The sequence below is a fragment of the Tyto alba genome, unplaced genomic scaffold (assembly GCF_018691265.1).
Source record: "Tyto alba isolate M040663 unplaced genomic scaffold, T.alba_DEE_v4.0 Super-Scaffold_7, whole genome shotgun sequence".
In the NCBI taxonomy this organism is placed as follows: Eukaryota; Metazoa; Chordata; class Aves; order Strigiformes; family Tytonidae; genus Tyto; species Tyto alba.
The window spans coordinates 17,420,788-17,564,966 of NW_024881328.1; positions in this window are offsets into that span (position 1 = coordinate 17,420,788).

The window sequence follows — 144,179 nt, forward strand, 5'->3', positions numbered from 1 at the left end:
ATTCCTGTGCCCTTGTCAAGTCTTATGCTGAAGTATTTGGCATTACACTTCCTACTGATTGCCTGAGTGCAAAGGAAGAAACACAAATTAATTAAAAATAAGGAGATGTCCCAGCTCACTCTCTTCCGCAGCAACTAGCTGCCCTGCTGCACCTGTAACCTGCAAAGTACCTCTGATTAGCTCCCAGAAATGCTTCCTAGATGAAAGTTTATCTAATAAAAAAACATGGAGAGAGAGAAATCTCAAAATTCTTCTTATTTTTTTTTGGGGGGTGGCAAGAGAAGAAAACTCAAAATGTTTCATTTTATAATCAGGCACTTTGTCATTTTCTCATTTGTTTGTTTGTTTGAAATAACTTTCTGGCTCCATATTTTCTTTTGAAAACATTCAGAAGATAAAAAAATCCCCAAGCCTTTTATAGGAGCTAAAAATGAAAACTGTTGGTATTTCTGGAGAAGCAAATTGGCTTCAAAAAGGACAGAAAATGGTTTAAAGTTGAAAAAAACTTTGTATTTTAAGAAATTAAATTCCCTTGAAAATGTAATTTCCTTCAGATTCTTACAGTGCCAGAGTTGCTCCTTTTTATTTTTTTAACTCTTTCTTTGAAATTGCCAATAGGTCCAATCACACATTTTCCCCTTGAACTGTAATTACGACATTGGAAGTGCTGTGTAGCACAGCCAAAAGCAAGAGTTCTCCTGATTGCCCCCTGAGGCTGCCCCGCAGCACTTAGGGTAGCCAGGAAGGTGGCTTTCAAGTCTTTTTTATTTGGTTAACAACGGTCACTTCACATCTGGGCAATCAACATATTCCCATATTTAATACTGAGCTGTGAATGTTGACAATTGGTGGGTTAATCATTATGGAAATACTGACTGATTCTTGAGTCAAATGTCAGGTGCTGCCAAAAAACAGAACCCCGGGACAAAAGACAGAGAAATTGAGCTTTGACTAATGCTGCAGATAAAATGGCTGTTATACAAAAACATGTCTTCCAACACAACACTTGGGTCACAGTAACATCTGAACCACAAAGTCCACTCTCCGTCCCCATGAAAAACAGCAAATGCCATTAGTTTTGATCCAATTTGAGACAAAGTCTGGGGTTCTCAAAGCCTTCAGTGGGGGACAACTTTTAGACCTGCTAACAAACTGTCCAGGCTGCTGGGATTTATTTATATAGAGATTAGAGAGAGGAAAAAAAAAAAAAAAAAAAAGGCTTTAGAATTATCTATGATTAAACTTAGAAATTAGAAATTAAAATAGGATTTCTAAGCAGCAGAGGGTAGGAAGTCTGGAGCATGTCCACCATGGGTATAACACTGGTAAAAATTGGTATCAGGTTTTAAGATGATTTGCATCAGTCAATGAATGACACAAATGGCTGTGAAGGCAAGGGCCAGGCCTCCTGATTTAGCTCTGCCTTTCTATAGTTCTGTTTATTGAGGGCTGAAGAACCAAAAATAGAGGCAATGGTCATAGCAGCCAATGCTTGCAGTCCCCATCTGAAGTATTTAAAATAAAGACTGCCATCTTCAAAGAATATTCAGCATTTGAAAGTTTCCAGTTTTGGCTGCCCAATGTAACAGAGAGTAAAAAGAGCATGGTTTCACACAGGATGGTCCTCTCAGTTTCAGTGAGCTGCATACACCACCAGGCCCTTTGGGATATCTTGGTTCACCCATCAACTAATGCCCACAGATGTTTGCCATTAATCAGCCCTTTCAGCCTGGCACAGGGCAGCAGCGGGTGGAACACACTCAGCAGCATTTTTTGGAGGGTGGGAAAGACAATTTGCAGGGCAAAGAAGTTCCAAATATTATTTTTCTGAGCTTAATGTTGGTTGTGAATATATGAATCTTAAAGGGTAGGGAGAACAATATGCGACAGGCAATCAGGAGTGTGTTTCTGATCCTGTGGGACTCTGTGTATCTATTGTTTACCAGAGTTAACAATGGGATTCCCATGATCTAATTTTGACTTGGCTTCTAACTCCAGGGCAATTCAAGTTATTTTTTTTCAAATCCCTGGCCACAGCAGGAGAGAGTGACCGTTGCTTAAGGGACGATTACAAGGTACAGCTGGGATGGAGCTTGGATGTGCTGCTACAGTGCATGGAAAGAGGCTGACAGCTCTGGATGGCAGTGCATCCTTTCTGTCATAGAGAGCATTCTTGGAGAGAGACTGATCTCCTGCCCTTCAGCAGAGGGGGATCCTAAGTGGCCAGCTAAGACTAGATGCTAAATTTTTAAATAGAGAAAGGCCAGTGTGATGAATCCCATCTGAATAGAATATGGTCATTAACACATCGTTAAAAATGCCTAGCGTCTTACAAATGCAAACAATAAAATCCTTCTGGGAGCATCAGTCTCCCCTTTCTCTTTAAATGCAGCTATAGTTTTTTTAGTACATAGTGACGTTTCAACACTCAGATTGCTTCCCTTCTTTTCCTTTGCAGCCACTGCTCTTCCCCAGCTGGGTAGGAGCAAGATGTTTGCTCTCTGTACTCTACAAGCAGTTGCGCATCCTTATCTTGTCCTCCATAAGGTTTTACCACTTAAGACTGAATACAAAGCAAATCCTTCTTCATACTCTGACTTTGGTGTCTCAGAGAGGACCAAAGCTTATGGCCTCACAAGGGGTAATGTCATCTGAGAGAAAGGTGGGTGCCTCACCAGTTTGTGCCACTAGCCAGGAGACACCTAAAGAGGAAGTTGGGAAACTAGGATTTGACCTCAGAATAGGTCACTGGGGAGTATGTGGAGCCTAATGGTAGCAGGTTAATACTGGCTGCAATGTTTGCAGGACAACTGATCTGTATTGGTAGTGTAGGATGCTGTTACCCAATTTGAAGCCAGGTGTCTGGGCAAACTGTGGTGAGAAATGCCAAGCCAAGAATAAAGAAATTATTTCGCTAGTGGCCTTGACTATTTATTCAAATTATTGAACCACAATGCAAAACACAGGACTGTGACAGCAATAACATCCCTTTTATATATAGCCAGTTCTGTCACTAGAAAAAGCTGTTATAGTGGTGTTCTTCTTCCCACCAATTCCCATTTATCTTTGCATCTAACTTCAACTGGATAACTTTCCCTTAAACAATATTTTCTGGGCAGCAAATCCCAGCAGAACTACCATCATCTCACCAATGTTAAAGAAAGAGGAGGTGCAGAGAAGGGGTTCTGCAACAGCCTAGGAAGAGCGCACTCATGTTGCAGACAATGACTGGAAGAGCTCAGCTTGTTGAATTTAGTGGAATGAAGGCTGAAAAGGGTAGGACTAGATGTCACAGATACATCAGGGGCCTAAACACTGGGGAGGAAAGAGAGCTATTTAACTCAAGTACAATGTTGGCACAAGAACAGCTGGGTACAGGCTGCCCATGAATGCATCTAGACAATGGGAATAGATGGAAAATGGCAATACAAAAGTGAAAAAAAAAAAAAGAAACCAAGTCATTTTCAGATTATAAAGTCATAGAAATGGAGTTGAGGAAAGCCTCCAGAGACCTGCTCATTTTGGGCTTTTTAACCTTTGGTAACATGACAGCCACTCCTAAAAGAGAAAAACCAGAAACCATTTTGTCACTGTGGCCACAATACTTTTAATTCACATTTTACTAAAAAGAAGACTGTCCCCTGCATGTTCCTCTTATTATTTCCCCCATTTTGGCTGTATGTTTGCATATGAGAACATTAAATATTAAAATTAATAATTTGCAGTGATTTCACAGCCCTTCAGTCTGACAATGCTTCACACATAATTGGGTAAGAAACATTGTTCTACTGCAATACTCTGCTCCAAAGCCCCGTCACAAGCAGCTAAAGCATCCCTTATTCTTGATACACTCACAAGAGAAGTTGTGGTGATGTGGTTGCTGCTAACAGTAGGACTCAGAATTTATGATTTCTTTTATCATCAGGCAAGGAGGGAGGCTTGAAGGAATGTGAGACATATGAGTGCTCAAGAGCTTTCAGCCAGCCCCTCCAATAAGCAAAAAAGATGTGAGATGATGGACGGGGAGGCCAGGGAGGTTTCCCTGGAACAGTCTCAGCTGGCTGCTAGGGGCTGCATGGAAGCCCCACATCAGACACCCGGGAAGGTGGCAGTTGACCTCGAGGGGTCCTCAGGGTCTGTGGGGTAGTGGGTAAAGCTGAGGGAACCGTGACCACTACCTCCTCTGACCCCTAGGCAACAAGAGAAGCTAAGCTTGCCCCTGGATCCCAGTCCCAGCTCTGTTGTTCCCTGTCCCCCGGCTCCTGCCTCAGGACTGCAGCAGCAACAGCCAATTTCCTCAGGCTGCTGAGAATCCTTGAGCCCCTGCTGGGGTTCTCTGGCTCTGTATGACCTTCCCTGTACCTCTTTCCTCCTTCCACTTACTTGTCTTATCTGTTTAGTGGTCATCCTCTTCCAGAGCTGGGAATGGTTTTGACAGTGGGTAAAAGGAATGCCTAATAACAGCCAAGTCATCCATCCACTTGGAGACTAGAGGTGCTACTTTCCTACAAATAAATATTGGAAGGAACTTTTTCTGGTTTCATGTCTCTGCCTCTGCACAGGAACCTGTGTCACCAGTGGCTGTCCAGACTGGGGTGAGCTGAAGTGTCAAGTCTTTATATTTCAAACATCCATATATGCATTCTTTCCACAGGCTGTGAAAATACCCCCAAAAAGTTCTTCTGGGGCTTAAAACATTACTGTTCCAGTCTGCACTGTCATTTAGTTCCCTGGGTAGTAGAGAAATTGGGAGTGGGGAATGCCAGATCTGGCTTTACTTTGGCCATACAAATGTATTACTGAGTAGTGAAAAGTCGGGGAAAAGCATAAATCTCACTGCTGCACTCCAGTGCTCTGGGAGTTTTTCAAGTCCCTCTGGAATCCAGAGGCAGTTTTCAGTTTGGAAGTCTAAATGTACTTTACTGACGGGGCCAAATCCAGTCTTAACACAAGGCCATGGAAGTCAGGGGAATTTCATTAGGAATATATTAGGAATTGCATCTCTGCTTTAGGGGCTATATATTAAGGGACTTGCTGAGCCAGTCTGCCTTTATAAAATGTCAGAAGTAATAAAGAACAAGCCTTGTACCAGTGTGTTTTCACTTCTCATGCTCAGATTATCAGATCACTGCAGACACCAAATCACTCCTGCAAGACAACAGTAAAAATATATTGCTCTGCTGTCTGCTACAACGTGTTGCAAAACTCCTGTAGATGGTTCCTGTAACTTTATCACTTTCACCTCCTAATTAACAATGTGATATTTTCTCCATTTCACTAAATAGCAGAGTGTAGCACTGAAATATATGCATTCACAATGGTGCATGCCCAGAGCCTGCTCACTTCTGCATGATGTGAGGGTCCAAATATCCCACAGAAAACCCTCAGCAGGCAAGTCAAAACTGTATATGGAGAAATGCACTGGGGATTTATACTGCTGTACCCTGTCAACTTCTGCATGTGCCAACTGGGAGTGTGTACTTGAAAATCTATGCAGACATGATTTTCTCATTCAAGGACATACCGACAACTCTTGCAAAGCCTGAAAGGGGTAAAATGAAAGTGTCCCAACACATTATCCACCACTAAGAAAGCAGAAAACCAGGATGAGCAGCCTCCAGGATTTGTGAGCATTTTTCCGTTCAAGCAGAGCTGTGTTGTGGGTGGACAGGTAGCAGCTGTCCCTGTTTCACTCTTCTTCCTTGCACCAATTGTGACAAACTCCTGGCCCTGCAGAGGTCAGGACCCTGGTGAACTGCAGAAGAGATATCAAATGTTATTCAAGGCTCCTGCAATGTTGCTGCATCTCAGACATCCCAACTATTTTAAATTTAAAATGCAGCTTTAGAAGGCATGTCTCTCCTGCAACATTCTTCCCATTGCACCTGTGTGCACGGACTTGGCTTTCCAAACAGCTCTGCTGTGGAGCTAGCTTTGTTTCTAATAAAATAGCTGTGTTCATGTAGTTTAAGTGATACTGAAATTAAAGTCAAGTTGTGATTCAGCTGACTTCAAGTTTTCTCAACTCCCTTCCTTTGCACACACAGTTTGCCCTGCACTTGTTTGCCTTGGCAGGGCCTGGGCTTAATAGCAACAATTTCATCTTCCATTTATAGACATCTGCACGCCATGTTATTCTTTTAAAGCAGAACACTTCTCAGAGATGAGTGGGACATGTAAAGCTATGCATGCAAAGGCAAAAATCTTTTCAGAATCTCAGATTCTTCACATAAGGAATAGTTTTGTCTTTGCCCTTTGGGAAATATAAGTAGAAAAGGAAAAAGTCCTGTCTCTGACTTTGGATCTTGAAAAAGAAAGGAAAACAGTGACAAGCCTGCAATATTTTACATTCAGTATACACTGCTTGGCAAACTTCCAGGGCAAATGTAGGAATGCTGTAAACTGGTTGACCTGGATATATCAGCAGAGATATTTTTTGTATGGAGAGATGTATTCATCTTTTTTCTTAGATATTTAGACTTCAAGCAACCACTGTACCAGCAGCTATTCCTTCCAAGAGACGGGGCTTGTGTTCTCACACAGACTTCCCAGTACCTGCAGCCCACAGAGAATTACCTTCTTCCTGTTAATCACTAGCCAGTCCTTCTTGAAGGTTTAGCCTTTGAATCAGTGCTCATGCTGGAGCTTCTGAATGATTTTTTTTTTTTTTTTTTTTTTTAATTTAAAGGAGGGTTTTAGCAAGGATTTGACATTTTGGAAGTCAAGACCACAGGGAAATCTTTCAGATTTGACTTAAAGGTCCATAGGAAAGGAAAGATACATGAATGACATCCTGGCTGCAGCAAGGCCAAGGAGAACTGCAGCCACAGCAGCACCTGGTGAGAGCAGCCTGATGTTCATAAAAATGAGATTTGTCCTCCCTCAGTGCCACTGAGTTCCCTCTGTTTCACCTCAGCACAAGTGGAAACTTGAGCCAAATGTGATAAGCCTGGAGCTTACCATCAAACTGAAAAATGAGGTGGATGGGGAGTGATGGAGTCCTTAGTGTGGGGGAGAAATAGTTTCGATTCAGCTAAAACCTAATTGCCTTGGCATGGTGAGCATCCCTTCCTTTTGGCAAGCAACCTTCATCACCACCCTGTCCCCTACCCACAGGGCCCCAGACGTTGCCAGCTCCTTGGCTTAGCACTTGTTGAGATGGGGCTCCTGGCTTTGCAGCATGACTTTGCTGAGAGGGCCTTGTCTTCAGGAGCCCGTAGGCAAGGCCTGCTCAGACAGCACCCCTCTTGCAGGATCTCAGCCTGCATGGGGACTGTGTGTGACAACAAGGCTCCTCATGGGCAGTTTTCATCATGAAGGACAACCAGAGCAGCCACCACCTGACTGATGCAGCAGGACCTCCAACTTCTGATGTCCCTCTGGCCAATTCTGAACTCCAAACTCACGCTAACAGCACATCTGATTTGCCAAAACTCTGGATTCTCAGCAAAGAAAATGTGAGCTTGTTCTTTCTCTTTTCACTCGAGAACATGGGCCAATGCTACTCCTCTCAGCTCTTGGGGTACACAGGAAAAGCCACAGCAGCAAGCTGGGATATGATAGAGAAATGACCATGGTGAGGACAGAGAAAGTGTAATATTCTGGGTAGCAGCACGCAACTGGATGGGATCCAGATGTGCAGGCAGAACTCATGGTAGAGAACTCCTTCCCCCTGCTATCTGTTCCCAGCAACGTGTCCAGCCTTAGCGTGCCTTTCTTGCTAGATGCTGTTTGACTCCTGTGCCTGTATGTGTGTCTGTTGCGTGACTCCATGTGTGTGTCATGTCTCTGTCCCAAATCTGCTTCCCATTTGCCAGGAACCAGATTCCCTGCTGTTTCTGGGGGACTTTCTCTGGGCTGTTCAGCCATGACCTGAGCCTCAGGCATATTGGATGGCTGCTCGTGAATCTCACACTGCAGCAACTGACCACAGTCTGAAAACCTCCCAGTGGAAGACTGCTCTTTAGGAGTGTGTAATGCTCTCTTCCCAAAATTACTAGTTACTCAGTCACTTCTGCATAAACAGGAACTTTGTCCTCAGCTCCTTTCCAAGTGCTGCAAGGCCAGAAGCTGGCATGCTATCCTATCATCTTTAAAACAGCATCATCCTCCAAAACATCAGAACTGTGTATTGTGTCCTGGCTTTCCAGTAACCATATTCACTTGCACTTTCGCTGATATTACAGTCCCTGGAGTAAAACTGCTTATATTTTGCACAAAATTGGCAAGCTGGGAGCGCAGCTCTCCTCTGCTTACCCCCAGCAGATGATCTGCCTGACTCCAACTAGAAGCTCTGTGGGGCAGAGGCAGTAAGAATTGTGCAGTGATGAGGTCACATAAGGCCTGTTTTAATTAAAGATATTGTTTTTCCTCACAGATTTTGGCTCCTCCTTAGAGCTGTTTACTGAAGGACTGTCTGGGAGACAGACTGTGTCACTGCTTCCTGGACCCTCAGCAGTAGGTGCCCAGAGGCTCCCCAGAGCTGCAATAGTGCTGGAGACGGGGGGGTCCCTAATCTGGTTCCATGGAGCTGCTGCTTGCTGTGAGTCCTGAACGCACAGTGCTCTTCTGTTTACCTAGAAGCTGGGCGTGAATGTTGAAGATTGATCTCTACATACAGAGTGGGCCCAGGGGACTCCTCGCCATGGCGTGTCAGCAGCCCTGCCTGACCCAAGCACATCTTGCAAAACATAGACCATTCCCCCAACAACTGCCTCCTGCTTTCACCATGAGGCTGTTACATTTTAGACATTTAGGGGACTGGAAAAACACGCGATGAAGTCTGGAAGTTACCTCCTGGGGATATTTGGGCCTTTCTGAACAACTGTCAAGTTCTGTGTGAGTGGTGAAAGAATTTTTCTCTGCTGTTTCTATGGGTCTGGAATAGGGATACTCTCAGTATCTTGTTCATTTTGTCCGAGGCAAGGGCGTGAGGCAGGCAGGTGGGTGACCTTATAATTCTTAATCTGGGGGCAGCTAGTAGGAGGATAGTACTTGTACCCTCCTATGGTCCCTTCACCTTTTTTCTTTCTCTTCAACCATCACTCTTCCCCTCCTTCCACCATCTCTAAGCTCATCTGCCCTCACCCTCTCCTTTAAATCTCCTGATCCTCTCTTCTTCCACCCCCTCAAATCCTTTCTGCCTTCTAGTTTTGCCTCTGTGTGCTCTCTGGGTGTGCCAAGCCACTGTCTCCTTGTTCAGCAGCAGTCCCTGCAGCTGCTTTGGCTTTCTTGGTTTTCTTGACTTTCTTTTCTTTTGACCTCCCCCCGAGCACCCAGAGGAGGCAAACCTCAGAAAGTCACCCCCAGCAGAAATGTTTCTGACCCACTGTTCCCTCAAAGGGAGGAGTTCAGGTTCTCTTAGGGAAGTTTTGGAGATGCTCTGTCATCAGGGGGGATGCAGAGGTCCACAGCACTGCCCTGGGAAATCATTAACTCCCCATCTGAACTGAGCAAGATGCTGTGAAGGAAGCATGTGAGCACAATGCTCTTCATGAAATGTCTTGCAGGGGATGATGGGAATTGCAGGGGGGAGAGAAAAATGGACTAGAAAGGACAGACAAACTCAGAAAGGGCTGAACATCAGGGAGGGGGATAAATAAACTTGGTCAAAGAGGGCCTGATGACACCTGTCATGGAAGGGTTTTGGGGTCCAAATGAGAAGCAAAGAACTCTGTAGTGCTGGCTAAAATATATCTGCAGTGGGTGGTAAGGGAGAGTTTGAATGAACAGAAGAACAGATGGATGGCCCCCCTTCATCCCCAAATTGTGACAGGCTGCTCTATTTAGAAGGCATTAACAGAAGCAACCAAAAGTATGGGGTTTTTTTGGGGTGTGTGTGTGTTTGTGCGTTGTTTTGGTGAGGAGCTCGGCTGGGTTTGAATTACATACTTTAACTTCACTGTAAATTAGAAAAAAAGGATTGCTCTTGTCCTTTGACAATTGGAACCTGAGGCACCAGAGATGGACTTTATTTGCCCAAGGCCTGACAATGAGTCTGTGGGAGACCAGGGAACTGAGCAACATGGAGCTCAGAAATCCTAAACAGCAGCTTCTGTCCTTGGCAGAGAAGACCTCTTTCTAGCTGGTGTGTTGTTATGAAAAAGTGGTAAGAAGACAGCTTGGTTTCAGGTCACTGCCAGGAAGAGAGACGAAATGGAGGCAGACCAAAATGACCAGAGGTGGTTGAGCTAGTTTGGTTTCTGAGCTGCCATTGAGAAAGTGAAATCTGCCCAGCTTGTCCAAATGACAGTGAGGAGCTCAGACTCACAATCAAGTTGCCACAGCTTCATGAATAACTGTAAATCGTTTGAGAGAGTCAGTGGCGAAGTCTTGATAAACCTCCAGATTGCTGAAGGGCATAAATACCAAGGCTAGAGAGGAAATGGTCTTGGCTCTGGACCAGGTCCTGGCTCAGACTTATGGTTCTCTTTTGACTTTACCACTGTAGACAGCCATACTGAAAATGAGTCCCCTGCACGCCTGTAGCTGTAGCACAGGCTGGTCTTTACCCCATCACCATTGGAGCCACACGAAACATGAGAGCTCTTCTTCAGTGTTGTTTCCTCTTTGGGTTCAGAACTGTAATCAGTGTGTGTTGGCATTGCCTGTGGATCAGAAGCTTGAATGCAAATCCTTGAAGGGAACAGCAAAATGATGTTTTTGCAAAATGGAATAGCAGCACTGGGGTTGAATATTGACCAGGGAATGGATGGTCTTGGTACCCCATAGGACAGAGGAACAGGCTTACCCATGTTGAGTAGGCTTTTCCTCCTGATATACCCTAGTGGGTCAGCTGAGGGGATAAACTAAATCTTTATGATTTTGAATAAAAGCGTCTGATCCTATGCAAGTTCTCCATGAGTGATGCTGGAGGACCCTTGTAAGTGAGCCTTGGAGTTAACATTGTCTTGATAAACTTGGAACAGATTGCTCTACATAAAATTTTTGTTTCCGGATGTGTGGAGGCTCAGGCAGACGTGACAGCATTTGTTATGCTTAAAACACATTTTCAAGATCTCTTTCCAAACCACAAGGGCAAGAAAAGTTAAAAGCAACCAAATCAAGCTTCTAACTTAATCACCTGACTCCGGGAGATGGGGCTCTAGACCTCATCTGATAACAAAAGGATTTGTAAATAACAAATGTTTCAAGTTTTACATCTGACCTAAATAATAGGTAAGAGAATTGTTTCTGTTCTACAGGGAATATTTAATTCCTTCAACCTGAAATGAAACAAGCCATTTTGATTTGGTATTATCTAATAGTTTTTTTTTAAAAAAGTGACCTTACAAAAAGACATGTGAATTTCAAAATTAAAGGAATCATTTGGGAACACATAGTCAAAGTCATGTGGGAACACATTTTGTACATACTTTGTTTCCAAAATGTAAAAGCAGAATCTTGAGTGTGGGGGAGCAATTTTTTTTCCCTGCTTGTTAAATTGAACTTCACAAATTGCTTCAGTGATTCCTACTATTACATCTCTAGCAAATTCCTCTCTGTGGGCTCATCAGTGTGAAATTCCCAAAGGGAAGTCTAGATCCAGTCCCTTCTGTTGAATTGTCCCTGAGAAGGGAAAGATGATGTATGTTATCTGCCACTACCTCCTCTCCCACTCAGAAACTTGCCGGGCAGACTTTTCTTTTACAGAGAGATCTCTCTTTCTTCCTGGAATCTGTCACTTCTTTCCCAGCTCAGATGCCTTCCATCAGTGCAGGAGTGTGGGGCAGAACAGGCCTTGTAAACAAGGTGGTGATGCACTACAGAAGGAGAAGGCTGACCTCAGAAACATTCGGATTTCCAGAGTGTCTAGTCTGATGAGCTGAGCTAGCTGAAGCTATAAGGCAGACAGTAGTATCACCATATTCAGCTGTCTTGCAAGCATCTTGTAGCCTGCCTTCTCAGGGGGGAGAGAAATCAGAAAACAGCCACCACTACTGAGAGAAAAAATGTGTCCTGTCTTTCATCAGTGAAACTTGTGGGAATAGGTAGAATGATGCTGCTCCGCAGATGGTCGGTCAATAGACCGGGCCCTACCTGGCCTCAAATCTTCAGTATTTTAATGTATTTCCTGATTCCATAAATTATAGCTGCCCTGCTGCATGTATATGCACATAGCATTTAATGATGCAAAGGAGAGACAGAACAGTATTTATCCCCACATTGCCAATGCCCCCTTTATCTTTGTTTTAAATGCTTTATTCAGCCCTGAGAAATCTCCTGCTTCTGATCTTGATACAAGTCAAACTAAAAGCATCCCCTGAAAGAGGAAGCCATTCATATTTATTTTAGTTAATTGCTTCTTTGCATAATTACTCATTCCTAAATCCAATTCACAATAAAATCTTCCTTCCCATCAATACAGCTATTGTTACAGCTTCCAGCATGTCTGTCTCAACAGTCATTTGCTGGAGCTGGAAAGGCTGCTTTGTAAAGGTGAGCTTTACAATCTAGCTTTGAAGGTCAGTATGTCTGGCTTACAGAAACCAGGTCAGCTAGCTTCCCAGTTGGATCCAAGACCTACTTGTCTTCCAAGTCCTTCACTGCAATTCACTACAATAAAGAAAGGGGTAGGGGGATGATGGGGAGGATTTGAGGTTAGTGAGTGTAAAACAAGGATGACTTTTAGAGGTAAGCATCAGTTTTCTGACTTTGCTGTCTTTAGTATAGGTGTATGACAATGTGTGTCCCTGCATATTAAAAATGAACCAAAGCAGAACATCGAGTGGGGGAAAACAGGTACATGAAATATATTCTTTACCGTACAGTAGAAAGAACTCAGATGAGACTGTGACTGGGGCAGATGATGTGTCTTTATAAATCAGAGTTTTTAAAAAAGATGAAAGAAAAAAAATCCTTTGCACAGCTTCCTTAAATAAGAAAGAGTTTATATTCCCAAGCTAATTTATTTTCCATCACTTTTTTTTTTTTTTTTTTTTTTTTTTTTTTATGTGCAAACAGGAGAAGAACATTGTAAAAATCTGCTTGAATCTGTGGGGCTTTGGAAGCCCTTGGCAACACTTACAGTGAACCTCAGTGCTTCAAGACTGAGAGATTTTTCCCTAACACTGAAGACACACATGAGTCTGTGTGGAATTTCCACTCCAAGACAAGGATGAAATGGTGTGTCCTGTTAGACTAAGACAACAGCAGAGGTCAGGGAGTGAAACCTATAAAAGTTAAAATGAAAGTGAACAAAAGGTTTGCTAAGCTGCCTTGAACATTGTGTTAGTCTTTCACCTATTCCCAACTATTACCTGTGACCCTGCCTGAATTGGCAGGGTCTGCCAAAGGATTGGGTTCTGACTGCATTTATTTTGGCTTTGACTAGCGTAAAACCAGGGGCAAAGCGGAAAGTCTGCCCTCACCCCAAGTGCCCTTTGGGATACACCCTCCCTGAGCCAAGATGAGCCAGACTGGCAGGAGACAGCAACTATGGATGCATGCACATCTGAAGACTTAGTTCAGGAACAGCCCAAGCTCTTCTTGTTTTCTGAATGTCACCAGAGGGTGTCTTAGAAAACCAGCAAGTTCCCGAACCTTGATGAGGTGAGGGTCAGTGCAATGAAGACACAGTCATGTCACTGACCTGCTGGAGCTCACCTTCAGATGAGGAAGTGGAACTTTTTGAAGGATCAGAGACTTAAAATTGTTGATAGCTGTAGCTGCTCTGGTTTTGTTGTCAACTCCATTTTGTACTGGAGCCCGTGCCTTTCCTTGTTGGCAATATGCAACATCCTGGTGGTCTCCAGCTTCCCTTCTGTCAAAGACATCTGTCTGAGAGAAAACCTGGATGAAATGATAGGACAGTTTGCTTTGGGATGAGCTCCAGTGTGTGCCTCGACTGGAAATTTGACATGGCAAATGCATTATCCAAACAGAAGAGGGGAGGACACTGTCTAGGTGACTGGTTGGATGTCTCTCAGCATGATGTCCTTGGAGTTTTACAGGATAAGCCCAGTGGTTGTCTCCTAACTGTCAGAAATGGCTGGTAACTCCTAGGTGGTTTCTTCCCCACGTTTCTTGACATCTCTTCCAAACGTGTGGATATCCCATGGAGGAGCCAGCTCCTGTGGTAGTGTGGGAGGGGGAGGAGGGAGAGGGGAACAAGCCTTGTGTCCTTGTAAGAGTAACTGTTTAGTCTTTGCTCTCAGGGACACAAGCTGGCAGTTGGCTTTGCAGTAATCCACATGACAACAGGAATAACATCAGGCATAATTAGACAAAATGATGGTATAAGTTCAACTCTTTCCCTCCAAAGCACCCATCCCCCCTCAACCCATTTTGAAACAATGCACCTTTTGTGGGCTCCAAGTAGCTTTAAAAAGACAATCAATTTATTTCTTCCCCATCATAGAAAAGAGCTTTCTGCTTGGATAATGAATGTTGAAATGTCTCAGGGAGGATGAAGGCTGGGGCAGGGAGGGGACGAGACACCTTTCCCCCCTCAGCTTCTTCTGATGTCCTCTGTCAGACTGCCCCCACCTCTCACCACCCCCCAGATAATAATTTCTCCTTGTTACTACAACTTGAAATGTTGTTCCTTTCCACCCCTGCAGCCCACAACAGTATCCCCTATTATCCTGGCATTGGAGGTGTACATGATGTAGTCATGATTCTGCCTTTTCCAAGGCCTTGTCAAGTTATGGTTGATTGGTCATGCTTCATCCACCCGATGAAGCCCATCAAAGAATAGCACAAAATTTTCCCCTGCTGTCTCTTTCCCCTAAGTGTGACTTGGCTGAGAGGACTACTGTGCTGGATTTGAATGGGAATTATCTAAGTGTGTGGCTCCAGCTCCCCCCGCTAGCTCCCCTCTCTAAAAAAACGAGACTGAAATGTAATCAGATTTACTTTAATGAGGGGGGAATGAGAAAATGCATCCCGTGAAAAAGAACTTTGTGGGCAATCCAGGTCCCACATCATAAACAAAATCAAGTCACTCTATATTAGTGCAAGGAAAGCTTCAACACAGGAGAAACCCTGTTTATACCCCCTCCTTATCACAGCTTTCTAGCCAGCCCGTTAAACTGCTCTGTACCCACTCCTGTGTCACATCCCCACATAAATTCACGTGTATGTGGCTTTATCAGGCAAGAGAGTTGGATGTGGAAAAGTAGCACCAGCTCAAAAGTGGACCAGATTCTGAGTGCTATGATTTCAGTTTGAGGTGGTTTTGTGTCCTTTGCTGAAATATGAGTCATTTTAAAACTATTAAGCTAGGAACTGTGGGGTTTTTATTGGTTTGGTTGTTTGGTTTTGTGCATCCTTAAGGCATTTAGACATGAAGTATGATGCCAGCCACTGCAGTATTATTAACATTTTAAGTGTTTGAAGACTGCAAGTGACTGTGTAATGCTAAGTAATACACCTATATACGTGTGTGCATGTGTGTATTGTTGATAACTTTGAAATTGGTTTATAACTCTACTAAGTTTATTCAAACCTGGCTTCTCTTTAAGGTCTCAGTGAGATTCTCAAGCAATCAAGTTTGAAGACTTGAAGTGCAGTCATGTAAATAAAACTTGTAAACAGTGGAGTCTGACAAAGCAGTCTTGAGAACTATTCATCTAGTTAATGGGCATAGGAAAATTTCTTCTAGAAATGACCCACTAGCAATACATGTAAGAAAAAGAGAATCAAAAATTACATTCTCATCATGTTTTGTTTTTTTTTTTTTTTTCAGTATTCCTAATTTTGGAATAGCCATACATGTTCTTTCCTCAAGCAGGACAGTAATTATTCCTGCAAAAAATGCCTGCCCTGGTAAACTTTAATCCCAACCTGGTGTATATTTTTTTTAGCACTGGCTTGAAAATATTGAAGAAGAATTTTTGAGAAGCTGTATTCTTCCCCCTGCTCATGTAAGATTTGATTTTGCCACCCTAAAATTTCTGGGAAGTTTCAGGCCAAATGAACATTACGGAACTTATAAAGTTTTGGGAACAGGGGATTGATCATAAACTCTTTTCCAAATATAACTACTAGGTTAACTGTTGACCAGATATTATCCAGAGTGTATATTTTATTGACTGTGAATTCATTAATAGTTAACTGGTGTGCAGGCATTGAAACAATGCACCGATTCTTCATATTGAATCCTATTTCAGACAAATACAATAAGATGACATGGTCTGTCACTTTCTCAGAAAAACATTGTTGGGTGTTGATGTCAGGGAAAAGTCTTACTCAGTTAACAGCATTCCTAGAGCATTCTGTGGGCCTGAAGGAGCTACAGAAAACTCAGAGACTTCATTGAGATGCAAAAGCTGAACCTGCAAAAGAGCACAAGACAAAAAAAGAAAAAAAAAAAGAAAAATATGGTGGAGCTCCAGAGTTAAAAAATGTTAGCGGGGTTCCCAAGTCAGTAACATTCACCTTGAGGAAAGATGTAGGCAGACAAAGGATCAAACCTGCCTGCTGTGCTCCAGCATGAAACAGGGGTTTCCTGCTATGAAATGTTACCTCTGCCAGAAAGGTTCCTTGGATGCCTTTTAAATGGTTACGTGTTTATATGACTAGTTTTTGCTTCTGCAACCTGGAGCTTTTCATTTCTCAGCTTTCTTCCACAGAAGTGTAGAGAGTCATTTGTAAACTTTATTGCCTTGCACGGCAGAGAGAGCATGAATTCATGTGTCTGCAGAGATTTGAAAACGCTGAGTGCTGGATGTGACTGCTACTCATAAAGGATTTTGGTTTCTGAATGCTGATGTACCCAGAAACACAGGGAAAAGTGTTTATGTTTTAGAGCTCTATTGAAAGCCAGGAGGACAAACACTCTATATCTGTTGAAGGCCAGGAACATTGCCATAAGATTAACTAGAAAGGAAAAACACATGGCAGCCCTCCAGGAAACACAGCTATCGGAAGGTAAACAGGCATAATCAACCAGGGACTCCAAGAAGTTTCCCTACCAACAAAATAAATGATATGAGATCCTCTGAAGACCCTGTTTCCTAGAAGCATGTATCTAAATAAAAAACAAATGGAAATATTTAGGGCTAAGAAATAGCTTTAAGGCCATGGATGAAGCCAAGAAATAGGGCCAGCACTGGTTGAAATTTGAGGGTGGTCATACACTGAACATGGTGCTTTTCAAAGATCAATGCGTTTCTGCTCATGCCAACCCCTAAGGAGAGAGACACTGACTCTTCCTGTCCTTTTCTGCAAGAGGTCGTTTTCTTTTTCTGGCAAGATGTATATGAGTGAGGACAGTAGGACTTTTCTACCCCTGCTTCTAAGATTGTCTTTGCTGGCTTTGCTGTGTTCCTATGCCAATCATACCCTACTGGCAAGACTACCTGGGAAGAAATAGTAATTATGGTTTTAATAGATTTTGTCCTAGGGTTCATCAAATTGCTTTATACATGCATGCACCTGTTATCACGCCCAATGACTACAACTGAAAATACTTAACTTAATTTTCTTGTACAATATGTACTGATCTATCCATTTCGAGCCTACCACCTGCAAACAGCAAGGAATCATTTCTAGTTTATGGACTTCTACTGTTTTACCACCTCAGTCATGGCCAGCAAGTTGCACTTAATCGTACATACTTTTTGGGTAGCCTTGAAAATTAAACAGGAGTATGAAAGTCTATGAGAAACTGTTTTTTGCCTACAAAAATGTAAACCTCTGTCCTTGTTTTAACATAGTTGCTCTTTTATAGGAGGATCAAGTGTACTTTTTTTCATGAGTAGCCCTCCTTAACAGTAAAATTCAGCACACTAAAAAAATAATAAATAGGTGATTTAAAAAGAATGACTCTATACTGTAGACAAAAGAGATCTTTGCCTAGAGCCACTCTGAAAAAAATGCCTAAGGACTTGCATTGCCATCTTTCACTGAAGTGTAAAAACCTGTAGGCATTATTAAACTTCTCTTATGATGGCCCTTAAGACTATAAACTGGGGAAAAAAAAAAAAAAAAAAGGTGGGGTTATAGTAAGGAACAAACTTATTCCTCATGTCTGTATTTGTCTTAGAGGGGAAAAGACGGAAGAGTTTGGCCATTGGATCAATCATACAAGCAAGGCAGCTTAATGTCACAAATCACAAAGGTTAGGAAAGCCAAAAAACTCAGATGCTAGTGGGCTGCATGTCATCTCATGCCCATTTTGCAGCTGTGTGGACTAGATATCTGTTGATGTCAAGGAACCAGCTCTTGATTTACATGCATGTGAGGAGAGAGCTGTCTTGCTTTATGTGGATAGAGACATTCAATTTCACTGCACACATTTAATAACCATAGGACACCTCAGCAACAGTTTTAAGGACAAAATACTACAAGGTTTAGTTCAGTCTCTGCTCTGATTATTCATCTGTCCCCTCTTCACTGCTAGTCTTTCAAATTTTCATGACAAATTAAGGAAGGATTTATGAAGAATCTGCAGATGTATCAAGCTGCTTTAACCTTCCAAACAAGTCTGTCTCTGGATAATTAGCGGAGCAGTTAGACTCTCATTCCTCTTTAATCTTTCTTCTTTGGAACAGGTGATAGGTAGACTGATCTGATGTAGATTTTCTTCAGCATATTGGAGTGTCTGTGTTGAACTGAGGTGTTGTGGTCTAATTCTGTGAATGTTCACATGCTGTGGACTAGCTATTAGGCTGGGCACAATGCAGTATTGTAGAAGTAATTCTAAAAGATCGCACCTCACGTTGGCTGCATTATTGAAAATAATAACCTTTATCAATCACACCATGTATTTGACCTGCAATTAATAAAAATATATGTTAATTAAGACACTGTGCTTTTCTGATTTTCTGACTATAAGAGAAAAATAAGTTGTTTTTTTTTTTTTTTTTTTATCTACAGTTGTTATAATGTCATCACTATGGTATCCATACCCTGGTGTAGGACTTTGGGATGTAACAAACTATGTCTGCTACATCCTTGACTTTAAATATCAGATGTTTTGGGGTATTTGAAAATGTTAGGTTTGGTTTTAGTACTTTGATATTTCCTGGCTAGATAGAGACCTATGTTTTACTACACAGAACAGTGTGACTGGATTATACTTGTATTCTATGTATAAAGGCCAACCAATGTGAGTAACATAATGGAAGCTATTTGTGGGGCTCAAGTTTTTTAGACATCTAGGTCTGGAAATTGGACTGGTGGTGCAGGCCTGGGAACAGGTCCAGCTCTAGACTGCATCCTTTTGCCTACCTAGCTCCAAATCAGTATGATTTTTTTGCCATGGACTCTGCTCAAACATCCTTTTGGAAGTGACACATCTTGATGCTGAAAGACCTTCCCAGGGAAGTTTCAGCAGGGAGGAAATGGGAGAATATAACATCTCATAAACTCCCGATGACTCCAGAACAAGGCCCAAAGGCTATCATTACTGAGATGCATACTGCTAGCGTCATTTCCAAAAGAAGATCTCAATTTATTGTGTGTTGGGAGTTTCTAGGGTCAGCTCCATCCTGCTATGTGGTATAACAATGCATCAGTTGCACAATAGAAGTAACCTCACAGTATTCATATGTCACTTCATCAAGAGTGTAGAAAAAAATACTCTTGTAGTTACAGGGTGGTTTGGTTTTTCGGATACTTAATCTTACACGCCAGGCATCAGTGCTTTAATGGCAGAGGTTTTTGGACTGAAAACAAAATAATTAATAGAAGCCAATCGTGTGTCTGTGTTTCTTATCCTTGACAAACTCCCCTGATTCTTTTTTTTCCCTTTCTTTGTCGTGTCATGTCACAACTGATTATAAACGATGGGCTTCATAGAAGACAACATTACATGGGGGGGATCTGGACTACTGAGCTTCCTGTTCTGGAGATCACAGACCTCAGTTTCACTGACTTTGCCCTCCTCCTAACACAGTGAAAACCTTGAAATGAAAGCACAGAGGTAAACTTTTTAGCCTTGAGTCTAAGTTCATGGATTCTGAGATGGAAGGAAAAGCTCTTATTTCACAGTCGAAGATCAGTCATGAAGAAGTTTCTATTGTGATGGAAAACCAAATGGCCAAATATGGCTATTTCTACACATAATAGAAGTGACTGTCTTGCATCACAAATACCCAATACAGCATAGTGTCTGACCTCTAAAGATAGGCCCTATGTGTCCACTCACCATCTGATACAGAGCAAGACCACCCATCAGAGAAACAGGCAGCTCTGCTAGGTGGCTTCCATCTTGTTACAGAGATCTTGAAAGCAGAAATGATGAGATACAGACAATATCAGAAGCAACACAACAGGGAACACTCATGGCAGAGGTGAAGAGACAGAGGCAGGAAATGAGGAAGAAGACAAAAGTTAAGGAGGAAAAGGACAACAGGTACTCTCTCTCAGGCTGAGTGGTGGAAAGGCTGTCACAGGATGAGATTTTCTGAAAAATCCTGATGGAACTACAAAGCTGCAGGGACTGTCTTGCAACCAGACATGGAAATCTCTTTCTGGCTCAAAGAAGGTGCATCTTTCAAGGAAAACGGGTTTAAGATCTTGGCTGTGGAGCCAATATGACAGTTGAAATGGCCACACTGGCTTCAACCATGAAGGTGTATGTGCCATTTGAGGTGGCTAAAGGTTTGCAGGCTGTCATTTATAAACACGTTATGATAACTACTCTGTGTAGGGTAGGGAATTTGGGGAAATAAGAAGTAGTACCACAAAATCACAACCCCTAGTCATTAGCCAACAACTCATAACAGGTGGTTAGCATAAAAATACCTCTGGCTGCACAGGAGCAATCAGGTGACATTCATGTATATGCCTACAATTCAGTATAGCATAACCAGTGGTGAAGCAGACATTTATAGGGCTTGATAAACACTTGGATGGATTTGTAGACAGGTACTTAAAGTGTACCATTATAGATTACATGGATCATTTTCTGAAAATATATCTGTGTCTGTTACCTAAAGAGTCAACCTTGATTACCTAGTTAAAATATTACGTTATTATATTTGGGTAAACATAAGCTCATAGTGACACCTTCTCTTATGTTCTACTAAATTTTTACTACCAGAGGTACCTGGGAGCATTTTGCAAAATTAAATGAAAACCCCATCAAATTAACAGGTGCTATGAGCAGACTGGACAATTAAGTCCTGCCATTAATAACCCTAACAGCTTTCTGACTAAGTCGAGTGTTTCTCATCTTTGCTTTCCTACCTTCTCTTCTACAGGGGGCAAGAAGTGCCATTACAGGAAGCGAGTGTTGTATTGAGACTCCAACTGCCTTCTCTGCTACTTATTGCAGTGTAGAAATAAGCTTCCACAACTGAATGACAAACTTTACTTTCTGGGAAGAGCCTGGCATAAGAACAGTCTGACATAACAACTGACTTGCAATAAACAGGGCTGGATGCATTTTGTTCTTTGTTTTTTGTGGTATCCCTAGAATGTGATCTCATAGACCTTCTTTCTGGTTCACATAAAGACATTCTGGGTTGTCCAGGACTGGAAGGATTTATTAAAACAGGGGAAGCAAATAGTTAAGGCTTGTCTTAGTGTAGAGGTTCAACCTTGGTTTGAGAACAAAACTGCCTCCTAAATTGCTGGAACTGTTTAGCTGTTGATCTGTTGCTCAGCTGATTATTGTACATAGTATAAATGCCTGAGACTTATTGCTGCTTTAATTGTTCTTATCCAGGAGACACCATCTTTCACTGCCTAGAAATGGTTCTCAAGTTCATGCAACAACATATGATAGGAGCAGGCTAGTGATAGATTAGAGCAAGCTAGTGATTTACCTTCTGGGTAAACTGAAATCATGGCTGGGGAAGGCAGAATGCCAGAAGGGAGTGGTGGAAGTGATCATGCAAAATCCAGTTAGAATCTAAATTTCTTCCTCTACTCAGGCCTTTCCATGTGGAGCAGGGGATACTTGAGCACCTGTTGTCACTTCCACTTCACAGGAACTGCCACTAGAAATTCCTTAGCTCTCTGAGGAATACAGCTTGAGGTCATTTGAATCAAGAGATGACTGCAATAGAACAACCAAAGCAGACATTTCCAAATCCTCCTCATCACAAGGAGTGAACCTAATGAAACACTAGGTTAAATAACAGGGAGCAACAACCGAGTAGTAGTGAGCAAATAAGTTCTCCATCACTTCCTGTTGTTACCTGTGATCTATCAACCTCAAGAGGTTCAGAAGTTCAATTCACAATCTGCAGGAGAGCAGGACTGTGGGCTCAGAAGCATGGGATGGTGCACCAGCTCTGAGACCTTTCCCTGCATCCTTGGCCAGAAAAGCTCCATATGCAAAGGCCTTCAAGGAAGGGTAAGTCAAGGATGTGCCCCAAGTGAGTGAGCATGCCACATCGAGTGGGATGTTTTGTCATGGATCTGCAAGGTGTTGCTCTTGGTTGCTTGTGGGGCTTCTCTGATGATAGAGGAGAGGGGTGTGCTGGGTGTGTGAGGGAAGGTACTGTGCCCTCAGCAAGTCATTCAAGGCACATTTTGTCCAAAAGTGACACTATGGCCCATGTTCTTCCAAACAATTACAACAGGAAAACCCTGCCCATCATCTCTTACTCTATTTCCTTTTACTTCCCTCTCCCTGGATTGGGCACCACTGCCCCAGAGCAGTGGGGACATGTTGGTGCGGATATCCTGTCGGGAGAGTCCATGTTACACCCCGCTGAGGTCACAAGGAAAGCTCAGTCACTCCACAAACCTTTTGCACCACTGGTGGAGCCCCTGAAGGTCAAGCAGGGTCAGAGTACAGATGGGACTGCTATCCCATTCCTGTTCAAACACTCATCAGGTGATTTTGTTAGTTTTCAGTGTCAGTCTACTGGCTATTCCCTCTTTGTGTGTGTATATGTAGAGAAGGAGTCATACTGGTGTTTTTTGGAACTACTCAGTTTCTTGCCTTTTTTTTTTTTTTTTTTTTTTTTTTCAGTTTTCATAGCATTATTACTCCATTAATATTCCTGAAAGCCAAGCCTTACTCCAATGGGCTCTCATGATTAAAGACTAAATGCTGCAGAGGAGATGACAGTCCTCACATGTGCCAATGAGTCAGTGAATTCCTTTGTGAAACCTAAGTCCATCCAGATGTTGACCTCAGCTCTGATGCTATGTTCTTTCCCTATTTTCTTCTAGTATTGCTGAGATTACTTAAGATGGGTATGACGTGACCATCAATGAGGAAAGACAGGCGCTCTAAGAGGGTAAATACTTGGTTTCTTTCTACAATAGGATTGTGAAGCTCTTTCCACTGCTGTAATTCTTGGCTGTTGCCTTACAAATGCTTGTGTTATAAATATTATTGCTTATTTGGTACTATTTGCATTGTACAGGCATAAATGTCTAAAGGCGATCTAAATATGAGACAGTCACTTTGCATGGGTCTAATTTGGATTTTTCAGTCTTTTTCTACTGAGCCCAGGAGCTACACATGACTGTACTAGTAAGCAGAGAGAATAGAAATGCAAGGACCTATCTGCAAGTGGCTGCTAGAAATGTTCTGTTTGCACAGTTTAAAACCAGTATTTTCATTAAAGACAAAGGGAGGAAATAGTATTCTGCCTAGCTAGATTCTCCCAGAAATTTTGCCGTTTCTTTATGTTTCTTTGCAAACCATTTCTTAGAAACTGGACTCTGAATTATACTTTCTAGCAGTTGCCAAGCTAGATCTTTCCCTGTTGTGAATCAGGGCAGTTCTACCATCCTCCAGTGCAAGCTGCACTGCAGCAGGCCAGGAAGTGTGCTGCTCCTGAAGGGCATGCATGACAGAGGACCAGAGGTAGTCATACAACCCCGCTTGCTGCACAGGTTTTAGTGAGGCTCCAACAGAGGAAACGAGGATAGTGCCAAGTGAATCATGTTATAGGCTCTTCCTTTGCCTTCTCCACCCTCTGGGTGACACAAGCCACCTTTTCATGATGCAGATCAGGAGACCTGGATATTTTTCCAGGACTTCACTTTAACCAGATTTCTGGAATCTGACCTTCGGAAACATTTACTCTGCCAAGTCCACTCCCAGATCTGAGACATTTTCTTAAGTGGTCCTTTTCTTTCCTGTTGTGGGATTCAGCCTGGGGATGCAGAGACTATAAATGGGGATTCCCTCATCTCAGCCTGTCCAGCTACGTCTGGCGAAATGGAGTAACTCTCTCAGGAAGTTCCTTTCCAGCTGTCATAACATACTCATACTGTGCTGACCTGCCACAATGTTGTTTCCTGCTAAGATATAACTGGTCAAATGATGAGGGAGTTTTAATAATGGGAGCACAGTGAGCAGAGCAGTGTGGTGGTACACCTTTAGCAATGCTTAGTCTGGATCCTCATATTCTTTTGGTACTGAGATTTGCCAGTTGCTAGTTAGGACATTAGGCACTTAGTTACATATGCACATATGAAGCCTAGGTCTGCTTCTCTTGACCCCTTTTCCACGTCCTGATGGCTTTCACTCAGTGCTCCAAACTTTTGAACTTCTGTGCTTGCACCAGGCATTGCCCCTCTGAGCTCCAGCAGCAGCCTGTTCTGGGCATGCCGCTTTCTGGTCTTGGAGGTAGCTTTGACCCCTTCCCCAAATTGCCCCAAATATTGCCCTTTAAATGGAAGAAAGGTAAGAGAAGCACCAAGGAGAGGGATGGCTGGAGAGACAGTATCAAGCCTGAGCCAGATGCAAAAGTAGGATTCAAGTCTCTAGAGTCTCTGTGCCAAGCCCCTTCCACCTTGCACTGAATACGTCAGAAAGCAGCTGTCAATAGGCTCGAGTACCAGTGATTTGAAATCTATGATACAGTTAACAAACTGGTATCTCTCTGTTTAATTTCCTCTATAAAACTCTATTTCTATTCTTCTATCCCCCTTGCTCTCCTTTTTATTTTCTTTTTTTTTTTTTTTTTTTTTTTGGTTGCATGATCTCTGCCAAAAATACATTGATTTATTTGTAACAAATCATGCCAGGATCAGAACAACTATATCTAAATTTATGGTCTAATTTTCAAACAGAGTCATTTCCTGCTATTTTGCCTGCCTCCTGAGTCAGAACTGTATATTTCTACATACTGCCAGACATGGGCAATTCTTATTTAGAGATGAAGCCATTCCAAACCAGAGCCAGTATGCCTTTCAAAGGCCAATTCTTTCAGTTCTTACTCAGGATTTTAACTATAATGATCCAGACACGTGTTTTCTCACAGCTTGTACATTACAGCTCTCATGATGCTCTTGACTGCATTTCAGAGATGCAGAAAGAGTGACGGAGGCTACTTTGCAGTGTTTTTCAGAAGTGTTGCTGGGATGAATATGAATTATTTTTTTATGAGGTTAGTTTATACTGAGTTGCTCCAGAGCTGGTAACAATTTTCATCATGTGCTAGCTAGCTGTAGAGCATCCTGCAGAGGGGATCTGCTCTGTCTCATGGCAGAAAGCAGGACAGGTATGAAAGGAACTCCAAATACTTAAAAAGGTGGCACACAAATAGACTTTGTTGCTCCTCCTCAACATCCCACCTTGACAGCACTGGTTTGAGAATCAGCAGGTTCTATGCATTAAGCTAGCCCCATCTGGCTTAGTGACTCATAGATGTGAAGCAGGAGGGAGGGCTGCATCTTCCAGCCAACTCTCTAGCTGTTTATTTTCAGTCTCAAAGGCCCATATCACATCTGGAGCTTGCCCAGTCCTGGGTTTTGGTTTTGGATTCACAGTGTGTGAGTATAGGGAGGGTTATTTTACCATCCCAAATTTCCAGTAGTGGTCTGTGGCATTCAAAATTAAAATAAACAAACAAACAAAATTGTCATCCTTCCTGAAAAGGGTCGTCTCCTCTTAGGGATACAAGAAAAAAAAAACAAAACAAACATAAAAACTTCAGTATTAATATAGAAAAAAATCCGCAGGGACAGGCAGTACAGCAGCTTGATGTTGTAGGTGAGTATGAAGTAAATGTAGCCTTGCATACACACATGATAAGATGCTGAATCCTCATTCAGTGAGAGCCCTGAAATCCTCTGGGACAATAAACCCCAGTTTCCTCACTGGAAGAAAACACATTAAGGGACACTCACAATTTACTGTGTTCAGTGAAGGTTCCAGATCAAACTGTGGCATCTTGTGTAATCTCTGCTGAAAGGCAAAGCAAAGAGCTACCTGGAGGACGGCCACGGCACTGGATGAGAGGCAGCCTCTCAAACAAAGGTTGAGGAAAGGCCCCAAATCCATGCCAGGTGATAAGATAGAAAGGAAGGAAATAGCTTTATCTAGACATCCTTCTGAAGCAAGAGTAGAAGGGATGGGTTAGGATGGTGAGAAACCCAGACTGGCTAAATTCTTTCCTCCAGTAGAGCAAGAATTGGCCATCTCGCCATCTTTCGCTTTACTTAGGGTGTTTTCTGAAGGCTTCCAAGTGTTTCTGCATCTCTTTCCTCACTGTTTCCTTTCTAGGAGTGATGACCTGCAGCTCTCAGGGAAAGTTTTTCACCCTCTTGGGTGTCATCAGCCCCTGACAACAGGCTGTCTCTGCATCTCTAGATTTTCCCACTGACCTCATTTTTCAAGGCAGCACTTTCTATCTCTGATGGTTTCAAGCCTGATCTTAAGTTACTGCACCTTGCAGTGATCCACCCACACCTAAGGATTGGGATTCTTGCGCTCTTCTGAGTCAGGGTGTGTTTTAGTTACTCCTCACTGACCACCACTCAGTTTGCCCCCAGGAGGGCCTTTTGACCGTGCTCTGATCAGGTTTTTTCTACCGTAGTCATATTGAAAAGTTTTTCACACCCAATATCTGTCATCCAGGGAAGAGAACTGAGGATATCATGGCAGGCTTTGAGTTGGTAAGCTTTAGCTGTAGTTGCTTATACATTTTCCAGAACAGGTAAAACTCTGTATTACCATGGAGACAGAGACCTTTGTAATTCTCCTCAGCAATAGAAAACAACAGGGAACATAGAGGCTAGAGAAGGGAAGTATGGACCCAGAGGCTCTGGAGATGGCACATACATTTTCATGACCTTGGAAGCCTATATACTGCAGGGAGACAAAGCATCATTCAAAATTGCTAGTCACTGACATCCAAGAGCAGGATTTAGATTCACAAAAAAAATACAAATTGTAATCAATAGAACAAACACAACTAATCCTATGTGGTTGGTTGGGTTTTGGTTTCCTCTGTGTGTGTGTGTTAATTTCTCAGACATATTCTGGTTTCTAAACAAGAAAGGAGGATGTGCCTCTTCTTTACCATCCATGTATGTACAGAGTAAGGTTAAAATTCAGTAATCAGTGAATTTTAACCCACAAAAAAAAAATCCACTTTCTTTGCAGGCAGCCAAGAGCCTGAGTTTATTCTATTTTTTCCTACACCCTGACATTGACTGGCTTCAAACACCTTGTCCAGCACCACACAGTTACAGGATGTAATGCTACCAGGTATCCTGAACTTATGTTTCAGTGGGAGACAAAGTCTCTATGTCTTCCTTCTGGGGAATTTACCAGTATTCCTGTCAGCTCATCATCTCCCTAATGTTGTTAAGTATTAAGTGATTAATTGCTGTGAGGCAGACTAGCAAAAATCACAAGATTTGACAGAAAAAGAAACACAGTTTTTTAAATTAGTATATTTATGATACATTTGCTTGCACTTTGATATTTGAATCATTTTTGTTCACATCATCAGGCTTTTGACAAAAGTCCTGATGCTGGAGTGCATGCCCAATTTATAAAGAAAAGAAAACAGAGATTATCTGGAAACAGTGAGGAGTCCAGGAGCTGAGGTTTTAAGGAAAACACCAGCTATCACAGGAATTGTCAATCTGCTGGTCCTTTAAAGCAGAAATGCCTAAACTGTGGGCCACAGCTGGTGTCAAAGGCCGTATCACCTCGTTCTGGTTTGCAGTTGAGATTGAGATAAGAAGGTGTGATGGTTTATGAGAAATTTAGGAGCTGACATAGGCTAGTGGTCCCAAATTACTTGTTGCTACTTAGGAGCAGGATTTGGGACTAGATGGATCATTACCATAACTTTGGCATGACCCCTCCTTTCCTCCAATGACACAACATGAGTAATTTGTCACACTAAAGCAGGGAGAAGCTAGAGAGGAGATGTATGGGCAGGAGGGTTTGCTTGGTCCTGCATAATGTTATGTCAGTTCCTTTTTAAAAATATTCCTCAGAAAACCATTTATCTGCCAAGTTTCAACCTGGGATTAAGTATGTACAGACACATAACTGTCTGCCCTGTTCCCAAAAATGGAGAGTTACTAGGAAAAGGCCATTTCAGGTTTAGCTATCACATCACGGAGGTCCTGAATGTCAGCCAGGGGCAGCCCATGAGGGTCGCAAAGGGTAGACAATGCCTGCGAATTTACCATAAGGTTGCAGCTGTAAAGGTCCCTCTTGTGCCAAGGCCTGGGAAGGACGAAGGTGGGAAAGGAAAAAAAAAAAGGAGGACAGCTAAAGCAGAGGTTAAAGGGGGTAAGAGCATGGGAGAATGAAGGCACTGAAGAAGGATGGGGAGAAGTGAAGCCTTTCAGGCCATCACCAACAGTGGCACCTGTCCCAGTCTTGGACTCACTTGTGTTTCAGTGGCTTGTCTTACTGCCGTGGCTTTGGGAACAGCAGCCTGTTTACAGGAAACAAGCTGGCTGTGCTTCTCATAAACCTGCTGGACCGGAGAGGAGGTGAAAGCTGTCTCTTTCTGCTACTGAGGAAGCCCCAGCTTGCTTAGGGTGTGTGAGTGCTGCAACTCATTTCTTCCCACCCCTACCTCCTTCCCTCAGTGCCGACTCTTCTTCACCCCAGCCTCAGCTGCATGGACGTTTGTGGGGGTTTATGGTTCCCAGAAGGGCTGCAGGATCCCTGGAAGCTGCTGGGGCCATGTTGTGACTAAATCCTTGGGGACTTACCCCGGCCCAATGTTACCCTCCATTTCACCCTTAGGCTGCACAGAGGATGTTTAATGACCATAAATAAGCAGACTTCTTGTAATGGATGTTAGCAATGACAAGAAAAATAAGATGTTGCACCACATCTTGGCAAAAGTGGTTCAAAGGACAATTCAGGCAGCTGTCTGTCCCAACCCTCTTCCTCTGTGTTCCCATGCACGCTTGCCTCTGGGCTGTGTTGAGGGCTGTAAAAGAAACTGTGCCCTGTCTTCTTAATAGCAGGCACAGAGGTTATCATTCCAGTGTTGAAAAGCAGGGCTACAAACAGAGAAAGGGGGAGAGGGACATATTTTGGAAGAACCGAGTATTTAAAATACATCATATTTGTTCTATTGGCCTCTTCCTTACCTCCCTTGCAGCTTGTAAAACTCCTGCTGCCTCCCTTCCTTTTCAGGCAAATGCTTGGCTCATTATTTCTCCCAGCACACAGCATTCCCGTCACCCTGTCCCTGCGGCTACTAACCCACCTCCTGAAGCTTAAAGAGGAACTTGTGGGCCAGCTTCTAGCCCAGTCCTTGCTGCGGCTGTTGCTTGACTTGTATACAGCAGTATGTGTTGGATGGAGCTCCTGCTCCCGATGAACAGAGGGTGCCAAACCACATGAATCTGGGGTTTGGCAAAGCCCAGCTGCTTCTAGCCGGGGAGGCAGGGAACGCTGGGGGCGGCAGCCCTAGCACAGTGGGTTCGTCACTGGTGAGGAGGGGCTGGTCCTGGAAAAAGGGAAATGTCCCAGTTAGTCATCACCCACCCACTGGTAGCTGGGAGGCACTCTTGTAGCGTCTGCTGCTTGACAAGGCACAGCCGAGGTCAAGAGTGGCAAGGGCTAGCCCCTGAAGAAGGAAGGGCCACTGCTCAAACCCAGCTACACATTCTTCACTGCCCACGAGATGATGGGCCTGCCGCCAAGAGTCAGTAGTCAATAGGCTTAATGCTGCAATGATGTTTATTCAGTGCACATTGGGGATGGTAATAGAACAGGTAATATGTGGACCCAGATACACATTTCAGTATATGACTGTGCAAAAGGTGTGGAACACTTGACAGGAGGAAAAAGGTGTCTGGGATGACTGTCCATAGTTGCTTTTTGCATGGCTTGCCATACCTCCACATTCTAAATATTTCCAAAAGTTTCACTTCTAATAATAATAAAAGGACATTGAAAGCACATTGAATGTACTTAATAATACACAAAATGGTGAGCTTCCTCCTTCCCAGAAGTGAAGAACAACAAAAAGGGATCAAAAGCTTCTCAGGTATTATGGAAGTATATGCCACAGGCAAGAGATACATAAGTAGGATGCTGTTTTCCACAAGCTGTTGTCATGTTCCTTACTTGTATCTCTCAAATACATTTTGGAAATATCTTTCTGAGGAAATGCAGTATCATGAAAGCTTTGAGGTGAAAGTCCATAGATATGAAGAAAACAAATTCTGTAGGAATTTATCTTCAGTAGGGACTGATCCAAACTGACTTAGGAAACCAGTCACTTTCCTGGGATTTCTGGGACACTTCTGCTTCAGCTGTCTATAGATAAGGTCTCCAGGGCACAGATATCTCTGTGATAACTGCAATAATACTAATAACAGTCAATAATTATCTAATTGGAAGTTCATACAGCAGCCTAGAGAACAGCTATACAAGACTTGATCTCATGTCACACCCTTACCCTTGATGGGAAAAAAAGGAAAACAAGAGTCATGAGATAAAAGGAGTTAGTACAACATCACTAGGGCTAGGAGTTTGTAACTTGCTTTGGGACTGCATTCATACACTGAACTGTACGGGTTGCAGATGCCTGCCAATGTCTGTCTGTGTTTCCCCTCCATCTCAACTTCATACAAGAAAATGAAAAGGTCTACAGTACCCTCTTTTATTTGAAGGTCTTTAAAAATCACTCAGAATACTCCATAGCTACAGACCTAATCCATCCTTTCCTTGGTGAAGCGCTAGATATGTTGTATGTAACCCTGGCAAGATACATTGTACTAGTCTCCTAACTCTGACCCTTTCATATATCCTTTTATTGCCCCTGAGAAAAACAGACTCATAAAATGCAACTCATTAAATGCCCAAGCATTGTGAGACACTACTACTAAGCCTCTGCTGTTAAGGCTTTCAAATTTCACATGGTATTAAAAAGTTTACTGGACACTTGGTCCTCTTTAAGTTTGCAAAACAACCTTTTGAGTCCCAGTGTTATAAACTAGCAGTGAAAGTGAACTAAATAAACTCAGATTTTACTGTAATCTATGTTACAAGGAGTTGTGTTTTAACACCTGAAGGTAAAGAAGCAGTAGCTTTTACAGACTTTTCTTCCCAGCTAAGAGAGAGGCTGGCAAGGTACAGAACTAAATAACCCAAAGAAATGCTACCCCAAAATTCATCAAAACTCATGGAGAATTTGAGGCAGATTGCTTAGAAAACCCCTGTCATTTTTTTCTCCTAAAGTGCAGATCAGGAAAAGTGAGGGAAAGGTCTTTCTAATTTAGTCACAAGGATCACTTTTTGATGCAGTTTAACATATCAAAAGGGGTAGCATTTTTCTTTTCTATTCTAACAGTGTGAAGGCAGACACTACAAATTCCCTTTCCACACAGCAGAATCCATCTTGGGTATCGTTTTATACAGTTCTTAGCTTTTCTGCAAAGACTGTTCAAAAGCCTTATTTGTACAAACAAGAACATCTAATGTCATCATAAATGAGAGAAGAACTTCAGAAAAGATGCAATCTAGCAATATAATCAGAAAACCCATGGTCTGTTTGTTTCCCTTCATGGGTTTCCCTTCATTGGTTTCAATGCTTCCCCCACTTGATCTATGTGGACAAGAAAATGATAAAAACAGTTACAAGCCATTTGTGAGGACTTGGCCTGTGTAAGAGTGAGACTTGAAAAATGTACTGAAAGCCATCATCAGAAACCTTCAGGGAAGGAGATACTACCTACCCACTAGCTCTTACATATAGAGTTTTACGATCATAGGTAGGGTTAGTCCAGAAACTTAACCGGAAGCATTGGTTGGACATGGGGCAAAAAGAGGGCATTGCAAGAATAATAGTTTTCGAATCAGTGTCAGGTGCTGAAGATCTGATATCTATGCAAAGTGATTCCTTGTGTGTAGACTCCTTCTTTGCTAGTTCATCATCCTTATTTGAAAATCAGGGCTTTATTTGCTGACTTGTATCAAAACAGGTGTTGGTCAGCTTGATGCATCAAATGTCATCAGATCCTCAGAGAGTAGGTGTGCAAAGACTCCTGAGAAATATGCGCCCAAGGCTTTGGAAGTGTCTCAGCTCACCAGCTGTTAACTCCTGCTTATGGCAGTTTTTAAAGCAGAAGGTACACATAACATCATGGTTCCCAGATGTGGTCATGGGTTGATTTGGGACCAGCCTGGGGTGTTAATTCTGTGCATCTGAGCAGGTGGGAGAGAGGCTGTAGTGTAAATGGTGGTGTACATGACTCTGGTTGCCCAAGCTTGTGGCATAAGACCAGTAAGGCAACATAATACTATGGAGATGCTATTTATAAGTTTGAGGAACTTTGTGACATGAGTCAACAATTTGTCTGGGTGAACATACAAGCCATTCATATTCTGTCCTATACATACCTAATTAAACTGTATAACTCTAAAACAAACAAAACTTTAGATCATCCTATTTCATAATAATAATAAAAAAAAAAATCTTGGGAGAGTTTTATAAATATTTATTGCATCATGTTGCTGAACAAAACAGAAAGTGTGATTTTCTAGTGCCCTTATGTCCAAAGAGTTCAGGATTGCTTAATTAGTTAGGTTGCTGATTTTTGTTAGTATTTCTTAAACATGTGCAATGTAATCCAAAAGATACAGTGCTTAAGGTAGTCCCTGACCCCAGTTTCCTGTTCAAAAATTGGACAGCAAATGACAGGGAGCTCAGAGAAGTTCAAAAGAATTTAAGCCTGTTTTATGAGTGAAAAGATTTATGCTGGAGTCTGGCATTTCATTGTCTGTGTTGGGCTGGTCTAGGGGTTTGTCACTGGTTTGTGCTGGTGCTAGGTTTGTGCCAATGCCACAAAGCTTGTGTTGGTGTCAGAAAGATTTTGATAGGGAAATGTGTGGGAACTTGCCACTCCAGGACAAGGAGGTTGATCCTTGGCTATAGATCAGGGAAGGATCGAGGAACTGGAGAGGAAGAAGAAAGTGGCAAGCGGTAAATCTTCACTAAGGATTGCAGGGATCCTAAAACATGGAACAAATGATGGTAGCTTTCCCCTAGTTTCCACTGACAGAGGCTCTGAAGGGTTTTGTCTTTTTAGCATGATGTATAGGACTCAAGCAGAGTCATTATTTCATAGCCCACTTCATTTGCTCACTGTTATCACAGAACCCCAGACTGTGGACAAACTTCTGGGTTGTGTTTTCTTCCTAGAGCATGCAATATTTTTAACATCTGAAACAGCTGGCCTAGCCAAAATGTGTGGACTGCATTTAAGGAATTCTTGTGAGAAGTACTAGCCGGTGATATGAAGGAGACAGGCTTTTGATGGTCTGTACCTATTGGGTGGAGGGACAAGATAGTGTTAAGATTTCAAAGACTGAAAGTCAGATGTAAAGCAAAAATCAGTACCTTAAAATCTTTACTCACATTTTTGCTATTTAAGCACAAAACTGGCCTTCAGAAAAGATTCTAAAGACAGAGGTTTTAGTTATCCTGTTGAAGTACCTGCACATTAGCACCCTCTCTTTGTGATGAATACCTCCATGCTCTGTCACAGTTTGAGCTTTACATGTCATCATCCATGCCCCACAGGAGACCGTGGTTCACATTCACGCATTTTGTGTCCTTCTCTTTGTACTGTAAAAATGACACAAAAGTTCCCAGAACAAATGCATTAAAAATCAGAATCATAGTTCAATGGAGTAACTCAGCAACAGCACAGAGGGAAGATGATTTCAGGTGACATCCATGCTGTATGGGTTACCAAACCTGGCAGTACAGGCTTACTTGGAATTGAACCCAAAAATATCCAGAGGAATGGGGGTCACAACATGGAAGCGGACTTTCTGCTGAGAAGTGTGAGAACCTTTCCCTGAGGAACTCCTATCCCAGATCCACATGAAGACAAAGGAGAAAAATCAGACCTGGAGGAATTGCCAGAAGGATAACATACCTCATGTAAAGCACATTACAGAAGCTAATGCTGAGCTAGCAACAACCTCTCTCTAGTAGCAGTGGGAACCCCCTCCTGCTTTATTTTGTAAAGTATCTTTCATATCTTCTGCCAAAGACTTTAGGGGACAGCAAGTTTTGCAAGGAGGCGAGTAATAATAGAGCCAAATCTTGGTTCAGAGACTGCCAATAAAGAGTCACTGTAGCCTGTAACAGTGAAAGGTCATCCGCAAAGACATTATGAACACTCATTTTTTGCCCCAAACTCTGGACCAAATGTTCTGAGGAAGAAGCAGAATGTTGGACTGGTTCCAAAGCATGGGGAGAACTTGTAATTAATCTTTTTGTAATTCTTTTCCACCCTAAATCTTCCACATTTCCTGCCTCACTTAACTCTTTCCAGAGTATCCTCCTTCAATGCCAAAGTTGCTGAGGTTTGATACAGCCCAGAGGACACTGGCAGGAGTTCTCTGTGCGAGTCAGATGGCTTTCTGAATGCCACTTTTAGACACTTATTATGGGTGATTGGTTTTGATGTCACAACTGCCACATTTGAACAGTGCTCTAGAGGCTTGGTCTGAAACATTCATCTTGCCTGTGAGCTTCAATAATTGCCTGACAGTCACTTTATTCACCTTTACTGGGCAGTTAGAATACCAACCTCTTACACAGAAGCACATTTTTAGAAACAGGTTCAACAAGATGGTCCAGTAAGGTTCACCAGTGCATGACTATACACATAAACCTGTCTTCAGGGGTATCTAGTGGGCATGTGAATCACAGAGTGTTTTGAATCAAAAAAAAGTGCAAACATATTTCCAAGTTTAAAATTTTATCACCATCTGCTTTCCTTTACAGCAATGAAATTCGGGTTTTGATTAATTTTCCCACTTACTGTGTGCCTCTTTTTTCCCCCCTTTAATGTGGACATTAGAAAAGAAGACAAAACACAGCATCCCTCACTCTGATCCTTTGCTATAACTTGGATGACTGCCCCTTGCTCTGAAGGTTATGGGTTCTGCTAGCGCTTCAAAAGGACCAGAAAGAGAGGGGGAAAAAAAAGTCTGTCCTGGCTTGAACTGTAACCACACCTCTGGCTCCCCCAAGGCAGCAAGTCAAATAGCCAGGGGTGCAGCAAGATCATCTCTTAGTTTGTCCCTTTCTGTGGTTTTGAAGCATTTTAAACTGATTTGTTCACAAAGGAAAATGGGTTATGATGCTACTGTGGAGGCTGGAAATGAGACCTTATGGTCTGTCCTGGTCTATATATATGACTTTTATGAATGCGACAGCAGCTGTGAAACCAAAAGGACCAAAATAGCAGAGGGAAAGCACCCAGTAAGGCTGCTCCAGAGGAAAGTGACCCCATGAGAAGCATAGAGAAGGTGTTTTAAGCCCTGAGTAGTTGAGTCCTATTCCAGAGTAGTGAGGTGCAGAGCACATCCCACACATTGGCTATTGCCATGGGCTGACCTTGTTGCATACTGCACTTATGCCCTGCTAACAATGACTGGTCAGTGATAACAGTAGGGGTGCTGCTGCAAGGCTGCTGTGATAAAGCTCAGAAGATGAAGTTGTCCATCTCATTCTCCTTCCTGCATCTTTCTGTTTCAGGAAACTGTTTTCAAGATCATGGTTCCTTAGTTACAGATCGGCCCAGGGTCTCTTATGGGTCTGCTGTTCTCAGTCAGCACCCGCCTAAGCCTTTCTCAAAACCAAATACACTTGCAGTGCAGGAGCTAGAAAACTCAGAAGAGGTGGGGTGATGCATACCGTGGCTGTGTTCACCAGGCTTATGACCGGCTGCCTGTATAGTTCCACAGAGCTGAGTTCTTGCCTGATAATTATGAATGGGGAAAAGTGACCAGTTCCTCCTGTGAGTGACTGTCACCTGGTGCCTCCTCACCAGTAATGCAAAGAGGGGAATACACTGTCTGCTCCCTAGATACCTTCCTTCCTTTCTGTCCCACAGCTCTTTGAGAACAAACTTAGGGTTCTTCTGAGGTGTATATGCCAGTTTCTAAAGCATCTGTCACTACTTTGCTCCCATTTAGATTAACATTTGAACTAAAAACCTAGGTGCAAGAGGTCAAAGATTTCTTGGCCGAGTAATCCTTCTACTGTGCAAGGTGGTGCTGTTTGCTGGGAGCAGGTGCTGGCTCCACTCTGAAGGAGATAAAGTAGACCTTGATGCAGTTGGATGGTTCCTGGGGTGTACTTCAGCCTGAGATATTTTGGCAAGGCAGATACATGCTTTAAGCATGCTAGAGGAAGGACTGAGCCCCTCCAGACTACTGCAGGAGTGCATTCCACTGGAACAGAAGAGGAAGGGATAAGCAAAAAGGACTCCATTTTCCAGTCCCTGAAAAGAAACATTTTTCTCTGGAGTGAGAGAGGAAACATTGAAAGGCAAAATCTTATCTTGGTAAATAAAACAGAGAGAAGAGGGAACCAGTGGAATGAGATCACTGGATGCATCTTGTAAAGCTGTCTGCAGTATCCAGTCTTTTCAGGGAAGGTCAAAGGTTTGGTCTTTTCTGCTACCTGTATTTCTACTTGCCAAAGCTCAGCTCAGCGATAGATTGTTTAATGTGAAAGAAGGATCTGAAGTGATAGATAATAGTCCAACCACCTCTCAAAAGTCAGGAGAGAGGTTCCAGAAAGAAAAGCATGGCAGTTTCTTTAAGGAGAGTGGAAATAATTTCGTTTCCAAATTTCTATCCACTCCTTCTGAGGAATTTAGCCTGGTTCTTGTTGTTATTGCTGTTGGGGTTATTTTTCATTTACATCCAGTAAAATATTTTGAGTGAACTCGATGCACAGTTAAAGTGGTGTAGTTAAATGCTGGGCAAGATTCCCAAAGACAGCACTCCAAAAGTACCTTTGCTCTGCTTCTCAGCTATCTTGCGGCAGCTTTATAAGGGACAGCTTGGTCCCATACATGCTTTCCTTGTGGGTTTGCTATCTTGTTCCACACACCTACAGCCAGAACCTGCTATCCTGGATCTCACACTGTTCCACTGATACAGTGAAACAGTATTTGTTGTGTCCCCTGCAAACTGAGCTTAAAAGCTCTCTGTTAGGAACTGTAATAATGATGAATATTTAATAGCAGGCAAAGTAGCAAACTTTAGAGAAGAAAAAAGCAGGATCTCTGCATGGCTGTCTCTACCAAGCAGAGCACAGAACTACTGGTTACAAGAGGATCAGATCACATTTCACAGTTCACACTCTGAAGACACTTTATGTTGACCTGAATCTATCCAGCTATGAGATATCTCCCCTCACCCACATGCCACTCTGGTGACACCCTTCAGTACTCTCACACCCTCCCCAAATCCAGCCCTGAGTTATATCACCCCCTTCCCTTCTAAAACAAACACGGTGCTGTCAAGGGAAGGGAAGAACATAACCTTACATTTTAAGGTTAGTGACTAAAGCATATTTTCAAAAGAGAAGTGCTGTGTGAAAAGATGGTTACAGGCCAGGGATGCAGTGCAATTTGCAGAAATTGAGGATAATGAGTGAAATGTCTACTCCTCTCTAACCATTACTGCTTATCTCTGCTGTTTCTTATTTTTGTAGGATGGAGTGAGTGCTTTTTCAGTTGATGGCTCTTAAGAAAATGCTATACCTTATGGTATTTTGTGCATCTGAGGAAATTGGAGTTTTCCTGTGGGTCCAAACTAGTGTGCAGCTGTTTATTTGCAGATAAATACCAAATGAGGTTCAAATCCACCAAAACTATTCTTGATAATGCTTCTTTCACCTCTGGTAATTTCTCTTCCATCATCACCACTCCTCAGATTGGCTACTCTTTCTGTCTTTTTGTTACTCTGGAATGGGCTGCTGAAATGTTTGGCACATTGTCCTCTGTATGATCCAGTACACAGGCAGCCAAGCTTCTCATTCCCCAAGTATCTACACCACGTGCCTCTGCAGTAAGGTTGGTGTTGGACTAAGACCCAAACAGGAGCCTGAGTTCTTGTCCTGTTCAAACATGTGCAAGTCAGAAAGAGGGATGGGGATGGAGTCAGGACTAGAACACCATATGTTGGGCCTCTCTTCCTAACAAAACCAAACAAATTCAAAGCCTGCTGATATTTGGAGAATCTCAGGCTCAAGTCAAAGACTGATCCAAATTCTGCAAAGATGACCCGCCTGCCTGATGTTTTTGGAAGCTAAAGAAAGGTATGATCTCTCAATAGCATCAAGAGGTATGAATTATATAGGTGATTTGTCCTCCACATACTATGGTTATGAGAGTAATAGCAGCTAGAGGTTGAAAGATTTCTTTATTATAATTTTCTTTTTTAGTCTAAACACTATTGTCCATCCCAAGAAATTGCCCAAAGACACTGAAGACCTTGCTGCAGAATTGTCTTCCTAATAATTTGGCAAATAGGCTTTGTACAAGACTGAACAGTTAAACTAGTCTGCTGCCGAGCCCAGCAAATTCCTTTCTTGTAAGGATGGCACATTCCATAATGAATAGCTAAGATGATCTGTTCAATGAGCCGTTTGCAAAGTGCAGGCCCCCCTTAAAGCAAAAGCTGCTACAGGAATTGTTTCTATTATAACTGTTCTGAGCTATAAATACACAGTAAATTATTAGTCAGGTATTTTCTACATGACTGCACAGTATTCCTAACTTTTCACACAGACATATTAATTAACCCTTTCTTTTCTGTTCTCTGACAATTCTTCACAAGACAGAGGAGATGACCTACCATGCTAGTCAAACTCTTCAGGTGAAGTTAGCACTGCTGGAAAACAAAGGAGAGGCTGAAGCTGTGATTTGGAAAAGGTGATACTGAAAGAACCTTCCTCTATCTGTTGGTAGTCATCAGGGTTCATGCATGTTACATATCATCATAATGTAGAAACTCATGATGGTAAGTTTTTGTGACTTCTCTTAACCCTTTTGACAGCTCCATGAATAACAACAGCTCTAAATGTAATATTTTATCTGATTCTGTTCTACCTCTATGAGAAATCATGGATTAGATCTCTCTGCACTGGGCCTGTGTCTGTGATGGGACTGAACAAATCATCACCAAGGAGAGCAAAAACATTAATGCAGAACAAAATCACTATTGACGAGGGAGAAATAAAAGTCACTGGAATGGCATAGTGGTTTCCAAGGTTAGAGAATCTCCATGTGACTGTTAAAGATAATTTTTAGCTGAAAAAAAGGGGACTGATTTTTTTTTTTTCTTGTATGATCAAAAAGAAATCAAATGTACCACCTCTCATTGAATTTTAATTATGAAGAAACAGAATGAAGATTTTCTGTGTTTATATCTAGTTCACCAAAGAGAAACAAATTTGAAATATAAGATGGTGCATCAGGTTGCAAAATCTTGCTTTAGTTGTTTTAACTTTTAATTTCTGCAGTCTTTGGGCATTCAGAAAGGAGGATTGTGCTGAAACTTTCAAAAGGTGTATTTCTAGGACCAGTCACCAAAATCCAGAACTAAGCACTGAAATAAAACTTGCTGACTCTTCTTAGCAATATTTATTAGATAGACTGTCACTTTCCAAACAAAACCTGGGCCCCTGCTGAAGCGTTACACCCAATACAGGATAGTATTTCTTCCAAACCACTTAAAAACCTAGTACATTTACACAGATGAAGAATGGGAGTGGAGTTGATCATAGACACATGCATAGAGATGAAGAGCACTATGACATTTCAAAAAGTTAAAGATAGGCAGGACTGGCATATCTGATCCTGATACAAGTTTGGAAAAAGAGACATTCATCACTTTTAGATCCCAGAACTCAGAGCTCAAGCTTCTACCTCCACCTCTGGAGAAATATCTGTTCATGTATCCTGCTCTTTACCGGCTGCTGCTTGCTACTGCAGTGGCTGATGCTCACAGGTGGGTGCAGAAGGACTTGGTCACCTTTTCCCACCTTCATAGGTGACTGCCATTGCTGATGACCAGAAAGCAGGTATTATTCTGGGAGGTGCTGTATTGGCCTTTCATCTTAAGAAAACCCTTCTGCACAAACTCTTTCATTGCTTTGTTAATGTGATTTGCTCTGGAGTGTCAAAAAGAAGCATTCAAAATGTCACAGATTTCACTCAAAGAGCCTACACCATAGCACAGACCTGATAGAAAGCTGTCAGAATGCATAGACATATATGAGTGCTGTGTAAATCTGAACTAAAAAACCCCCAACATCTCTAAGCACCTCCAATCACTTTTTCACTTGCAGGACTCCTTATGCCCCTCAACTCATGGCACCTAAATCTCAGTTTGACTATCAAATTCAACTGATTGTGGTCCAGAGTTGAAAATTTGAAGGCCCAGGATGTGTGCATGTGGCAAAGCCTTCCTGCCAACAAGTCTGGAAATTTGAAGTTATTTATTTTGAACTATAAGTAGCCTGAGATTTGAGATAGTTAATAACAATCAGAAGAATTTGTCCTTTTCTAGTTTGGAAAAGTACAAGAATAACTTTTTTTCAAAACCATATTCAGGAGTGAAATTGGTTATAGAGGGTTGTTGCCTCAGGTTGAAATTCAAAGTTTAGAGACAAATAATAGCCATTTTACTGTCAGAATTGTTTAGGGCAAGGAGAATACAACAACTAGGTCAGGAGGATTTTATTTCTCAACTTCAGGTTAAATTAAAGCTGCTCCAAAACCACATTGTTTTAGAAGCGACAGATACATTTGCTCCTACAGAAAGCCCAGTGTGAGTCTTGGCAGAGAGAGAGGGCTTTTGCTATGTCCATGAAAACATCTGTACGGGTTTCCTGGATCCTGAATGTGCTGGCAATGGAGACCCAGCTGGTACTGAGGGGAGGGAATGGAAATTCACATCCTCCTGGGATGGAAGGTAAATCAGGTTGCGTGGCTCACACCAGCTTTGCATTGACAAACAGCACTAGCTGGAGTCCCAGAGTCACTAGAGAGTTTGTTTTTCACAAGGTCGTGCAGGGTTCACTCACATCCTTCTTGCCTGTTGGTCTTGAACTACATGTTAACCCTGTGCTTCTGTCTCTGTGTCTGGGAGCATCTTCAGTTGTTTAATAAGCAACTGTTAATACTCAGCTAGAATTATTTTTGCAGGTAGAGTTCTATTTTATGCTTGGGTTGTTTTCATTAAAAGCTGGGTATGTCTAGTGCTGCTCATGTGATTTTTCTAGATGAAAGTTATCTACAAGAGCTTCTTCGGGTTCCATCACAATTTTTATCTCAGAGGGCTTCTTTATAGCTGAAATAAAATTCACACTTTGAAGTGACAGTATGAGTTTCCAGTACACACTTATGACAATCTGATCTGGTCCAAAAAATCTTCCTTTTAGATTAAAAAAAGGAGGTCAATTTCCTGTCACCCCAACAGAGACGTGGACTCTGGCCTTTTGGGTTGCTTTGGGTGATAGGCTATTGAGAGAACTTGTCAAGTCTTTACAAGGGACAGTAATGCCTACAGCCTGATGGAATGGTGCTAGAGCCATTAAATCAAATTACTGTGATCTGAAGGTGATGATGACTATTTTCACTGCTGTTCTCTCTTGGCCATAGCTATTGGAGTTAGAAAGAACAGGGAAAATATGTCAGGAATACAGGGAAAGGAGAAGAGATGCCTTGTGGACCAGAACTAGACATATTCTGGATGAAGTATTTTTCAACATCCCTTTGGAGCCAAGAAATAATGACTTGAACAATGCAGATGGGATATTGTGAGAGTGTATAAAACCTCTCATTCACTGAGTCCCAACTAACCACAGCACAGCTTTATCTTCAGTGTTACTTGGAATTGTGTCAAGGAGGGGTTTTTCTGTACACTATTTCCCTCCCTCCCTCCCTCCCTCCCTCCCTCCCTCCCTCCCTCCCTCCCTCCCTCCCTCCCTCCCTCCCTCCCTCCCTCCCTCCCTCCCTCCCTCCCTCCCTCCCTCCCTCCCTCCCTCTCTCCCTTCCTTCCTTCCTTCTTTTCTTTCTTCCTTTCTTCCTTACTTCCTTTCTTCTTTTCCTTCCTTTCCTTATTTTTTAAAAAAACCTCAAGGTCAAACAAAACATACGCTTAAAAATAAAGCTTTATCAAGAGAGATGGAGGACTAAAGGACTTCCTATTTTTAGTAGGGGCAATCTAATCTAAGCAGAAGTTGTTCTGGGCCCCTCTCCATTTTCCATGAAAGGTAGGTGCTCCCAGGACAATTCCCAGGCCTTCCTGTGGCTTCTGTTTTCAGATGCAACCCAAGCCATTGAGTTTTATTGAGCAAGTATCCTGGAAAGTCCTGAGCAAAATGAGACAGCTTATAGTCCTAGAATACCAGTACTTTTAGTAAGGTCCTGCAGCTGTATCTCTGCATTGTGAATTCTCACAGGCTTTAAGCCAAGATCTTTTCCCCAACCCTCCCCCAGCTACTGATATGGTCCTTGATGGGGGAAAGCAACTGTCCAATTCAAAGCACAGAAGGTGATTAAGTGCTTTCTTAATCAAGACCTTGTAGCTCTTATATTTGACTCTTGGCTTAGTCAAAGGCAAATTTTTAAGTTAATATCATGTGGAATTGCATGGAAATGGTAATGAGACAGGGAACTTTTCACTTCTACGTCATCACTGAACAATTTTTCAGGAAAGAAAACCCTATAAAACTATTGCTGCTTGAAGGCAGTCAAGAGTGTATTTGGAATGTTGAAGCACAAATATCTTGGCTGGCCTGACTGCTTTGTATCACCAGCATTATGGAAATTAGCTCATGAGTTTACTGTGCTGAGACAAGACAATTACTTTTGAAAGACCCAAAAGACAGATGATATAAAGCCCAAAGATGGAGAAAAATAAAACACAGTTCTGCTTTTCAAATCAGGAGAAAAAAGAAATTTCTTTCCCCTTAGTCTGAGATTTTAACCTGTATCCCATGAGTGATGAAAAATAGCAGATGTCACTAAGAAATCTAGTTGGTCAGTTTTGACCTGTGGTGCCTGGATCTATGGGGTTTGCGCACTACTTCTTGTAGCAGGCTATTGATCAAAAAGAAGACAAATCATAAAAGGAAGGGAAGGGAAGGGAAGGGAAGGGAAGGGAAGGGAAGGGAAGGGAAGGGAAGGGAAGGGAAGGGAAGGGAAGGGAAGGGAAGGGAAGGGAAGGGAAGGGAAGGGAAGGGAAGGGAAGGGAAGGGAAGGGAAGGGAAGGGAAGGGAAGGGAAGGGAAGGGAAGGGAAGGGAAGGGAAGGGAAGGGAAGGGAAGGGAAGGGAAGGGAAGGGAAGGGAAGGGAAGGGAAGGGAAGGGAAGGGAAAGAGAAAAGCCAAATTTCTGTGTAACTTGATGGCTTTATTCTTTGGGAAAGGATTGATCCCTGAGGAGAATGAAATATCTGAGAGTGGGGAGGTAGAACAGAGACGGGGCTGCAAACTATCCTTTTTTTTACATCCTAATACAAGAATCAATCCTGTCTCAGTTTCCAGGAAACTTTGCTGTGCCTGGGTCATGTGGGAATCTGAATCAGGCTGCCCTCCTTTCCACCTCTTCAGTTCTAAGCAATGATCTGCATCCCTTGAAGTTTGGAGAGGAAATATATATAAAACCTGTAAGTATTTACGAGACCTATAAAAAAAAGAGCTTTGTGGTAGTTGACATGAGAAGTGATTAAGGTACCTTATAAGCAAAGATTGCAGAAAAGAGGGAGAGAATTGATGCCAGAGAGGAATCTGGCAATGATCCCGAGGTAACGATAAGTGACTTCCAGAAGGAGGAATTGTGGGAGGAAAAGTAAAAATTTGAATCAAGGCAGATTGCAGGATTTTTGGCTTTGGGGATTAATCCACAGAGACTGTGCATTGCTGCACTCACATACAGGAGAAGAAGTTGATGTCCCACCCTGGTCCTGACTCAGAGTTTACTGGTGAAATCTTGCAAAACAGGAGTTCATCAGGATTTGCATTAATTTAAAAGGACTCAGTTTCTCAAGGATTGAGGATTTAAAAGGACTCAATTTACACAAATGGGTCTTGGGTCTCTCCAGGGCTTAGGAAAAGCTACTCCGAATAGAAACATACATATGGGCCATGTTGCCAGTGAGGATCTCTCTGAGTGACTATTTCTTGTTTTCATGTTTAACAGGTGGAACATGTGTCCAGATCTGTCCCTAGACAACAACCTGTGACATGAACATTCACAGATTATATGACAGCTGAAGAGCACTCAGTTATTATGATCAATTTACAAAGTCTAGTTTGTGAAGTCTCAGTTTGAGAGTCTTGAAAAGATGTTATGGGAAACCACTCTTCAAGTCCCAAATGGAACAGAAAAGGTTTCTGACCAGATGCCCTGTAAATGAGGAGGAAGAAACCTTCCCATCTACAGGAAAGTAGATTGGTGTACAGAAAGGGAGTGCAATAGAAAGATATAGACATATTTCAAAACTATTCAGGAACTAGTTGTGAGTAAAAGGCATATTTTCTGAAATTGGACCAACTGCAGGAGAAGAAAACAGGGACTGAATTAATCAGGACATACTGAACAAGTGCTTTAGACACTAGGCATTGGTTTATGTCCTCCCCAGAGCTTAAAGGTCTGCTACCTTGCTTTCATCAAGGTTCACTTGTAGCACTTTAGTTTATGTATAACATGCGAACCAGTGTGCAGTCTGTCTTCTGTTGCATTACTGTGTTACAAAGGTGAAATAGAATGACACAGAATAAAATCATTGATGTACTACTACAGAGCAAGTATGTCTTGATAGGCAATGGTATTGATGGCTTGATCTTTGGCAGTTTTGATCTTCCTTCAGTTCATGCCAATGTCAGGAAAAACTTCAGGTGCCAAAGCATGCTGAGAATCAGTGTGTAGCTGTAGGTCCATGTCCAAATTCATATATCAACAAGCTGGGTTTGCATCATCGTCATATTGCAGGAACACAGTTGATAAGATTCTGCAGTGATATTCTCTGAACCTGTTACTATTCAGGATTTTTATTAATCACCTAGATGGAATGAATGGAGAATATGCTAAATAAATTAGCAGATGACATAAGTTTGAAAAGAGCTGAAAGCAAAAAAGAGGACAATCTTGAATTTCAGAGTTATCAAATATAAGTGTAAGAATAATCTATGGGTTTGGGAAGGGAAAGGATGAAATTCAATAAAGACAAATGCAAGATACAAAGTTCTATACTTAGGCAAGAACAATCAGATGTACAAATATGGGATGTCAAATAACCAGCAGAGAAGGATTTGGGGTAATTGTGAATCACAAGCTGCAGAGAAGTCAGAAGAGTTAAGATTGTCATGAAGAAAAGCAAACACCATACTGGGATATATAAACTGGAGTACCATCTGCATGACATGGGATTTGATTTTTCTGCTGTACTTTCTTCTCTCCAATTTTGGGCACCATGGTTCAAGAAGGATGGGACTGGTTGGACAATGTCCAGAAGAGACCAACAAGAATGATCAGAAGTACAGAGAATATGACTAATGAGGAGAGATTGAAATAGGGGGGTTGTTTAGTCTGGAGAAGATCAGACTGAGAAGGGATATGATAACAGTCTTTAAATACATAAAAGATAGAAGAAGAGGAAGAGAACAATTTGTTCTTTATGTCCAAGGTGCAGAGCAGAAAGCTTAAAGTATAGCAAGGGGCATGTAGGTTAGATATAATGAAAAAAACCCATCCTAATAGGAAAGATAATGAAGCCCTGGAATAGCGTGAGATTTTGACTTCATTGAAGATTTTTAAGGACAGATTGGACCCAGCATGTCTCAGGAATGACAGGGGGAGGACAGGTTTTGTCTCTGGGCAGGCAGACAGGGATGGTGGCACTGAAGAAAGTCACGTCCAGCTCTATTTTGTGCAATGTCTACAATAAATTATAACAAGTTTTTGCTAAGGTATGACAATCACTGTGGTATATAAGTTCAGAGGAGTAATGGGTAATTAAGGCTCCTGGGCAACAAAATTTTGCCCTCCTGTATAATCAATTGTCATAGTCACAACAGCAAACTTAGGTACCTCCCCAGGTCTCCAGACAGTCCACAAATAAAGTCACATACAAGTGGCAATGCCAATGCTTGGATGAAGGAGACATTCAACAAAGCAATAACTTTATCTAGAATTTAATCCAAAACTTTGACTCAACACAACCTGAATTTCTTTTGATACCTGAAAAAAGTTTACTGAATTTACATGATACTGAATTCTAGTAAGAATAAGGAGACAGAATGAAACAGTGCAAAAATACTCCCAAAATAAAACATCTATTTGTAGATAGAAAACTGTATTTCATACGTTCCTACCCTATGGTTGCTACCATTGAAAGAGTCACAAGGCTACGGACAGGATCCTGAAAGATGCAGAACTTCTCAGCATTGACCACAGTTACAGTAGCCTGCATTCACCTCCGGGCTAAAAAAAAACGTGTTGGAGGGGAACTACTAAATTCTACATCTAGGCTTCCAGACTAGGTATTTATTTGATTTACTCAATGAAAATAATCTTTGTAGCTATATTGCATGTAATGGCATATGCTGTATAAGAACCATTCAAATGGAGACTTTTCAGGACTGCTGTGACTTAGAGGCAGGTCTTTGCTGACAAGTATGGGTTTAGTTAATGCATCGTTTTCTGAGTTGTGGGAAGCCCTAGGTCACCAAAAAGGTTCTTCCCACCCCCTTTGAGTTTGGTGCTTGCTCTCACTGATACCCATAAACTCTGGAGGGTCCCAGCTTACTCCTGTGATTTACAGAGGTTTTTTGTTCCCCCAGCAGCCACAGAAGGACCTAGCTGTGTCCCACCTCTGCCCAAAGGACTGTACCCCTTCGCAGAGACCACAGCCTGCAGTGACTGACTGATCCCCACTCCCTGCCACAGGCAGCAGAGGAGGGCAGACCTCCCACCATCCCAGAGTGATGTGGGGAGGGGAAATCTCTACCTGCTCAATGAAAAGAAATAAACTAAGCTAAATTATGCTTCAAGTAAAGAGAGAAAAGAGGATGCTTTGAGGCCTCTTTAGGTAAGCAGAAGTGAGCTAGCCCATGGGATAAGTTCAGTTTTAATTTGTCTCTGCTCTGTGGGTAGCGGTCAGCTATGATACACCATTTTGTCACATGAGCCCAGGAAAGTGGTTTTGTTGGTATCGGTGATGAATGTCAGCTCTGTTGTAACATCCCCAAAAAGAGATAAAGACAGACTTGCTGTGTACAGAGGGCCAAAAATTTCCATAATTTTTCCTTCCTCTCTCCTCTGTGCACCATTCTCCCCTCTGTTGCCAAAGAAAAGAGCCCCTCAGAGGTTACCCTCCGCCTTTCTTGAACTCGCATGACTTTGCCGCTTTGGATCCTTCACCCCCTGCGTTTAACCGAGGTTATGAAAACCAAGCTGCTTGCTCTCTGTTTATTTTCAGTGATCTCTTCTGTGTACTGCCAGCAGCCAGAGCCATGGCCTTTCCCAATACAGGGCATCACAGTGAGCTCGGAGTGCACCCAGGGTTGATGAGAGAGGTGCACGAGTCAGCAGCCAAGCTGAGTTTATGTAAAAAAAATAAGGTCGAGTCCTCACTAAGATTTATGGTGCTTGTGTTCAAGGTACTGGTGACTGAGCTAAGGACATGTTTTTCTTTCTGCTCTGAGGCAGGAACCATCTGCAGGTTACAAGGTAGTTCAGAACACAAGGGATTTCAAAAAATGTGACCAGCCAGCTCTGCAGTGCACCAGACTGAACCCTGGGCACAAGGACCAGCAGCAGCTGGGTTTTGCACTGGAACAATTTCCATAAACCTAGGACATGCTGCAGGTATGAAATTGGTGGTTGAAGAATCCCAGTGGGCCAGCTCTTGGGAAATGGTTTGGGCAGCTGTGTGCAATGGTGGCAAATCCCCAATGCATTGGAAAGTAGCATTTTCAAAGTGTTGCTTAGGTGACTTGGAAACCTATGTCCCATCTTCAGTCATGATGGTCTCATATCTGCAAAGCATCTCTGTTGAGAAAACAGGATTCTAAAGCTTTTGATACTCAGCACTAAGTTAAATCCCACTGATTTTAGCATTAATGAAACATATTTCCTTCTACAGCAGCTTTAAAAGGAGTACTAGTGAGAAGGAACAGTGGATTAAGAACTCAGAACAAAAATTAGAAGGCAGATAGTTTATAGATTCATTGCAAGGTGAGATCAGAAATGCATCTATGTAACTCTGCTGTTTCACTGGCTTGTCTTTTGATTTTGCCTTTTGTGGAATATATTTAATCACTCTTGAATGTTGGTGCATGAATGCAGGTGATGCTGTCCCAGATTGCTAGCACAGCGCATGAGCTTCTCACACAAAGCAGAGGGACATGTGCGAATGCCAGGAGGAAGTTGTTCGAGTTTCAGGAGGGCTTTCGTTGTTGATCCTATTTTGTGACTTCTTTTGAGACCTCAAAGATGTGCAGAAGAGATGTTCTTCATACTTTCCTGTCCATCTGTGTCTTGCAAGCTAGCTAATACACTTCCTAGGGAACATCCCCTAGGTTAGCTCTTGTCTGTAAGATAGTTGTCTTCTGTGGCAAGCTGGGCACCTCTGCCATGGAATTTCTGGAGCTGGAGATGAATGAAGCCATGGGAAGGAATTCACATCAGCTAGTCCTGAGCTGCAGCATCTGCTCAGTTCTCCACACAGATGTACCGCATGAGAGATCAATCTATGCCTTGTATCTTGACATGCAGTTCATTGTGAGGAACCAAGGAAGCTTGTTTTTCCAGGGCTGGTTGTCCAGCAGTGATTTTTTTTGGGGGGGAGGGAGGGGGTGTCTAAAGCTCATATCACAGATTTTCCTGTAGAATTTTAGTGTCTCTATTCCTCACTAGACCACAAACCCGGTGCAAAGTGAAAGTCTTTGCAAAAATGGATTGAAAATGGCCAGTACAGGAAGACAAACAGACTGAATACATGCACAAACCAAGATGACATGCTTGTTCTTTTTCCACCAGGAAAGGAGGCTAAAACCAGACCTGAGGCCAAGTTTTGAAATACAATGTCCTATGCAAATGAACCACCCTACAGTTGAAGCACCATTTTATTTTCTTCCCTGGACAGTTTTTTGTTCAAGTCATGGGAGTTGCTCTGGGCAACAGAAGGGTAAAGTTATCTGTGACTCATCCTGTGTCACTGTAAGAGTCTTGCCCTTTTCCCTTGGGTGAGGTTGGTCACACCAAGCAGATCTCACTTGACTTAAAATAGCTATTAATTCCTTTTTTCCTCCCTCTTTTTTCTTTTTCTTTGTTTTGTTTTTTTTTTTTTTTTTTTTTGTTTTTTTTTTTTCTGTTGTTTCCATTTTATCTAACTCAGAAGAAAACTCCAGATAGACAGATGAAGCATCTGTGGGTCATCCTTGTTCTTTTGTTGTTTCTTTTCCTTCTGACAGATGTCCCTGGTACTATTACCCCAACTCCCCAGCTAAGCATGAGTATGGGGCAAAAAGTCCAGTCAAGTGATTGTCATGTGACCACATCTGTGAGTCAGTGATCCACACCAGCTTTGTACCCCAAGTCTTTTCTCACTTCATCTTCTAAACCATGGAATCATGTGGTTTCTGTTGAATAACAGATGCAACACCCTTTAATAAGCTCTTTTGTATATGTCAGGTTATCTACCTGCTTTGATTACTGTTATAACCCTTTAAGGGTTAAGAGGTTTAGAAGAAATCATGGAGTGTATTCATGCTCTTTTCCTTTTATTTGTTTTTTTTGTTTTTTTATGAGTCAAAACTGAGTTGCTTTGAGGTCTCTTGTACCTTCTCCTTGTGAGCTTTGATAAGGGAATTTTGACATAACTGATCCATAATGCCAGGGAGATATTTGCCTTTGTTGAAAAGCATCACTCCAGGCCAGGAATTTGGATCAAAATGTGGCAAAGGATTAAGGAAGCTCCTGGTGGCATATGAACTAGGTTGGTCTGCTATAGCTTATGTAGATGATACCTGCTTTGGTACAAAGATTATATTCTGATTTGTGTTTATATCTCATTTAACATGCTGGTGCCAGTGCCAGTATGAATCTGTCAGTATTACTGGAATGCAAATCTTAAGAAAATGTAGTTTTGGCATCTGTTCTTAGGATCCTTCATGCTGAAGTTTTATTTCCTGCTGACCAGAAACTGTCCAGACCAACTTTCTACATTTCCTACACTGAAGAATTTCACCCAGACTTTGTCAAGCTAAATTTTCCCTTCTTGAAAATAGAAGGCTTGAAACATAAAGAATTTAAGTAATGAATTTTCCATCTTTCCTATCAACTGTTTTGTTCCAGTATGGTTATTGTCAGAAAGAGCCGTGGATCAGATAGGGAAGGTCTTGGTTTACCTAGAGATCTTGGAATAGCTTTTGCGTCAATACTTTCTATGGGAAAGGCACTCCTGGTTTCTCATCATTCTGTCATTGTTGTCATTTTCATCTTATCGTCATCACCAACTTCTCATATATTAAAAAACCTCAAAGCTTTGATCCCTGGAGGTGTTCTTGTACTGCTTTGATTTACTCTCTAACTCCATTTTCTCCTCTTGTGGCCAGCCCTGGAGAAAAGAAAGACCTTCTATGAACAATTAATAGAGTTACTGTTTTAGTTCATCTAACAAGGGCTTGTGTTTTTGTTGTCATGGCTGCCACGTTTTGTTCCCATAGCACTGTCTGTGTGTATGTGGGTGTAATTCATCACCTACAGACACTAGAGCCTATACCCTGTGCTGCAGTTTGTATTTGAGCTGCTTCCCCATAATAGAACAAATAAATATCTCAGATCTGCCTCTCAGTGGGTTCAAGCCAGTGTTAAAATTGTTTGGCTTTAGTCCATCTTTAAGGACCTATCAATTAATTTACAAACACAGTGTTGACAAAAACATGGAATATTCCATTGTGAACAGTAGTTAATACATGTTCTGTATTTTAACATAAACCGATGTTTTGCATTTCCATGTTATACAAGGAAGCATCCATAAGTGTATGATCTTAGAGATTATTCATAGGAAAAGCAGATGAATAGATCATTCCTGTCATGATAAAAGAGCAAAATTTAACAAGTTAAAAAATGCCAACACTTGGTTGTACAGTGGGAATATGGTTTGTCTGATGTTTCCCTGCAATTCCTGAATGATTGGAGTGCCTAGTGTAGTGCCTAGTGTACTGATTGGAGTGCAACATGCAAAATTAAATAGCAAAACACTTAGTAAGTTTATATATTCCCCACATTGCCTATGCAAACAAAGCATGTACACTTGGATTTTTTTGCACATACAAATCTTACAGATTAAAAAAAAATAAATCACTGTGAAACATATTAACTGCAAGTAGTTGTGGGTTTACATTTAGGCATCACCTGTGAACATGATAATTAATGGAAAATTTCTTGTAAATGCACTCTTTTATTATATAAATTCAATGACCAGTTCCAGAGCCTCTCAGGATTGGGCTCTGTTTCATCAACTTTCACAAGTATAAAATAGAACCCTTAGACTTCAAAGCCAACCCCCTTTCTTTGCCACTAAACCATCCCCACTTGATTTTCCCCAGAAATCTTTTTTTGTCTTTCTTTTTTTTCTTTTTCCTAAATGTTTTACTGTGGGTTCCTTTCCCCTCCCCCTTGTCCCCAATACCCTAAACAAAAAGCAAGACTCCCTAAATGTTTCTGCAGAAACTAACAAACAATGCCAAAACTCTGAGATCTGCCAATGTTTCTTTTTTTTATAAAAGGCAAATGATTCCCCCTCCCTTCTTTCCAGCAATGATGAACATTCATTTAGCAGAATTATCCTCTGAAAAATCCAGAACTCCCCTGACTCCAGATTTTGAGGGAGATGAACTGTGCCCCTCCATGGAAAGAACTCCCTGGAATGTACCACTGGAGACAAAGAAATTCAGGAAGACTTAACATATTTCCCATGTTTGAATCTTGCTGAGTGCTTGTCCTTTCTGGTATTTTGTGGCAATAAACTCCATATGCTAATGTGGTAATGGAAGACTTTTCAGTCAAGTAGCCACAAGTATGACAAGGTATAATAAGGACATAGTAGAGAATAGTTTAAAAGAGAAGATGCAATTTTTTTCACAGCAAAAGAAGAACGTTAAAGGGCTGGGAATGGTATCTATGTCACTGGGAAGGTTTAATTCAAGGCTGTATGTTTGCCTGAAGAATAAAGAGTATTTCAAACTGGAATTAGATGAGAAGACTCCTATAGGCTGTGTTAGGACAGAGTAGCCTCTTCCAACATCTTATGTAGGAAGTATTCCAGTTTCCCAGAACTGTATCATCACTTTCATCTTTCGTTGGCTGCTGTCTGGCTAGATGCCAGCACAGAAGAGGAAAGGAAAAACATGTTCTTTTTCTTTCACTATAGCCAGAAATATGGTTTCAAGGAAAATACCTGCTCTGCCTTTCTTCAAGCTCAGTGTTGGGCCAGTTGATGTTAGGACTGGTGGTGTTCTATGTAGTGTTCTCCTAGAACACAGACCTAGCAACAACGACATGTGCTCATTTGACTTCTGTGCAGCAAGTGCCCTCTGAGTGGCCTCACAGGGTGGTCAATTCTCGGGTGGCCTTTTCAGAAAACTGTGTTTTTCTTTGCTGAGGCAGAGGTTTGGGTTCTTCTCTGCTCACCTCACATAGGTTCCTTCTATGAGGTCAGAGTCCAGGATGATTCACATGAGCAGGCCATTCACAGCTTTGCAGCAAAGTAATCAGACAGGACCTGCTCATAAACAGCTCATTATCTACTTGATTTTCTGAATCATCACATCCATCTTGCAATGGGAATCCCGGCTGAGCTGGTTGTTTTTGGCAAATCAGAGGATCCCTCATGACCAGAAGTGACTGGTTTCTTCCCTCATTCCCCCACACCCTGTTGAACATAATACAAGACACTTTCCATCCTCCATTATGGATAAAGACAAGAAACCAAAAGTACTGTGAACTCTCTCCAGAGGCAGCCCTGTTGGAGCATAGCTCCAAACAAAGCAATGTGGAGAAAGTATGGAAAATCTGCTGCTTGGGCAGCTACCTTTCAGAGTGGCAATGGCAACAGAGAAGAGGCCAGATGAAGGTGGGTTGGGGTGGGAGGGATGGGGAAGGAGCCATGATGTGGACTGAAGTGCATCTACCAAGTGTTCAAAGAAAGAGGCAATTTTCAATTGGATCTTGAAATACATAGCAATCTAGTAAACATGTGTGTGTCAGCAGCAAAGGCTCTGGGGAACTCTGGGGATTTTCTTATTTCCTGGGGGTTATGAGAAACAAACAAAAAAAAAACAATAGAGGAAAGAAGAAGGAGAGCCGCATGCAGGTTTCTGTGCAGTACATGGGAAAACATACTTTGTATCAATGAAATATTTTATCTGTTTTGAAATAGGCCAACTTGTGTCATTCTTGAGTGCTTTAAAGCATAAGAAAAGCTGGAAAATTCAAAATGAAGAGCTCTTTTGAACAGGAGAATCCAAATGTTTCAAAGAATGTTCATTTTTATCTTCTCAGATTTTTCATTAATACACAATGAGCACAAATGGATAGTGTGGTAAAACCACAAAGAAATGTGTGAACTTGCAAAAAAATCCCATGTGAAAAAGAAGGAGCTCTTTTCTCTGGGGAAAAAAAAAATACATTTCCACAGTTGAAAAATTAAAAAGTTGGGGACAGAGTACTTTAATCCTTCTTTGTATATCCAGAAAAGTGGATGTCGGCGCCACTGTTTTTTCCCTTCTTGGATCCCAGTGGGTGCCACAAGAAGCAATTTGCCTAGCCATGATGAGAGGAGATAAATCCAACAGAAGAATTTCTTCGGATTTGGAGCCAGTGCTCTGACATATCATGGACAATACCATGGAGGTGTTGAAGTACTAACAAAAGAAGAGGACATTCAAGCCTGTACATGGTTCCTGGGGTACAGTTGAGCCAAGACAGCTCAATCCCATCAGAGGCAAGCAGGAGGTCTGAGCCAGTGAGAGTGGTAGAAAAGAATGACTACACAGGAATCTCCCAATCAGACATGATGAGCCAGAGACAATATCAGCACAACTCAGCCTTTCCCTCCAAACACACAGAGATGCTTTATGCACCCCTCACTGTGCAGGGGAGGTAGACCATTCTCTATCAGATACAGAGGAACAACATAAAAGTCTGGCATAAACACACCCCTGTCAGAGCTGTCACTGCCTGTCTTCTCCCCATCGCTTGTTCATCCCAGGATGGGATTCATTCTCCTCCCCATTCACTTGTTCATGATCAGGACTGGAGATGAAAAAGCAGCTGAAAGCAATAGACAGGCCTTCCCAAGTGGAAACTGAGCATCTGCTGGAGCCTCAGTGTGACACTGGAGTAAAAAGATTGTGTTTGTAATGACAGGAACTTAATACATGCAAGCTCTCCAGCATCATGGATATGACAGACATTGGGTCCCTCCATGCTGTGGACATACAGAAACAAACATGTTCAATTAACCCCATGTTTCTGGACCTCTTTGTTGTGTGTGTAGAGTGGTTCCGGTGCAGATGCTGAAAGCCCTGGAGCAAACACCACTCTCTTTCAAGGAGTACCTCCAAGTCTCTTTGAAAATACTTGGGGGAATATTTGCCTCAGATATTGTCCTGCAACCAAATTGTATTTCAGCATGGGCCTGGAATAGTGGAGGGGGAAAAGGACTCTTTATTATATTGGGCTCAGACTAATGTCCTAAAATCCAAGCCTATATTTTGGTGCAGTAGAGAACATCCATGCTCATCATGAGGAAGAACAAATGGGCAGTAAATGGAATAACTACCTAATAAATGTCATCCTCATCTCAAAAGTGACAATTTGGGAAAAAGGCCACTGAGTGAGGAGGCAACATCACAAGGCTTTCTGGAATTCCTGGCCTGTGACTGTTCAACCACCACTGGCAGCAGAGGCAGCCACCCACCCCATCAGTCTAACTTGGAGTCAGTCTGTCATGTAACCTCCTTTCCCAGTGACAGTGCCAGGGTGAACGTCTGTAAGATTTTGGTGAACCATGTCAGAATCTTCAGTAATGCCTAAATACTTTCAGCAGCAGCCAAGCAATGTTCCAGGCATGCAAGGGTGGTGAAACACCTTTGCAGTGATACAAGTTTTTTGGATGTAGAGGAGGAATGAGGTTCAAGTGCCTCAGCAGCTGACGCCCAGCTAGAGACAAGTAGTTTGCTTCAGCATCCTCCTTTGCTGCTGCTGAACCTATGCAGCCATAATACCACTGTGTTTCACTGGAGGTGAAACACGTCTGACAATGGAAGTAGTAGGAAATATTTAATGGGAGAAAGGTGGCCTGAACAGCACATTAAACTTCTGTAAGGGAGGAACGAGAAGCAGCAAATCCAAACAAAACTATAAATTACACTTTGCATAATAAATTACACTTTGGCTAGCCCAAAACAGTCAAATCATCACAAAACCTATAACAACAGTTTAATCTCCTTTTAAAGTCAGGTTACTTAGCAGTTTGCAAGGTGGAGGCCCTTCCTTGCAGCTTTGGCCCCCAGATACAGTGTCTGACTTATTAACACAAATTTGTTTTCTACCAGATACATTGAAAATCTTGAGGCTGCTCAGCCAGAATGTGCTAATTAGAAACCGAATGGACATTTTGCAAGGTATGATTCACTATGCTTGGACAGTGAGTGATAGTACGTGTTGGCAGAATGTATCCAATTTGACAGCAAAAAGGAATTTGCACCCACGACGTCTACCCCCAAGTATTTTCAAATTCAGGAAGGTCAGAAGTGACAGAAATAGAGATCACTCTTTCTGATGATACATCATCAGAAAAAGTAATATAGACCAACATTACAGTACACTTTCATGAAGACCAGGTGATCTCCTAACTCAGGGACCTCTGAGCCAGAAAGCCATCATTTTGCATGCCATGAAGAGCAGGTTGTCCCAGCCTGAAGAGTGATAGGTACACCACCCATTTAAGAGAGTTCTAAGCTAAATGGACAGGCTGCTGCAATAAAGGCACCAAAGTCATCAGAAATTACAAGGAGATAGTGATGAAGATGAAAACACATGCACAAAAAGAAACAACTTGTAGCCAAGGCCAAAACCAGGAAGACACCAAGAGTTTTTCAGCTGACGGAGGAGTCAGATACAAGAGATGCTGGATGCTGAGATACAAGAGACCAGGATGCTAGTCATCAAAGGTGTGAAGGCAGGAACTGGGTGAAAACAAATTCTTCACCTACAGTGACAAAGCAGACAGCCACTAGAAGATGATTGAAAAAAAATCCAGGACATTTGAAGCTGAACCGTCCACAACAGGACTATTGATTGGGCTTGTCTCCATTTTCTAGACCTGGTGCTGGTAACGATGACTCTTGTAAATAAGCAAACACTGGCACAAGGCACAACAATAACAGTTAAAAATGAAAGATGGAACAATCTGTGTGAAGCTTTGCAGGTGAAGTGAATGTTGAAGCACAGGGGAAAAGATATGGAGAAGGCAACAAGAAAGTCAGACTGTGAACACCTGGCCTGAGTGGTAGATTTGCCTGTGATACCTCCAGGATGCATTGTCTTAATAAACCATCTCTTTCCTCTTGACATCAGTGGAAGCCTCTTGTGTTATTTTCTCAGAACGAGATGCATAAAGCCCATCCTCTAGCCTTCACAGACAACAATCCTATACATCAGGGTCAAGAGTTCCAACAGGATAGAGGACACTTCTCTGGGATGAGCTGGTTCTTCAAAAGCTTAGCACTGAATCCCTAGTCAGTAGATAAGACTTTATCTACTTTCATAAGGCTTTCATAAGACAAATATTTTTTTTTTTTTCCAGGGATGAGAAAAGAACAAAAATAATGCCCAGCCCTCAGTGAGATCATCTGGAGCTTTAACACAGACTTAATTGGTGCAAGATTTTCCATCTTGATGTCAGTCTGGAACTTACTACAGGCAGTTCCTCCTGGTCTCTAACCCAAAGCCCTTCTATGCAAACCACTCCATCAATCTTTTCTGGATCATTGCAGGCAACTAAGCAGAAGACCAGGTCATGTAGTCTGGCTTCTTTCCTATTGGAACACCTTCATTATCCTGGCTCAGTTACCTGTGAATGTCTTATCTCCTCCTTCCTTTGGTGAATACTAGTGATTAATGCCTGTTCCCTGCCCATATCTGTCAAAATTTTCTATGAACTGACTCTACAGATGTATAGGGCCAGGTTAATCCAAGCCCAGACAAGGAAAGAAGCTGGTCAGGCCTCCAGACACAACATGGTACCGTGACACTTGGGCTGGAGTGGTGTGCTACACTCAGTGGTGTCGGTAGGAGGACATGGGAGGAACAGTCTTAGTCTTTTCCAGAAAATTCATGCCTAATGTGTAGAGACAGTTCTTGCTGACAGAGTAGTTTAAGCAGCACCAGACAGAATAAAAGCCTCATCATGGCTGGGATATACTCCTTCACCCGCAGCCATCTTGGAACTGCTCTTTTCCTTTCTATAGCCTCACACACCACTGGCAACAAAGAGATAACCAGGAGGACAATTTCTTAATTTAGAGACTGATGGTTCCCCCTCCTTCCTGATAAAGGCCTGGGCTTGTGGCTGGAGGTCAGCTGGGATCCAAGGGCAGCCAGGTAGCTCTTTCAATCCACAACGGGATGGAGCAGCCATTTTAATAAAAAGGAAAAAGAATTATTTCCTCTGTGGCTGCAAAAGATTGTAATTGACCTGGCAGAGCATGCAAACCCTGGTTTGAATGGGAAATCTCTTTTCCCTTGCACACGTGCTCCTTTGTAATACTGCTGGGGGCTGCTGTGTTGCTGTCTGAAGTGTCTAGCTCTTAATTAAGTACAGCAGGGTCTGTTAACAGAGACAGAACAGGAGACTGCTGGTAAAGCCCTCACCAAAGACAGCTCAGACAACGCAGTCAAACCTGGAGGAAGATAAAGCAGCTAAAACAGAGTCCTATTTCCCCACCCACCAGCATAATCAGAGCAGACTGAGAAATCCCTGGCTCCAAATCCCACTCACCTTTTTCTTCACTTGTGACCTGGAAAATAGGTGTTTCCCTAGATCAGGCTCCAAAAGTGTCTTATAAAGAGCTGCAGATCAAGATGAATACTACCTGCTAAAAGAGGAACTGTTTGTATGACTTTCATGTCATGATCAGCCCTCTGCTGGACTTCCCTCCCATTTGTCCCAAGGTCTACACAGCCACAGATCCAAAAAAAAAAAAAAAAAGGATTATATCACAAGAACTAAGAATTAGACATAACAGACAGGTATATACAGAAAGGAGGACACAAGGCTTGCAGCTGACTTTGTAGCTAAGGTTTTACTGAAAAACAATTTCAATAAAAACTTTAATTGACCTGAACTGGGGATGGAGGAGGGAGCAGAATTTCTCAGGGTGTATATGGATTACCTACTAAAGGTACACTGACTGTTCCAACCCAGCATTAGCTGTTCAGTCACTCTTCCATGGAGGTGGCTGGCTCAGAGGAGGGAGGATCTAAAAAGTTTCTTGAATTAGTGTGTTAAAATTCATTACTCATTAGATCCTGGATTTGCTGAGTCTCTTAGTTGTGTGGAGAGGCACCACTGCTTTGCTTCCAAATTCTAGTCAGGAAACTAACTTCCACCAATTTCTTCTTCCTCATTTCTTTTTCTCTGGTGCTTCACTTCCTCTTCAGCTCTTCTCCTATTTTCTTTCTCACCATCTATCTCCAAACAGTACTGTTTGCCTGATGCAAAAAAAAAAAAATGCAAGTATTGCCAATTTATGCTTAAATTTATTTTCTTCCTCTCTCTAATATACTGAATCATGGAAAACCGAGCTGGGAGAATCTGTCTGCCTCAAGGCAAGATTGCCTTTGCCTAAATGATTTGTCTAACCTGCTATTAAAACCATTCAGAGATGGAGATTCCACAACTTCCCTAGGCAAATCTATTGCCTAAAAATAGACTGTTGTTTATCAAATAGACTGAAACTATAATCTGTAACAAAGGACTATTTTATGTGCTTTATGATACCAAGGCTGGGACAAACAAAGAGGCCAAAGTAATCTTCTGCCATCATTGCAGGGTCAGAAGAAGTGCTTAGAGCACAGTCTTCTGGGTTTAGTCACAGCAAGTCTCCTGGCAGCTCTGTATACTGAAGTTAAACTACTTAAGCTTGTTTTGATATGTATATGCAAGGCCCCTTGGTAAACAAAAAAAATCAGTACCTTATTTGCTGAGATTACAGCTTTGAGTTGTGGCTACCTCCCTCCACACTCAGACATCTACAACCACGCCCACACCTTCTTTGGAAATGATCTTGGGTTTCAGTTCCAGAGGAGCAAATCTAGGACAAGATGAGATAGGTTTTCTGGGAGAAGACTGTCTTTGGTGGGTGGCTGGGATTACTTTTACACCAGCATAGACAATTAGAGACCTTCAGATGATTTAGGAGTGAAAATTAAGCATTTTCTGTCTCTAGTCTTACAGTGAACACAGCTTTTCCCAGGTGAACATGTTTCTAATGCCCCACTCCCATCACACTGCTGGTTAAAAGCCCCAGGACTCCATGCATCATGGATCTTTGACCCTTGTAGAAATGTTGGGGTTTTTTGCCTAACACAAAACAAGTCAAGAGTCAACCAAGGAAATATGTACTTTGGTTGCATGTGCTATGAGGATATCAATCCTCAGATCCAGTGTTTTGGCATCTTCTGAAAGAAGTTAAAACTATATATATATTTTCATAGACTCTAGTTCCTACATATATGATCCATGCCCTGATGTGCCCAGTCTTGTGCAGCAGATCTAAAGAGCTCAGAAACACCTCAGTTGGTTCCTGGGTCAAATACTCAACATGATAAAATTAAATCAAGCCCTGTTCCCTTCATTGGTCATAGCTGTGGTTCTGGAACAGAAAGTGTTGAGTGCTCAATGGAGCTGAGCTGAGAGTGAAGAGGAAACACAGGGTGCCACCTTGCTTCCCTACCCACTATGTTGCCAGTGAACTTGTTGCTTGTATTACTCTCTGCTGACTACAATCCCCTCTGATCTTCAGACAGAACATTGATGACTAATGAAGTATACATGCTCCCCAGAGGAACACTGTTCCTTGCTTTTGCATGTGGGTAGTCTGGAGGTCTACTGAGGACAGAGAGGCTGGAAGCCATTTTGCACTGAACAGCCTAACCTTAGAGGATGTTCACCAGTGGCAGCCCTAGACAACGTGTGACCATGACAGGCCCCTAATTTAAAGGGTCTTTGTTCCCATTCCATGTGCTTCAAAAAGCTGTACAGCAGTCTGTAGTGTGCATGAACATATAACCATTTAAACAGAAGCTCTATGTTTATAAAAAATAATGGTCCTTGTCCTATAAGCCATAGTTTCATCTTTGGCAAAGCCACTTAACCCACCCTCACTGAGATGCAGGATTTCCTTTGGCTGACTTTATGCTTTTTGGCTATGTAACGAGTGCAGATTTCTAAGATGAAAATGATTGACACTCTGCACATACCCAGCCAGGCTCTGTTGCTAGAATCAGTGACGGTGGAAACATCAACCTCAGTGGAGTTTTTCTCATTTACTTCAGCAGTGAGTTTGGCTTTCTGTTTCTGTGCATATAGAGTTACAAACCCCAGAGTTGCCTGAATTCACCTTGACTTTCACTGCTCTTAAATGAATATCCATAAAGTGAATTTAGAGGAGTCAGTGCATTTTTTTCCATCCAGAATAAGTGATTAGGTCCCTTCAACCAAAGGATCCAAAGATACTGCAAGATCTTAATTCTGTCTGCCTACTAACAAATGCAACAGATGTTGTTGAATAGTAAGGTTATTTGGAATCACAAATTAAAGTTTCCATCCAGGAATTTCCCTTTCCAAACAAACTCAAGATTCAATAGATAAAAACTAGAGAATCAAAGTTATCATTCTTATGGTGATTATCCATCATTCCAGACCACATCTTGCCATCAGTATTGTTAAATCTCCAGCCTCCTGTCCCAGTATGAAGGAAGTCGGGTGGGAATATTTATGGCAGCTGTTAAGATAAGGCAAAAGGCATCCAGCTGCGATTCTGAATGGCTTTTTGCAGCTGCACACGGCAGTGCTGAGACGGCCTTGATATGCTCCTTAGTGTTCCCAAATTAGCTCCCAGCAAAGAGTTTAAGCCCCTAAACTGAATGATGGTGAGTGTCTCAGTGTTCTAACTTTTGCTTATCCTGGGAATTGAAGTAAACATGTCTGGCTGTTTGGACTGTGAAAAATACGATTTGCCACTGAAATGTGTCTGGCCTAATTATCTTGAGGCCAACATTCCTAGCTCCAGAGTGATATGATCCTCCTAAGGGTGTGATCTCAGACATATCCCCTTCCCCATGAAAGGGGTACTGAGGATCTGAGCCTCATATAAATAACAGTGTAGCACCCTATGCTTAATGCTGTTGGAAGAGGCTCTTTGGTATCTGAGAACTTGAATCCCACAAGGAAAAGTTGGCTGCTTGGCTGATGTCCAATGCCAATCAAGTTTGCACAGGCTGGGAGGAATCTGGCACAGCACATGAATGACTCTGAAGAGGAAGATTATTGCCTAGGAAAGGGTGTTGTGTTGGACCAAGTTTGATGAATTAATATGATGAGGAGGAGCTTATTTGGGTCTCTGGAAAATTTTCACTCTGCAGACTAAGGTGGTTGATTTCCATGATGCTCTAAGCCTGTAAATTCCTTCAGGCCTTAACAATATTTTTATTATTATTATTTTTAAGCATGTAGACTAAACACGATCCATACATCTCAGAGCTGCCCAGTGAGCTCTTTCTCTTGCATTGGAAAAACAGGGCCTTTGGATTGTTTATAGATATCTCTGTGCTTTAGATGGCTGACATTGCAGGACCTCTCTTGTGTTTTGGTGACACAAGGGAGGCAGTAAGAAGGTCACTGCACCCCCAACTGGCTGTGCTTTATTCTTAGTGACTTGAATGAGCACCACACATAAACTCTGCTGGGACAGCTAGTCTGAGAGCACAAATTCCAGTTTTGCACTGAGTGGCATGAATCCAGAATCATTTCACTGAAATCAGCAGAGTTATTTTGGATTAGGACTGAAAAGAACATAGCCTAAGGTCAGAATCTAAGTTGAACAATCCTCAGAAGCATCTCTACTAGATGGTATTTACTTGGAAAGCCAAGGCATATCTGAAGATATTCAAACTTGAGCTGTCTGACCTGACACAGCTGAGAGCTGTTCTAGTTCTCTAGCTCCTAACTGGCGTGAGACTTACAGCTTCTCTGGCTTATCAGCAAGGACCTTGATCAATTTACTATATCGCTCCAATGACTCTTATAATGACTTTCAGAGGGTCACTGGGATCATCTCTTTTTCTGCTTACAGTAGTGTGACCAGCACAACACCTGTCCAGTTATGGATAAATAGAGCCTTAGGTAGAGAGGCCAGGACTGAATATGGATGAATGAATAAATGGACATATAGGTGGTGGAGAGGAATGGAAAGAACAAGGGAGAAATCAGTCCCTTCCACAATGCCTTCAAAAGGCTCTTTTTTTGCATAAAGATAATGTTCCCTCTTGCCCCAAACAGCAACAACAGCAGAGGGAATGATTTTCTATTCTGCAGTAACATTCATGATACACATGAATAAGAAATCATCCATTGAGTTTTGCATTGACATTATTTTTCCTTGCCAGGTACTTCTCTGTCTTTTAATAAGGCCCCCGTATTTGGCTTGGCAGTGTTTGTATAACTTCTGGGTATTATACCAACTCTATAGCTAGAAAAACTTACACAGTCCTATTAGCTTCTGCCGCAGAAAACCTAACTTGGCTTCAAACTCTGTCCCTCTTCTTCACAATGAATGGTCCCAGACTGTTTGAAATAAGTGTAGAAACCAGTCATTAGAATTCCATCGTAGGTATGAATATATTCAGTTACTTTTGATTAGAATTCAAACTACACAACACCAATTTGTTCAAGCACATCTTCTCCAGCACCAGTGATTCCACCCTTTAAGTTTAGACCTAGGTATCCAGAAATCCTACATCCGTCTCCAGCTCCACCACAATTTTACCAAATGACCTCAGAAAATTTAATCTAGAAAAATCTGTTTCCCCATCTGTGACACATGTTCCCAACCTCCCGGGAGGTTTGCCGGGATGCTGAATGTGCAAATGTTTAGTTTTTGTACTGGTACAGGATGCAGAGATCACTGTGACCTGCACTTTTTATGGCTTTCCAGGTAAAACTTGGCTATGTTCACACCTCATGTGGAAACTTATAAACAGGGTGATATTAGGTAAATTCTGAGTTCAGAACTGGATGGCAAATAGGTTTTCTTCTTGTGGTCCATTATACATCCTTCAACGCTCACTCCTACATTTTCCAGAGCCGTTCCCAGACTTTTATGAAAAACTTGCGAAGTGGAAAGTGACACAGCAAAGCTGGCTGAATGATTTCATTTAAAAGCCCTTTAAAAACTCTATTACATGTCAGAAACAGTCAGTAAGACAAGATTGCAGAAAATTTTTTTAAAGCTTTTCCTTTCTTCCTTGTTATTACCAGAAACCCCTTTTCTCATATATTAAGCCTCTCTGGTCCAGGAAAGCCTGGGCTAGAAACTCACAGGTAGTTAAAAAACAGGCCCATTGGATTCAGTGGGGCCAGACAGACATCTTTTCCCAGCAGGTACCTGCATCATTCCAAATAAAAAATAAAAACAGATTATTTTTAAGTAAAATGTTTTGAATGACCAGAAACTACTCTTAAAGTGTTTTTCAAACATTATTAATAATAAATAATTGGTAGGGTATTTTTTTAGAAACCAATAAAAAGGTCAAATTATTCTTCAAATTTTGACCAAATTTTTGTTCAAATTTTGAGTGTAAAACTAACCAAAAAGCCTTAATTCAAGTTAAAAATAATTCTTTCTTCTGTTCTTCTGGTGAAGTTTGGTTCAGACTTACGGTACCACTGCAAATCCCTATTTAGTCAAATTAATCTTTCTTCATTGTCTAGGAATATTCTTAATGGCTTAATGAAAAGGAGTACTGAAAAAAGACATGAATGGAAACAATCTTCATTTGCACCTAGATATCAGGTACATTTTGTCCCAGAGGTTCAAAACAAAATGCTTGCAGCTTGATTTCTAGATTCGTATTGAATACAACTGGTACATATATCAGTAGATATTGTATCTTTGTATGCCAGGCCAACTTTTGTAGGCATTCAAATATGGGCATGAATGCCTATTTGAAGTGCACATCTTAGAAACCTGTCTGTATTATTGTACTCAAGTTTAAAAACAATTTCCTACAGTTTATGTAAAAGCAAAAAAGTTTTCTATATCAATTAGGAGAGAAAAACCAAAAAACATCAAAGAAATTAAAGTAGAGGGGTGTTTTATGTTGCTTTTGGAAGGGCCAACAGGTAAAGAGTGAAGTCCAACGCAGAGATTTGATATCCATTATATTTCAATGGTGAAGATAAAGTTCACCCAGCTTTGCTTAAAAATTATTATTTATTTTTAATAAAACCCATTTACTTACTGGCCTGTTGTCTTGGCAGCCACTGCCTAATGCTGTCAACTGGAACATCTGAGTTTGGGAATAAACTCAAGTTCCCAGGACCTATGTTGGCAGAGGGTAAGTGCATTTGGAGATGCTGCATTTGAGTCCCTGGAGGAGGGAAAATGCCTGTAAAGCTCTTCAGGGATAGAAGATTCATGGCGTCCTGTTACAGTAGGCTCCCTTATGTCTGATTTGCATGTCTTCCTGGCTGGGGGGAATGGCACAAGTGGATGGGGTGATTAAGGGAAATGAGGGCAAAGAACTAGTTTTTTTTTCTGGGCAGCAGAGATCAGGCTCTAGATGCTGGGCTTTTTATGCCAGACTATGGGAGAGAAAGAAGAGTTCTTAAAAGAGAGAAATGAACTAGGGCTACAAATAACTCTGGGATGACTGGTATCTTAACCCTGTGGGTGCTGCCATCATTGGAAATATCTAGCTGAACTGCCGGTCCTGTTCTCTGTGACCACAGGTAGTGGAAAGTTATTCTGTCTTAGTGTGACATTAACATTCATGATCCAGATTTTAATAAATTTAACATTTTGAATGATATTTTGTGTTATGTGGTTACACATCCCTTAGGAACCCAGTCAAGATTCACTACCTCGTTATGTAGAGGACTCCCTGGAGTCCTTGGGTGAAAATGCAATTGGTTCACATTGAACATGGGACTAATGTGAAACACTGCATTCAATCCATCCAGATTGCATTGAACCACTTTCAGTAAGCTGCGACTTTCTTGCTGGATTCTTCTCATGAATGGGACTTTGGTCCAACCACAAGAAACTCTCTGAAAAGAGAGACTCTCCCTGCCTTTTTCTAGGTCATCCAGCTAATTGTATTAATTTTCAACTATAGCCCTGTTTGAAAGGAGGCAGTAAAGACAGGTATTGTGTTTTGCCAGGAAGATTTCTGAGTTTCTCTTTCAGGAGAGCCATCTGGACTCCAGTTCATATTTTCAGTGCCATCTTCCTGGGCATATTACCTATCCCCATTGTTGGACTTCTGTGGCAGTGAAAATCTCTGGCACGACTCTCATAATGTTAACATCAAAGCCGTCAATTGTACTTGGGGCAACCCACACATCTTCCTTTCTGATGCTAATTTGGTTTCCTCCCCAGAAGTCTGAAGCATTAATGCCAATATTGTGCAGGATTTCTTTAGAACAGGACATTCTAAAAAAGGACTGAACAACATTTCTTTCCATCTTCTAGTGCTGATGTTCCAAATCACTCATTATCTCTCCTTTTTTTCCTTTCAGTGGACAATTAGAGTCTTTAAAAGAGAAGAAAATAATCTAAATATCCTTTGATGTCAACTATAAAAATTAAAGTCCAGTTGAATACAGATATTACCCTTCCTATTACATTCAGGGCCTCCCTTCTGCAAGGATCTGGTCTTGCTCTCTCTGTTTCTACACTTGTAACCCACAGTTAGAGCTTCTGACCTCAGGCTGCTCAAGAGAAGTGAAACCAGAAGGCACATCTTGCCTGAAATTCGGTAGCACTGAGGTCAGTGGCTCCAGGCCTTAACAGAATATCTCAAAACTATTTTGGTTATTTAGTGGCAGGAGCCAAGTTTCTGAGGTGGATGTGAGAAGTAAAACACTGTCTTATGAAGACCAGCTTCTGAGGCAGGAGTCAGGAGATGAGCTGGATATTTTGTAGCATTGTGCTGTGGGATTTGATTGGGTTACCTGGAAGGAATCAGCCTCAAAACTGGCTCTATGCTTCTTGCAGAAAGATTTCACCACTAACACTTTGTAGAATTACATCTACCAATTATTGGCTGGTATTTCCTAGCAGAAGTAATTTATACTTATTTTTTCCCCTTTTTAAAAAAAGGAAAAAACATTGCCTTTCCAAGGGAATATCAGAGTGCTTAACCAGTAAAGCGTTTTATTTCCTTTTGGGGAAAAAAAGCATCCTTTTATTTCATATTGATTTTACATGTATTGCAACATCCTTTTAACTTTTCCAGGCTTAGATCACAGTGACTGCAATCCTGGCATTAAAGCTCATTTACACCCTAGAGTAAAGTAAAATAGTGTCAGACTAAGAGCTTTGAAGGCCTTGACTTCATTGAGGTTAATGGAGTGCATCCTGTTAATGTCAGCTCAAGGATGGCTCAAGGGGAAATGGAACAATGTCAAAACTAAGCAAATTACAGGAAAAGTGACACTTAGTAGTGTTGTAAGACTTATCCTTGGGACAAATATCAGAACCTGCCCTTTGCCGTATATGCTATGCATTCCTTCAATGTGTTCTGAGATGACTGACTGGACTTGATGTTTCTATATTCTGCCATAAAAGGAGATTAATCCTTCATGTAAATCTTCCATTCATATAGTCATAATAATTTCAGTTATGAGACTTCACTGAGGACTTTGGTCAGAAAAAGCCAGACCCAAATGAGGAATCAGTTTATCTTATATAAACACAAGTTTTGCCCATGCTGAGGAACTGAGATGTGAGGATATTGGTTAAACAGCCTTTGAGTGTACACTGCATTATTACCAGTGGATGCTTCTATTATGGTCAGTAAAGTGACTTTCTGAGAAAGGTTTTGTCATGGACACTTCAGCTCCTCATCACATTTAGTACTCGCTCTTTGTGTAAACAAGACCATGCTCCTTCTCCAAATCTTTGCACCACCTTTTATAGTTCTTTGGCTCAGAATAGAGCCTGAGAGCCTCTCCTGGCCAAAAAATACTTATTAGTCCCTTTCCTCCTATTATATGTGCAACCACCTTACAAGTGAAGAAATGGCATCTGTGGAGAGTGACATCTCCAGATTTGGTGAAAATTTCCATTTGAGATGTTGTTGGAGAAGAGGGAAGAGGAGAAGACTTGGATATATTGTGACCACAAGACTCCTTCTTTGAACATGGCCTTTCCATGCAAATAGTTTGAGCTGTTTCAACTGCCAGACAATAAAGATGTTACAGTTCTTAGACAAGACATACATATTGTGCCAACTGCAGATTCTAAAGTATAAAAAACAGGACAACTTGGTTTTTTATCATCTCATGTCTTATCCCTCACTTCTTCCTCCCCCCTCTCTTTATAGATTTGATGCCGCCTTCCAGTGATGCCTTTTCTTGAGTTGTAAGGTGGCTGACAGCAGAAGGCTGAGAAATGCCCATTTGGATCAAAACTTCCAAATTCGCTGAACAGTCAATGGGCTGGCAAGACCAGCTACCCTCTTCTTCCTCAGATACACTAAAAGTTGTCCTAAGAAATTATTAGGTTATTCAGATACTTTTCAATATTGTGGTGGGAACCTTTGCTGCTTAAAAGGGTCTGAAAACAGTCTAGGTAATATTTATGTCTCTATCTCTTCTTCCAGCACATTTATCTTTTATTACTCATGGACAAGTTTGTAAATGGCAAATTCCTTTAAGTACAGTAAGCAAACTGTTTCTAGTGCATCCATGATGTAGCTTTTGTTGCTATCTCTAACGTTCTTGTGGTCTTCAACAGTGTGTGAAAATCTTGTTATCTAGTGGGACTAAAGTATATCTCATGTTGCCTTGTCCCTATTATTTATTTAGCAAGGACACTGAATGGATAGTCTGGACATTGGCAGATCCTGGTCTTTAAGCACTCCACAGTTTACATACTTTTGATGTACCTAAGGAGTAGCTATATGAGCAGGAAGACTAAAATTAAATAGTGTAACGAAGGAGAGTTTCCAACATTTCCCACAAAGCCTCAGCTTTGGGAGTCAGATTGCTCTAGATGCAGTGGAGAAAGATGATTGTGAGATTATTTTCCAAGAGTTTCCTCTTGATTTTTACTTTACAGTGAGCAAGTTGGATTTATTGGGGGCCTCTCTCTCTCGGATGAGTCATACACATGGATTTTTGTGCATACACTTATGGATTAATCAGCAATTTCATTTTGACTCACTCCCTTTCTGTTCACTCCTCATTAAACGTTCCAGCAAATGACTTTGCTTCGGTCCTGTGTTTATAAAATCCCACAAGTTTTGACATTCTTTTATACAGTGAAAGGATAAGCCCCATTTCAGGCTGGAAATAAGTGAATTTAGAGAGAACACTTACAATGAGTGAATTTAAAATGAATCATGTGGCCAATCTGCCCAATCAGAAAGGATAAATCCCAGCAACAAATTGCCCATGAACAGGGAAGGGAAAAGGACTATTTATTTGAATGACTTCACAGCTGGACTCACACAATATGTACATTTGAAAGCAAAAACTGAAATACAAGTCATCCAAGAAAGAACCTGCTAGGAATCATTGACAAAGAAATGCATTTGCAACAAGAAGTCTCAAATAGCAAAATTCTCGCATGAGATGGCATGTTTCAGGTTAAAGTCCTACATAGGACCAAGGATTCCGAATGGAAACTTAATGTAAAATGCAGAAAAAACTCCGATACCTTTAGCTGGTTTATATTTTAGGCAAGACATGGGTATTAACTTCTTCCTTTCCTGACTTCCATACCTTTAGCTGTTTTATATTTTAGGCAAGACATGGGTATTAACTTCTTCCTTTCCTGACTTCCATACCTTTAGCTGTTTTATATTTTAGGTAAGACATGGGTATTAACTCTTTCTTTTCCTGATCTGTCTGGTGCCTTTTTTGGAAAGTTGATAGTTTTGCAAAATCATTGTCCTTTTTTCCTCTTGGTGAAGGCCTGGGCAAGGGTGACCAATGAGGTCCAAGCAGTGAAAGCAGAATGACTAAAATCCTGTACATAGCTCTGAACACATAATCTACGCTAAGTCACAGAATTGGCTTGCCAAAAAGACACAAATGAAAACCAACTTCAGTTCCTGCTGGCGGCAAGCTTGGAGGAAAGATGATCTGTTTAAGTCTAGTCTCTTTCCTTGGGCAGTCCCTTGTTCAAAATGAAAACTAAAATAATATCAGAGTGCCAATATGTTTACTGAAAAGCCCTGCATGGCGCAAACACTGTGTGGTCCAGGTGACTATCTGCCAGAGAGTCTGCATGGAGAAGCACAACAGGATTTTCCAACACCATGTGCTGGCTGCACAGTCCTCTTCTAGAGTATCTGTACCTCTGCAATCTATCGTGCTCCAGTAGCAATGACCCTAAGGACCTGAAAACTTCTAGTTTATATTTCAACTAAACACATTTCTCCAGAGAAAATAAAATGTGAAGCAATTAAAAAACAATTTCTCCTATACAGTTCTTTTTTGAGGAGGCAGTCTCTCTATCAGGAACAACATAGTTCAGCTTGAAAGAAGGATGGGATTGAGGTTGAGCTTCATTTCAGGTCCATTTCTAAAATCTAACAGTTACTGTGAAGCCCAGTATGCTTTTCTTCTGCACTGGGAGAATGCAATGTTTTTTTCCCAGCAGCTTAAAGGACTTTTCTGGGAATGAGAGGGCATTGGGGTGAAATGTCACAGCTTTAATGGCAAGTTACCCAGGCTTTCTTTGTTAGGGATATGTGATATATTTACATGTCTACGGAATATTTGCCACACTCTTCCATGAAGCACTGTAGCCAGGCTTTCAAATGCTGAATAAATCTTTATTCTTTTTTCATGCCCAGTTTAATTTATTCCATCAGCACTGGCTACATAAAGACATAAATCTTCCCATGGAACAGTGCAAAACAACCAGCATCAATTTGTAATTTCTAATGATTGAGTTGCAACTGGCAGGTGGCCAGGAATTAGTGCACTTCATCTTCTCCTTAGGTTTCATATAATAAAGTGAATAATTGGAGTAATCAATTTGGAAAAGAAAAAAAAAAAAAAAAGCTGCATCTGTTTTGCTCACAGCAGAATTTGGAGACTAGAACCTACTGGTTGGAGACTACAACATTCTGGTTGTTAAGAGGCCTTGATTCAGGCAGCAACAGAGGTCCTGAAGTTCATGGGGAAAACAAACACCTCAAATATTCAGACATATCTCCAGACCTGCCCAGTCATTTGTCACTGGAGATCTGCAGAAGGACAAGGTATCTATCTCATGAGGTTCCCAGCTCCACTGACTGGGGAGTGTGACAGAAAAGCATGGGAAGAAACAAGTGTAATCCATTCTAGCCCCAGTCTTCAAATTCTGCATAGTGCTATTGACTTCAGCTACTCTGAACATTTGCTTTATCAGAGAGTAAGATCTGAAGAATTTAGCATGTTCAAGGAAAGAGACATTTCTAAAATAAGTAAATTCTTAACAAAAGTGCTCTTGAAGTAGACTGGATTATCTTAGTCCCTCTCTTCTTTCATGACTTCCTGTGAGAAAACACATTAAAGGGAACAAGCCTATACTGGGAGTGGCTTCCTCATGGTTTTCAGACACTGGCTGTGGGTAACCAGTGCTTGAAAGAGAGGAGCCCGTGGATAACATGCTGAGGAACTAATCCAGGATGGATGTGAGAGCACATTCAAAAACTCTTCTTCTATACTGGGTGGTAGACTCAACAAGCTGAGGTTAACTCCAAGTAGACTTGGATCCTTAATTTCTCTGGGTAAGTGCATGCTAACAAGGGAAAAGGGTTAGAGGGCATGAACTTCATGCATCAGTCAGAGCCCACTACCTTAGAATGCACATTGCTATCTGTCGTGTGAACTGAAGGAACAACTGGTAGAGGTAGTATGTTGTTATTGTACAAGAACAGATGGTTAAAGGGATATGTGATACATTTCTGCTTCTGCTAGCCAGTAAAAATATAAGGATATTCAAAATCCTGGCTCCTCTTCCTGATTTTGGGAGGAAATGTGGTCTAAGCCAGTACACTCAACACAATCAATCACTTAAATTTAGTGTGCAAACTTTCTAAAAGGCAGATTGTCATAAAAGGAATCTTAGCTCTATATACGTCTCTTATAAAACCTTTCCACAAACTTATTTTTAAAATGTATAAACGGTCCCTATCTGTCTCCTCAAGAAGTGATATAGGGCTGACTTAAATGGAAAGCTGAAAAAATGAGTTGAGACTAGTTACCATGACCTTCCACGAGGTTGGCAGCTCACTACACTTTTCTGTAGCTCAGAGAACAAACACTGTTGTGACCACCTAAACTGCTGGGTTTTTTTGCAGTTATGCCCTTCTATTTAGGATTTCAACTCATCTGCCTGGTATATAAAAAGTTTATAGTACAGACTGGCACTTTTCAGACACAACATGCAGACACTTTGGTGGCTGAACCACATTAAACTCTTAAAAGCTCTAAGGACCATATGCACATTGCCATGTCCAGGGGTTTAACTCCAACATAACAGCATCTTCTTGTTCCCCAGTTTATTCCCTCTCAGGTTACCTCCTGAAAGCCTTAAGATTTCAGACTGTTTCAAGAAAAACAGTTAGGGAAAAAATGTCTGGTTTAGAAGAGTAATTTATTTTCCTCCATCTCTTTTTCAGAAATAGCCAGACTGTTAAAGCATTAATTACAAACAAAACAAAACAAAACAAAACAAAACAAAAAAAAACCCAAACCCAAACAAATCAAAAAACCAACTGTCAGAAAAAAATCCAGCCTGAGGCAGAGCTTGAGCATGGAAAATTTCAGTCCAAATGATTAAAATTTGACAATAAATCCATGAAAAGAAGAACTTACACTGGAGAGTTTTAAGAAAAGTTTAATACCCACATTGTTACTCTCAATGTTAATTACATAATGCATTAATAAATGGGTAGGGGTTATTATTCACAGAGTTGCGTTTGGCTGGTACTGCACTTACTGTCCCTGAAGAATTCGCTCTCTCACAGCAGCTGCTGGAAGAAATGTTATCTGTTGGGCAGATACTGCTGTGTTATTTGGAATTACAAGAAAAGAGTAAGATCCCATGTAAGGTTATGAACCCCTTTTCACCTTGTGTTATGCATCATCAGTCTCTGAACATGATGCTCCTGTTCACATTCAAACAAATACTGTATTGTCATAAAAATTTCTTAAAAAAATAATAAAATCATCAAACCAGTTATAAAGGTAATGAACAGAGAACCTGATTTGTTGTAATAAGCTCAAATGAGAGATAATGATCTAAATACCTCCACATTTTAGGAAAATGTGCACCTGGAATATACCCAGGGCTTTCACAGTGGGCTGAACCAGCTCCTTCAGACTCTGGGAAAGTTCAGACCAACATTCCCACTCTCTGGCTTGGTACTATCTCAGCTTTGATCTTTTGTGTATTTCATCAAGTTGCACACCACTGTTTCCCCATTGTGGCTCAGGTTGATTACATCATTTAAGAAAAGTGCTACAAAAGGTGTGGGGAAAATAACCATTTTTGGTCCACGCTCAGAACACAAACACACAAAGTAAGAAAAAATGAAAGAAAAGAAAGAGAGAGGAGGAGGAGGTGGCACATGGTATTGTGTGAGCCATTTTCACTAAGATGTGTTGTTGCAAGGGTGAAACGCTTCCATCATGAGGTTTATTCATTCTCAGCCAGAAGTTATGGGCCTGAAAAGGACATTTCCCAATGAAATTTTGTGGTTTGTGTTATGGAGGAAGTAAGACCCTATGAGTCTTAATGGTCACTGAAAACTTTTAAAACATTTCAGTGTGCTTGCAAGATACACTCACAGGAGTTTCACCTAGCAGGCAACTACAACTTGCATCCCAGAAGATGGATAATTTCCATTGGCTTCACATTTGCTTGGGCAAAAATCAAGACTCGGGCTCCTGTTCCTGCCTCAGACTGGAACCAGTCTGAGTCTGCGGTAATGTTTCCAACAACATATTTGTTTGGTTCTCTCCATGAGCTCAGCCTGAATCCTACTGATTTGGAAAAATGAGCCAGAACAAACGGGAGTGTTTCTTGAGTACCAATATGACACATAGAAACAGGAGTTTGGATGCCTGGAGGAGCACAGGCACTATAAGGGAACTTTGAGCAAGTTTGCCTTCTAGCTGTTCAGGGCACCGATATTAGTTTCACAAGGCTCAAGTCACAGCCTCTAAATTGCCCAGTTAACCTGTCCCACCAGAAAAAAAATGAGAAGAAAAACCTCCTTGAGCCCATTACATTCTTTAACTCAAATATTTTACCAAAGAAGTGGCATTTAGTCCCAGCTACCCAGTTTAAAATACCAATTTAAGAAATGTTTTGTGTCAGTGTTTTCAACAGACACCAGAAGAGATGGACTTTTCACTGCTGAACACTGAAAAAATGAAACAGCTCTATCTGTCCACTGCCTCTGTTCCTGTAAATGAGGTTGTAAATGTTTACTAACCTCTAAGGAGCTTGTGGAGCTATGCAGGGAAAGGCCACAGAGAACAGAAGACCTCTTCTTCATAGTTTCATTCATCTTAATCCCATCATAGAGCAATAATTTAGGGTAGTAGGCTCCCTGAGTTGTGATTTCAAAAGAAGGTAGTCCTATATCCATAGTACAACCCAGCTCTAATGACTCCTTGGTAAAAAAGCAATGGGAGTTTCTTAGTGGTAAACAGTATTAATCATTATTTCCCATCGGTGCAGCCTATTATGAAGCGATTAAAGACTGTTTACAATGAGGGAGGGAGGGTGTCATGGGGGTGGTATTTGTTTTGACAACCATTCATTTCCCCAGATCCCTGGGAACCATGTTCCTGGTTTAACTGCATGGAAATCTCTGAAGTCAAAGGACTGAGACAAAGTATTATTCCTTTCTCACTCCTTTGTGACACAACCTACTTTCTCTGTCTCCGTCAGCCAGTGTCAAAAAGTGACACTGTTTGCAAAGACCCTTTACTTCCCCGCAGAATGTGGTTGCTGTCTGCTACTGGGACTCCATGTCCTGTGAGAAGGTTTTGGAATTTGGGTGAGGAATTGATTTCTCCAAGACCTGTTCACCCAAGTTCATTTAATTCTTTTGGCTTTGGGCACAATCTTGTGTTACTGCTGTCACTCCTCTATTCCCTAATACAAACATTTTGAGGTAGTTTCTTTGTAGAATAAAGTGCCTAAAAACACTGCAGGTTGGTTGCCTCATGCCTGGCAAACCTTGAACATCTAACCCATGTACTGCACATTTTCCAGGAACCTTCCTTAAATAAAATTAATTCTTGCTTAGGTGAACTTTTATCATCAAATCAAAAGTATAGGGATCAGAGCCAGTTAATGATTAGAAATAAACAGAGCCAGGGTGATTATTAAGTCCATTTTACCATTCTTTGGAATCTTCTGATTGCTGCAATACTCAATCAAAGGGATTTTCTACCCTTGTTAGCCCCAAATACATTTTTCTTGTTGCAAATATATTAGCTCTATAGTTTTTCTGAAAAAAAAAAAAAAAAAAAAAAAAAAAAAGACCAAAAGCACAAAATTACATTTTTCTTCTCCAAATATGAAATATAACAGTTTGGGTGTGGTGGTGTTCAACACTTTTACAGGGTTTTGGAATTAGTGGTACTTATCAGTGCTTGCAAGCAACTTAGTGTAACCAAGACTCTGAATGAAGACTATCCCACTGTCACACTAGGATGTATTCAGAGTAAAAAGGCATTCACTGTGCAGGAGAAGTCTTACTAGACATGCTGGGGAAAAAAGGGGAAGAAGAGAGACAAAAATGCTATTTTAACCTCACAGAAGGACAAACAAGACAGGAATGTGATATTAGATGTCTGAAACAGGGCTTAAAAATTATGGTTTAGAACTCATGAAATATAGGAAAAGACATGATCCACACATGTACTCTTCCTCTGGGATCTCCTGCCAAAAGCAGGAGCTGAGGATAGTCAGCACATTGCAGGATTTAGCTCAGACTCTCTCTTCCAGCAAAGTGGATTGAATTTGAGATTTGTATTACATGTTCTACTGCTGCAGGAAAAGCGCTGAGGAAAGTGCAGTGCTGTGCTAATTCCAGGTCTTGCACAGAGGACCATCATCTTGATTGCAAAGAATAAAACGTGATTGTGGATAGGTGCAATATGCAACATAAGGAACAATTAACTGCAGGGGCAAGATTTAATGGCTTTTTAAAGTTTCCATCATTCAGTCACAGGGAGGGGGTTTTTTTGACATAAACCAGTGACAAATTGCTGGTGAGAACAGAGCCAAAGGAATGGTTCTGTTTTAACATCAGGAGTTAATCGACCCAGCATAATCACACACTTTGGTTATATTTATCTAATATAATTCACTGAGAAAAATTCTTGAGTCAAAATAGCAGGTTTCCAGAGTCAGTCAGGGAGCTTGTTAAATAAATATGTTTTGAGGGGAAATATATCAAAAGGAAGTTTCACGTTTCTCAAGCAAAAGGTCTGAGCCCTGGCATTTTTCTCTCTGCTGTTCAATTCCACAAACATCTGAAATAAGGCAGTCTGCTTGCTACTGAAAACTCCCAGTGAAACCAGAAACTGAGGGATTATCCCAAAAGCAAAAGAATGGATGCTTTGGTGAGGCACTGCATAAAAGCTACCCCTTACATTGCTGGCTTCTGATCTTCTGCTCTGGGAAATATTTTGATGCCAAATTACTGAGTTTAGCAATCATCTTCACTCCAGATAGGACAAACTAGGGGTATGAAAAACTTCTAGAGATAAAATGGCTTCGTCAAGAAAGAGTGTCCTTTAGATATTATGCTGGAATGATAGGTTTATGTCTCCAAATGATCAGCTCTCATCGCATCTGCATCTGAGGCAAATGAGTTATTTCTGAGGAAACCTGACCAGATACTGGGAGAATTATTACAGGGGTTATAAAAAGCTTGATGTGATAATTTACACTCTTGCTCTCAGGCACCTGAGCTAACATGAATATCTCATTCCTACACCAGATGAGTATGTCAGCTTTGAGTCTCCCAGGTATAGATATATAACCCCTTTTCAACCTGACACTTTTAAAATAAATTTATCTTCAAAAACTATTATGAAAAGATGCAAAAAAGAAAAGGTTCTCTGGACATTGTTAATTTAGGAGAGCAATGGTTATTCTGAGAGCGTTTTTAGTGGTTGATTGCTTTCCACTACTTAGTCCACTGAAGTGAGCTTGTCAAGATCACTGTTTCATCAGTCCCTGGGCTGCCAGTGGCTGAAAGGGCATATTCCAAAGGCTCAAGTACTCCACGTGGCCTCTCTGTTTTTCACTCCTTTGGTAAACCTCAGTTTAGGACCAACTTCAGAGATGAGATTTAGGGGTCATGGATCTTTAACTTGGCCATTTTTATGTTTTTTTGAGTTATAAGTTCTTGTTGAGGATGACAAAGAAAGCACCTCTGCTGGGACTTCTGATCTAGGGCTACATTCAAGGAGTATATTTGAAGTTGAGTTGTTTTTACATAGGTATTAATTGAAAGATACCCTAAAACATATCTTTTCCACCTTAAACACGAGGAAGTGCCTAAAATTTTGGGCCATTTTTCTCTGCTGGTACGGATTCACATCCAGGATAAATACAACCACTTGCACAGAGCCTTTTCTAGGAACAATGCAAGTGTAAGCTGAGAGGATGATTATTTTCAAAGGTGGCTAAGATCTCTCACAAAACAGAATATACAGCAGAAGGAATTTTGGAGAGATTAGGAAAGAAGTATCGTGAGAGTTTCCAAATAAAGACAAATGGAGTGGGGAAGAGCGCTATCTGGGATACTGACAAGGCTACCAGAGGGGATGGAAAACAAGAGAGCTGGCCAAATCAAGTAACAAAGAGAGTGTGCAACTGATGATACAAGGACTTTGTTAAAAGGCAGCCAAGGTCAGGGAGACCTGGAACAAAGGGACCCAGGGAAGACCCCTCCAAAGTGCTGACAAAGAAGGAGAGAGGTCAGTAAATGGAGACACTGCTGGAAGCCTTGCCTTGGACCCTGCAGTGAGGATCCAAATGATGCCTCGGTTGTTTGAAGAGATGGAAGAAAACTGTTCTGAGGGGAAAAGAAAACTTTGAAAAAGGTTTCTTGATAAAACAAATGAAAGAATTGGTTTTGTCAGAGGGACCCGTTGAAAAACTTGTTTTTTTGAAAGATTTGTAAAGAATTTTTTCTCTCTCCTGGAATCTTACAAAATGTATTCTGCCTAGGAAGCTCTCTACAAACCAGCCATGTCTCTATATTTTCACATGTTCTGTGGATCTGTTCTCCAACACACAGCTGAAGCAGAGACTGGAGGCTGAAGTGTAGAGACTTTGTAATAGGGGCTTATCCCTCAGCCTCAGGTGGGTATTAATCACTCTGCCTGACCCAGCTTGGTGCCAATGGCAAATAAACACAATGCATTGATCTGTGCTCAGAGAGACTGTTGGATTTGATGCTAATCCTATTTGATTTAAAATTCTTTACACTGTAGAGGAGGTGGGTGCATTTTGTCAAAACTAAAAAAACACTCTACAGACTAGAGAAAACATTGGAGCATCTTACAACAGGCAATCTTTATTTTGCCAAAACCTTGAGAGAGCTTGAAGTATTTTCCTGGGCTCTTTCCCAGAATTCTTCTAAATGTTAATCCCATTCCCCCTACTTGGATATCTCTGAGCTACTGCCTCTTTCTAATGTCCACAGTTCTGGAGAAGGATTCTTGGGGGTTTTGCACAATTCCTGCAACAACTAACCTGAAGGGGTACCTTCATACTTCTTGCAATAAGGCCTGCCCGTCATCTTGTTTAATACACATTTCTTTCAGCAGAAAACGGACATTTTCTCCGCCACTACTCTCAGTTATCTCAGTAGGTTTATTATTATCAAGAGACTGAAACACATTACTTTTCAACCTCTACTTAATTTTTCACTTGCTGTGATACTGTTTGAGTTTGTTGCATGTGTAAACACTTGAAAGTCAAGGAGCTTTGACCCAGACTACGTCCATTGTTCTTTTTGGTTATGATGGAGATCTACATGGTGTGCAAAGGGTTACATAGAGAGAAGTCTTCTGACTGACACAGCCTCCTCCTTCAGTAAATGATGCAGAGGGTTAAATACATAATAAACCCAGTGGGGAAGGAGAAGAGAAGAGAGAGCTAGCCAAGCTGTTTCTTGTGCAGCAGTGCCAAACTGGTTATTTATAGCATCCTGGACCAGAGGCTGCCATTTTCCCTTTTCTTACTCTCTGTGAGGTGAGAGGCATTTTCACTCTCCCCTGCGCTCTCTCTCCTAATTTTGGCAGCTCTTCTCCTTGAACTTGACCAAACACAGCCAACCTCAACACAGCTGTTTGATAAACAGAAACAGGGGCAGCAGGCAGGGCTTTGAAGAGGCTTTTGCAGAGCAATAACTGAAGGTTTGAATAATGGTGTGCAGTTGGCTGAAGGCTCTTCTTATTTGGAAAGACATCAGGCACAAACGAGAGTTCGTCAAATAATTAACAAAAATGGAGAGGAGAAAGACGCCAAGACAAACAGGGGCTTTTGAAATGGTGTTCACTTCATGGCCTCTCTTCTGAACATTTAGTTATACACATGGACATATACTAAAGGAAACACCTCATACATGTGTGTTTAAGCAAGCTTGGTACCATGGTGAGACCTTGGAGGAAACTATTGACAGATATGAGCAGAAGAGAAAACATGACATGGGTGAGAAAAATTGACTCTTTACCCAGAAATTTGAACATTTCAACCACTTTTTTTCTTCCATATTTTGCCTCCCTACATACTATTTACAGATACAAAATTGTGTAGCAGTAATAAAGTGGAAAAAAAAAAAAAACAACTAACAGACATTCAAAGTTAGAAGAAAGTGAAAAAAATAGACAAACTCTGCTACTATCTGCAAACCCCTTGAAAATACAAAAGACTGCCAAGTGGATTTGCTAGTCTAACTGTGCATACACAAGTTCCAATCTTCTGATGTGACAAGTGTTCAAGAGAAGGAAACTTATTCCAATGTGATGGGCAAAGGGAAGTACTGTTATATTTTATAAAGATATTTCTTTCCTTGACTGGTTTTAGGAGAAAAGGCTAGTGCTCTCAGGATGGGTTAATACATTCTGGAGTCTCTGGGACATCTAACTCAGAGATGAGTTCTAATTTACTAAATCAGTCTTTTGTGTCAGAGCTGGCCTTGTACATCTGGCAGTAAATGAGTTTCAGCCCTGCTTATTTAGATATCATCCCTTAAAGGGAAAAAACATCTGATGAAACCCAAAGGTTATGTTAAAACACATCACCCCCAAAGCTTATGTTAAGCCATATCACTCCAATGAAATCTTGTTCATAAATAACCACTCTTGCACATTGCCCAGTCATATTTTCAGTATCATGGGAAGTGGGTGTCCATTCTTCCCTTTATAACGTTTCCGACTGATCTGGGAACCCCACACCAGAAGCTTTGGCAGACTGTTTTTTTCTCCTGGCCACCTGTAATCTTTTCACTGCTGGGGGAGGAATGAAGTAATGAAGGACCATCCTGTGATGATATTTCTTCCTCAGCTTCTAGCACAGGAAGGACTCTGAGGTTCCGCAAGTAGCTAGAACAATTGCCTTCTGTGAACTCAACAGGGGATTAATTTTGCACAAGGTGTTTCTGAAGGCTTGCAAATAGTTCCTGAATTTCAGTGTCAGTGAGTGCCTCTGGCAATAGGTTAACAGGAGTGTTAAAGAGAGAAGGCTTGTCTGTCTTCAGGGCGCTGTCAGAGTACGTTCATTAGCAGTCCACACTTTCCACCTACACAGCCCTAGCCTGGAGGTTTCTCTCCATCACTGAATCAGTCCCAGTCCCTTTGAAGGCATTTATTTCTGCACTCACACTGGGGCATGCCAGCTCTGTAGGACTCTGTCCACAATGCAAACATTTTACCTGGGACCCAGGTTTCCCTCTGCATCATGCTAAGTACTTCCCTTGTTGAGGAAGCACAGGCACATGCTAATGCATAGCAGGACCCATGATCAGGCTTTGCATGCATGAGAGTTTTGTGGCTAGGCTTCCATGTGCTCCAAGCACTGATATTTAAAGATGTGATCAGATCTTGAAAATGTTTGGGACCCAGTGGGATTACGGGAAACTTGCTCCAGCACTGTTTGGACTGGCAGGGGAAATGCAGCATCCACCATCTGCAGTGGTGGCATGGTGCCAGGAAAGGTTTTTTTGGGTGGTGTTTAAGAGAAGGACTAAGTTTTATCCCCTTCCAGGCCTCAACATTGGATGTGGACACAGTCTGTGCTGACCGAAGGCAGCTTTTACTGTCACAACAGGTCATGCAGCCCAGGCCTAACAGCAGCAGAAAAGATCTGAATTACTGACAGGAACAAAGGTGATTTTTTGGACAGTCATCTCAAATGAAGGGGACCAGAGATCAGTGATTTTTTGAGCAGTCCTCAGATGCTAACTACTGCTACTAGGTATGAACTGGATTTAGCCTGGCAATTTCTGAAGTAAAGCACTGCAAAGCCCATTCCCTCTTCTCTTCACGATCCCACCCATAAAAGTCAACTGGAGGTGCAACCTCACATGAGGGACTGAGATCATGACATGCAAGGGGCTGCCATTTCAGAGAATCATGACAGGTCTGATGACAGTGTCATGTTCTTGTAATGTCTCTGTGAATTTGACAGTGGACTAGCAAATAGGATATCTAGGTGCTTTTACTGTTTCCAGGATTTATCCTGGGGGCAAATTTTTTCATCCACAAGGTCCTTGTCTGTGAAAACATGTGAAATAATATGTCATTTCTCTCTTTTCCCTCTTTCTAATCCATCACTCACTGTAGTCTGGTAAATTTTTTTTCAGACATTTGAAAAAACATTTGTGCAATTCTTTGGGACTGCTTTCATAAGCAACATTCCCTTCCAGAGCAGGTGCCATATAGTGAAAATTTTTCATTGTGATATCTTCTTTCTCCTAGCACAATGAAAATTGGACTCCAGACACCTACAGAGGTGTTGATCTGATTTCTTTGCAGTGTATAAAATAAAAATTCTTTACAAAACTTATTTTCAAGGAGTGCAAGACCTACTGCAAGATCCAGACCCACAGTTGAAGAGGGGATTCCAGCGTAGCTTACAGTAAATAAACAAGTTGGGAAATTTGGCTGAAGAGAGGAGAATTCATGAGCAAAAATACCGGATGGAGCTCTTATCAATTCTGAAATAAGCTGGCCTTTGAGTCTTCTCAGCAGGGAAATAAAAGTAAACACTTAGAATATACTTCTTTAGAAAGGTTTTTTTGGAGCACGTATAGATGACTGTCAGCTATGGTGGACAAGTGTAAAAACCCTTGTCTGTCTGTAAGTTATGAGGTGGATACGTGACATTCAGCACTACCAAAAGACCAGTACAAGCATGGTTCTCTGTTTATGTCCATAAACAACTAGAAATCAGAGTCAGAAAGCCACAAAAATGTAATGAAGAGACTCAGTTCTGTCCCCATGTGTTATCTAGTAGCTGCAAGGTAGAGAGCAGATCTCTAAGCCTTTCACCCTCAAACTGATGGTGTAGCTTCTGCAAAGTCACAACCATTGACAAACAGCCCAAAGTACACCTGTATTTGTGTCCCCTGCAATGACTGAGACAGTTGTCCTGGAAGAAGAGATGTTAACATGAATGTACCTGCTTATGGGCAGCTCAGGACCCTGCTGAGGAACATAGCAGGGACACACTATCTCCTTCTGTCTTAATGGCATGACAGGTTCATCTGAAAAGAACAGGCTATAAAATGCTGCTATGTGCATGCGAAATATCCTATTAGTGGGTAAGGGACACCAAAAGCTTAGTCCAGCACTATTGCTGGAGCTTGAGCTCCAGGATAAAATCCTTTGGTATTTCTCTGCCTCCATGCATGTTATCTAAAACTACAAGTGGTAAAGTAACCACCTGTACAGAACTGGAACTGTTTGCTGAATGTTGACTCATGTCTTCAGTTCCCTGTTGACAAACACACAACACTGATTCCCTCTGCCTGAGATGAAAGGAGCAGAGAGATTTACACTGTAAATGGCTACTTCTTTGACCGAGTTAACTAAATAATCTAGCATGGCTATGTCTTCTCCTGTGTATAAGCCTAAACCATATTAACAAACCATGTTTTGAGTAATCAAGACCAGCTAGCATCTTCTGTCCCTCATTGACCTCTGTATGAATGCTGATTCCAAATATGTATTTCATATAATGAACATGACCAGGCCGCCTCTTGATGTCATTCCTGGTTTATGTAGAGCATAGCACCACAGCAATCCATTTCTAACAAGTTTGCATCTGATCTACATGCTCTACCTTTATTGCTAGTGAATCTTTAAAATGACCATGTATGCATGCAATAAAAAATCAGGGAACAGTGACAGCAAGATATTTGTAGTCTACCTCCTGCCCCAAAGGATCTGATAGATGGTTTGATTTATTTTTAACCGTGATCTCAAAAAAACCCACTAAAACCCCAATAAATGAAACCAAAAATATCATATTATAGACAACTGCTCCATTCACCTGGAGACATGCAACAATCCATTGAAATTCATGGGGGGGGTCATGGAACAACATTACTCATTTTTGGGCTTTGACTAGTCTAGCAGAGATAATGTCATTATTCAAACATGACCAGCACTTCTGCGTAGCAGACAAAGCCTGCAGCATTGGAGGCAGAAGGGCTGGGTTGCTCTCTTGGTGTCAGCTTGATGCTGGATTCTGGACAAGTCCTTCTTCTCCATTTGGAAAGGAAAAGAAAAGGAAAATAATAACATGGGAATGGAGATCTTGGAGATCTTATAAAGTAAGAGGAGCTGCGTGTAACTTGCACATCAATGTCTATGGAACCACTGTGGTATATTTGCATGGGCCCAGGCCTATGTGTGTGGGCATGGATGCAAGCTGACTGCCAGGGAAGGAACTTGTTTGTTGCCTTAAATTGCACCCAAACTCTTGTCCACATGAATCTGCACAAATGGGAATTGTAGATGATGCTTTAGGCTATGGTCCATCCCATCAAGAGTCATTCCAAATTTTGTCCGTCCTTAACCAAAGAACAGGCATTTTAAGCTTGAGCTACAGCCAACAGTGTGACGAAGCTATAAGCTATAGGGTGCTTAATTCTGTTCTCAAATTGCTTTTTGCCCTGTGGTGTAGACCTTACCTCCTTAGGCTGTCTCAGTACACCTGATGGAGACTCCCAAACACAGATGGGATAAAGAAAATACAAAACACAAGGGGGCTGTGTGTGTGGCGGGGTGGTGACAGTGCAGGCCTGGTCAGACAGGCACTTTCTGCAGGTCAGCGTCAAGAATGTGGCTGCACCATGCCTTGGAGACCCACCAGCTGGGCTGTCAGTGGTCATTTTCAGAAGGATCTGGGCATGGTGTTAGTCGCCCTGCTCCACCATGGGGCTGCTGGCCACAGAAACAGGCGGCCCTAGGCAGGGTCATCCAGCTGGCTGTTCAGCAGAGTCAGCTCTTGGAGCAGAGGTTTCCTCAGAGAACAGCCCTGGCTGGGGAAGTTTATCTGATTTTTCTTGCTCTGGATAAACACTGAACCTGGGTTTCAGGTTGGAGGACTTGTTTCCCATTGAATTTGTTCTGCCTTGTGCTTTCCTACAGGAATAACATTGCAAAAGGTACCTCTTTCTCCTTTCTCTTAAATGCCTTTCCAGATTTACACCCTCCCAGCCCTACAGGCAGGCTGCCTACTCATATTTAAAGGTGCAGTACACAGAAACCAGAATTACAGCTGTGCAGCCCACACACTCAAGTCTGCAGAACAAATGTGCATCAGTAGACTACAGGAGGCAATGAACTACTTTTTTCCTTCCTTCTTTTTTTTTTTTTTTTTTTTTTTTTTATTTCAGGTGCTATATGATGAAATGGAGATATCTAAGAACCACAGGAAGCGTTTATTTTAAGTACAGGCTAATGCCATGAATGTTATTTGCATTACATGACAACCCAATGAACCACAACATGAATAAGGAAAGGAAAAACTAGTGTTTTCCTGACCAGTAAATCTCTCTGTTGCTTTCTCAGGTTTCCTATCAGTGCCAATTTGCATTTCCTTGCAGACCATTAGGGATGTCAATAGGTAAGAGACAGCATCAGTGAGGGTTCAGAATTGCATGAGGGCTTGTGAGTAGATGTTGACATATTTCTGGGGGGCAGGAGGTGCGTGGATATAGGAGCTGAGAAAGAAGGTGTTGGTCTGGCTGATATATATTTCCCTTGATATATAGTTGGTAATTTAAGCCCATCAAAGTAGAATCAGTTTTGATGTCCTGAAAACAATGATCTCTTTGTTCAGCTGCAAAAGAAAGACAAGCAGGCAGAAAAACCCAAAATATTCTAGCACAAATATCCTGCTGGTTATCAGGCAGATAGAGAAAATCAGGCAGAGGATAACCTCTGTTTGAAATGGTCAGTGACCTGGCAAATATCAGCATGAGTAACTGGAGTTCATCAGCCTGTACTTACAATTGGATACAGAACACCCTACTCAGACATGGAGTGTTATCTTGCATTAAACTCTCAACCACCTGAGCTCCTCAAGTGAAGTGTGATTAAGTGTCCTGTTGACCAGCTGCTCGATCCAGCTGAGAGTAGGCTGCTATTCAGTAGTGGGTAAAATCCCTTCCATATAATATCAAGTTGGTGTCCTGCCAGGAGATAACCATCCTTCCTTTTGCTCAGCAAGAGACCCTCTCACAGCATCTATGGATGGGAGGCTCACTTAGTCTTGCTTCTCATCTGAAAGCTGCTGTCTCCCAGCCAAGGTCCAGGAATGTCACCAGCTGATTTGATCATAAACTCCTACTCTCACTCCCTAGGATTTCCATGAATGATTGCCTGATTATCTGCTTACACTTTGCTCCAGCTTCACGCAGCCAATACCTGCAGAGGGGATGCAGAGATTCCAAGTGTCTGGTGTCTCTGCAAGGAGCATGGAGAAAGTGAGCCAAGACTGGCCACCAACTCTGTTAGTTAGCCCACAGCAGAAGGTGATTTGGAAGGCCCAAAGGTACCTTCATGGTGGCATGTCAAAAACTGGAAGGTGAGTTGTCTCTGTACAGGATAGGCACACAAGGAAGTAAAAACTGACCTCTCAAAAAGATGTAACATGAGTAACTATCACTTGTTCTCTCCCTACAAAGAAAAGGCCACCCACAGAGAAACAGAAGTCATAATTTTCATTAACCAGAGGGCTAGTTTAGTCTCTACTGTTCAAATGGGATGACAATTTCTTCTGCAACCTAAATTACAGAGAGGATATAACTTCTGGAGTAACTGGATTTTGACATCCCCACCCCATTGCTCACCCCTTCCCTCCAGGCAAGGATGACAGCAGCAAGCACCACCCAACTCTTGCATTAAACGTTATCCGATACAAGCAATGTCCGTGGCTGTGTGAACGTGGTTTCTCTGGTATGAGAGAGGAGGCCCATTTAGATTCAAGCCAGAGTCAACATGACTCATTGGCTAATACATCCTTCACTGCAGGGCTCAGGAGGTCACTGTAGGTTCAAGTCTCACACTGGGACTTGGACTGGTGCTTCACGCTGTGGGGAAGGGAGGGGAGATGCTGAGCTCCTGAAGGTGCTTCCTATTGGAGGAGAGAGAGATTTTAATCTGAGATCCCTGCTGGCAACTCTTCCAAAGGGGAATTAATTACACCAGGGCAAATTCATCCCTGGTGGGCACTCCCTTAGCTTCAATGGGGCTGTCATGGGGATGATTCTGTTGTTATTTTGGAGGAGGGATGTGTGCTATTTTTTTCTTTCTTTTTGTTGTTGTTAGTTTTGGGTTCTTTTTTATTTTGGGGGGTTTTTGGGTGACCTGGTCTTCTGGCTCATGTCCCCTCTGGCAGTCAAACAGGTCCCAGCAGCCAAAGGTGTGTGTGTTTGTATGAGCCCTTGCAGAGTTGCTGCACAAGCTTCTGGCCTGGCTAAATCACTACTTTGTTGTTTTGTAGACCTCTTCCTTCCACCTTTCTGCTAGGACTGGGGGTGTGGGGAAAGGTGTATACAGTTGACCTGTCTCTCTTTCCTTTTCCCAGCCATGCAAACCCCTAACACTGAAAATGTGATGGGAGAGCCACATCTGTCCCCTCTTCCCTGCACATCTATATCTTTGCTGATTTTCCATCAGCAGCTCTGATTTTTACACTGCTCTTTCTTTGCAGAGAAATACATGAAGCTGCCGCAGCCTGGGGAACTGTTCACCAACAGCTACAGACTCAGCAGGGGACAAGGGCTGAGCAGGTAGACACTTCCCTCCTGTAATTTCAAAGGTTTTGCTGGAGCTTGGTTAAGTGGTCTTTTGCAGAGCAATAACAGCTGCAGAATACACAGAAAAGACAGAGTCCTTTCTCAGTCAGCTTCTGACAGCTTAAGCTCCTTTTTCTTGATGAAGCAGAAGGGAGTATTCATCCCTCTGGATCAGCTCAGTTGGCAGTGAAATAGGCCAGGTCTGGGTGAAACCCAGGACTATGTACAAGGAAGTGAGGAAAGCCCTCATTTCTGAGCAAAAAGGGTGACAAATTTAAAGGACGGTGAGTATCAGAGTTGTCTGAGCACAGCTGGGATACCTCTGTTCTGGGAAAGGAGTCTCCATAGAGCTCTTTAATTCCAAAAGGTTTGCAGCACTTGGTCTTAGAGTATCATCTAAAAATTAGAGAGAAATTGAAGCTATTAGTATCTCTCTTTGTAGAAATATGCTGAAGTATGAAACAGTCTTCCTTACAGATGCAACATCTGGGTGTAGAGTAACCAGTGAAAAATATCCAGCCATCAGCTCCTGCTGCTTCTCCCTTCAAGTGGCCCCTCTTATCTATCCCCTCTAAATTATCTCAGTGAGCTGCTTCCATGATCACCTTGAATTTTATTCCTTACTTTTTTTCAAGCAAACAGTAATTTCCATTCATTCTGTCTGTCAGTTACCCACTAATAACCTTGAATATGTCCACTGATCAAAATTGACAGAGGGTGAAAAGAAGTATTGTGTTCCTACTATTATTGTGAAAATAGGCAACTAGGGTAGAGGGAAGAAAAACCCTCTGAAGGGAGAAGTTACAACAGGGGAGAGTTACACTATTTTTAAACACCATAAAATCTAGCCAAATAACATTATGCCCCAGAGTCCACACTCAGCCATTTTTGCTCTTCAGAAGACCAATCATTTCTGAAGAAGCTGCACAGCAGATTTGACTGGTTGCTGCCTGACTGTCTCATTCCTCATTTTCCTCTTAAAAATCACTGTTGCAGGACCATGGGAACAGAAATAGCTCAAGAGAGCAATCCAAAGACTACCACTTTTGGAGAGACCTTGTACTAACCTGGTTGCCAGTTCATTTCAAAGGACAACAAAGTTTCAAAGTCATAGAATAATAGAATCATAGAATCATAGAATGCTTTGGATTTGAAGGGACCTTAAAGATTATCTAGTTCCAACCCCCCTTCCATGGGCAGGGACACCTTCCACTAGATCAGGTTGCTCAAAACCCCTTCCAACCTGGTTTTCAACAGTTCCAGCGATGGGGCAGCCACAGCTTCTCTGGGCAACCTGTTCCAGTGTCTCACCACCCTCACAGGAAAGAATTTCTTCCTAATTTTTAATCTAAACCTACCCTCGTTCAGTTTAAAGCCATTACCCCTTGTCCTATCACTACATGACCTTTTAAAAAGTCCCTCTCTTGTAGACCCCCTTTGTGGTGAGGAATAAAGATGGGTCAAGTCATGTGTTTGCTTTAATTTCATCAGCACTTACAGGTGATGCTTACTGGATGTTTTTAAAATATCCCTTCTAAATCATCAGAGCTAAGGTTGGATATGAAACCTGGTGATGTTAGTGCAATGAGACCCATTGTCCGGCTTTGTCCAGACCCTGTTGTTCTGTCTTATTCGCCACAGAATGGATAAAGGAGGATTTTCAGCAAGGCTTGATCTGAAAGAGTTAATGTATTTTACAAGGAAAGCTGCCATCCCTCAAGGTCATTTTATCTCTTAGTTACATGAATTCTAGGAAAGCAATGATTCCTTCCAAGTAAGTTGCTGGTTTATCCAAGTGATGCTGTTACAGAAATTGTTGTATAAGATCCAGGTTTTTTCAGGGTATAGCGAGTGTGTGTGGTGTTTAGATTTAGGCTGTGTGCTGCCAAGCTACTGACTCCCTTTTTTCTTATGTCTTCCCTCCTCCCACCCTCTCTCCCCCAAATCACAAGCTTAAGAATAATTAATAAGAATAATAAATAAACAGATGAAAGTGGAAACATTCCCAAAACCTGTTATCACACAAGCAGTTTCAGTCCAGACCATGCTAGTTTCACATTGAGCCTTGAAATTGTCAATTCTCATTACTTCGCAGTGTTGAGTGCAGGAGGAGAGAATTTCGATCTCTGTTTTCCAGAATCAAATCGTCTGTTTAATGTGGTGGGGAAAGTTGAGATGAAATATAGGTCTCAGGGGACTTTCTCTGTGTGAAAGCTTATTACAGCTGTAACAAAACCTTCTAATCGGAACAGATTCTGTTACATGCATGATATTCTGGTCTTGGGCAGGGGGGAAATGAGAAAAAGATGACAAAAAGCTTTAAAAGCAATTAAATGAGAACCTTATTCATTCCCCGCCTCCTCCTCCTCATTGCTTGCATTTGTTGTTTACACAGAAAGTTTTCCCTTCTGCATTTTGCCAGGGGTCTTATGAGATATGTAGGAGTTTTGCTGGGTCAAGCTGTTGAATGTCATTGTGCAGCAAAGCAAAATTTACAAACTTGGATTCACCCACAGGAATGGAAAACTGTTTAGTGGTGTTTGTAATATAGAATCCATATTACCATAGCAAGGGAGCCTAATGGGCTATCTAAATGCAATATTCAGTTACAGCTGAAGACAGGGAACCACTTAAAATGTGTCATGGTGTCCAATGTAATAATAAAGTTGCAGACAGAATGAACCCAAAGGCACAGTCCCTGCCCAAATCAAAATGTCTCTGAGCCTATGCTGGTGATGTAAATGGCTTCACTAAAGTAACTGAGAAAAAAATTAGTGCCAGCCTCTAATGCTGACACGTACAAGTTGTTTCCCTGTGGTTCAACTTCAATGATTTATACTGGCTATAAAAGAGATGCAGAGAAAGTGAGAAGGGAGAAAGAGAAAGGTATAAAAAGATGAAGTACCTTACTCAAGCTCAGAGATTAAGTCATTATTCCATGCTATGTCCACAACATTGCACTACCTTGGTTTATTGTTGCTTGTGATAGTCTAACAGGACATGTCCACCTGATTGATTTCTTTGGGAATCTTACTATGTTATGGGTGTTTTGCAGCAGGGTGGGCCACAGATCTGAAATAACACCTCTTCAGTAAGGAGAGCATGGAAAGGGACTGCATCATGCAGGGGCTCATTTTTAGACTTGAAGAAAAAACCTGTAAGACAGACCTTTGGGTTCTCTATACCTCCCTGCCCACGATTTACTGGGTGAGGCTGGGAATACTTTCACTTGCTAGTGGTGAAGTAACATCCCAGTGGTCACAACCCAAGTTGAAGGGAGTTTTGAACACCATGGGGGCAATGGGTGAATAGGGATAGATTATGAATGTTGTTTTCAAAATCTGATTTTACTGTGCCAATACCTCAGTGAGCCATTTCAGCTTGTGACAAAGACATCTGAGAGAAAGATCTCTTGGTATATGATCCAGTCTTTATTTCCACAAACTACTCTGTACCCTCAAGATAGGCTTGTCAGGATGGGACAAAGGCTGGCATAGAGTTTTTCACTGTCATCTGACAGTTTTGGAAGGGTCTGGCACGCAGTTCTTGTGACCAAACCTGAGCAAGTAACAACTTACTATTAAGTAAAGCCTGCTTACTTACTATTAAGCAGGCACAATACCCCTGTAGTAAGAGTCTTCACTGCTCTGTTACTTGTCTTAATGTAATCTTCATCTGAACCTCCTGGATGATTCACCATAGCTTTTCTGGGGCGATTCCACCTCTCTTTCTTTGTTTAGAAATTTATTTGGGAAAACACATACAACAGTATGCTACACCAGTGATTTTAAAGCCTGCTGGACTATAGGTAGATGAAGGGCAAAGAAAAGATGCTTCCTGACTTAAGATTTGGATTCCCATCCAGTCCTACTCTTGTCTATTGTAAGTTCTTTTGGGTATGGATCCTCTCCTGTTTCACGTAAATCTATTGGTTGGCATGAATTTAAGGAAAGATTAGGAAGGTCCCTCTCCAAGTACTACTGTGACACCATTAAAATAAAAGCAGCAAGTGCCCTGGTGTTCAGAAGCAATCCTGCAATGATGATGATCCAGAGAAGAGATCAAAAAACATCTGATACTCCTTGCTATTCACGTGAAACACTGCATGCTGGAGCTTGAAGGAAGCAATCTCATTTTCCATCAGCTCTCCCATGGATAGCTCCCCCTTTTCTCTCCTATCCTTCCCCCTAAAAATTACAGGGTAGGGGCAGTAAAATTACAAAGCTGCCTTTTAAAGCTACTCTATGCTGTGAAATGAGACTCAGATAATGAACACTTCCAGCCCAGACAGAGCACTCTCCAAGGTATATTTTTATCTCCACAGTGCCAGAGATTAACTGTACATTTGTCTTAATGGTATCACCCGTTAGTGTTAATGGAAGCTATGTGTGTAAATCCCTGACCATCCAAATGAGAAAACACTTTGAATGATCACAATAAATCAAAGTAAATGGAAGACCCCTGCAGGTCAAATTCATCCCCAGAGCAACTCCTGAGGCTTTTAGGAAGTTTGTGCCAAGCAGGCACAGCAAGAACGCACACAGTAGATCATGTCACCTACTTTATGATTTCAAAGTAGTCATGATGATGATACTTCCAGTTGTAATAAGGTAATTTTCTCTTTGAAAATTACTTGCAGTGGGAAAACATCACTAAGTTTGGTCACTTTGGGATCTGTATAGTACTTGGAGAAATGGACTTAATTGTTCCTTTATATAAAAATATTTATTTATTACATGTTTGTAATTTATAAATGCATGTTCTTTATGGTCTACTTTCTTCTCTAAAATGGAAAACTGGCAATATTACAACAATGAAGTTATCAAAAAAGTGATGTCTACCGGAGAAGGGAAAATACATTTCTTTTCAGCTGCTTAGATGTCTTTGGACTGATGAAATTTTGTGAAAATGTGTCCATTTTAAACACAAAACCTATTAAATTCTCAGCAATAACTCCAACTCCCTTTTCCAAGAAATACAGGCAAGAGAGACATAAAAGAATAAAGGGACATAGTGTTCCTGAGTCTGTAAAGTAGAAACAAATATCATACAGTATAATATATTATATAAGGTCTTTTGTGCTTCATTTAGACACTATGGAAGTAAAAGACAGACAAACCATTGTCCTTTTCTAACTTGCAGATTATTTTTTTTTTTTAGATGAGGGACAGTGTAACTTAAAGGACACTGATGAAAACAGGGATAAATATAAGACAAGAAAGAAGTTTCTTCTTCCAAAGCAGTCTGCAACTATCCATATGTAGAAATGACCTAGAATTATATTTCAGACTTCATCAGCAACTCTGTGTTTCTTGAAAAATACATAAATTCTTATTGACCACAGTTCCCAAGTAGAACTGTTTAAGCAGAAAAATGAGAACTGTGAAGTTAAATATTTTTGCTGGGTTTTATTGTGAAATAAAAAAAAATGCAGAAGGAAAGGCAGAGATCATTGTTAGCTAAACAGTGAAAATATCAGTACTTAGGTTGTTTGATGGGGGCACAGAAAATGTTCCCTTTTGAAAAAAAGGCTCTGAACTCCTCCTTCAATCTGACTAGTGCAGTGATCTCTCTCTTCCTATGTCACTTGGTTTTGAGGATTGCTGCATCTTCTAGGTGATAAAGTCAGTGTTTATCATCACCTTCCTCCTGCTGTGCAGGATACATCCAGGTTGGTGGCAGCATCCTTAAATAATACCTCATTACGGCTTTGCAAGAAAGAAAGAGGAAACTCCAGCTCTCGATATCTCCATCTACAGTCTCTTGGATCTCATAGATCAGATATAGTGCAGGCTATTAGCAGCCTTGGAAATCACCAGTCAAGTACCTGGTCATCTTTGATAATTTTAATGAACCCACTGCTTCTACACTGGATAAGTCTCAGCTGGAATAATGCATTAGGAAATAAGAAGTATGTGGAAGGCAACAAAGAAAACTCAAGCTATTTTCAATTGGTATAACCTGCTATACAGATTCTCTTTTCCTCTCTGGATATTGATTAGAGACTTACAGGATGATGAAGGTGAACACCCCCACCTCCTCACCCTGAAACATTCACTTTTCTCGTATACATGGTTTCTTTCAAAGCCTTTTCTTTCAATGGATGGGAAGAGAGCTTGGAAATAAATTTTCTAGTTTCAAATCTAGTTTTCTGTTCAGCTGTCCTCCAGTGTAACTCTAAAATTAATTCTTGTGCTATTGACTGTTCCTAAGAAAGATTGTAGCCATTTTCCATCCTGGACCTTCTCCATTCCTGTTTCTTCAGAACTTCTATGATCTTTGTGCCATTAAATCCCTCCTGTTTTGTGCAGAAATATTTTGTGCATTTCTTTATTTACTTAGGCAACCCTGGGCCACCAATCAGTCCATAACTACCTGATTCCAGGAGTAGTGTAAAGTTGCTATCAAAAGCAAGAGGAAACGCTTTTGTACTTTTGAACAATACTCCCTGGGTTACATTGCTGCAGAAGTGGAACAAGCCATTGAGTTAAGATCTATATCTAAAACACACCCACGTTGCAAACTGTTCAAATCTGACCTACTAATCTGAGTTACACAGAAGTCCCTCCCTCCAGTATCTATTTCTGGAACTCAAAATATTTTGTTAGTTTGTAGTTGTTTCCGTCCTCTTTCCCCACTCCCCCCAAGTGCAGCCAAGACTGAAAGCCCAAGAGCCAACAGATGAAAAGGGCAGTTCTTGGCCCAAGTGACAATCAGGAAGCACTGAATTTGTTGTGACGCTAATTAAATTTCCAACCTGTTTCTTCAGGAATTTGATGGGGACCTGCATCTAAACAGAAAGAGGCTGTGCTAGAAATTATACTAGGCAAGTGCTGTTGGTATCCCTCCTTTCAGTGGTACTGAACTTAAAAAAATGGACTTAACAAAACTCTTTTCGGAAAAACCCAAGACTGAGGTACAAAGCTGGAGGAGTGAATAAATGGGGCTTTTTCATCCCCTCTGAGGAAGAGGGCATGCACCTAAAGAGCGGCAGTTCCATCTTGCCCTCCCCCTTCAATCTGGCAGCCCCACCTGTTATGAGCCAGGAGTAATCAGAGAGACGAACAGCACAAACGGTATTTTTACAGGATGAACCCACCGGGTCAGCTGGAGGCCTGCTGTAACCCAATATTGAGTTGTGACTGCAGACAGGCACGATGCAAGGCTTGGGGGAGGAAGGTGGTGAAGGATGGGTGGAGGGAAAGAAGGGAAGTCCCAAAGGAGGCGGAACTTCGATTAGGATACTTCTGTTTCCCTTTGATGCCCCTGAAAAATGAATAGTGGGGACTGTTGATGAAATGTGTGAGCCAAGGCTTGTTTAAGGGGGAGGATAAGGGAAAGCAGTGGGGTAGGGACAGGGGCAATGGGGACATCACTCGCAGGAACAAAGAGCACATGTGTACGCAGGCATTGTGTGCCCAGTCCATGGGGGAAGGGGGTCACACAGAGGTATCTGTTTCGTTCATTCACCTGCTTCTCTCTCCTTTTGTGCAGAGTAAACAGAGACCCATATCACTTCAGACTTCCTCCTACCCGCCCCTCCTGGTACCACCAGCACCGGGCAGCCCACTTCTTCCAAGGAAGCCTATTTTCTGACCATGACAGAGTTCCCCCTATGTGTCTCATGCAGAGTGTGGTGGTTTAACCACAGTCGGAGACTTGCTGCTGAAGGCGCTGCCTGGGGGAGAAACACCTGCAAGGAGCCACAGCTGTGGTTCGAGCTGCTCTCCTAATGCTCTGTTTAGGATTACAGCACTCCAGAGCATCACATTACCCCAGTGGCTGCACTGAAACCTGGTATTAATTCACATTAGCAAGGATCAGATTTAGCACGTTGAGAGGGGGAGGACTATTATTATTGTTTCTAAAACTGCTGGAATAAACTCTTAGGACTGGTCTTTCATTAATCCTGGCAATGGCCAGAGAAGCTTCTTTGTTCCTCCACACCACTAGCCACTCACCCTGTCTCCTTCTTGCATGAATGCCTCTAAACACAAGTACTTGTTTTCATGATGGGTTACTTGCTTATTTTTGCTTTTGATGTGCCACAGATAGTTACTTTCAAAGCAAATTTATGGATCTTGTGGAATCGCGTTGGATTGCATTGCAACAGAACAGAGTCTTCCAATATTGGGAGGACAGCTACAGTGTGGTAGGGGATCACCGCTTGTTCATACCCACGATGCATTATCTCAAGATCAAAAAAAAGGAAAAAGGGGTCTAAGCAGTAAGAACAGTGAAACTCTGTAACAGGTTTGTTCAAGGAGGATATGGAGTCTTCATTGCTGGATAATTTTAAGAATATCTGTTTGGCTAGATCTGATTTTGTCTCTGGGTAGGGACATTCCACATGGCATTCAAGGTCCCTTTCAACCTATTTTTTGAATGTAGCCATTATAAGGGTGAGGTGGAGTTACTTTTCTCACCTGAAAATTTCTGGCAGAATACTTTTCTTCCATTTCCCTACCCACATCACCTCTTCTCTACTGAGTGTTGCTGAGGCTGTTTCTGAGGAGTGTAGGACATTCCCCAGGCTTATGAGTTACACCTAGACTGTCATGTTTAGTTGTTCCTGAAGGGCCTTATAATACCACCCTGGTGTTTTTTCCAAGCCAAGGGCTATTCTACATATGTATAATTGGCTCCTGATTTCAGGTGGTGCTTCTTGACTCCAAGGGAACATAAACATCAGTTGCAACAACCACTGCTCAGTGCAGCTAGGTGTCAAATATCACCTGAATGCTCTTGTAGAGACTTTGAGTGGATGTGAAAAAGGAAATGAAAAAAAGTATTTGAACTGAAGCCTAGAGAGGCTACAACTCCCAACCACGATTGTCAATTTTATTTACAGTTTCAGAATTATCTTGAAATGTCATTAATATTGGCTATGCTACAAAATTCAGAAACGTACCAATGCTTAGCTAGAGAGAGATGTACTAGAACAACAGGGACAGAGATGAGGCATGAGGTCTCAATCTGTATACAGTGCCAGGGATGAAGCATGAGGACTACAACAAAATCTACTGTCTGCTACATGACATTTCTTTGTGTAGAGAAGAGAATATTTCTGCCAATTGTTAGAGTGCCAACCTTGTGCATAGAAATCTTCTACTGATGATCTAGATTTGTAAAGCCAGAAGAGGACATCTGAATATCAGGTTTCACCTCCTGTACAAACACAGGCCATCGCAGCTTATTACTTCTCTACTGAACCTGAATATTTTGTTCTGGAAAAGCAGCCAGGCAATGGGAAATCAAGTGCTTTGTGTGGTGCTTCATTCCACTTAAGCTGGTGAACACTCATTCCCTTCCTCTGCTGCCCTAGTGTGGACCCATGCCGTCCTGATGGGAACTGTATGCATTGCAAAGGACAATCAATCTTCAGAGGTCTTATTGGCATTTCAAGATCAAAGTACTGTAAGATAGACCATCCATCTTATCTCACACATGCCACACTGCTGCTCTCAGATGGCAAACATTGCAGGCAGCTTTGTCATTAGTCAGTTTGGGATCACATTTAGCAAGTTATAGTGGTGGACTGTCAGAGCCTGGCGCTCTCTGGAATAAGTGGAGAAAAGTAGCTGCTGCTTGTTAGAGCATCTATTGTGGCCAGTATGGATATAGCTCTTGATCTTTATTCCTCTGGTAGGTCTCCTGCTGGTGCTGAGTTTTTAGCATTATTGATTTCTCTTCCTCTCTGTGTGCTGACACCCACATTTATTGATGTTCATTTTAATTCTCCTAGAAGAAAACAAAAGGAAGAAGAAAATCTTGCCTTCAATATACACATGTGTTTTTCCTGAGGACTCTCAGGATTACACTGTTGTGTGTGCAAGCTGAAGGCAAGGCTCTGCCAAACTGATTTATCTCTTCAGCGTGTTATCACACTCTGGACAACATGACTTCATACGGGGCAGAATTAAAGGGCTCCTGTTAGAGTCACAATGTAGCTTCTCAAAGGTCACTCCTGTCTGGGAAACTCCACATATTCTGAGAAATCCTGGAAGTAATTACGTGACTCCAGGAAAATCCAATGAGTTAGAGAACTCTTTTGGGCTGTTCAGGCGTGTTCTTCTAATGTGGGTTTGGATATATTGAAAAATTCATACCTACCTCTCTTCTCTGCAGATCTAGGGGTTTGAGTACAATGGGAGTTTGGAACACAAGGAAGGACATACAGAGGAGGTCATTATTGGGGACCACTTTTCTCTCAGACAGCATGACACAACAGGGTGTTAAGCTGTCCTGCCCATGGATCTTGATGTGTTTGTGAGAACAGAAAGTATTCCCATGACAGGAGGGGAGGTTTAGAAGAGAGCACCAAGGGAGCTTTTCTGATGAGACAAAACTGCAGCTACGGATCTTTTAAGATCACTTGCATTTTGTGCAAGAGTAGATGACCAATGTCTGGGTAGGATTTTTGTTAGATAATTTACTTTGCTTCTGCTTTCATTTTCTGTTTTCACTGTCAGCTGCAGGCACATGCCTTTTCTTCTTCCTTTCCTGAGCTTTTGTAAACACTGTGCTGTGAAACACCTACTTCTACGCCTCTCTATATTTCATCAGGGAGCAAATATCTCCCCAATATGCCTCTTGGCTGGATTTTCTCAGAATTAAAGGTGTTGATGCATTGTCTCATACCAAGCAATGCTGACAAACCAAACAAAAAGGAACTTCTCTAAAGACAGTACAGAAAATAAACTGCAGTAGAAAAAGTGAGCATCTTCTAAAAATGAAAAACAATCAAAATGCAGTGAATTTGTTCTTTTCATCGGGACATACACAATCAAGTAAGTTGCCTGACTGTCATTAAGGCATTGAAAATCCAACATCTGTATAAGTGATGAAATTTCATAACCTCCCCTGTATAACCTTGCTTGATTTTGACACTTGTGACTTATGATAGGTTTAGAGGTCAACCCTGAAGCATGAGTATTGTTTCAATCATGCTGCTCCCTCTCATGAATTACGTTAGCAAGGGCTTGGTCACAGTTATCTGTGCAACAAAGAAATATTGTAGTAGAAGTTGTAGCATGGTAGGATAGTTACTGTGGTGATGTAGTTAAAATGCCTGGGAGAGAGATTTTCATTGTTGAAAAGTCTACATAATAAAGTTTAATGCAGTCCATGGGACACATTTTTTTCTTAGGATTTATGAGTGGAGCTTGGTGAGTGATACATATTTTGGTCTGGTCACCAAAATGGAAAATTAGGAGGGGAAAAAAGGTTCAACTAACATGATAATCTTTTGAGTTTTTGGATGAAAAGAAAAGGTTGATTTTGGATCTAAATGAAATGTTTCATTGGACTGAAATTGAAGGGCTTTTTACACTTATTAGTTAGCTAATTTGGAAGACTGGGGTTTTTTCTTTTGTTGCTTTTAAATGCAATGCTTATTTTTATTTGTAAAGTACTATTTCAAATCCTCTCTAAAAGTTTTGTTCTGAAAATGCCTGAGAGATTTTGAAATATGTCAACACTGATAATGTTCCTTGGCCAAAAGTATTCACCATGCTCTGCTCAGTTTGGTGATCTCTTTTAGTCCTACCCTAACACCAGCTTTTGGCACATTAACTATTATTATTACTACTACTAATAATAATAACCATAATATCATCACCCAGCTGTGCTTAAAAGGCCTGGGCACCAGTCCCAGATCTGCTATGACAAATCTTTTCAACTCTCTGGGCTTCTGTTTCACCTCCCACTCATTGGCTCTCTTATCTAGTCAGATTTAAAGTCATAGGGTCAAGAACTCTCAAATACTGAGCCTCTTATGTACACACTGATGCTTGGATTACTGCTTCTGCTGCAGTGGCATGAATGGTGGGTTTTCTGCTCCATCCTCTCCCATCTACCAGCCCATTACAGAGAATTTAAAAGTGTCTTAGCCTCTCAAGACAGCTAGTTCCACAATAGAAGGCAAACCATGGGAGAAAAATTGAATAGAAAATATTTTTTGTTTGCATTCTATATGCAGAGACTGAGTTGTTAGTTTGGGGAATGGGTGAAACCAAACTGTGACTATAAGCACTCCAGCCAATCTTTGCTCGGGTGTGATTAACTCCTGTGTGAAACAATATAATATACACCCAAAATACAGTTTGCATGGAAGACCAGCAAGGATCTGAGGAGGCTGAAATAATATGAGAGAAGGGGGATGAAAATGAAGGGTTTGTTGTTTTTTTTGTTTGTTTGTTTGGGTGTTTTTTTTGTTTTGTTTTTAACCAGGATGCCTGTTTTGAGAGACCTTATTACATGACAACTATTATTATATAGAGGGAGGGACCAACTGCACATTTTCCCCTGCATCTATTGCTATGTTCCTGGCTAGGGAGTAGGTTGGAGAGTCAGATATATGGGAGAGGGAACCAGCAGTAAACAAGTCACAGAGCATTAGAGCCAGTCTGAAAGCCAGCACTTGTAGCCTGGAGAGGTGCTGATGGGGAACCAACACCCTTTGGAGGCAAAATTCTGTGGAGAAAGTCTCAGAAAGGACTTGAGGAATCTACCTCATATTGTTCATTTTTCTTCTGCATCTGGGCCACTAGGACTTTATGCATGTCCTTAGTAAAGCCATTAAGATAGCAAAGATACCTGTCTGCCTCATTTCCTCCTTCCATAGTATTTGACTGCTTGTCAACATTTGCAGAATGGGTTTGGACGTGCTGCATAGCATGCTCTGGAGCAGGATGCCTTAGAGACAACCTGCAAGAAGGTCATGCAGAGCAGGAGTGTCTGGGTTTGACAGAAGGCAGCAGGGATGACCTGCCCGGTATTTCAGGTCTTTTTTTTCCTGACTGTTCTTCCCAGAAAACAGAATTTAAAAGGTGAGTTTTGATGCCAAACCACACGGAGGGTCCATTTCAATGGGTTCTGTGACTTATCCCATCTACCTGGAGTGACGGATTCTGAACCCTGCTTCCCATATTGCCTCTGAAGTGCTGGACTCTTGAAATGAACAGACTTCATTTATGGATCTTCAGTGCTGGCTTTGCAGGGGAAGAGGGAGGGGGGCTGCCTCTCCGGGAAGGTTGCTGTCCAAGAGGCTGTGAACGGAAGCAGGTTCACGGTGGTGTGAACAAAGGCCTCCAGGCACACCAGGGAGCATCTGCTCTCCAGCTGATGGTAGTGCACCTGCTGAACAAGTGCAGCCGCACTGCTCCCCTCCCTACCCGGATTTCTGCAGACCCAAGACCTGGTTATCCACACTTCCCTGTGTGACAATGCTGAATGTGAGTCCCAGCACACTGGAGAAACACTTTGCAGGAGGAACAGCTGCCTGGGGCTCTGTTGGCAGTGATGTGGAAACTGAGACAGAAGCTGGTTCTAATGCAGGGTTACATTGTCAGCTTTCAGATGCTAGCCCTGATGAAGAGGTTTTAACTGAGCCTTGGTTAAAGCTTCCACGTCCGTACTGAAGCCCAGACCTAAATCCTACCATGTGAGAGGATGGCTGTTTCTTAATTGTTGCAATATTTCTTCTGGGACTGGTCACCAGGCCTGGCATCAGAAGGGTGATTTTGAGTTGTAGAAAAATCTTTCTCAGGTTTTGTGCTAAGAGTGACTGAAACTTGCTACCAGTTCATTTCAGCTACATCCACTGAACCGTAACTCACTACTGCATACAAGTTCAGCAGGAACATTCCCAAAACCCCCTTACAAGAAATTTACGGTTGCTCAACGCTCTGTTACTGGCGGCCACAACTGTGTGCGCTCCACATGTCTTTGTAATCACTTAATGACTCATTTCCTTAATCTCTCATTTCCTATAGCCTTATTACAAGCAATTCATAAACCCAGATCCATAGCTGTTCTCTGGCTGTAGTCAGGAAGCACTGAACTGACTCTGCATCTGGTTGGTTGGCTGAAGTACCCCCTCTCTATTCCCCTCTGAAACTTTCCACTGGACCCTGTCTTTTGCTGCAGTGACACCTACTGATGAGGTAAGAGTGTATTAACTACATGTTCCCTTGCTGCCAAACCCAGCCAGCAACCACTTCCTGGCTCTAACCAGATGTTTCTGCTCTTCTGGAGCAAATTTCACACTTATACCAGGAGAAGTTTTGCACAATCTTGACTGTAGTGTGTCAGTGGCCAGCAGACCTGAACAGAGATCACTGCAGCAGGAGGAAATGGCTCTTCATGTCTAGGCTTCTCATTTAGCCATCAACCAACTGGTGGCCTTGGGAAGCAAACCTTGCAAGGAAGTGTTCCCTGTGGCATTGATTTGGGAAGCAGTTGAACAGCCAGCATGCCTTTGCTTTCCTCTGCAGGTTCTTTTTTTTCTGAAGAAATGACTACTGCCATACCCTTTATACCTCCTCATAACACTCTGGGGTGACTGGGAGATGGGGAGTGACAGCCTGAGCCTCATTGCTAGGTGCAGCCAGACCAAGGATTTCTGTCTTAGTGAAAAGCATTTTCCTTTCAAACCCCAGTCTTTTTCCTAATATATTATTTGGAAAATTTTAGCTACAGTTAAAACACTACAGAAAAACACCTGCAGCACCTCAAGAAGAGGTGGGATGGGGTCAGTACTCCAGCAGGGCAAGAGGAGAGTCAAGGAAAGGAAGAAGGAAATAAGGACACTTTCTCACTGCAGACCTTGACTTTAACCCACCTCACTGTGAAGTTTATGTGTTCTCCAATATATCTAGACATTGATTCACAAGGGAGAGAGCATGATAAAGGAATGAGGATAGGATATGATACGATTGGATAACAATTGTCAATACATTCCTCAATCTCCCCCATGCTTTGAGATCCTATCTGCCTTTCGCTGCAGGTTAACATCTTAAAACTGAAGCCAGTGAGCCAGGGCCAATGGATAAGCATTGTGAAGCAGTGCTGTAAATCCATGATCTCTGAGTCTGACCATGAAGGAAAGCTACAATAATTGCATGGAGTCTTCAGGACATAACAGGTCTGCACAAGAGAAGGGCTACTGGAGAGGCTCTCTCACACTAGTAAACCTGGCTACATTTTAGCCACTGCTTTGTAGGATCTGAGTGCCTGAACATTGATTCCTTTTGTCACTTTGATGCAGAAGAAATGCATCTTCACCATCCATCTTCCACTTCACCATCACCACAGCACAAATGGGGGAAATAAACTAAGAAGCTAAATGACTTAATGTATCAAGGAGGAGCTTGCTGAGATGCAGCATAGGTAAAGCAGAATCTGCCTACAGCCCATGGTAAGGCTTTTGCCAACTGGTCCCCGTATTAGAAGGGACCTCAGTGACTTATTATTAGCTACTGGCTGCAGTATGTCAGGTATTATATGTAGTACCACCTCCTTCTGGATGGATTCTGCACACCTCTGTCACCCACTTGTCATGTAAATTCAGAGACTTCTGGGTATAGATACGAATTCTCATTGTTTTGTTACTGTGAGGGTCTGTAGTGCCCTCCAGAAAAAAGGCCCAATCTTGAAGACTTGAGACCTTCTGAGGGGGGGAAATGTTACTAAAAGAAGGAAATTGTGGATGCAAATCCTTTCATGTTGGATGAAGCTCCGTGTTGAGAGGGTTGGGGTCAGCAGTTTGAAAAGGTTTTCAGTTTTTTAAGAAATTCTATTCTGGATGATGGAGGTATGGGCAAGGGGCACTGAGCCACAAGGTTTCCACAGAGCCCACAAACATAAACAGCAAGATCCTTCACAGATACCAGGTTTGTCCCAAGTAAATCAGAGATGCCAGAGTTCAGGCAAAGAGGAGATGTCCTCAGAGTGGTGCATAGACAGACAGCAGAGCAGATTTCTAGTGTCTAATTTGTTAGAATAATACATCAAGACAGATCATACAACATGAAAACCTCACCTAACTCCCCACATATACAACCTGACCTAGCACTACGAATTGCTTCAGTGTTACCAACTGAGAAACTACAGTGCATGTACCGAGACCTCACAGTTCCCCAGTGCAAAAAGCCATGGCATCACAACAGCTTATCTGTGATTCCCAGTTTTTGCAGGAACAAGAGGTCAGTGCCACAGCGCCTGCAGGGAATGTGACTTTTCAGCTGTCTCCCTTTCCCCAGTACACTTTGACCTTTGTGCAATCTAATATCAAAGAACCAATTATTCTCAGCACTCATATATTTCCCTCCGTAGACTCAATGTCACATGGTTGCCAGGGGCAAGACATCATGCTAATCAACGCAATAATTCAAGGGAAGGCAGTGGGGGGCTGTCATGATCAGGAGCCCTGGGTTTTACTTCTGCTTCTCAGCCCTGAATATGGACTTAGTTATGTCTGCTCCTTCCTTCCCTCACCCCACAGTCTTTTCTCTGGTCCTATGCTGATGTAAGTTCTATACAGAAATCAAAGGAAATACGCCAGTGTACACCAGTATATCTTGCCATACTCAAGTTTCCCTACCACCTATGGGTCTCCTCCTAATAGAGGTACCATTGTCCAGTGCTTATTTCTCTTTCCATTCCTTGATACCCAGAAATAGCTCCCCTCTATCCTTGTGGCTGCAGCAACTGGAGCTATTGGAAAAGTGACACTAGGGAAGGATTACTGCCTTGGTTGGTTGGGGAAGAAAAGAGGAGGCTTCAGTCACACAAGACAGACCCATCCAAATATCCCACTGCTCACTCAGTGTCCACAGCCTCATCTGACCTCACCTGCCACCACTGCACGCTGTGAGCTCTCAGCATCAGGATTAATAAAAGATCAAAGGCCCGTCCAGGAAAGGATCTTGCCTCCAACAGCAGGCATAAGGAGTTACCTATAATTTTTCCACTCATAAAAGATGGTTATTGTGCAAGAAAATGCATTAAATATCACAAAGTACTGACAACTTAGTTAACTGGCACCACCAAAATCCTGAAGCTAAGGAGCGAACACATTTCCCAGTTGTGTTGAGTATTGGCCCCACCCCAGGATGTCAATATATATGTGCATATCTATGTATCTATATATCCCAAGGCATACCTGAGTCCAAATGGCTTAGAAATTCAGTGTCAAGTACACGGAGATACCCACTTTCCCAGGCTAGTATGGTACCACAATATGGCTTCAAATGGAGTAAGATGAGGAGAACCTACCTTGTCAGGTCCTAAGGGGAAGATGTTTTACAGGTATTTTATATGTTTTAATAGCACTGTTGACTGCTCTGTCACTAAGTCTCAAGGGCTTTTTCAGTGGAAAGCATGGAGTGATGAGTGAGTGTGCTGGAAATTCATTCATCCCCTGCAGACAGGTGGAGTTAATTCTGATTAGCACAAACCTAATTGGGGGATGGGCAAAGAGGATTAACACATGGAAGAAATAGAAATTTAAAGACTTACTGCACAGTTAAACCGGACAGGTAGGATTGTGCTTCAGTGTCATTTGTTTTCTTATAATTGTTCCAGATTTCTTTGTTGCAGAGTAAAAACACCTACAAAGGGCCTGGAAGCTTCAAATCCCACTTACACTGCATGGAGGTGGCAGCTGCACTTTAAAAGATCTGAGGATTATTCAGTGGCACATCCTGGGGTGCAAATCAGCTGAAATTTAACCTTAATTACTCTGGGTAATCAGTAGAAAGGGCTCAGTCCGGGCTACAAGAGTAAACACAGATGAGGCTGAAAATACTCAAAGCTTCTTAAGAAGGAAAAGTATGAGGCAGGGATGGTTTTGGCTAAGACAAAAACATCATATTTCAGAAAAAAGACAAAATGCTCAGATTATAGAGCATTCAAACATGCATATGTGAGCCATCTTCCCCTTTCATAGCAGGATGCAAATGCTTGCTTGCTTGCTTTTTGCAAACAGAAGAGACAATTTCAACCTGAATAAGTTTGATTTTAAATGAACAAAAAGTCAATACTCCCACTCCCAAAAGGAACTGGAAAAATATGAGAGCAGAAAAGCAAAACACTACAACTGAAATGCCTTCTTGTCTCCTTCAACATTATGGTCCTTAGACAGTTAGAGCTGATCTACACCAAAAGTAAAAGGAATACAGTGCTCTTAAAAAGCAAAACAAAACAAACAAAAAAAAAGGACAAAAAAAAAAAGAAGAAAATGGTGGATAAAGTTAGAGGCTGAGGTGCCTTTTTTGCAACTAGAGCCTTGAAAAGATAGAAAATGTATGCTTTGCCTTCTTGATATATATGTGTTTTCTTAAAGGAAAGAAGCTACTGAAGAAAGTGAAAAGGGTGCCCTTGGTTCTTAAGTGGAAGATGGAAGCTAAACTCTGTCTAATCAAGACTCTATGAAATGCGAGTGTGGGGAAAGAGAAGAGGAAGGGGAACCTTTTCTTACCAGGTTACACATATCTGAGCTACTCCTGCAAATGGGCTGATTTTCCCATGATGCGTCTGTGCTGGTGCAGGTCCTATTGGGCAATTGGATTCTCCAGCTGATAAAGGAAATGAGCTGCTGGTCCTGGACCACACCACCTTAGCTCTCTGGGTCCATGGCCTTGTTCTTGCGAGGACTGATGGGACTATGTGGAGGTCTGGTCATGTCTCACCAGTCTCACCATCACTGATGCTCCCTGTTCTCTAGCTTTCTGATCTAAGTTGTGCATGCCTTGGATCTCCTGTGTATGTAAGTGTTTTAGTATGTGGCCCTACATGTTTTATATCAAAAGCCTTCAAATCCCACCCTTTTCTACACGTCCCATACTTCTTTGTCTTTAATTACATTTTATTAATTGATTTGCTTTTCATTGGAGGTCTAGGGGAGAAAGAAGCAAGTGAAGAACTTCTCATGGAAGCAACAAGTGTCTCAAAGTTGCCCCATGAGATGGGTCATTTATCTTATTCCCAGATTCAGGAACAGACAGTGAGCACATCCTGGCAGGTGCTGAAGGTGCTGCAGGGGCCAAGTCCCTCCCAATTAGTTTGCCATCCAAGAACTTGTCTCCTGTCTGGATCAGACCTTCAGACCACGCAAGAGGAAAACTGTTGAAAAGAGGAGGTGTGTGAGGAGGATGTGTTTCTTACTTTGTTTCAGAGGTAACTCGATAAATCTCCACACATTAAAGTCTTCCATATGCTGTTTTTCAATATAAGCTTGTCACTTCAAGCTGCCTGACATGAACTGTTGGATGGGTCTGCTGTCTTCTTCAGGACCCATTCACATCCCACCCAGGTGCCAGAAAAGGTTGAAAAGAACAGTGGAAAATGCAGAAGATGACAGTTGGGAGCATAGAAGTTTTCCAGAGTTGCAACATATTGACGCATTTTCATCAGGCTCAGTAGCATAGCCTGTATATCAGGATCAGTGACATTGCCTGAAGAAGGAAAAGGATAGTCTAAAACCAAATCAAAATCAAACCGTTCTCCTGGTGCATTTGAATCATATTTAAAGCAGCCAAATACTACCTTCCTCAGCTCCCATAGATCTTCCTGGAGATCTAGCATCCACCTGTCTTGGAGATTTCTGACTCATTTCACAAAAAGATGCTTTGCAATTCATCAGGGGGCTGACATCTATTACCAAAGCTTTTTTTTTTTTTTTTTTTTTTTTTTTACAGGGAAAATATGAATGTATATGGGTCTATAAACCATTCTGCTCTTACTATTATATCCCTTGTTATCTTTACATGCTCAAGTGCAAGAGTTACAGAAGCAGGCAGAAACAGAGGCAGCAATGGGAGAAAAGCAGCATTGCAAACCTGAAGTGGGCTGTGAGTTCCAGTGGCATAAGTCTCAAAGTTTGTAAATTCACATCCGAAGCTCAGTTTTGCAGCTGCTTCTGCTTTTTATGGGATGCAAAGAATTGCTAAATCCTGGATCCTAAAATTGAACATTAGCTCTCCTACTGGATTCCAGTCCACAGCTTGAGTTCATCTAAGTTTTTGGGGGTTGGGGGATGAGGTAGACCACTGGAGATGCAAATACCTGATTGTTTATAAGCACTGGGCACCACCTAAGCAACTTGTTCGAAAATGCTTTTTCCAATCTTCTGGGTTTCTGAAAACAGATGTTTAAAATTAATGCTGTGGGACTCATTGCCACAGGTTACTCTAGAAATCAAAAGAAGTGGATTAAAAACCAGATATATTTTGGGAGAACAAGTCCATTGGTAAATTATGCAACAGTCTAAGCCCAGTCTCCAGCTTGAAAGGTTCCTAAAAAAGTGGCTGCTGAGAGGATATCATGGGGAAATACTACTTTATACGTGACCTGATTTAATGCTTTCCCTTTACACATACACTAAGGCTCATGTTGATGAGAGAGTGTCCTGGGAGAGTTGGCTCATCTTATCTGAAGCTTGGAGAAAAGTGGGGAGGAAAAGTGAAATATGCCTTCTTTTTTACCCTTTAAAATGTCCTCCCTGAAGAAGTTTGATTCAAATTGAGAGCTAGTCAAGTTCAAACTGGAAAGTTAGGGAAAACTCTGGCTTCCTCTAAATAGCTGTATGTATGGTTAGGGAAGAAAAACCAAACAAACATGGCCTTCCACAGGGTTTTGTTGTCTTGGTACTCTCATGGGAGCATTGCTGTGATATTTGAGAACTTATAGTCCCTGCAACTAAGATCCAGCTGTGAAAGTGATGATATGCAGTAGTGACTAGGAATAACAGGGGACCAGGCTTCAGTGACCCAATGGCCTCTTCTAGTCCTCATTTCTTTGTTTGCCTATTACTTTAATAGATCTTTAAAGATATTTCTGTTCAGTACCACTGGGGTGTGTCAGGGATGACATGGGGCTTGTACCTTGAGATAGATGTGTGTTTCAAATATATTTTTCTGGGGTGATACAGGTTCTTTTGAATTCTTCTCACCCTTTGGCTTCTGACAACTAATATCAGCTGGGAAGAAAAGAAACAACCAAAAAACATTTTATTTTTTTCCAGTTGATCTTAGACCACCAACCTGTTCCATGCAGAATCAAATCCAGCTATCAAGCAGTAGTGGATTTTTTTTTCCTTTTCCTGATCATTCCTGGACTGAAGCTGAACTGATAACCTCAGAGACTGTCTTTTCAGGCTGGCTGCAGATCAAGTATGTCATTTCACAAAGAAGTGCTGAGGTTTCAGAAACAAGGCTTTGCTGAAGCTGGGACATTTTAAACATTATCAAGTGACAGTGAGTGCCCTTGCTGCCTCCTGCCCCTTGCTGAATTTCCCACCTTCCTCCTGGAGAGAAGAGCACCAATCTGCATTGTAGAAAACATGGGTTTGGATGGCTCCTGAGTGGGTTCCTACTCACTTTTAAAGTTTGCGTGCCTCAAAATTAATTGGATTGTGGGGCAGAGTGAGTAAAATGTGTTATTTCTTGAATGCCAGGACAGATTAGTGGAGTGACCACCCAACTCAGCCTCCCTTTGCAACAGGAGTGAGACTCGCTCGGGCAGGGGCATCACTGCCTTGTCTCCAAGGAAGTAGCCACCTGCTTTAGCTCTGTCTGGCCCCTAAAAATCATCTTATCCTCATGCCACAGACTTTTGCCTCTTCAGTTGAGTCTGTTCTTCATGTGGCCTTGTTCAGCTGAGTTGGCAGAGCCACCTAGCAGGAGCTATCAGTGGAGCCACTTCTAAGAGCACCAAGGTGAAATAACCTTGGTTTGTGCTCAGAAAAAGGCAAAACACAGCAAGAATCTAAGGCTGAACCTCCCCACTTCAAATGAGTACCTATTCCTTCCTATTCTGACCACATCTGACATTGCAGGTAGGAGACACTTCTCTCTTAAATCAGTAACTTTCCACAAAAACTTTCTGTTTTAATAAAAACAATCAGTCATGAAATTGTCACAAAATCCCAGGCAAAATCCACTATCAAGCATATCAAGATGAATATATCACTTTCATGGAATTTGCTTTAGTGGTGTCAGAAAATACCAACCCTGATGATTAGTTACCAACAAAGTCAGTTTGGCCCCATTGCAAATAACCAGACTGAGTGAGAACTGAGCCTAACAAGACAAGAGCCATTTCTAATGCCAATAACCTTCACAGAAACATGCGGAAAATCCACAGTTGAATTGCTCTGAGGCTTGGATGTCCCTATCAGCCCCACAGCACCACCTGTTTGCTCTTGCAGTCCTTGTGATGGTCCTCAAAACTTGCACCTTTTTTCAGCAGGGGACAAAGTTGCAGCAGAGCATAGTCCATACCTACCCATCTTCCCTCCTTGGTGTCAAAAGGCACAAGGGAAAAACCAAACGTTGCAGATTACCAGCTTAATGAGAGAGGCATGCTCCTGCTTCTGTTGAGGTCTTCTCTACCCTCCCAGGTATGGTGTGGCTGACAAGGATACTGGGGCTGCTAGAGAGGTAGGTGCTAAAGGGCTTCCATATTTATCTGGATGCATAGCTGAGTGGCTTGAATACGTTTGCTGCTGCTGATCTGCACTCTATTAGTCTGCTTAGTGGATCTGTACAACAACAGCCAGCCTTGTGTGGTATTGCCACATTTCCAGACAAGTAAAAATGCAGCCAAAACTTTGAAGGTTTGTTTATAGCTTGAATTTCCTTCAGTGCATTTGTTCCTTTACTTTTGTGCATGAGAATGTATGTCAAGGGGAAGGGAATGGTTCCTAAAAGAAATGAAAAAGTTTGTGGAATGGTGTCTGCTCTCTTATCTGACAGTAGTTCACCAGCCCCGGTGGAGAAACCTAGGTCTAGACATCATGGTATATGTGCGGGGGGTGTGAAGGAGAGGGAGAAAAAAGAAAAAATGCAATATTGTTCTTTAAGTGGCTTATTTCCTTCCTTTCGGATACCAAACAAAATTTTAATGATGAAACCTGCTAACAGCTGGGGCTAATTTGGAGGTTATTTTTATGGCAAGAGCAACAAGACAATAAAAGACCAGCCCCAAATGTGGCTCAGTTCAAGCGTTTGTCCCAATAGACCCTCTAAAATAGTTGTGATTCAACCTCCTCCATCCCCATTGCGTCACCTCTGCCTGGTAGCCGTGTGTCATGGGAATGTGATCACATGCTACATCTCTCCTCCAAAGGATGCAGAGGCCTCTGTAGCTCCTTGCTTAGCAAAGTGCAAGGCAGGGCCAGGTCCTACAAGGTTCAATTGGGGACTCCCTGGAAATGATGTCAGTGCTTACATTTATATGCCACCAGATTTTCAAAACTTTTCCATTTTGCTGCTGGTTGCTGCTGGTCTATCCAGGATCTTCCCTGCGTACTGTAGAGGAAGACTTGTTGTCCCAGGGTTGCTCAGGGGAGTTTCAGAGCCATTTGTTACTCTATGATGCACGTCTCTCGCTGTGTAATGACACAAAATGCAACTCTCTTCAAGAAGGGCTGAGGTGCCCTCAGCAGCCCACTTAGTAGGATTTATTCCATGAAGACCTGAGATGTTTGGGAATTCAATTCAACTGTTGTTTGGGAAATCTGATTTTCCACACCTGATCTTAGCTGTACCTAGGTCCCCCAGGAGTACCTATGGTGGGGCATGGAGTGGAGCAAGAGTCCCACCATCCATTGAGGGAGTCCATCACCCCGGGACCCACCTTTGGCAGGGGGGGAAGGAGTGTGACAGACAGAAGTTTAGCATTATGATACTGCTTGGAGATGAAATAACGACCATAAGTTTTTAAACTAAAGCCATGGGCTCCAGGGGTAGAGGAAGGCACCAGCTGAAGGGTGAAGAAAGACTCCTTTCACTAACGAGAACCAGCGCCTCTTGCGACACTGCCATATAAAATCATGCAGCACCTGTTAGATCTTTTCTCGCTCCACTCTCAAGACGCAGGAACAGCTTGGCACTATAAAAGCCCCGATGTGTTTGTTTTCATTCTGAAGAGCTAATCCAAACCCCTCTCTTCCCAAAGGACAGGGAAGGAGGGGCTGAAGGGGGTATTTTTATTTTTTTCCTTCTGCTGGGGAAACAGGTTGGAGCTGTTAAAATAATTGGCAGCAGTAGATTCCTGCAGATTTCTTTGGCTGCATTTTAAAATAGAGAGGTTTTCTTCTTCTCCCTCTCTCCCCTTGTTTTTTTTGTCTTCTGATTTAGCCATAAAATTGCCACTTATTACATTAGCAGTTGCAGAAAGCAGGAGTTTTCCTCATTAGAGCAGCTCTGCTCACGGGCTCTGGTAATATCATTTGGTGGGAAGGACCTTGCCAAAAGGCTATAAAACCATCTGAGGACTCACACAGCAGTGTCAGGAGGTTGCTTTCTTGGTTACTTTGGTAACATGCAAGCAAAGCTTCCCTCTCATTTCAGGACAGGGAAATGGGTTTGGTTTTGGATCTACCTCCATCTCCTCTGTCTTGTGAAAGAGTTTGCAAGCAAGCAGCAGCAGGGGACACAGAAGGATAGGAAAAGGCCCACAGCATGTGTCAAACCCATCTCTGAAGGCTGTGGCTTTCAGGGTATCTTAGCTGCATGCATCCCTGTCTGCTTCCTCCTTAAGTCCTGCAGGGGCCAGCGGCATGTAAACTTGCACCTTTCCCACTCTTCAGAGCACACATGTCACACGCTGCAGACCCAGATGCTGCCCACGTGTAAGGCAGCTAGCTAGTGTCACCTCCTGGCTGGGACTAGATCCTTTCAGCAGTGGGCAGTCAGCAGGGTGTATTGCCTTCACAGCCCTTAAGCAACATTGCTGGCGGCAGCAGCGAGCACTCCCTGCCTCCTTGCAGGCAGAATCAGTCAGACAGCTCAAAAAAACCCTGCTTTCAGCTCATCAAATTGTACCTGCAGCCCTTTTACCCAGATTAGTGTCTCAAAAGAGACCTGATCTTTATGGGGTTTCCCCAGCAGTTTTATTGCTCTTTTTCTTTAATACAGAAGATTTGAAAGGGTGTTTCAGTCCTCAAAAAATTGGAAGCTGTGTTACCAGAGCAGATGCGATCTTGTTCTGAGTTACCTGAGTCCTACCTATAACACCCCCACTCAGCCCTACAAAATAATTCAGTAAAAAAAAAAGGTGCAAGAGAGAGTCTTGCCCAAGTGCACCACTGGCCTGCTAAAACTCCTCTTGGTAAGATAAACTTGCCTTACAAAGCTGAGGAAAAAAAAATACATCTGGAAGCTATTGTAACATTGAAACTCCTGCAAAGATGTGTCCTTATCAAAGCTGTATGGTCAGGTGCAGATTTAGGCTCTTGGGGCCACAGGGCACCGCTGGCAAAGCCAGAATTACTGGCATTTCTGCCTCACTTTTTACTTCCATGGAGTTCAACCTGGATGTCAATTGAACAAGCCTTCCTGTGGGATGGATGTAAATTTGACTCTGGGAGCTGAACACATCCTGCTTTGGCACCACACTTGGGTGAAATGCCATGTTCCTTAGAAAGGCCCCCTCCTCAGTGAGGCAACACGGGACGAAGCCCAGGAGCTGCAGGTGGCCAGAGCTGCAAAGCCCAGAAATACCTCTGCTTCGTTCCTTGCTGTGAAATCCTAGGAAATCCCTCATCAGGAAGTAACAGGCCTCAGAGTCCTGATTTAAAGGGCAACTAGATGCTTGCTCATCATTAGAGATGGCATGTTTGGTGGCTGTGTTTGGAGCTAGATCACAACAAGTAGGCAAAGGACAGACATGTGGCTGTACACCCACAAGAGTCAACCCTCTCACTCCCAAACTGGGCAAACCCATATCAGATGGTGCAAAACTGGCTGAAGCTTTCATTCTGATACTGCATCCAGTGTGGCCATTGTAAACCTCCATTTGTTACAACCCCATCAGGAGCAGTCCTCACACCACTTCCATAAGATCAACCATCCAGTCAGACTTCTAAAAATCAGGCTCTCAGCACAAAGTCCCAGCGAAGGGGTCAGGAAGACTGGAGAGTCCTCTGCCCTTTCCTCCATTAACTCCTCCTACCCTCCCCTGAACTTTTCTCCTCTTTGGCAAGAAATTCCAAAACTCAGTTCCATGACTTTATGGACAGATCTATATAAAACAGTGACTCAGTCTGCACTCACTTACTGGCAGAGATGTATCAGATGCAAGCCACTTAAAAATGGTGAAATAGAAAAATAACAAACAGAAAAAAAAAAAACCCAAACATTCTGGGCCAAAACTTTTGGGTGTAAAGGCTTCCATATGTGTCAGCAGTTTCTGCCATTTAATTTTAGAGATGGACCCAAGGAGTTTCTTTATGAGCCTCTTCTCCCTCAAAGCCTGAAGATTGACTCCAGGGAGGCTTTCTATTTGCCCAGAACTCATTTCTACTTACTTTCACAGTAAAGTTTATATTAAAATAAAAAGGGAGTGGTGGAACGTGGTGTGGTGAAGGTATAATCTACTCATCAGATATTTCTTAGCACCAAATTCACAGCTGCAAGCAGGGTTCTTAATTCAGGATGGTCCAGAAACGTTCTTGTTCTGAATGCCTGGAGGATATTGTTCTGATCATTGTTAAAAAAATGCAATTATTATTGGTAATTTTAAGTTACAAATCTTAGGGAAAAAAAGAAAACTCTGGTAGTGATTTCAGATGCTTTTTTCTCCTCCCAGAAATTAAAACCAGTGCCTGGACTAGTGCCTTTGAATTTAGTTATCTTTTTAAAATTAAAACAACCACTTTAAAAAAAAAAAAAAAAAAAAAAAAAAAGCAGCAGCTTTTGGCTTTCACTTTAGCTAAAGTTTCTGGCAAGTGTAATGCCAGGACTTTTTTTTTTTTTTTTTTTTTTTTTTTTGTATGGGAATTTAGGGGCAAGTTGGTGTGAGAAACTTTCCCAAAGAATCTGTGTAAACCACACCAAAACCTGACAAACTCAACCAGTCTGGAAAGGTCTGGGAGTGAGAGGAAGGCACATCTGCAGACAGGCTGGGGACATCAGCAGTTTTCAGCTGCCTGCCTGCAGCAGCAACAGCTTCTGCTTCCCCTCAGGCAACATGGGGTTGGATTTGGGGGTACTGGAGCCAGAAGGACACCTGGTGTGTGCAGCCTTTGGCTTCTTCCTGGAGGATCTGAAGGGAGCCTGAGGAATTGAGGCACTCCTCCCTTGCGGGCAGTCTGGGCACCTGACTCCTGCGGGCTGCTGGGGAAATCCCAGCCAGTGCCTCTTAGTACTGCAGGCAGGTGTCCAAACCTATGGGCCAGAGGGCAAATGAATCCTTGAAACTTTACTGTGGACATAGGAGAAATCCCCATGGAGGACATGACTAGAATTTCTCTGCAACCACGGGTAAACAGGTCTTCAGAGGAAAATAGGACAAACTAGGATAGATCAGTTAAAGCATCTCCAGCAATGTGAATTAAGGAGTGGGCAGAGGTTTGGAGAGCACAACATCTCTGTTAAAAATGTGTTTTTTTGGTGGGGGGCATGCAGAAAAATGGGAAAATACTCACTGGAGATCTACTCGCTGCGTGCGTTAAGACAACACACTACCTTCTGCTCTGAGCTCCAGTATCCTCATGACAGGAACAGGGGCACTTTGTGCTGGCACTTTGTGAGTTATGGAAGAGCCTTCCTTCAGGCTTGGGCAGGGTGCCAAGTGCTTCCACCTGTCCCCACAGAGAATTTTGAAGTCTAAGTAACCCCAACATTAGCCTTGTAGGCACTATGAAGTGTCTTTTCTTCCCTGCTCCAGGCTGGAGAGAGGAGCATGGTCCTACCAGTTCACACTAACTCAAGCCCTGGTTCACCACCTTCACAACCTCTCTTGGAGGTTGTGGTACCTCAACCCAAAGCCAAAACTCTTTCCTGGATGCCATGTCTTTCTTCATGCTGCCCACCCTGCTTCCCCTCCCGGCCCCTTCCCAGTTCAACTCATGTCCTGTTCTCAGACATTTGCAGTAAATGTGTGTCTTTTCCTTTGTCCTGTAAACTCCATGTGACCATGGGAACAGTTCCTGACCCAGCTGGCAGCCCGCGTGCTCTTCTCATTAAACTTTGGCTCTTGTCTCAACTGGATTTTTAGGCAACATCCAGGTGAGCACAGCTGGGAAAGCACTTTCATCTATCTCAAGGATGCATATGACGTCGTTTCCCAGTCTGACTTTCACTGGGGGAAGTTTTGCGCCATGTCTCTGCTAAGACACCGTCCCTCTCCCTGTTCTGCTGCCCTTCCTCAGATCGGTCCATTTACACAACCGTCTCCCCAAGTCATTTTTACAGGGCACACAACCAAAGAAAAATCAGAGATCTGCAAAGTGGTTCGTGCAGGGAAAGACTGTATCAAATTAGAGAAGGCCAGAATTTACAGGCAATGGTATTTTGTGGAGTCTGAGCTTCTTGTTGAAACTGTCAGAGCATCTGAAATACTTTTGCCAGTCAGAACCAGTGGTGTACAGGGTTCTCGTTCCTGAATTTGTGCAAAAAACTTCAAAGCACTATTACGTGGCTCAAAGAGCCACATGGTTCCCACCTGTTTCTTAGACCAGGCAGGTGATTTAGCATTCCTTGGACATCTCCCTCCCACCATCTGGAAGCTCACAGCTTGAGCAGCTCTGACTGTGGTCAGCACACACCTCTTGTACTCACACCTTCTTGGGGCACTGAGGAGGGGCTATGGGCACTGATGCGGTGTGATTTCCAGCTGTGTCCCCCCAGCCTGCTCCAATGGCACAGCCTCTGTGCTGTCCCACCAGAAGAGGTATGGGGAGGCAGATAGGAGGGCTTGCAAGCCAGCCGCATGCCATGGTTACACCCAGTGTTTGACAGAGGTGCAGGGCAGCCTTCAACCCTTTCTGAGAGCATGAAGCAAGGCAGGGAGCTCACCTGAGGGGAGCAGCACCAGATAACCTTGCAACCCAGCTCTGCACTCCCAAGGAACCAAGATCATCTGTGAATTTTCCCAAGCCTCTGTGTCATCCAGAGGCCTGAAGTATCTGGTAGAGATGGCCCATCATGTCAAGAGGGCAGACCTCTTGGGAACTATTGCTTTCTGGCAAAAGCTTGCAAATCTTCCCTTAAACATCTAGGAGAGAATGTGGGTTATCTGCCTGGCCCTCCCAGCGTACTTAGTGTGTCCAACCTAGAGCTGCAGTGAGTAAACAGGGTGTAAGATGGAACAGAGGGAATGGTTTTGACCAAGGAAATGCATATTTTTTGCTGCTTTTGAAGGGTGGTGTCATTAGCCCAGAAGGAGGGTCCGAAGCCTGAGAGGGGCTGAGAGCCATTTTTTAACCACCATGTGAGAGTTACTCTAAAATAAACTCTCCCAGCTGTCCCTGGGGAGGACTGAGCAGCAAGCTGCTGTGTCCGTGTGCACGCGCAGGCATGAACAGAGCACACTGCAAAGTGTTGACTGCGTCTTGAAGAACATGGTTTAAGGCCGTTCTGGGGATTTCCCAGCTCTGACAAAGAATTTAATTTCCCTCCGCAGGGTGGGAAAATTCAGCAGGGGGTTGGTCAGGACACTGAACAGAGCAGCTACGACATGGAGGCAGGGTCTCCTGCCATCAGCAGCTGCGTTAGGTTCAGCCACAGCAAAATATTTAGGCACACGAAGAGCACTTAGACTCTCGACTTCTGTAGGTTTCACCTCTGTGGATCTGGTCCTGACAAAGCTGGAGCCAGGTCTGTCTGCTTTATGTGCAGTAACAGCCCCCAAATCTCATGCTAAAGGAGAGGGTGGAAGAAGGTCACCTCATGGGTTAAGTTGGAAGCCCAAGAGCTTTCATTGACAGGGCAGATGGCAAGGCCAAGCTTGCCAGACCTGTACCCATTCCTAACAGAAGAGAAAATATGCTTTTCAAATCAGAAATCTTCCAGATCTGCAGTGAAAAAAAAACAGAAACAGAAAATATGCAGGGAAGGGGGGAGAGAGGGAAAGCGTGTCCTAACTCCGTGAAAGATAATTTCTCAGGAAAAAAAAAAAAAATAAAAGAAAGAATATCTCAAAACACAAAAAATCCTTGGCATCAGTTCTTACAGTCCAGTTCATTGGGTGAGTTCTGAAAAGAATTTAACTTGGTTTGCAGAGTGAGGAGATAATTGGAGAGGCTTTGAAGAGAAGGGTGAGTCCTGGTTCGTGCACTTTCCTGCAGTACCCTAGGATGAGGAGATCTCCATACAGTTCTCTGTCACAAGTGCCCTGTGTGACCTTAGGTAAGGAATTTAAATCACCTATGCCACAAGCTTCATTGATATAATAGGTGATAACAGGATGAAAAAATGTTTTGATTTATAAGCCAAGCTTAAAAATCTACATTAAAAATATGTAGACTAGAATTCATCTGAATTGTTTCCAGTAAAGCATCAACAACAAAAAGCAGCTTGTTTTATTGGTAGGTCAAATACAAATACTCCATCCAGTTCAAAATAAGCCTTTTTGTTTGATTTTCATGGTTTGGAAAAAGGTGGTAAGGAGAGAAAAGTATTATCTCTATTTAAGAAAAGTTAAATATAGATATATCTGTGTAAAGTTTCAAAACAAAAACAGGAATAATTTTTGAGATATCAGATTAATTTACTTTTTTAACCTAAGAAACTCAACATGAATGATGCTATCTGAAATTAATAAGCTTTTGGGGAGGAAATTAATAAAATAATATATATATTGGGAAGAATTTGTCAGTGCAAAGAACCCACATCACCTCCCAACCTTGCAGGCATTTGGGGAAGGTAAAGTCAGACATATGAAATCCTCAGAAACTATGTGACGAGATGCCAGATAAGTGTCTCAGAAAGACAGGATTTGATTGTCAGAGGTCTGTTCTCACGGAAAATAAAAGGCTCCAGTTTCTGTACAATTATGTACAGACAAGACATGTGTTTTCACTGCATGGCACCAAGCCTGGAGTATATTTTTTGCTCCTGATTTACAAGGAAAACTTGGCACAATGATGACCCACACAGCAAGGAGTGGGCAGATTTAATACAGATGCATGGAATAGCCTCTCAAATTCAGAAACCTTCAGTGTTGGGTATAGTTGGTTTTGCTCTGACCTGTCTACATGATATCCTCCATAGGGGCCTTCTGAGCTTGGGCTGGGGCTTTTCGGTGTCACCACCATAGATTTATAAGAGAAAAACAATCTATCTTTGTGCCCTTCCACCTATGACTGGGATTTTGCAATAACAGGGATTTTGGTCTGCCATGGTCTGCAAGAGAAGCTGAGGTTGGGCTGAGAAAGGAGAGGATTCTCTGTCCTGCCTGTGATTACAGCAGCTGTCAAGAGTTCTGCTTTGGGTGTTCTCTCACATCCTTCCAAGGCTGCAGGACCAGGAGAATGGAGTTGTTTTTTCATCTTGGTCTTGTTTGGGACAGCAAGAATTCAGAGGTGCAAAGTAATTCTGCTTCTCAGCAGCACCCATGTGTCTGTGCAGCCCTTACAGCCATTCAGAGCAGTCACCAGGATCAGAGTGTGTCAGAAATGGAGGTTTTGAACTCCTCTCCGCTGGCCCTTCCTCTCCTGCCTTGGACACGGAGTCCCTCAGGACCATTTTACATCTAAGTTAACTGGATCACAGTTGGCCCATGACCAGCAGCACCTCTAGACCATGATGGCTCTTCTCCCTCACAGACTGGCTTCTTCAAGACATGCTGCAGAGTGTTTGCACCACCAGCCTTCATGTCTGTAGACCTTCTTTGGCAAGCAGCCCGTTCACCATCTTTCATGAGCGGTAGCATAACCAACACAGAGAATTAATGTTGCTCATTTAAAGAGGAGGTTGGCAGTTAGTACCAGGAACAGCTGTGCCCCTTTCAAGATTTAATCAAGGTCTACAAACAAGCCATAGGAAGAGACAACAGGCTTCAAGTAACAATCTGACTAGTCTGACTCTGACATTTTCCTTCTGTATTCCCAAGGAAGACCCTCCCTTCAGGGAAAGCAGACAGCACAGTTACGCAGTGCTAGAGGTATCATTTGAAACCATAAAATGGAAAAGCCTCTCGTTTCAAGCAGGTGTTCAGGTAATCTTTCCTTGTGAATGTCACATAAAGCTATTCCACAGACAGATTTGTCCTTTGAGAGTTAAAAACATCAAGTCTGTCTCACTCACTTAGGACAAAAAATCTAATTTAATTTGTGTTCCAAAACATTGTTAATAGTAGCATGGCTCTGTCTTGGCATATGACGTTTTCAAGGACAGCATGAAATGTTTGTTTGTGTGCATTCAAGGTGACCATGGGTGTGAAGTATCACACACATAAGCACATATCTGTGTATGTATATATATATTCATACATATGTATATATATATACTGCAACTGTGATGGGCTGAAAATTCAGGCCCTCAATATTTATAACTTTGGCTCATATCCCAAGCAAAGCAGCCCTACTGCAGAAGCTCTATTTGTGGCAATGGGATCTACACACTCCATTTTAGTTCTAATCCTAGGCAAGCTGGCAGACATAAGGTTTTATGGGAAGCAGAACAACTAATCCATGCTGAAGCGCAATGCAGAAAGTTTCCTAAGTATAGCATCCCCTCAGAAATATGAGGGCTCAGATTAACCCCCTAAATCCTCTTTATCAAAGCCAGCCAAGCTTGGGGATGGTAAATTGATTATGTGGCCAACTCCAGCAGTCCAGGCTCTCAGAGCAGATGGAATACTTATGGGAGAGGGCTCTGAGAGAAGTATAGGAAAAGGACCGAATTAACAAAACTACTGACACGGAAATCTCTGAGTTTAAAGTCTGAGTACAGTTCTGCTGAATCCACAATATTCACACCAGAATTTGGGAAGACTTGGGTCTTTCTTGGAGACTGATTCATTTGTGAAGAACAGAAAAGTGAGTCCCTAGCTGAGGCAGACCCTTTGGTTTTCCTTGAACAATAATTATGACCCTGAAATGTTGTTTTCTGCCCCTTGGCATTATTGCCCAGTGTGGGGTGTACTCTTTGGCCCCAAAACCACAGCTGTGTCTAGTTCCTGGGCTGCATTAAAACAACCTAAAAGGGCTTTCATTCTGCTTTGTGAGTACTGGCTCAGGGCCAACTGTAGAGTGGAGGTCTAGTTACAAGCTCTCTTACAACACAAAACCGTGGCCAGGTCCAGGCTTTATGTTTGGACACATCTCTCCCAGTCAAGAAGAAACTTCCAGTTGTTTGCATGCTGAGTCAGCAGAAACATTGAGAATTAGCAAAGGTTTTGCTGTTGTCCTTCCCCTTTGAACCTTGAAATCAGCTCAAATTTTTTTGCAGCTTTGGCCAGTGGTTCACATAGCATCTCAGCTGAGATCCCTAATAGGAGATTGCCAACTGTACTGGGAGTTTTCTGTGACCCTGACAACTGGCCCAGAAAAAGGGAGCTGACACCTATCATGCTCATTTCATGTGTGATCCTGGAGGGACTTACAACCAAAGGTCCTTCTTACAAAAGTATAACTCACAAAGACAAAGCAGCAAAAGGGGGAGAGGAATGCAATGAAAACATCTAATGCAGAGGAGATCTTGGATAATATTTCTCTGCTGAACAATCAGTAGTTTGTGGGATTTATTTTTTTTGCTTTAATGAGTAATTCTGGGAGAATGAATATTATCTAGAGGAAAATTTTCTGATAATGAAAACCACAGATTTTGGCAGAGAAATTCAGCCTCATGAACCCTAAAGTAGGAACAGGTTCACCAGCTTCTCTCTTCCTAATGCTCATGGAGTAAAGAAGAAAAACTATAGAGCTGAAGCTTGAAAATTCAGTCTTTTTCACTACTGGTGGCTGTCACAGGAGCCTCTGCTTCTATAGCACTGATCCAAAACTGAAGGCCTGACCCAGGGAATAGCTATGTACTGACACCTATGCCCACGTATTCTGTGACTCTTCTGACTTAAAAGTCTCCGGTAAAGACTCGGAGTAGTCCCAAACTCACCTAAGTGTCATTTGAAAGCTAGGTAAAAGATACTTCAGATAAATTAAGGGTCTGTCTTGGGAACTACAAATAATAATCCCACAAAACTAACAAAATATAATGTATAGAAAGGTCTTCTTGCACCAATTTATCAATGATCCCAGACAAAACCCATCATCTCCCTGACCCTGAGAGCTGAACACCTAAATGTCTAGGAAGAGTGGTTGTAATTTCTTCTAAACTCAGATAACCAGATGAAAAAACGGATAAAAACGTGGGCCCCTTTTACATTCTTTTTTGCCCATTTTTTTTTTCCCTTTCTTTTTTCATGCATGGGACTTTTCAAGAGAAAGTGGTGTCTCAAGCATCCTGGGAACAGAGGAGTAGTTGGGGCAAAAAACATGGTGAAGAATTTCCCAGGTCTCTGGGGGGGGGGGGGTGGGGGGTGGAAGTTCTGTGAACTGCAGCCCAAACAGTTTTCATACACCCTCAGAAACCTATAAATATTTTCAAAGAATATTTACTAGCAACCTCCTCACAAACATTTGCCAAACTCATTTGAAAAGGGGAGCGAATTTTCTGTCAGAGGAGCAATTCCTAGCAAGGAACCAACAAGCCTCTTTGAGCTGCCTTGACAGAAAGAAAAAAAAAAAAAAAAAGAGAGAGAGAAAGAGAAAGAAAGAGAGAAAGAGAGAGAAAGAAAGAGAGATAAAGAGAGAAAAGAGAAAGAGAGAAAGAAAGAGAGAGAGAAAGAGAGAGAGGAAGAGAGAAAGGAAGGAAGAAAGAAAAGAAGGAAGAAATGAAGAAGGAAAGAAAGAAGGAAAGAAGGAAAGAAAGAAGGAAAGAAGGAAAGAAAGAAGGAAAGAAGGAAGGAAAGAAAGAAAGAAGGAAAGAAGGAAGGAAAGAAAGAAAGAAGGAAAGAAGGAAAGAAGGAAAGAAGGAAAGAAAGAAGGAAAGAAAGAGAGAAAGAGGGAAAGATAGAAAGAGGGAAAGAGAAAGAGAGAAAGAGAGAAAGAGAGAAAGGAAAGAAAGAGAGAAAGAGAGAAGGAAAGAAAGAGAGAAAGAGAGAAAGAAGGAAAGAAGGAAAGAGAGAAAGAAAGAAGGAAAGAAAGAAGGAAAGAAAGAAGGAAAGAAAGAAGGAAAGAAAGAAGGAAAGAAAGAAGGAAAGAGAGAGGAAAAGGAGGAGGAGGGAGAAAGGCATCTGTAAACCATAGTCTGCAATTCTGGCTTTGGAGCTCAAGATAATAAGACCACTGACTGACAAATTCCAAGAGTATTTTCCTATTTATATTCACTTATATTTATTTGTTCAATATGTGAGGATGTGATTCCTTGCATTAATCACTACTTGGTAGAGCTTTTCCTGCTTCCTTGCCAAGATTAAAAAAGAAAAGAAAAGGACATGCATCCAAAAAAAAAAAAAAAAAAAGTTTTCATGTAGATATAAGTAGTATTACATGGAATAAGCCCCCTCTGTAGGAAAGGGCAGAACAAATTGTCAGGACAGCCCTTTAGTCTAGGGTTTTATTTATATTGTTGCTGGTAGATTTGCGAAAAGGCGTGCAGATGGTCTCCTCATGGAAACAAACAGGCTAAGTTTGAGCTGGATTTCAGAGAAGGTCTGGATAAACCACTCTGAGCTGTGTCACCCTTGAACTAAGTCCTCCATTTAGAATAACCCAAATTATCACTTTGGTATGTCTTCAAGAGTAAGGTGCTTGAGACCCCAACCTTTCAACTTGCGTTACAAAAATTTCCATCATCATAACCTACACCCTGGATCACCTGTCTTCCATACCTGTAGCAGCTTCTCTGGAGATGCCCACTAGCCTAATAAGATGTTTAGTACCATACCAGAGTCCTAAACTTTTGAGTATATAAGACATGTTCTAGTGTACATGGACACTGACCCCATTCAGACCTCAAAGTGTCAATCTGGTATGGAAGTATAACTGAGATGTGTCATAGGAATCTGTCCCCATTTCCTGAAGCATTTGTCCTTTCTGTGTTTAGTGCTGGAATTAATAAACATGTCCACTCAGTGCAAACATGAGCAATTGTTTCCCTCAGTTGACAGCACCAGCAGGAGGAAGCAAGCAGTTGGAGAGATGCCTTCCAAGAAGCTGTTAATGAAAAGGGAGGAGAACAGTGAAGATCCTATACTGGATTAGTTTCCATACTGGCTGAATTATAGCAGAGCCTTCAAAGAAGAAGAGACTCCACCTGGCACCTAGAAAAAAGTCACAGCCCAGGAGTAGAATCAGGCTTGGATTAAATAGTCAAGAGCAGCTATATGTGAGCTAGTAAATTAAGAGTCAATAAAAAGATAGGGTTCACCTGGCTTGGGTAAGCAGAGAAGATTCCTCTCCTGAACAACACATAAGGCAACTGCAGGGAGAGAGAAAGGGAGAACTATAGGTGTGACTGGGTCTGCTGAATGGAGGAGCTTTTGAAAATGGTTCTTGAGAGTCTTACAACTGTTAAAAGTTGCACCCTCAGTCTTCTCAGATACTGAACCACCTTCTGCTCAATTCCTGTTTTTATGACTTCAGTCTCTTCTGCACTATAAACATTCATCAGCAGCCAGGGTCAGAAGGAGAGAAGGTAATGTTTTCTGTATTTCTTTTGTGCTGGTGGGTAGTGGTGGCTTAACAACTGATGATTTCTGGTATGCCTGAAGAGCAGGTGAAACTTTAACTTTAGCACTATCTAAGCAATGAAGTCTTTTCCCTTTTAGCAGAGAGACACGTGTCCTGGCAAGCATCATTCAGGCAGTTAACCCACCAACTTAAAATTCATCCTGCACTTTGAAGTGAGTCATCCAAGTGGGGAACTGAAATCTCCAAGGTACACAGGCTTCTCCCTGCCCATGTGGGATAGCTCACCACAACAGATCTTCAGAAACAGGGCTAGTCCAAGGCTGTGTGACTCAAAGAATCAGGTTTCCATCTCCTGCCTTGGGAGACTAGTGCACTTGTAGGAAAGTTTTCCTCAAGTTAATTTTTCCTTTGCTTAGCCTCAACCCACTGCTCTTAAGTCTCTACATCTTGTGTTAGCTCCCCTCCACCCCAGACCTCCCTGAATGACTGATCTTTCTTCTTGGATGATCTTCAGATATTTGCACATCATTATTTTTCTCTCCTGTTACGTGGTCTTGTAGTCCATAGTAATGCTTTTGTGTCATAATGTTTTGAGTCTTGTGTTTATCTGGAGTCATTTTCTTGTCTTCTTTTAAAGAAAAAAATGTCAAAAAATGTAAATGGAAAGCAAAATCAACCACTTTCACTCATAAGTCAGGATGCCATCTGCCAAAGTGTCTTTCAGAGTGCTTTTATTTATGGCTGACTTTCAAAACTTTGCAAATGAAGCAGCATAATGGATATGTTGGCACCATCTTATCTTTTTTCTACACTACTGTAGAGGCATATGAACACTCCTGGGATTTATGGGTGTAATACTTTGACCCTGTGGAAGCCCAACTGGGAATAAACAAACGTTCTTTTGTCTTAACTTTCTTTCTTAGAACTTCCTTGGGTTCATTAGTAATTGTCTTCACCATTATCTATCTAGAGTGTCACATATCCCTAAGGATACTTATGTCCTGGACACAGTATCCATCTGTTTTTATACTAGGAGCACCAAATGTTATAGCAGAAGAGCCCCACATCCCATTTAACAAATATCAACTCCTTGAACAGGAAGATGCATTAACAAGAAGGTGTAAAAAATCATGACAGGGCCAATGAAGGAATCACCAGTGAAATATTTTGGAACTAGTTAAACATGTATGTTTAGACAGGGCAATCACCTTCTAATAGTGACTTTTCTTCACTCCTTACAAACAAGCTAGGATGGCTAGGTTAGCCTGCAGTATCTCTGTTGTAGACATTTAAAATTAGGGTAGGAAGAAAAGACTGAAGTGTGATCTATAATTTAACTGTCCTCTGTGAAATGGAAAGTTAACAGCAATACATACTAAGAGGAGAAATATCTTACAAACATTCTGAAATGCTCAGATACTTCAGACACTGAGGCCACAGAAGTAGCTGCATTAGAGGGGTTGGATTATAATTAATTTCCTCTTTCTCTCTATGGGGCTTTTGACTGAAGTCGTTCATACCCAACACGTAGGATACCACTATGGAAGCACTCCATTCCTTCCTCTGGAATGGATCATGATAGCTATTTCACAACGAACACTGAGGCTACACAGAAGCTTGGAAACAGTGCTGCAAGTACAGCTCCATGTTTTCCAGTCCTGGTTCTGTTGATTACTCCTAAAAGGGGCATGAATGATGACTGCAATAAAATAGTTCATCTCTGTCATAAGACAGTCTTCTCATGTGACGTTTCTAACAGTTAGTGCCTTTGCTCGAAAACCCATAAATAATCCACAAACTGGAAGGGACGTCACTACTGTAGGAGGGGTGGTGAGGTGGCACTGACAAGGAAATTGGACAGGATCTGAGAGTTAATGATGCTGACAACTTAGAATTTAAATTTTCAGGAAGAACATTTATCTCCATTTCTCCCCATTGGCTGCAGGGGCCATACCCATAGCACAAAGCTCCAGGCCCCAAGTGCTTAGACATTATCACTTGCTGACTTTTTTTCCTGCAACATACTGCATTCTTTCTAAACATCTGTTTGCACAGAGAGATGTGTTGAAAAGACTGTGGTTATTCATTTACTCACATTTTGACATGGCATTGCTGAGTGATTATATTAGCAAGGCTGATGAGTTTTCTTTACAAAGGGAAGCCCCATGGAACAACATGAAACAGGCATTGTTGCAATTTTGCTGGAAAGAAAGAGGGAAAAAATTCAAACCCAAAAAAAGCCCTAGCTCACGACATATCTCCACCCAGCAACAGCAAGGCAAGCCAGAGATCTCTGAACAAGTCCTAATTAAGGCAATAAGTTCACAGAGCAACAGACAGTACCAGGGGGACAGACTGCCTGGTCTGAGAGTAGCATGGCTGAATTCATGTGCCTGATGGTATAAAACCCCATTATGCCTTTGGAACAGAAGTGGCTCGGGCATAGCACTGCAGGATCGCAGCTGGACTTCTGCACTCATATCAGATGGAGGGAGAGGCTGAGTCATGCAGTGACCTGGACTTCAAGAAACCTGTGTTCTGCTCCAGGTCTGGTAACTGATTTTCTATATGCAAAAAAAAACCCCACCTGTATACAGTTCCAGCATGTGTTCAGTACTTCTGTCTCCTCTCCTGTAGAGATGCAAGTAGGGTGATTTGAGGCAAACCCCTGTAGATCTTGTACTGTGAGGATCTTCCAGCCACAAGCAATGTGAATGACTGCCATTAACAGCTTGCTTGATTGTATAATTGGCTATTGTTTGGGGTCTGCCGCTTTCTATGGACTTCAAGCTCTGCATCTCTAGGAAGCATGCTTTCAAAGCATTTCCTACCTTACAGTGAAGGTCCAATAGAAACCCTTCTTAAGCTAAGTCTCCTCTTTCTTTTATTTTTTTCAGGTTGAAAAGTAAAGAAGATTTAGAAGACCTTAGTTTCTGCTGCTTTCACTGTGAATATATTGCTCCTGAAAGGGACTAGGCTGATAGCTCCAACAGCTTCATTTCATTTTCAGAAGAGCAATTGCAGAGGTGGACATTGGCCGATCCCCCAGGGCTGAGTTCCAGCACTTGTGCAGAGAGTCAGCAGGTGCCCATCCGCACCACAAACTCTGCTCTCCTCCTGAGCTGGCAAGCTGGGCTGGGACAGTCATGTCAATGCTACATGCCATGGCACAAAGAGGATCATCTCTCCTGCAGTTGTCACCAGGAGCGTTGGAGGCTAGGGGGATTCTTTATGTGTGCTGAAATCTACTTTAAATCCAGTTTCTGACTGGCAGATGGTTCTCCAAGGCCAAGATCTGAGACTTCGTGGAGCCAAGACTATCTTGAAAGCTTGTCCCCAGTTCAACCCTAAGTCTCCAAATTCTTTTCTGTTCTCTCCTTCAGAAGGAGAGGTAAATATGCTAAGAGCATTTCAGGCTAAAAACTATGACTCATATAGTGCCAGAAGACATGGTAGATAATCTTCTGGTTTTCAGAGGAGTGAACTGCTTCCTCCCCACACCACCCCACAGACAATCTCTGTAGAGATTAATGGTGCAGAGAGATGTGCCCTCTGCCACAGCTGTGCTGATGGGAGAAATCACTTCCCCCTTGTACTTGTCACACCTGTCCTGCCAACAGCTTCTCCCACTGCATGCTCCCTTACTTGTTTCAGCCACAATGAGCTGGATTAGTTAACTACTTAAATAATGAGGTCTTTGCAAACTTGGGCCAATCAGCTCGGAAGAAAGTTAGGAATTTTTTACACAAACAGTTCTACCATTGGGTGACTCAAAATAAAGAGCATGTGTCCACAACCTGGACAGCTTTTCTCCTCCAAGGGGCTCATGCTCAAACAGTACTATGGACACAGATCTCTGGGAAGTGCATCAGTGGAAAGTTGCTCTGCTGTTAATTGCTTTGTTTCTTCCTGTGGCTAAAATCAGAAGACTTCACTGGACTGCAATTCCCAGCCCTCCTCCTTTTTGGAGACTCACTGAATTTAAAGATTCCTATGGAAAAACTTGTAACACTAATTTGCTGATATTTAGAAGGTGGCTTCGTAGCAATCCTTGTTTGGTTTTTTGTTGGTTGTTTTTTTTTTGTTGTTGTTGTTGTTTTTTTGTTGTTGTTGGTTTTTGGTTTTGTTGTTTTGTTTTGTTTTTAATTTCCAGCAACAGAAAAGCCTTCAGGAGAAAGGATCATCTGAGATCACAGATTTGCAGCAGATTTCATGTGCTGAGTTACTTTCTTTCTTGTGGAGTACCCCATTTCTGGAAGACACACTGAGCAGGAGAGATTCTGTGTACTCACAAGGGTGCCCCATGCAGCCCCATACTTCATGCAGCTGTGACAGCAGAAAAACATGTGTAAGTCAGTGGACAGTGTTCATGGCAAAAAAAAAACACCAGTCTGTATTTGATGCAAAGGCCTGTCTTGTTCCTTTAGCCTGTGGGTCACAGAGTCCCAAACTGGGAGAGAAGGCATGTAACTGTGGATGTGCTAGCCAGTCGGACACTGGCTCATGGGATCTATTAAAAGCAATTTCCTTCCCTCCTTTCTTACACCCCAATTCTTTCTCTGTCACATGCCCTGACAAAATGCTGTTTCATGTGTCAAAGTGGAGCAATTATTCTACACATATATTCATCTTCAAGGACAGCTTGAATCACTTGAGGTTTCCTCAAGGCACTGAGGTAGCAGCTAATATCTCACAGAAGAGCTCCAGCTTGCAAACATAGCACTGGGCAAGTCAATATACTCACGCCTCTTGGATGCATGTCAGGAGCTCACTGCTTTGTGAAGCTTGGCTAAGACTCCCAAGCTCTCTCCCAGGGAATTCATCAGTACAGATAGGATCTCTCTCCTTTGTGTGCGCAAGTTTATATTTTGCTTTGGCCCCAGCATCCATACTGATATCATATTTGATTTTTCACAAATCAACCCCCAGTAGGTGAATGGATGAATCAGAAGGAAGCTAATCGCATCATTTACCTCCCTTTCCTCCTCAGCTGTCAATCACCTCTCTGCTTTTGTGACCCAGAGTTCAGTTGTCTCAAGGTTTATTTTCATTTTAATTTTTGTGCTAATTAAATTTGGATTCCAGGCTTAACAAAAGCAAAAATGGTATTGCTGAGGCTGGGAATCAGGAGTTATATTGCTGTTATCTGCATCCACCCAGGAGGCAAGTGATATCAACATTGCTAGAGGCTCAACAGGCCAAAAAGACAAAAAGGGAGAGAAAATACAAGATCCCTCCCAACTTGCAGTTTGCCTAACTTGTCTGTTTCGTTTTAAGGTGGTTGGGGGGGTTACTTCTTTGTATGCTCTGGCACTTTGCAAGGTTTATTTAAATTAGCATATGTTTCCCCACATCTGTGTGTATCTTAACGTATACGTGCCAGCATAGCAGGAGAAAAGCCATATGTTCACATCATTGGTCTACTGTTTCTTTACATGCCTGTGAATGTAATACTGGATGTGAGAGGCACAGGAAAGAAATGGGGTAACATGACGAAACTACTCTTTTCTGGTATACTATGGAAGCAGTTAAAGACACTGAATAAGGTTTGGACCATCTGTGATAAGTGTTCTATATGCACAGAATAAAGGTTAACTCCAAATGACCTCCTTGCAAAAGTGCCTGATCACCCTTTTTTTAGCTTGTCATTATAGATTTAGAGGTGGTCTTCCATTATATTAGATGCTGCACAAGTCATAGTAAAAGGGCAACTTCTGTGCAAGAATTATCATCCAGACTAAAGTGGGGGAGGGAAGAGAGAAGGTTATAGGCCTGAAATCATCAGAAAGTTGGTGGCTGAACAAAAGTTCCTGGCTACATGTTCTAGCTTCTTATCACCCAACCTTCTTTCTAAGAATGCAGAAGTGTTTCCATGTGCATGTGTAGGTCAGAGTAAGGCAAAACGTCCTTCTCCAGACCTTAGTGTGCTACCTGGAAGATGTCTGGCCCCTAGTCACTACCAACCAAGAGAATATTGTAAGCACTCCCTGATCTGCTCCAGTGCAGAGTCAGCCAGCACTGCTCAAGCAGCTGATCCAGGTGGTATGAGCTAATCCAGCTGACTTTTGCTTGAAGCAGAGCTGACTGCCAGAAAAGCTGCAGGAGAGGTAATCTTTGGCTGGAGGGCTGCGCCAAGCATCTGCGAGCTGTAATGGCTTCAACTGACACAGCCACTTGCCGGCTGAACATCTGCTCACAGCTATTTATAAAGAATAATTGGTACATCAGCATGGTCATGTGCCTAGCTGTGCATGACACAGGGCTCTAGCTGCAACACTGTTCCCTGAAACTGGGGTTGTCTTTCCTCTCCTTTCCTTTCCTTTCTTCTCCCTAGCCTACACAGTCAACTTTGCTGTGGGAAAATCATTGTCTGGGTTCAAGGTGGAGTGGGATGAAGTGGAGAGGGGAGCAAGGGGAGAGGATTGCGCTGGGGAATTTCTCACCCTGTTCTCTCTCTTTGTGGTTTACATGTACATACATGGTTTCATATGCTACCAGCTGGGGTGAGGCCACAGGCTGGGAGAGTCTCAGGTGGAGCTGATCATTGGAGCATGGTTCCACAGGAAGTTTCGTGTTTAGGTCCAGGATGCTCCTCTTAGATAATTGCTCAAGCCCCAGCCAAGTCCCTATCTGCAGGGAGCTGCACTTCCAGTCCATAACACCTTGTCATTATTCTGCTTTCATGAGTCAAATCTGCAGAAACATGGAATGAATTATCTTTATAGATCAGTTTGTTCAATACCTCCAGCTTCCCTGACTTTTTCTTGTGGGATATTTCCCTTTCAAAATGATGAAGATTATTAGGCCTGTGGGCAAGCCATGATAGCTCTCTTCAGAGAGGGCTGGGAGTGATGGATGACTTTTCTGTGTCTTCCTCCTCTCCAAATTAATAATGGTATCCCGTCATTTCCTTCCCCAGATATTTTTTCCAGTCTTTGCTTGATCTCAAAGAAACGTCTTTGCATTAAGAAAAAAGGCAAACCCTTTCTGAGAAGAAGGCATCCAAAGAATAACGATAATAAAACATTATCTGTTACTGAGTAATCCTTCTAGGCACCATATGATGACTGTTGGGGTTTAAACCCTTCAGGAAGGAGTTAATCAGCACAATGTCTTGGGTCCTTGGAATATTTTGGAAGAAAATGTCTGTTCATGCAAGAAGGAGACCGGATGGGAGCTGGTTGTTGGATGGTAACAACACATGGCTCACATAGCGTTAAGCTTGCATCACTCTTTCCGTTATAAATCCTGAGCCCGTCTGGGCTCCAAACTATCAGCTCAAGGATGAGCAATATTTATTTTCAAATATTGTGCAAAATACTTTGAGTCTTTTTGGAATCCCAGGGTGAGGGGAAGGGGGGAAGGAGGCAAGGCATGTTGGATCCTTTCCTCTTTTGCAAAGCGTCCAAACTGTTTTGTTGCTGAAGTTCCAGACCAAAATGGGCTTAATTTTAAGCAAATATTTATTCTTTCTTCAGTCAGGAGGGCTGAGGCAGAAATAAAAGCATCAGTGTTTGACCTCTAACAAGCAAGTTCGGGCTGTGCAAAAAATACATGTGGATGAACCAGACTTCAGAGAGAAGCAGAGAGAGAAAGATAGGGGAGTACTCTGTGGTGGCCTGGAGCTTAAACTAACAGCAATATTATTTTGTAGGGGCTCTTAAAGGGCATTCTCAGATTGCCCTTCATCTTTATATGGGCACAGAAAATGAGAACTCCTCTTCCAAACCCAACATCCAATTCTTATGTTGTCTAACTGGACACAGTTCAGATGAGCCTCAGTTTCTCCAGCAGCACAAGGAGCCAGTGGAATTAGGAAGTTGACAGGCTAAGGAAAAGTGTGAAGGAAAGGAATTCCTTGCTCCTTCCGTTCTCTTTCACGAGAACAACAATTAAGAGCAAATAATTACCCAACAGCACCCAGGTAAGGTGACTCCTTGCAAAGCATTTGATAGAATGATTAACCACTTGTAATATAAATATTAAAGCTATTATTACTTCTAATGATTCCAGCTTCCTTAGACTGTCCAGCAGGGACAACCACCTTCTGGGGAAGTGGTTGCTGATGCTAACTCTGACTTGGAGCTGTGTTATTCATGTTACCATCCTGCCTCTTAAAATTCCCCACTGCTTTCTGATTTAAACATGCAATTCTATGCCACTGTTTCCTGTAGAAAAGCAGGAAAAAAGCTGGTCCTACACACCATGGAGAATATAATTTCTTTTGAAGCTGTTATGATTTCCAGAAGATTTGCCATAGTTCATAGTGTTTGTTTGCGTAACCTCAAACTTATTTGAAATCTGTGGGGTGATTCCCATGTTCCTCTGAGTATCTGTTTCTTCTGATGACCATTTTGAGTAAGAGCAACAGGGAATATTTATCCTTCCTCTTATGTAATCCCCCTACTACCTGGTACTGTATAGCTGTCAATTACTACTACAGCTAGGTCCCCCACCTCTGGAGCCCATCACAGACCCAAGCACCCCAAGACTTTGTACTAACACTAGGCATGCTGCATAGTGAGTAGCAACCTGGTTTTCACGCGGACAACAGCTGAGCACCTACAGTCTACACAACTGTAATAGAAATTTGGTCAGTACCTCTATTTCTCCAACAAGAGAAGTCACCACTAGAGTAATGCATAATTTCTATTCAGTTCAGAAGGCTTCTCTTTGGAGTTAAGGTGTGATTATGGCCATTTTCCAAAGAGCCACAAAGAACTGAAAGCATTGCCCAGCTCTGTATACCTTTCCTAGGGGAAATGGGACAATCTGAAGGCATTGGGGTCTGGTTCAAGGTCACAAGGCTTACTCTGGGAGCCTGCACGAGCTCTTCATACAAGCAGAAGCAACACTAAGGTTTTTCACTTGAGCAAAATTCTTCACTCTTATTATGCCCTGGACCTACACAAACCATTTGACTAACTCCAGTCACCTTCGGAAACTTTCTACAGACTTGAAAAGATTTGGATGACACCTACAAAGCCTTCCACTGGAGCCTGATTCAAGTCCATCAGTTCAGTTTTCAGTCTCAGATGAGATATCATACCGCAGGCAGTGACCCACACATGAACAGCAACAGATCTCACAGTCAGCAGTGGCCTGTACTAACCATCAGTATCGACTGACACAGACCTCAGTATAACTCCCTTTGCTGATCTGATCTGTTTATAATGCAGTGGTTGTAAAAACAAATGTATTGTCTTTTGGAAACTATTTGATAGTTCCTGCTCTCTATTGCATGATTCATGTGATCACAGAAAGAAATTTAAATTAAGTATACCAAAAGACAAAAATTATAAATAATAATATACTTTAGAGACTGTGTTTGGAGAGGAAGCCCCCATCAGATTAAGAGAGGAAAAAGCCCTCATTCACTCCTGCCCTCTTTTCCACAATAGTAAACTGCTTAACTTTGTTGTCCTGACTTGCTTTCATTTACAAGGATTGCTGACCTCCCAAGCCCCTACCTATCTCCTCTTTTTTTTTTCCTTACAAGCACCACTCCTCTTTTAAAAATCATTGTGCAACACCAAGGACACAGAATAGAGCTAGCAATTTTTTTCCAAGCTTTCTGTGGCACCACATGTCCTTATTGCTCTGTTTATACTACAGGAGCACTGAACAGTAGATCCACATATTTTTTTGTGGGAAGTGTGATCTGGAGACAGTTACAGGAGTCAGCTGACATAGGACAGGTCTGCAGAAAGGATGAAGCCACTGGAGTACTACTCCATGTAGCAGCCTGCGTTTAACCTCTGATGTCTCAGTAGGCTTTGTTCAGTTGCTAGCTACAGTTAGCATGCTTCATTTTGGCTTTTCAACTTGGATTAAGCAGTCCAAGTTTAATAAAAAAACAGCTTTTTCCTCCTTGATTAGAGAAACAAAGTGTACATGACACTTCAAAGTTTCACCTTTTAGGAGATACTGTAGGACCAGAGAGTTAATGTAAGTCTCTGAATCCGGGATTTTTTATCCTGGCAAAGGGAAGATTAATTTCTCTGGTTTACACCTTAGGAACTGCTGCCTGTCTTTACAAGGTAGAGAGAGTTGGTGGCACACAACTGTGCCTCAATACCACCTTTTCCTCACATAAGGTGTTAGAAGGTATTTTTTGGAGGTGGGGTGGTTGGTATTTAAGGAAAATAATATTTGGGAAGAATGTAAACTTTCTTTCCCTTTGAGATACCAGTAGCAGAATTCATGTCCCTTTCTGAACAGTGTCTTGTAATCCCTCAGGGAAAGAACAATATCCTTATTGGGAAGTTTTCCCTTTACAATTCCTTCTACTTCTCTAGACCACCTTCTTTTCCAAGCTGAGATGCCAGCAGCAAAATTTGGGGGGACAGAGTTCAACACTCATGATTCTAGTTTCTTATTTCTCTCCCCTGCAGGAGCTGGGAGAACAGGCTCCAACATCCAGCAATTAAGGAAAAATAAATGTGGGATCGGTCTTAAGATATTCACATACTCAGTGTTACACTTGCTACTGCCAGGATCTGCAAATATTTGTGTGATCAGCCTCCACAGGGTTTAGAGCAATAGGGACTGAGTTGCTCTTCCACAACCCCCCCTTTTCTTTCCCTCTCTGTTCCTCCTCCACCCCTGCTGTTTCCCAGTCCTCCCAGGTTTCAGGATAAGACACACAACATTTTATTATTCAGTCAAAACACTTGGGTGACCTTGGAGGTAGAAATGTCTGGCCAAATGACATCCTAGCATTTGTCAAGCACACCCTTCCCTATTCTACAGCTCCTGTAGATGCTGTGGGTTGCAGTTATGTTTTTAATATTATTATTTTCTTTTCTCTCCCCCCTCCACCCTAGAGCAATTAAGTTAATTTTTTTTTTCCCTTTCAAGGTTTGTGTCAATGAACAGTCAAAGAGTGAGCTGCGAACCTGTGCAGAGGAACCTCTGGTAAAACTTTTGAATGCTGTGCATCTGTGTGAGAAGAGAAATGTCAGGAGTAGTTAACAAAAAATTAATAGCTCTGATCCAACCCTCTGATTCTTCTCCTGCCAAGTTCTCCAGTACTCACTGGATGATCCAGCAGAGCTTTGGCAAGGCTCTCTGTTAAAGCTTTCTTCTCCCTGTTTACCTGCTGTCCGGCTTGATTGGGAAACTTTGAGTTCAGTAGGAAATGGTCATCAAGGCTTCAGGTCATGCTAGCAACAACATGCTAGAGTCAAAACAAACCTAGGCCCACCACTACAAGTTGGTGTGGCCCTCATCCAGGAGAGACTGGGGGGCAGGGGGGAAATCACTGCTCTAAGCTTCCTCTGAGCTCCTCTTGTCCCTGTCTGTTAGATGTGGAGCTGGGCCTCCGTACAGTATGAAGAGGACCTGGCACTCAGGAACGGTGAAATGACCACTTTCTTGTCTCCCTGCCTAGAGCCGACTATCATGTCCATGGGCATCTTCACCACTGTTCAGTCCCATTGCATGAAATCAAGCAGCTTTGTCAATGCATATCTTTTCTCATCTGTAATATCCCTTGGCCTCTTGCTCGTCTTCTCCTGTGACTTGAGTTACACCAGTTGTTCCCAGCTAACTGGACCCAGAGCTACCGCCGTACAGTTCAGCCTGCATATAGCTGCCATTTCCTTGAATTTTCTTCCACATCTGACAGCCCAGTTGCTGATTACTAATGCAACCTAAAAGATGTGGTTTTGGGGAAGGAAGGAGATATATGTATGAACACATTTTAGGTGAACTAACTTGTCCGAAGTCTTTCTCAGGTACTTGACAATACATGTCTTATTTTTTTTGCCAAGAGGCTAATGCTGACTTACCAAGAAGGCTGTGTTTAGCACTCTCTTAAAAGGGGCACATTGCTGACATGGAGCAATGGCAGCAAAATCAAAGTTTAACAGGGAGTTCACACATGGAAAGAAAAGGTGCTGCTCAGTCTATGATGACCTTTGTGGTGCAGGAGAAGCAGACAAAGGACACAAAATTTCCTCCTGCTCTCCACCTCCATTTGAATACTCCCCCTTCTTCCCTTCATCACATCTAGACAGAGCTGCAGAGGGAGGTAGCAATAGCCAGCAAGCAGTAATTTACCAACTCCTTATTCGACATGCTCCTACATTACAAAACATTTAGGCACTCCAGGCTTACCTTGAGGCCTGACTCAGTCTTCCAAGTTGCCTCAGCTCCAGGGAATAAATTTAGCTGGTGGAAACTATCCCAGCTTCTAAATTAGGTAGATAGATTGAGTCTTTAATGTGTAGCAGAGACACAGGGCTGACCTTAACTCCTCACTCACTGGAGTTGAGGCAAAGCACTGGTGAGGTTTGGGCTCAGATTTTGATTCTAAGTTGTCCTCTCCCTTATCTTAAGCCCTCCTGAATAAGGGCAGAACAATGTTAAGAGAAGTCAAGGCCTGAAGTAAAGTGAAAGACTATTATGCATCACTCTTTTTTATTCATTTCCTTTGCTCTCCCCTCTCCCTCCAGGTTGCAAAAACATTATGCAACACACAGCCCTGTCTTGTATCTTTGGAACATGCCTAATGAGCTCCAGATCCTACAGCAACCTTAAAACACACAGTGGGAGAATATGTTTAGTGGGGGAGAGTTTTCTGAGCTAGTCAGCAAAGGCAGGAGATCCAGTGGTTGCAAGGTGAAATCAGAAGGTAAACTAGAAAATGAGCTGCAAGTCTCTGACTTTCAGCATGAGGATAATTAACTGCTGCAAGAGATTCACTAAACACTTCGTGAAGTCAAGGCAGGGGAGTTGTCTTAAAATTTGCATGATGGTTCAACCACAAAATTACAAGCATAAAAGTGGGAATTACTGAGTGAGGCTCTCTAGCCCATGAGAGGGAACAAAACAATTAGAAGATCACTTTCCCCCCCCCTCCCCCTCCCCCGGCTGTAGAATGCATAAATATTCTCAAGGAATAGGAATAAAATACTTTTTAAAAGTAATTTAAAAAACATTGGTTTAAAACAACAATTCTAGAATAACTCTGTATTTCTGAAAGAGTACGGAAAATATTATTGAAAGACATCTTAGAAAACTCCCAGGTCAAAAAATATGAAGATAGGGGCTGAGGTGTGTTGAGTGGGTAGGAAACTTTTTTTTCTTCATCAACATGTATAAATTGTTCACCTAGACTCATCTTTTCACTAACACCCATTTAAAAAAATAGGATGGGTGTCTTTTCTACTCCTTTCTCATTTCTAAGTTCAGTGGTATGCATGAAAAGAAAAGGAAAAGAAAAAAGAAAGAAAAGAAAAGAAAAGAAAAGAAAAGAAAAGAAAAGAAAAGAAAAGAAAAGAAAAGAAAAGAAAAGAAAAGAAAAGAAAAGAAAAGAAAAGAAAAGAAAAGAAAAGAAAAGAAAAGAAAAGAAAAGAAAAGAAAAGAAAAGAAAAGAAAAGAAAAGAAAAGAAAAGAAAAGAAAAGAAAAGAAAAGAAAAGAAAAGAAAAGAAAAGAAAAGAAAAGAAAAGAAAAGAAAAGAAAAGAAAGAAAAAAGGAAAGAAAAGGAGAAAAAGAGAAAGAAAAAAGGAAAGAAAAGGAGAAAATAAAATAAAATAAAGTTATATAATCAACAAATAGTCTTGTAAGCTCCTTTCACTATTAAACTTCCCTTTTGTTTCACACAGATACACAGCAAAGGAATTCCAAAGAGTGAAAATTAAATAATCATTCTGGTCTCTTTAGCACTCATATTATGTTCCTTATGCCATTCCCCAGGAGCCATACTTTCTGGAGTTTGCTTTGGAGTTCTTTCTGAAGAGAACAAACTTAAGACCCATTCGGCTATTCCAGCTCCTGCACGCCTGCTCTAATTTTGTGGTTTTGTACATGTGGATGTTAATGCATCTCTTCAGGGCTCACAGCCTGTCAGGGTGCATGAGAGTCAGCATGGTCTGATCTAGAGAGAGGAATGACTTTGTGTTGATCGGATCTCGGGTAGGGATTAAATCAGCTGCACAGTGAGAATTCAGTTTCCCCTAGGTTCTGGGGTAGCAATGACTGGTTGTCTTCAGAAGTGACTTATTACTGTCTAGTTTCTTGCCAGATAATTTGCCTGTACCTCCAGATTTCTGTAGGGGATAAGTTGAGGGTGTTCATGTTGCTATACTGGGAGTATCAGCTAGATTGCACCATGATTAGCTCCAAGGCCTTCCCGCAGACAAGTAATGTGGACAGACTGCATATTTGACCTCAGGATCTCTCCTACACCTTAGTATAAACACAATCACCGTGCCCTTGAAGATGTCCTTCAGAAAGGCTCTTACACAGGCTTCTCAGATCTGAGGGATCTGGTTCACCTCAAGTTATACATTCACACCTTTACAAGCACACCATCCTCTAGGGTACCTTGTGTTTCATAGCAAAACCCTACACAGCTGCTTTAACTTCTGAGCTGAAGGCTTGAACCAGTCACATCCACACTCCTGTGGTTTCAGGCCTCCTTGCAGAGCATCCACTGAACCCAGAGAGGAGTGTATCTCAAGAACACCCCACTCCCTCCTTGGACCTTCCAAGAGGACACTGAGGACAGGGCGGGGACAGGACGATACAGACAGCCCATAGGGAACCAGGGGAGTTACCTGCTCATGGCTGTGACATCCCCGTGTCTTGGGACTGCCATGCAACAAGACAATCTGTGGAGAGACCCAGTCCATTTAATTCCATGTCAGCATAACCTGCAGTTTTAAAACACTTTTGTATTTATTACAGGTAATAATTTTTAGAGAGATATTCAAGCTTTGTTGCAAGCTCAGGACAACTGTAGGGAGTAGTGAGCTTCCCAGAAACACAAAATCAAGGTGTGAGACTGAAAATCAGTGTGATCTTGAAATTAATTCTCTTCAAGTGAGCAGTGGAAACTATCAGTTTCCCCAGAAAAAAAAAAAGCCATGTGAACAAACTAAAAATTAAAGAAAATAGAGATGGTATGAGAGGATTAGCCAAAAATGTGTTTCCCAGAACAAAAGAAGATCTAGGAAAAGTGGACACCTTTAATATCAGTACAGAATGGTCCTGAGCAGAACCACGGCAAAAGTGAGGTGTGATAACAAAAGGAGGCAAATATGCCCAAGCCCTCGAGGATGCTGTGACTGTACCAGAGCAGGAGCAGCAGACCCAGTTTGACAGTGATTGGAGGGAGGAACAGGACTGTGTGCATGCTGTAGTTGTTGAAGTTCCTCTTTGTGGTTCTGTTTCAGAGCTACAAAACTGAGGTCTTTTATGGAGGAAACAGTTACATCTGAATCCACCAATACATGGGCAAACTACTGGGAAATAAGGAGTGAATGAAACTGTCCTCATCTATGAAGGAGTTCATGTATCACCACCCTCTTAGGAGTGCTTGGCTTCTTACTTTTTACTGGAAGTTATCCTCGCAATGCCCTGATGAAGTAGGGAAGCATTTGCTGTGTTTTTCCAGACAAACAAAGCACTGAGTAGATTCAGTAATTACCCTGGGGAATTTCCTTTGTCGCTACCCACACGTGTTTTCAACGTGATGTTGGTTTCTGGCTGGGCCTGGTTTTACTTTGATCCACCAGATCATCTCCTTCAGCTTACACTAACCAAAAACTGGGATCTTTCTTCAGTGGGTAATTCTGCAAGTTACTGGTGCAGCAAAGGTTTTATTACTGGATGTTAGCGGTTCTTTCTGTGAAATTCTGAGTAAGGGGAAGGAAATTCCAAACCAATTATGTAGCAGAGAAAAGGAGTAAAATTCATCAAAGAAACAAAGCCTTGTAAATTAATCATTCAACTGATGGTCTTTTTTATTTTTTCTCCACTGACATAGACAGGACCCTATGTGGCTGAAGAAAAAAAAAAATCCCAATAAAAAACTTTGGTTTTGCCTACACAGCATAGACTGATTAAAGGCCTTTTGCTAGGTTGTTATCCTTTTATTAGCATGAATCTAATAATAATAATATCACCACAAGTATATTTACTTTGCTGATGCCAGAGGGCCTCCAGGCAACTTAATAAAATGCAGCTCAAAGAGTGCTTGATCATTAATAGGACAATGTGCTGAAATAAAACTGAGAGCAAGGGTGAACTAAAAGCCAAGGATCCATCTCCAGTGCATGTAGGCTGATAATAAGCCAGCTAAAATGTCTGTCCTCTTTTAGCAGCAGCTTCAGAGCACTGTGTACGTTGAACACAATGGATGTGTTAGCTATTGGCATCTGCAAAATAAACAGATCCATATATCCCAGTCTTAGGCTTCTGAAAACAAGATGCTAATCTGTCTCTGCTCAGAGCTCTTTGGCTCTGGGATTTATCATGAGGCCAAACCCACAAAAGGGCAGAAAGAAGACCAAATCCAAAGCTGTGGAAAGCATCAAAAAGGCTTCCAAGTTTTCAGGTGGGTTTTGGTCAAACCTAGTTTTCTTTTGCCTTTCTTTCTTACTCCAGCATGAAGACAAACCTTTGGCATAGGATGCTTTTAAAGGCAATCTGAGTTCCTCAGTGACATTGAGAAGTTTCATCTGAGAGCCCTGGAGACTAAATCTGACCTTCTGTTGTTACCACATGACACAGAGAGTACATTTCCAGGCTCCATGTCCCCACTTTTTCAGCACTCACTCACTGGTGTTGGCACTTCATAACCCTTGAAATATTCCTGCTCAGACAAGGAGGAGAAGCTGCATGAATGGAATTCTCCAGCTGTGTCTAGTTGGCATCTGCCACTGGGCAAATGAAAGAAATGTCTCTATCCTGATGGTTTGAGCAGGATGTGTAATTTTTCACCTATGCACCTTTTGTGCTGAGTTGAGCTGTGTCGAGATGTGGTCCCAGTGATCCCTGTTGGTAACATAACCTGCTGTAGAAGTCTGCATCCAGAAAGGGCTCATTTAGAGGTAAAGGAGGTGGAAGGGGCGGTCTACATTTTCAGAAATAATACACAAGTGGATGGGAGAGACATGCTGAAGAGGCAGACACTTATGGAGCTGAGTGGAGAGAAGGGAAAAGGACATTGCCCCTGTGGAGTTTTGGTTCTGTCTTAACCTTCACCTGCTGTGGACTTTCCCAGCTTGTATTCCATTTCCCCTTGCCTTTTGGATCCTATCCCTATCCTCTGTGGGAAAGCAGTGGCAGCAGACAGCTGCTGGGGATCAGATCCAAGAAGTGGCTCCATGCTCAAAGCCAGATGTGTGGCAACAGAACATGGATGAGGAGGCGGAGAGGAAAGAAGCTGGGAAGGATAACCTTGAACAGCTGGGAGAGAGGAATGGAGCTGTTTGTCCCATGCCCATGACACAAATGGCAGGAGGAGAAGAACTCTCTGAAGCTGGGCTCTGATATCAGGAAGAGCGTCTATGGGCTGCTGGGTTAGATGGGATGGCTGTCCAGGAGCTGAAGGGACACTTCACTCAAACCTCTTACATTATGTGTTTAAAAGGATGGGGAAGTGGGAGGTGGCATTTCTTGAATGGCATTTTTCCAAAGCAGAAGGACAATACAAATCCATAAACTCTCATAAACACAATTCTCATGTGCTGCCACAGAGTTGCTAATTGGATCATGTCCCTGATCCTTTAACACTGTTGTATGTGGAGCAGGGCAGAGGGATCACTTTGCACGGTACAGTCTTGACCATACTGCAGAAGGGCTATTTAGCAAACCCATAGGTTTGTTCTGGACAGGCTGTTGGGGAATATTGCTCAAACCCAAACACATTTACATCCACATTGATTTTCAGAAGCCATTTTTGCAACATGTCAAGACAAAAATCACTGGCAAAACATCTCTGTCCTTCCATTCAGATGTTTAGGATGATGGAGGTTTAACAGTCTTCACTTGGCACCAGGCTAATTATTTGAGGTTGTTGCCACACACACACAGATTCCACCACTGGGTTCAAAAAACAATAGAAGAGGGATTTGTTTCAATAAGTGAATTGATTCCTAATTAAATCAGGTATAATTAAAAAATGGCTGGTGATTTTTCTGTGATGAAATTCTCCTTGGCTGAAAAAGCCTAAACTGCTAGTTCAAAAACCACAAGCTGTGCATGGAAACATGGTACATGAAATTAGATTACAGATTAAAAGAGATTTTATCAAAACATTTGTGAGAACCAAAGAAAAAGTTGAAATTTGGAAAAAAAATAAAAATAAATACAATAAAAAAAATTTAAATCTAAATAGTAGCTGTAAAATGTTGACCATTTGGACAGTACACAAATGCACAGTGGGGAATTGTCATGTGAACTCTGGATTTAACAAGTGTGGGGCACACCATACTGAGTTATACATACTCTGTTATCTAACAAAGATGAAGCCAGGCTGTACAGATTATGTATTTTAAGGTACAGCCACATGATGAAAAAGGGCAGAATTAAGGCTGAACTTTTCCTCCATCCTTCCAAATTACCTTAAGATTAGTGATATATGGACAATGGGTTTTTTGCACAGGATGTTTTATTTTAGCATTAATCTCAACTCTCTCCCTCCACCTCTCTGTATCTCTGGGAATAAGAGTCGTTCTCACAGGAGTGCTTTCCTGTAACCCAATTATCTAAACAAATAAAAAAACATATAATGGTCTCCACCTAAGTCATGTCATGCTAACTAAAACTATTTTTTATATCTTCCCTGAAAGGAGAAGCTAAAAATACACATGGCTTGTTTGTGACTGATGATAAATGGAATATGCCTCCTGCTCTCAGGGGGTAAGAAGCCACATCACAAATGAACTAAATATCACTGCATATATCCCTGTCTTCAGCACTCTCAGCAGGAAATCTGTTTTTTTTTTTTAATTATTAAGTGTGCTTCTCTCCCCGCAAACACCACATGCCTTTACCAATATAGAGGTAAGGCTTCTATGTTGCAAACAAAAGGTGTCTGAGAGGAGGCCAGTTTTAGGAAAAAGTAACTAGGTGCTTATGGAGGACCCAGATCATGACAAGGGACAGTGCTATCAGTGCGTTGTACTTCATATCATTCAGTAGACGTACGGAAGGAAGGAAAGCTGGTTGTTTTCTTTCTGCCCAGTGAGTTATCTCCCTGCCTTTGATACATATGAAAAGTAGTTGAACTCCGTTTACTCTCTACCACACCCATTAGCTCTGTCTCTGATTTGCAGTCTGTATCTCAAAACTTCAGAGAACAGAAGTGAAGCCACAAATCCTCAGGGCAGGTACTTCAGCAGCTCCTGTTCCATGTGACACACAAAAGGTGAAGTAAAATGGAGTATTACTGGATAACTGCTGAAAATCTTGAGCTATGATTTGATTCAGTGTGAGATTTTATATACTGTTATTTGTTACAGGGCCAGTCTGCTATTTGTGAGCTGAATTTCACAGTTAATTCACAAGAAAGTGTATGAGTGTCAGATATTCATGACTCTCCTCATGTCATCTAATCCATTGTTTATTTGGAAAATATGATGAATCATATTTGTTATTCCATATCAGCTATTGTCTAGTTTTGAAAACTGTGGCAAACCAGTCAGGAAGGGGTTGCAATATTCTATAGCTCTGAGTCCAGATTGGCAACCTAGTCAATCCACTGCCAGACACTGTCAAACATCTCCAGGTGATTATTCATCAAAATCACGGGTTGAAGGGAATACAAAGAGACAATAGCAATCCAGTTCCTACCCCACACACCAAGTCCCCTTTTTCCTCCCAAATCCTAACACTGTTTCTGTACAAAAGATCTTCTGAGGTTAGGGAAGGGGATTTATGGAACTGCTCTGTAGTAATCTAGAAATAGAATAAATTTGCTCATAAGACTATTAGTTTCCCTCATTAAAAAAACAACAACAACAAAAAAAAAAACAACAAAAAAAAAAAACCAAAACAAAACAAAAAACTTCCCCCCTCACTGCAGAACAATTAGTACTGTAGTTTTCCCTGGAAGCAAGCAACAACCAAACCAAGCCCTTTGTGTAACCACTGACCACTCTGAACTCCACCAGCTCCCTCATCCCACCTGCCTTTTTCATCTTCCCTGTGGGAAGACTTTCCTGTTAGCCAAAAGGAAGTTTTTTTCTGTCTTTTCATATGTCAGCATAAGGAATTAAGTGCAGCAGGGAGACTCTGCCATGTTAAAGGTCAGTTGCATAAGTTCTCTTAAATGGCAATTAAATGATTCTATGACAAACAGGATGCACTCGGAGTGCAGACATCAGCTCCGACCTTGGGACCTGGGAGAGTCTGGGAAAGAAAAAAACACTTTGGGAAAATAAACATAACACCCAAAACTGTAAAAGCAGATGAATCAGCAGAGAAACTCTATCATTTTCCCTGTGTCACTAGGGAAATGAAAAACATAGTAACACTTTAATTTCTTGCTCAAAGACACAGGCTGTCTTAAGATCAGCTGTTCATCTTACACTGTTAAAAACAACCTGTCGAATTACCCAGTGCCAGCCCTGTGAGTGATCAGGCATTTCAACAATTTAAGGGTAGAAGAGTCGTATTAAGGCCACATCTGGTAAAAGATGAACAGCTCTGCGGTATGGGTCTGGGAAAGGGGTGATACATAATTACAGAGTGTTACGTGAGTGAAAGAAGAAAGAGCAACACTTCCTGTGAGGGAGAGGACAGGAGAAGCTGTCCCAGACCTGCTGCTCCTGGCTGGTAGCTGGACCAAAGCCTCAGAGAGGAGTGTTCAGGCACACATGACAGCCCCATGAAGAGAACCAATCCAAGACACAGCCTCTTGCATGATACGCCCATTACCCACCCATCTCATATTATCATCCCGCACGTATCTCAGCAGGAGACTACCTAGCCTGGAGGGTTCAACTAGTGCTTAACCTTTTTCCTGTATAGGTTTTTGCTGGAGCCTGACACCCTTCAGATCTGCTGGACACCACTAGAGAAGGTTAGGGTCTGCATGTAGAAAGGGCTACAGTGGTCTGCAGGATGGATGCATAAGGACCAGATATCCTGGATGTCTCATAATTTCTGCCCGGCTAAAACAATGCAGAAGGCAAAGCAAATGGGAGTCAGATCACCCCGAAGAAGGCTTCAGTCAGACTAGGCATAACCTGATTAACAGCACAAATCTGGAAATTGCCAGAAAGTGTTTTTCTGACAAACAATGAGATGCTGACCTGCCTTGAAAAGCTCACTGGGCACAATATGATGAGGAAAGGAATGAAGCAATAAAGAGCACCATGAATGAGGATGGAAAAAAAAGTGCTTGCCAGCTCATTCCAAATCTACAAGATCTGGAGTAGATTTCAGTGAGGAGAAACATGAGTCAAAAGGTATTCTCCTGAGAGCCATTTTCCTGAGAAAGTTTGTGAGATATATAAGCTTCCTTAGACAAAGTGACTGGCAGCAGAAAGCAAGGAAATGAAATACGGTTTGGTCTAGGATGCATCTCCTTGGAAGACAGTTCTGAGTTTTGGATGAGAACGGGACAAAAGGGGGGAAGGGCAAGGTAGGTTCAGTTGAGCAAAAGAGAGGAAAAG